Source organism: Dryobates pubescens, chromosome 21 (genome assembly GCF_014839835.1).
Source record: "Dryobates pubescens isolate bDryPub1 chromosome 21, bDryPub1.pri, whole genome shotgun sequence".
Lineage (NCBI taxonomy): Eukaryota > Metazoa > Chordata > Aves > Piciformes > Picidae > Dryobates > Dryobates pubescens.
In genome coordinates this window covers 4896600-5039192 of record NC_071632.1, presented here as the reverse complement: position 1 = coordinate 5039192, position 142593 = coordinate 4896600, and the positions used below count along the sequence as shown (strand labels likewise).

At 47.6% G+C, this 142593-nt stretch overlaps 3 protein-coding genes and 1 non-coding gene across 5 annotated transcripts; all 4 read right to left on the bottom strand.

Moving 5' to 3' along the window:
- Positions 1–16690: 16690 nt before the first annotated feature.
- LOC128898308 (U6 spliceosomal RNA) lies at positions 16691–16801 on the bottom strand. Its single transcript, XR_008462803.1, has one exon. It is a non-coding gene; the product is annotated as a U6 spliceosomal RNA (small nuclear RNA).
- Positions 16802–34762: 17961 nt separating this feature from the next.
- On the bottom strand, positions 34763–35707 carry PTF1A (pancreas associated transcription factor 1a). The gene is made up of 2 exons (XM_009909081.2): positions 35083–35707; positions 34763–34965 (listed from the first exon to the last, which is right to left on the bottom strand). The coding sequence occupies exons 1-2, from the start codon at positions 35705–35707 to the stop codon at positions 34763–34765; spliced, it is 828 nt and encodes a 275-aa protein (XP_009907383.2).
- Positions 35708–59213: 23506 nt separating this feature from the next.
- Positions 59214–67451, bottom strand: MSRB2 (methionine sulfoxide reductase B2). 2 transcript variants are annotated; one of them, XM_054171267.1, is made up of 5 exons: positions 67344–67451; positions 65735–65841; positions 64446–64522; positions 61320–61467; positions 59214–59488 (listed from the first exon to the last, which is right to left on the bottom strand). In XM_054171267.1, the coding sequence occupies exons 1-5, from the start codon at positions 67432–67434 to the stop codon at positions 59381–59383; spliced, it is 531 nt and encodes a 176-aa protein (XP_054027242.1). In that variant the 5' UTR covers positions 67435–67451; the 3' UTR covers positions 59214–59380. The 2 variants fall into 2 exon arrangements, with proteins under 2 accessions (XP_054027242.1, XP_009907382.2); XM_009909080.2 differs by lacking the exon at positions 67344–67451 and having other exon boundaries at positions 65735–66027.
- An 8614-nt stretch (positions 67452–76065) lies between these two features.
- On the bottom strand, positions 76066–141578 carry ARMC3 (armadillo repeat containing 3). The gene is made up of 17 exons (XM_054171162.1): positions 141570–141578; positions 138338–138455; positions 137082–137207; positions 136048–136116; positions 134653–134828; positions 132132–132326; positions 129808–129991; positions 122778–122930; positions 122562–122667; positions 103725–103974; positions 102479–102615; positions 96842–97010; positions 94185–94285; positions 91339–91428; positions 83249–83446; positions 79577–79739; positions 76066–76281 (listed from the first exon to the last, which is right to left on the bottom strand). Exons 1-17 carry the CDS (start codon positions 141576–141578, stop codon positions 76066–76068), a joined length of 2460 nt encoding a protein of 819 aa, XP_054027137.1.
- Positions 141579–142593: the final 1015 nt, after the last annotated feature.

Sequence of the window (142593 nt, the reverse complement as noted above, 5' to 3'; positions counted from 1 at the left end):
AGAGACCAACCCCCACCTGGCTACAACCTCCTTTCACATAGTTGTAGAGCGCAATAAGGTCTCCCCTGAGCCTTCTCTTCTCCAGGCTAACATATATTTATATTCTATTATCATATATAGCTATATTCTATTCTGTTGCACTTTATGATACAACATGCAGTTATATTATGTCATATACAGTTCTATTCTGTTACCAGTTATAATACAATATATAGTTATATGATGCTATAATATGTAGTTCTGTTCTATTCTGTTATCAGTTATAATACAATATGTAGTTATATGATGTTATAATATGTAGTTCTGTTCTATTCTGTTATCATTTATAATACTATATATAGTCACTGGATTACAGAGACTGTACTTAGAAAGGATAATTTGGGGGGGGGGGAGAAGGGATGTGGAATGATGCCTGGTTGAGGTATGAAATCTAACACTGATTTTTATCTTTTAACATTTCTATTTTAGCTGATTGAAATTCAAGAACAAATGAAGGCAGAGCTCACCAAAAAAACACTAAAAAAGAACAAAACCCAACTGATTAACAATCTGCCCATATATTTATGGCCAAACTAATTTTTGTGAGCTGTCACTTCTTGCAGAGCTAATAAACTCGGGGGGGGGGGGAAGCCCCAACCCCCTTTGTAGCGTCCTCTCGGTTGAACAAACTTCTTGTCTAAGCAGGGAGGTTGTTTTGTATGAGGGGGGTAAAAAAAAAGGCAGCAAAAAATACTTGGCAGTTTTGTTTTGTTCCTCCTGTTGTTTCGAGAGGGACAGATGCAAACAATGCCTCTGGAGATATTTTCTTTTCTTTTTTATTAAACATCTTGGTTTGGGAGGAGTGAGGAGAATGTTTAATGGGTGCACCGCGGTTAGAAGGGTTTCGCTGCCGCCGTTTCCCAGTGTCATGGGCGATGGTGCAGAGTTTTGCCCTCAAATATTTTTGTATTCTGCATTAGTCTCATAAGAACACTGCCTTTTATTTTCTTTTTACATGATCCAGGAACTTTCCAGACGGCTGGGCCTTTATTTTACCATTTGACTTCTTCTTTTCTCTCTCTCTCTCTCTCTCTCTCTCTCCCCCAGCCTGATTTGGTCCTGGCTTTCACACCGATCACCACTAGTATGTCTTTGTTACAGTAAACTGACTGGGTTTATTATAATAAAAAATAAAACACAGCTTGACTTGCAATCTAAATGTGCTGGAAAAGAATATGATACTGTTTAGGAGAGAAAAGGTTGTGAATAGAAAATCAGTACCACTTCAGTTATTTAAACATTTGCTTTTCTGCAGCTTGTCAAACTTTGTGCCAAGTCATAGCTGCTTGACTTTGTTTTGTTAATCTCAGCACCATGTGTCTTGGGCTTTTTTTTTCTACTAGGGGGCCAATCCTGCAGTCCTTGCTGAGTTTTGAGTTTCAGTGAGGCTGGGTAAGTAGGGTGGGACTGCAGTTTTGGAAAGTAAAATAGAATCAAATAAAGTGGAATGGAAGAAAATGGAAGAAAACCAAACCAAAACAAATAAAATTTAAACGTAAATTAAATCATTAAATGGTTAAATTATGAAAGAAAATATGAAAGAAAATGTACAATAGGAAAGGAAAAGAAAAGAAAAGAAAAGAAAAGAAAAGAAAAGAAAAGAAAAGAAAAGAAAAGAAAAGAAAAGAAAAGAAAAGAAAAGAAAAGAAGAGAAAAGAAGAGAAAAGAAAAGAAAAGAGAAAAGAGAAGAAAATAAAAGAATGAAATAATATATAAAATAAAATGTCAAATAATAAAAGAAAATAAATAAAAGAAATAAAAGAAAATAAAAGAAGATAGAAGAAAATAAATAGAAGAAAATAATAAAATAATATATACAATAAAATGTGAAATAATAAAATAAATGTAAACAAAAATAAATAAAATAATATTAATAAAAATTAAAAATTAAAATAATAGAATAATAAATACAATAAAATGACAAATAATAAAATAAAACCAAATAAATAAACTAATAAAATAAATAAAATCATTCAATAAAATAATTAAATAAAATCATTTTAAAATAAAATGAAATGGTTTAGCTTGGGTATTTCAAATAAGTTTTTTTTGGTGTTTAAATAAAACCCCTGCAAAATAAGTTGCCTATTAGACAGATTTTAATAAGCACCTTGGTAATGAAAATGGTTTCTAATTCTCATCACATTTTAAGAGGATTTAGAATCATAGAATCATAGAATCAGTCAGGGTTGGAAGGGACCACAAGGATCATCTAGTTCCAAGCCCCCTGCCATGGGCAGGGACACCCCACACTAGATCAGGCTGGCCAGAGCCTCATCCAGCCTGGGCTTAAACACCTCCAGGGATGGGGCCCCAACCACCTCCCTGGACAACCCATTCCAGGGCTTCACCACTCTCATGGGGAAGAACTTCCTCCTCACGTCCAGCCTGAATCTCCCCACCTCCAGCTTCATTCCATTCTCCCTAGTCCTTAACCTGAAGGTGTCAGCAAGACTCTGTTAGAATTAGGAAACTGGAAATAAAAGTGTATAAAATGTCATTGGCTAAATGTAGGCTGGGGTGCAGAATTTGCTCTTTCAAGGCAAATCTTTAAGGTAAGAGTGTGGCAGCAGAGAATCTCAGATAATGGTAAAAAATTGCAGTCTGAATTGTGTATTTATCCAAAGTATTTGAAGGCATTACTTTAAGAGGATATAACTGAAGATTCATCTGACTGATGTAACAGCCTTGATTCTGTTTCTGCACTGACATGGAACATGGAAACAGCTCAGTGATTTCTGGATCATAGCTAAGACACATAGAAAACTCATTTTAAGTCACAAAGTGAGTTCCCAGAATCACAGAACCTCAGAATCAATAAGGTTGGAAGAGACCTCAAAGATCATCAAGTCCAACCTGTCACCACAGATCCCATGACTAAACCATGGCACCAAGTGCCATGTCCAATCCCCTCTTGAACACCTCCAGGGATGGTGACTCCACCACCTCCCTGGGCAGCACATTCCAATGACGAACGACTCTCTCAGTGAAGAACTTTCTCCTCACCTCCAGCCTAAACTTCCCCTGGCACAGCTTGAGACTGTGTTCTCTTGTTCTGGTGCTTCAGGTGGCCAGCAGGATCAGGGAAGTCATTGTGCCCCTGTACTCAGCACTAGTTAGGCCACACCTGGACTACTGTGTCCAGTTCTGGGCCCCTCCATTTAAGATGGACATTGAGACACCTGAATGTGTCCAGAGAAGGGCAACGAGGCTGGGGAGAGGCCTTGAGCACAGCCCTGTGAGGAGAGGCTGAGGGAGCTGGGGTTGTTTAGCCTGGAGAAGAGGAGGCTCAGGGGTGACCTTATTGCTCTTTACAACTACCTGAAGGGAGGTTGTAGCCAGGAGAGGGTTGGTCTCTTCTCCCAGGCAACCAGCACCAGAACAAGAGGACACAGTCTCAAGCTGTGCCAGGGGAAGTTTAGGCTGGAGGTGAGGAGAAAGTTCTTCCCAGAGAGAGTTGTTAGCCATTGGAATGTGCTGCCCAGGGAGGTGGTGGATTCACCATCCCTGGAGGTGTTCAAGAGGGGATTGGATGTGGCACTTGGTGCCATGGTTTAGTAGTCATGAGGTCTGTAGTGACAGATTGGACTTGATGATCTCTGAGGTCTCTTCCAACCTTCTTGATTCTATGATTCTATTCTCTGATTCATCCTGGACCTGTAACCACACTGGATGACAATAAACAACTACAGAGCAGGCTGGGTAACAAAGTGCTCAAAACTGAATCAGTAGCAAAACCTTGTAATACATCTTCAGGGGGAAAATGCCAGTTGATTAAATGTCCATCATCTTTAATGATTCTACCAATATTCAGCTCCACCTCACTGCCCAGAAACAATGCTGTTGGTTTTTTAGAGTAGTACAAATTTAGGAGCAGTGCTGAGCAGTGACAAAGGAGCGACTGGCTTCGTTACAACTCAGCCCAAGAAGCCAAGGAGTTGCTGTCACTTTCTCCTCTTGCTGACAGGCTCTGTTGACATTCAACAGACTATTTGAAGAAAAAGTGAAAGTGTTTTTCTCTCCACCTTCTAATGTCCCCAGATGGTGAACTGTAAGAGGGGGGGTTTTGCTGTCAGAGATCAAAGTGCTAGCACAATTGGCTTTACATCAGCAACAAGCAGTGTGCCTTCTGAATATGCTGCTTGCTGAGGACTTCTGCATTTCTCATTTTAATACTTCTCCTTTTTTTTTTCAATAAACTTAGACTTCTTCCAAAAGCTCACACCTGCACTTTTTGTTCGTGTCTCTTGGTGCTTCCTTTCAGCAGCAAAAGGAGAATAGAGAAGATGCCAAGATATGGTATGTGAGATTTGGGGCTGCTCACCCTGGAGAAGGCTCTGGGGGCACCTTAGAGCAGCTTTCCAGTACCTGAAGGGTGCTGCAAGAAAGCTGGGGAGGGACTTTTCACAAGGGTTTGTAGTGATAGGATGAGGGGGAATGGATTGAAACTGGAAGAGGGGAGATTTAGACTGAAGATTAGGAAGAAATTCTTTACAGTGAGGGTGATGAGACACTGGAACAGGTCATCCAAGGAGGCTGTGGATGACTTCTCCCTGGAGGTGTTCAAGGTCAGGTTAGACACGGCCTTGAGCAACCTGGTCTAGTGGGAGGTCTCTCTGCCCATGGCAAAGGGCCTGGAACTGGATGATCTTTTAGGTCCCTCCCAACCCAAATAATTCTGTTACTCTGTGATAAAAGTGCAAAGTGTCCTGGATGTGGCACAAGGAGGTCATGGAGCTCAAGGGAGGTGTCCAAGGACTGGAGGAAAGCCAGTGTCACTCCAGGCTTTGAAAAAGGGCAGGAAGGAGGACCCAGGAAGCTATAGGCCAGTCAGCCTCACTTCTATCCTTGGAAAGGTGAGGGAACAGCTCATTCTGGAGGTCATCTCCAAGCATGCAGAGGAAAGGAAGACTATCAGTAATAGCATGGATTCACAAAGAGGAACTCATGCTTGACCAATCTGCTAGCCTTCTATAATGTCATCACAGGCTAGAAGGGGTGAGCAGTGGATGTTGCCTTCCTCGACTTCAGCAAGGCTTTTGGCACTCTCTCCCATAACATCCTCATAGGGAAGCTTAAATAGTGTGGGTTAGATGAGTGGACAGTGAGGTGGACTGAGAACTTGCTGAATGACCAGACTTCCTCATGTAAGTCCTTCTGCTCACTTGCCAACTATTTAATCCTTTAAGTAGAAATTTCTCTTTCTGAGAAGAACTTTCTCCTCACCTCGAGCCTAAACTTCCCCTGGTGCAGCTTGAGACTGTGTCCCCTTGTTCTGGTGCTGCTTGCCTGGGAGAAGAGACCAACCCCCACCTGGCTACAACCTCCCTTCAGATAGTTGTAGAGAGCAATGAGGTCTCCCCTAAGCCTCCTCTTCTCCAGGTTAAATACTCCCAGCTCCCTCAGCCTCTCCTTGTAGAGCTGTGCTCCAGACCTCTCCCCGTGCCCTTCTCTGGACACGTTCAAGAGTCTCAATGTTCTTCTTAAATTGAGGGGCCCAGAACTGGACACAGTACTCAAGGTGTGGCCTAACCAGTGCTGAGTACAGGGAGTTAAGCTGCTTGAATTTCTCTTTTGCTATGGCTTGCATTTGAAGTATTTTATACATATAATAGCCAGGGAAATGTAGAGATCTATTTGTGGACACTCTTTAACTGTGCCTTTCTAAGTCTTTATATAAACTTATGTCAATCTCTTTAGAATACAGAACAAATGTAGTGAACCATGATAAGAACAAAGGGCTTTTTTTTCCATTGTCTTATGATTCTTCAAGTTTGATTGTATTTAGGTTTGCCTTTATTTGAGTAGAGGTTGTTGATATTCCTGATCTTCCTCAAACTTTAAATGGGGGCCAGGGGGGAGGGAACCACAACCAAAAGTCACTGTTTAGAAGTTAATATCTAAATCAATGTATTAATCAGCCTCACTTTTTGAAGCTGGCTTTTCTTCAGCAGTTATTTGACATATCCTATTAATCAGCTAGATTTGGAAATCCATGGCATGTGGTGAGAACAAGCCATATGCTGAGAGAAACTGAACTGAAGCACATCTAGGTTGGTTGAACTATGTCTGATGTTTGAAAGTGGTGCTTGATTGTGTTGAAACAGCAACAAAAAAAATGAAATAGGTGTGCTGCTAGTGATTATTTGTCACTTAGACTTCCAGCTCAAAGTGCAGGGGTAGCCTTTATTGAAGAATTTACTTTATATTCATGTTGAATGGATCCAGTATGATTTAAGCAGCACTTTGTCACTTACCCAGATGTCTGCTTGCCCTGCTGCTTTAATCATAGAGAAAAATCTCAGCAGCAATAACAGAGAATTTCCATCTCAGTAGCAATAAATTATAGTTTGCAAAAATATATAGTACATATATAATACATAAATATATATACAAATACATATATCTGCAGAAGAGAAGGCTTCCAGTATCTGAAGGGGGCTACAAGCAAGCTGGGGAGGGACTTCTAGGGTGTCAGGGAGTGATAGGACTGGGGGGAAAGAGGAAAAAAAACCAGAAATGGGTAGATTCAGATTGGATGTTAGGAAGAAATTCTTCCCCATGAGGGTGGTGAAACACTGGAACAGGTTGCCCAGGGAGGTGGTGGAAGCCCTGTCCCTGGAGGTTTTTAAGGCCAGGCTGGATGTGGCTGTGAGCAACCTGCTGTAGTGTGAGGTGTCCCTGCCCATGGCGGGGGAGTTGGAACTGGCTGATCCTTGAGGTCCCTTCCAACCCTAACAATTCTATGATCATATATATATCTATATATATATATAACAATAAACAACCATGTTGGAAGAGACTTTCAAGATCATCTTGTCCAACCCTTCAACCAATCCATACATATATATATATGTATGTGTATGTGTGTGTGTATGTACACACACATGTATATATAAATATATAAATAAAAATGCATATATAACACATAAATATTATATAAATATATAACACACATAGTACATAAATATCTTGCCAGATTTTTAACCAATTACCCTTATATTGTGACTTCTGCCTTCATTTGTCCTTGAATTTCAACCACATCTAAGAATTTTGACACAACATCAGGCTCCACATTACCTCCAAAAGCTCTGTCTGTCCTCCTGAGGACAAATCTTCCTCAAGCAGGAGGAGAGTTTATTCCTCAATGCCAAAAGAGGATGCTTAGATACTATGAGAACTGTCCTGCAACCAATTTTTCTCTAGTTTTGCACTGATGTGCATCCTACCCTCCAAAGGTTACATAGGGGTGAAAAATGAGGTCTTCTGAGAAACGTGGCTCATATAGCTGTGAAGTTGAGGAGTGTAGGGAATAAAGAGCTGTAGGCAATAGTTATTTCATTTCTGCAATGGAAAAGCCTGCAGTCAATTGTTTCTGAGTGCCTGGACTCACTGAAGGCTGCTTTCCAGCAGACCTTCCCCATTGTCAGGCTGGTCTGTTTGAGAGGAGTAGAGCTTCAGGCTAAAGGCAGCGCAGCCAGCTGCAGGGAAGGGAAGATGTGAAACTGAAAAGATAAGAGAAAACCCCAGCTCATAAGCAAACAAACAAACAAATAAATAAATCAGTTAACATTTTTGTATGAATCATTCTGCAGAGCTCATCTTTTATCCTAGTACAATCTGAGAATTTCACTTTCTCCAGATGTCATTTTTGAGCTTGCAAATGCTTTTTGTCTCTTGCATCCTTTAGTGTTTTGACAGTTTTGCTGTTATAAATAAGTGGGGAAAAAATCCACTCCATATAGAATCATAGAATCAATAAGGTTGGAAGAGACCTCAAGGATCATCAAGTCCAAACCTGTCACGCAACACCTCATGACAACTAAACCATGCCACCAAGTGCCACATCCAATTTCCTCTTGAACCCCTCCAGGGATGGTGACTCCACCACCTTCCTGGGCAGCACATTCCAATGGCTAACAACTCTCTCTGTGAAGAACTTTCTCCTCACCTCCAGCATAAACTTCCCCTGGTGCAGCTTGAGACTGTGTCCTCTTGTTCTGGTGGTGGTTGCCTGGGAGAAGAGACCAACCCCCTCCTGGCTACGACCTCCTCTCAGGTAGTTGTAGAGAACAATAACGTCTCCCCTGAGCCTCCTCTTCTCCTCTTCTTCGTCCTTGGCTGTATAATATCTTTTGAGCAATTTGCTGCTGCTGTTTCACAATCTTTTTCCCTATAAGCTGTATTTCTAAGAATAACCCATCCATAATAACCAGAGCTCTGTTATGTTTTCACTGGTACTCATACTGTTCTTTACAGAATCACACAGAATACATCCATTTGGATGACACCTCCAAGATCATCCAGTACAACCTTTGACCCAGCTCTGAGGAGTGAACACTAAACCATGTCCCTATGTGCCAGGTTCACAGGCTGCTTAAACACCTCCAGGGTTGGTGACCTCAGCACTGCCCTGGGCAGACCATTCCAGTGTTTGAGAACCCTTTCAGTGAAGATTTCCTAACATCCTGCCTGAATCTCCCCTAGTGCAGCTTGGAATCATTTCCTCTGGTCCTGTCACTTGACACCAAGCAGAAGAGGCTGTCCCCTCCTCGCTCCAACCTCCTTTCAGGGAGTTGTAGAGAGCAATGAGGTCTCTCCTTAGCCTCCTCTTCTCCAGCCTGAACACCCCCAGCTCCCTCAGGCCTACCCTGTAGGCCAGGTGCTCCAGGCCCTTCACCAGCTTCACTTCCCTTCTCTGGACATGCTCCAGCCTCTCAGTGTCCTTCCTATAGTTAGGGTTCCAGAACTGAACACAACAGTCGAAGTGTGGCCTCCCCAGTGCTGAGCTGAGGGGCATGATCCCCTTCCTGTCCCTGCTGGCCACCGTGTTTCAAAGTGCCTTGTGCCTACAACCAGAATAATTACTATTGTGCTTTAAAGCACATCAGAGATAATAGGATTTCAACCTGGAGAGTTAAAACCTCATTTATCAGAGCTGTGTGGCTTTGTATTGATATTGATCAGTACTGAATTGATCCTACAAGATAGCAGACGAAACCTCTGCGCCCTTCCAAAAAGAGCAAAGAACGTTTAGAATAGAATTAACCATGTTGGAAGAGACCTTCAAGATCATCTAATCCAACCCATCATCCAACACCATCTAATCAACCAAACCCTGGCACCAAGCACCCCATCCAGTCTCTTCCTAAACACCTCCAGTGATGGTGACTCCACCACCTCCCTGGGCAGCACATTCCAATGGCCAATCTCTCTTTCTATGAAGAACTTCTTCCTAACATCCTAACATCTTCCTAACATCCAGCCAGTTCCCTTCAGTCTCTTAAACATGCCCAGAGCTGAGGACTCCTCACCAGCCTTCACAAGTGGGATGTGAGGAAGTCCAGACCTGACCTGACATCCCACCCATAGCTCTACAGTCCTGGGAGGATGGTGCCTCTCAGAAACCACACAGACTTAGGCATGGCCTGAAGTGCTTTCAAGAGACAATCTGCTGTTAGTGAGTAAAGCACTGAATGATATGGGTAAGGTTCTGCTGTACAGCTTTTTAACTTCTTCATGAGGCTTTGAAGGAGCACACAATAGCACATGCAATAAAGCTCAATTACTTTTCAATTACCATTCAATTACTATTAAGCACACATACGGTGTTAGCTGATATTTTACTCCATGTTTGTACTGCAGCAGATTTGGTTGTGTGGTTTTGCTTTGTAGATAGAGCAGGGGACACCTGCATTCACCTCTGGACATTTTTGTGTATCTAGACAGGGATTATATTTACACAGGAAAGGCCACTTTGTTAGAGATTCAGATTTTGAAGATAATACTCTCTTTCAGTGGTAGCTGAGGGCTGCTTACTGCACTGGTGAGAAAATTGGAGATACATGTAATAAAAATTAGTGTTTATTACAGAAACAAGAGACTACAGATGGAAAAGAAGGTTAGATCATTCTATCTAGTCCCATCAATGGAGAGACTTTTTCTTACTGACAGCTTTTCATTCTTTATTTAGAGCAAATAATTCAAGCACAAGCCCTATGAGGAGAGGCTGAGGGAGCTGGGGTTGTTTAGCCTGGAGAAGAGGAGGCTCAGGGGAGTCCTTATTGCTCTCTACAACTACCTGAAAGGAGGTTGTAGACAGGTAGGGGTTGGTCTCTTCTCTCAGGCAAGCAGCACCAGAACAAGAGGACACAGTCTCAAGCTGCACCAGGGGAGGTTTAGGCTGGAGATGAGGACAAAGTTCTTCCCAGAAAGAGTAATTTGCCATTGGGATGTGCTGCCCAGTGAGGTGGTGGAGTCACCATCCCTGGAGGTGTGCAAAAAAGGATTGGATGTGGCACTTGAAGCCATGGTTTAGTTGTCAGGAGGTGTTAGGTATTAGGTAATAGGTTGGACTTGATGATCTCTGAGGTCTTTTCCAACCTGGTTGACTCTATGATTCTGTGATATCCCATTAATATCTTAATGGGAAGGGTATAAAAGTAGAGCAGAAGTAGTGTCCCAGCTAATAAGATTGCCAGTGTTCCCCTAAAAATCTATTTCATAGCCTTATGTCTCTTATTCATAGTTTAATTTCCTGGTTTCATTCTGGCTTTTAGCTTCCCTAAATCTCTTAGTACATACTGAATGGTTTTATTCCTTAGTATTTATATTCTTCCAGGTGGCCACAGAATCTTATAACATCATAATTAATGGGGGGAACAAAGAAAACATTTATTAAGGTTGAAATCTGTCCTGTTAATAGTGTTAAGGCTCATTCAGTTTTACCAACTCTTTCTGGGCTTCATTAGACTCAAAGGAACAATTCTTTACTATAAGACAGGTGAAACACTGAAACAGGTTGCCCAGGGAGGTAGTTTCTGAGGCCCCATCACTGAAAATATTCAAGTTTAGGCTCAACAAGGCTCTGAGCAATCTGATCTAGTGGACAATGTTCCTGCTCACTGCAGAAGGGTTGGACTAAATAACCTTTGGGGGTTCCTTCCAACCCAAACCATTCTATGGTTCTATGAATGTTCTACATGATCTTTATGAATGTTTCTAAATCCACTTTGAATCCACTTGCTTTGTAAATAGTGGAAGCTATGACTACAGCTGGGAAAAAAAAGAGGGCAGTAACCTTTGGCTAGCACATTAATCTTGAGGGTCTAGATTGTTTGATTTGTATTTTTTTTAATGGCTCAACTGATTGTAAATTCAGGGCTGGAAGATTCTCAGTCAGGTCACTCTTCTACATTGGGCATGAAGCAAGAGCCTGTTGAGCTCTCTGAACAAATCCATAAACCTTCATCCATCCCCAGGTCTTTGTGGCTGTTCAGCCAGCAAAATTAAGGTTTAAAACCTTTTAAGCAGTTAGGAGGTTTGTTGAGGGTGAAATCCAGCCATGTGTGTCCACCCCAAGCCATTCTCTGAATCTATGAATCTATGTGCCTTTAAAGCACACCTATGGGTATGAAAGGCTTGGCACTAGTTATCTTGCTGTTAAATGCTGATATGTCTGTGTCACCAGGACTGCTTCCACATGCATCAACCAGCTGAGACATTAATAAGGCAATTTAAAAGATGCTTAAATACTCTATGCTCTGTACTCGTGAGGCTGCACCTCGAATTCCAGTTTCAGTTTGGGGCCCCTTGCTCCAGGAGGGATATTGAGGTACTTAAGAAGGGCAGCAAGGCTGGTTAAAGGTTTGGAGAACAGGTCTGGTGAGGAATGGCTGAAGGAACTGAGGTTGTTCAGTCTGGAGCAGGCGGGGACTGAGGGGAGATCTTCTGGCTCTCTACAACTCCCTGAAAGGAGGTTGGAGCCAGGTGGAGGTCAGCCTGTTCTCCAGAGGAACAAGTGACAGGACAAGAGGAAATGGCCTCAAGTTGCAGCAGGGGAGACTTAAATTGGACAGGAGGAACAATTTCTTTGTGGAAGTATTGTCAAGGCCTGGACCAAGCTGCCCAGCACAGCAGTGGAGTCCTCATCCTTGCAGAGGTTTCAGAGCCATGTAGATGTGGTGCTGAGGGACGTGGTTCAGTGGTGACCTGGCAGTACTGGCTTAGTGTGTGAACCTGATGATCTGAAAAGTCTCTTCCAACCAAGACTATTCTGTGCTTCTGTGATTCATATTTTACAGGGTACTAGTAATATTTTTAGTAATATAGCAGTAAGTAGCTTTATGTGAGGAGCTAAGCAGAATATTTCAAACTTCCAGCTTCCAAGATGAAAATGAGACTGGGAGGAGAAGGAGATGTTACCAAAAGAGCAGCTGCAGAATGCTCTTTCCTACTCAGTAAGTTCCAGTTGCAGTGTTTTAAAGTAAAGCCTATTTGAACAGTGGATGAAGCTTCATGAAGCTGTAAAGTTTAAGCTATTACATTCTGGCCATGCTTAATTTGCTAAAAATTGATTATGATTACAGAATCACAGAATGTTAAGGGTTGGAAGGGACCTTGAAAGATATCCAGCGCAGTCCCCTTGCCAGAGCAGCATCACCTATACCAGGTCACATAGGAACACATCCAAGCAGGCTTTGAATATCTCCAGAGAGGGAGACTCCACAACCCCCCTGGGCAGCCTTGTTCCATATGGGAAGTATCTGAAAGGCCTTCCCTGAACTATCATTCCTATAATCACCATGTTAATACACAACATCCTAACTTAGGCTGTCAAAGAACTTCCCAAAGTTAAATGTTGGAATGCTGTTCAATAGGACCCATAGTTTGATCTCCAGGCTTTATTTGCAAGGTTTAGCCTGAGGTTTGGTTATTTTACATAGCCTGGGGTACTGAAGTGTTGAAGCCATGCTGCAAGGCTGGCCAGCAGCTACTTGCTCTGCCAGCAGGTGGTTAGTTTTCACCTACACTAAGATGTACTGTAATGAAATTTGGTATTTTGGCAAACTATTCCTTTGCAGACAGCAAGCCCTCGTGATTCCTGTTAAGTAAAAGCTTCCAGAAGTAGACAAATACATAGTTATGTGCTGGGAACACCTCATTAATCACCCAGAGAAAGGATTTCCTGTAGAACAGATGGCCCTTGGAGTGTTAACCAAACCGCTCCTCTGAACCAGCATTGTCTGGAACCTAATGCCCTCAGGCTAGGACCCGACCCACTTGTGGAGAGGCACCATGCAATCATCATGACAGATGGTCATGTGTTGAGGCAATCCCAAGACCATGCATGTGTACCAAGGGTGGGTGTTGAGAGCTGAAGCTCACACTGGAGAATATTCAGTGAGCTTATGGTTTTGGGGTGTCCTATCCTGAACAACATTCAGGTGGAAAAATGAAGGCAGGTGAGAATTCGCATTGAAGGGAAGGGATAAAGCAATGGTTTCTGAGACTTGGGTTTTGTTGGATAGATCAATAAGCAGCAGAAACTTGTTTCATTAGCTTCATTCAACTTAAAGAGGGTATAAAATGTAGTCTCATCATTTTGCAGTAGGTAGAACAACACAAGAATAAATACTTAGAGTAATGATAAATACTTAGAGTAATGCTTCAAGAGAAGCCTAGCCAGCAGGTTGAGGGAGGTGATTCTCCCCCTCTACTCCGCTCTGGTAAGACTCCAGCTGGAGTACTGCATTCAGTTCTGGAGCCCCTAGTACAGGAAGGATCTGGAGGTGCTGGAGTGTGTCCAGAGAAGGGCCATGAGGATAAGCAGAGTGCTGGAGCTCCTTTCCAATGGGGACAAACTGAGAGAGTTGAGACTGTTCAGTCTGGAGAAGAGAAGGCTCCGAGGAGACCTTACCGTGGCCTTCCAGTATCTGAAGGGGGCTACAAGAAAGCTGGGGAGGGACTTTTTAGGGTGTCAGGGAATGATAGGACTAGGGAGAATGGAAAAACAAAATAGAAGTTAGTAGATTCAGATTGGATGTTAGGAAGAAGTTCTTCCCCATGAGGGTGGTGAGACACTGGAACAGGTTGCCCAGGGAGGTGGTGGAAGCCTCATGCCTGGAGGATTTTAAGGCCAGGCTGGATGTGGCTGTGAGCAACCTGATCTAGTGTGAGGTGTCCCTGCCCATGGCAGGGGGGTTGGAACTGGATGATCCTTGAGGTCCCTTCCAACCTTAACAATTCTGTGATTCTATAATAAATACTTAGGGTAGTATTAAAGACTTAGAGTGATAGATTTCTAACTTTTGAAAAGCCAAGATGTAAAGACACTAATGGTAGTTAGATCAGTGTCTAGTGTCTCTTACCACTTTCAAATATAAACCTGAATAAAATCTTAACTAGGCCTGCCTAATGTTTGGAAGCTGAAGGATATGAAATGCAGTTTCAATAGCAAAGACTTTTCACAGAATCACAGCATCACCAAGGTTGAAAGAGACCTCAAAGATCATCACATCCAACCTGTCACCATAGACCTCATGACTATTAGGCCATAGCACCAAGTGCCACATCCAATCCCCTCTTGAACACCTCCAGGGATGGTGACTCCACCACCTCCCCGGGCAGCACATTCCAATGGCTAACAACTCTCTCAGTGAAGAACTTTCTCCTCACCTCCAGCCTAAACTTCCCCTGGTGCAGCTTGAGACTGTGTCCTCTTGTTCTGGTGCTGGTTGCCTGGGAGAATAGACCAACCCCCTCCTGGCTACAACCACCCTTCAGGTAGCTGTAGACAGCAAGAAGGTCTCCCCTGCATTCTAAAAAGGGTTGTTGGAGCTTCCTGAGTCCCTGCTATGAACCTAGGAACCAGAGCCTGAGAGCTGTGGGGAAAGATGTGGAAGCTGTAGGGTTCACAGCCAGAGGAGGTTTGCATGTGAGTGCTGCCTGGAATGGCAGCATAGGAGAGCCCTAGCAGATGCCAAATGACTTGGTGGTGTCTTTGCTACTGTTGTAGGGATGAATCAGACAAACTCTACCTTCCACTCAATCACATAACCATCCTATTTCATTCTTTCCAAATATTGTTTTGTATTTTCAGAACTTCAAGGTCATCTGGGCTGATACCACATTTTAAAGCACAACATTTCCCACCAGCTGCACATTTTGCTGCCTTACAGGCAGGTTGGTTGGGGTTTTTTTTCCCCCCTGTATCATTTCATCTCCACGCCCCCAACTGATGACATAGAAACACAGTAATTCCCATCCTGCGAACAGTGGACTGCCACAAATGCACATCCACTGCGCAGCAAACTCTCTGTATTGTGCAGCATGCTTGCTTAGTGGGCTGCAATATCTCTAAGGTCGCTGGGGAGTTCCTCATTTAGCTCAATATTTATTGAAATAGGCCCTGAGATATCTTCTTATCTGAAAATGGTGAGAATACATTGTGTTGATAACAGTGTTATCAAGGGGGGCTAGTAATAATGCAGCTCCCCGTAGAAAAAAGTGAGGTTCTTTTATTCTTACCAGGTCTGCTTTAATGAGTTTACTCTTTGTTACCTGACCAGTAGGTACTAGAGGGCTTATTTAACAGAGACCATTATCATCACTTGCTTAAATAAGAGATTCATTTGCCTTTTTGTGCATATCTAATCACTGCAACGTTGTAGAAACAGATTCAGCCTGGTGAAAAGCCAATCCATGGCGTGATATAAACAGGCTAGAAGAACACCCTTCCTCTTGCTTCAGTTTTGCTGATAGTTTATTAAAGAACCACTCAGATTAGGGATGTGGTTTACTGGCAATAGCTTAGCAAATAGTGGTTGGATTGTGAGCTCTATGTGAGCGCTTGGGCTTGACGAGCTCAAAGGTCTCCTCCAACCTCAATAGTTCTGTGACTGATTCTGTGATCCTATGAAATGATATTTTCTTTACATTGTGACTATCAAGGCAACACATGCTTGCCCTGAATTTAGCTTGTATGTTGTTTTAATTTTATTACACTAATTCCTTTCTTTTTTAATAGCTATAAAACATGTGAAGCCCTCTTGTGGCCAAAGCATCTTCCGTGCTCTATGAAATCGTCAAAACCTCTGTGGCCTGGTAGATGAAGTGCCTGAAAAGACACCTAGAGAGCACTGAATGTCAATTTGCTTTGTTAGCATATGTCATGTCAGCTCTCTTTCAGTTCTCACAGCAATTCAGCCCATTTAAGTTTTCCTTTACATCTTTCTTAATTCACTGTTTGTAGCTAAACCATTCATGAAGTCCTGACGTCGTGGCTAGACACAAACATGGCACAGAGCTCCTGAGCACGAGCCCTATGAGGAGAGGCTGAGGGAGCTGGGATTGTTTAGCCTGGAGAAGAGGAGGCTCAGGGGAAACCTCATTGCTCTCTACAACTACCTGAGGCAAGGTTGTAGCCAGGAGGGAGTTGGTCTCTTCTCCCAGGCAACCAGCACCAGAACAAGAGGACACAGTCTCAAGCTGCACCAGGGGAGGTTTAGGCTGGATGTTAGGAAGAAGTTCTTCACAGAAAGAGTTATTGGCCATTGGAATGTGCTGCCCAGGGAGGTGGTGGAGTTGCCATCACTGGAGTTGCTTAGGAAGAGATTGGATGGGGTGCTTGGTGCCATGGTTTTGTTGATTAGATGGTATTGAGTGATAGGTTGGTCTTGATGATCTCAAAGGTCTTTTCCAACCTGGTTTATTCTATTCTATTCTATTCTATTCTATTCTATTCTATTCTATTCTATTCTAATGCCTGACCACTTTCAATAAAAACGGTTTTCCTAATATCCAACCTAAATCTCCCCTGGGGCAACCTGAAGCCTTTTCCTCTTGTCCTATCCAGTATCACAGTATCACTAAGGTTGGAAGAGACCTCGAGGATCATCGAGTCCAACCTGAAATTCAAGGGGCCATGCTAATCTTCTCTGTATAGTTCCAATTTTAGTATATGTGCTGCCGAAGCAAGCACTTCCCCGAGACCTTGTTACTAGGGAGAAAAGACCAACCCCACCTCTCTCCATCCTCATTTCAGTGAGTTGTAAAGAGCCAGAAGGTCTTCCTCCAGCCTCCTTTTCTCCAGACCAAACAACCCCAGTTCCCTCAGCTGCTCCTCCTAAAACCTGTTCCCCAGACCCTTCATCAGCTTCATTGCCCTTCTCTGGACCCAATCAAGCACCTCAATGTTTCTTGGAGTGAGAGCCCCAAAACTGATCAAATTTGGAGGCAAAAGAGACTATGTTTCATTGTCTCTTTTCACATCTTCCTCACAAATGCAAAGGAAAACCCTCCAAACTATTCAAACTACATCTTCTTCTGGAAGAAAAATTCCTGTCACCTGATACAATCATTTTCATCCTTTGTGAGGTTGTTTTCTTCCCTTCATTACAAAGATCTGTCTCTGCAGTGCAATACCTTTCTTTGTCAAGAAAGAGGAAAAACATTAGCAGCTGTTCAAATTGCCTCCTGCTCTGGACCTTGAGGAATTAGGTAGCAATTAGATAAAATATCAGTACTCTGTGATTAAAGTTGTAGTAAATTTACAAGCAGGAACAAGATGGCATTGCAACTTCAAAAGGTGAATTCTACTCACCACAGGTTTTTTTCCACTGCATGAGATCTGTCCTTTTATTCAGAAATTTAATACAATATATGAATGGAATTTTAATATATCTGTATGTCCCATGGGTGGCTGAACACCTACTGCTTAATTGCCCTAATTTTGCTGATCAATATTCTTTGCTTAAATAGGTCCTCTGAGACATGAAAAGGATACCAAAAAGTATCGTTTGGTTTTTTCCTAAGTGGCTATTTTAACATTGCACTGGAGAGTATTGGTTACAATACCTTCAGCTTCTGTGTCACAGTGATGCCTGTGGTACCTGTGGAGGATTATTTGTGACACAGCTCCGTAGATGTGTTAAAGAAAAGCAAACTTTCTGCACATCTATTTACATTTTCTGGTTTATTCTGGTCTTCTGTTTTGGTTTTCTGCTGTTTTTATGAGAAGCTCAACACAGGTTGTCCATGTGCATGCCTGAGAGTAAACCAAATCCTAGGCTGCATCCAAAGCAGTGTGGCTGGCAGGATAAGGGAGGTGATTCTACACCCCTGGTGTGACCCCACATGGAGTACTGTGTCTAGCTCTGAACCCCCAGCACAAGAAGCACAGGGAACTGTCAAAGCAAGTCCAGAGGAGGCCACAAAGATAATCAGAGGGATGGAGAATCTCTTCTACAAAGTCAGGCTGAGAGAGTTGGGTCTGGAGAGTAGAAAGATCTGGAGAGACCTTAGAGCAGCCTTCCAGTACCTGAAAGGGGCTACAAGGAGAGCTGGGGAGGGACTTTTGACAAAGGCATGGAGCAACAGGGTGAGGGGCAATGGCTTCAGACTGGAAGAAGCTGGATTGAGATGAGACATTAGGAAGAAATTCTTTACAGTGAGGGTGGTGAGGCACTGGAACAGGTTGCCTTGAGAAGTTGTGGAGCCTCCAAGTCTGGAAGTGTTGAAGGCCAGGTTGGATGGGGCCTTGCACAACCTGGTCTAGTAGGAGATGTCCCTGCCCATGGCAGGGGAAATGGAGCTAGATGATCTTTAAGGCCTTTTCCAATCTAAACCATTCTATGATGTAGACGCTTCCATTTTAAATAATATTGATGGCTGGCCAAAAACCATTGCAGCTAAATTCCTCTTCTTTAAAGAACTCAGTCAATCTATGACTTCTTACCCTTTGCTCTGCCCAATTACTATTTGCACTCATTCAATTTCTGAAAATTAGAAGAAGCATTAGGTAGCCAAACAAGAATATTCACTGCAGCATATATTTTGCTGAAAGGAAAATACTCCCTGAACTAGAGAAAATCATTAGAAACAAAACCAGAATGACAGAATCATGGAATGGTTTGGGTTGGAAGGCAGTTTAAAGATCATCAAGTTCAAACCCCCTGCCATGGGCAGGGACACCTTCCACTAGACCAGGTTGCTCAAGGCCCCTTCCAGCCTGGCCTTGAATACTTCCAGTCTTGGAGTCTCCACAACTTTTCTGGGCAACCTGCCTCAGTGCCTCATCACCCTCATGGCAAAGAATTCCTTCCTAATGGCTAACCTAAATCTAATCAAATCTAAAATCAAAGTTCTTGATCATAGAATCATAGAATCATTGCATGGTCTGGGCTGGAAGGGACCTATGAAGGCCATCTAGTCCAACCCCCCCTGCAGTCAGCAGAGGCATCCTCAAGTAGATCAGGTTGCCCAGAGCCCTGTTGAGCCTCACTTTGAATCTCTCCAGGGATGTCCCAGGGATGCCCCAGCCACCTCTCTGGGCAACAATTAATTTCCTTTTAAAGCAATGCTAACCATGAAACTTAAAATTGAGATTGAGATGAGGTGGCCTCCAGCTGTGCCAGAGGAGCTTTAGGTTGGAGATTAGGAAACATTTCTTTGCTGCAAGAGTGGTCAGACATTGGAACAGGCTGCCCAGGGAGGTGGTGGAGTCACCAGCCCTGGAGGTGTTCAGGAAATGTGTGGCTATGCACTTTGGCACATAGTTGAATGGCCATGGTGATGTTGGGTTGAGGGTTGAACTTGATGGTCTCAGAGGTCTTTTCCAACCAAAACAATTCTATGATTCTATGATTTTTTAAAACTTGGCAACATCCACCCCAGGTTTCATCTTGCCCGTAGCTAAGAGCCCTCACCCCTGGACTGGGCTGAGGCTGAGTTTTGTCTGTCCTTCTGAGTTCAGTGCCACTTTAACCTGCAAGCACAGAGAAGTACTGGGAATGTATGAATTGCAGCACTTGGAAAAAAAATAAAATGGGCATTTTGTGTTCAGTTCTGGGCTCCCCAGTTCAAGAGAGTCCAACAGAGAGCAACAGAGATGCTGAGGGGACTGAAAGATCTCTCTTACAAGGAGAGGCTGAGGGGCCTGAAGAAGAGCAGACTGAGAGTGGATCTTCTCAATGCTGATCAATACCTAAAGGGTGGAGGTCAAGAGGATCAGGCTGGGCCCAGTGCCCAGTGACAGGACAAGGGGTGACATTCACAAACCGGAACATGGCAGATTTCACTGCAACTTAAGGAAAAAACTCTTTGCTTTGAGGGTGCTGGAGCCCTGGCCCAAGCTGCCCAGGAAGGCCGTGGGCTCTTCTTCTCTGGAGACTTTTAAAACCTACTTGGACATGTTCCTGTCCATCCTGCTTTAGGCAAGCCTGCTTTCACATGGGGGTTGGACTGATCTAGTGTGGGGTGTCCCTGCCCATGGCAGGGGGGTTGGAACTAGATGATCCTTGTGGTCCCTTCCAACCCTGACTAATACTATGATACTATGACTAGATGATCTCCAGAGGTCCCTTCCAACCCCTGCCACTCAGCAGTTTTGTGATTTAATAACTTGGATGTGTTAGGTCAGGAAATACTGAAAATCTGCACCTAGAAGCACCTCTCAACTGAAGGAACCTGTCCAGGCCCTGGGATCCTTCAGAGTCTTTTAATGAAATGAAAGAGCTCCACTGGGTGCAGTCATGTCTTTACAAGGTGATCTATAAAAGCAGCTGTAAAGTCAGCCCATCCAGGTCCTCCACCTGGCAGGCAGGCTGGCTAATAATTAGCACTGTCATTTATAGAATGCTCAGAAGACTTGCAAAGCATATTTCACTTAAATCTGACAGGAAGGAATGATGATGCACAGAGATCCACTTACAGGAACTGCGAAAGGAAGCATGCAACACTGGAAGGTGAAGTTTTGCCACAATATTTACTCTCTTCCTTGTTTAAAGATGATAAAACCAAGCACCTAAACCCATCTATGCTCGCCATTGTATTGCGTCCGCTGTTGTTGATTTCTATGTACTCAGGGAGAGTTTTCTCACAGTCCAGTGTTTGCATCTATTGACTTTGTAATCTGGAGACAGACTCTTAATGAGCAGAGAAGACAAGAACCAGAGAGATAAAACCTTGGAAGAACAGTGAGCCTTTACAGCTTGTCAGTAAGAGAAAGCTCAAACACAACTATCTGATTTACAGAAGTAACACGACTTATTCTGGTAGATTACATTGTTTCTGTTTCAAATTACTCTGTCAATCGAGGAACAGGAGGTTAAGAGGTCATAGTTGAAAAAAACAGAAAGAAAGAAATGTTTGAAAGGGCTCTTTCAAGGGATATTTCATCAGTTTCAACCCCATATTTAATTACTTATTTGTGATGGTGCAGAAGCTCCACTTTTCCTGACGAAGATGATGATTTTGTTCAACCCTGCTTTATGAGTCCCCTCATACCTTTCACATAGTAGTAGAGGGTGATAAAGTCTTCCCTCAGCCTTCTCTTCCTCAAATTAAACAGTCCCAGTTCCTTCAGCTGCTCTTCAGAAGACTCATTCTCCAGGCCCTTCCCCAGCTTAGTTGCTCTTCTTTGCACCCACACCTCAACATCTTTCATGTAGTGAGCTGCCCAATATTTCACCATCCTTGGTGCCATGGTTTAGTTGATTAGATGGTGTTAGGTGATAGCTTGGACTTGATGATCTCAAAGGTCTTTTCCAACCTGGTTAATTCTCTGTGTGTGTGCGTGTGTATGGCTTCACCAGTGCCAAGTATAGCGGGACAATCACTTCCCTACTCCTGCTGGTCACACTATAGGTCACACTCATATGAAAGCTTTTATACATATATATAAAAACACATATATATAATTACTATTTGTATGTTATCTGCTTAGATGCTACATGTGTGTTCAAAACCAAACAAGCATGTAGCCATGGCACTTCATGACATGGACTAATGGCTGTGGTGGTGTTAGTTCAATGGTTGGACTCAATGATCTTAGAGGTCTTTTCCAATTGAAATGAAAAAAATGATTCTAAACAGGCAGGAGCAGGATCAACCTCCCTATGCACAGGCAGACTCATAGAACCACAGAACTGTTAGGGTTGGAAGGGACCTCAAGGGTCATCTAGTTCCAACCCCCCTGCCATGGGCAGGGACACCTCACACTACAGCAGGTTGCCCAGAGCCACATTCAGCCTGGCCTTAGAAACCTCCAGGGATGAAGCTTCCACCACCTCCCTGGGCAACCTGTGCCAGTATCTTACCACCCTCATGGGGAAGAACTTCTTCCTAACATCCAATCGGAAGTGTGGTGATTTGCCCCACACAGCAGCTCCTGGTTGCCAATCATAGTGGTGATGGGGTAAAAGGTACGGGAGGAAAAAAGCATTTCATCTTTCATATACAGGCTCCCACGGGGGTCCATGTCAATGTTTAGGAGTGATGTTAAGCACCACCATGGCCAAGACGGGGTTTAAAGCCTCCTTTCCTATCTCTTGTTGGGTGATCACTGTTTTAAAAGTTGTCAGTGTAGGCAACTCTTCACCACAACCTCACTTCAACTTAAAAAGCCCTTGTCTTGAACTTTCTGACACAGATGAGCTTCCTTCTGTGTCTTCATTACATCTTCACTTTCAATCTTTCCTACCCTGTTGGGTGAGGTTTGGTTATTGTTCTGAGCTGATTTCATTGAGACCAGAGGATGTAGAACATGACATGGGCTTTTTAAGCCAGAAGTGAGGTCATGGTGAAGAGTCATCTACACTGACAGCTTCTAAAACAGTGGTCACTCAACAAGAGGCAGGGAAGAAGGGTTTGAAATATTGAGGCAAACACTCCCTTGGCCACAGTGATGCTTAACATCACTCCTGAACATGGACACATCACCCCACAGGAGTGTATATATGGGAGATGAAATGCTTTGTTTCTCTCATACCTTTTACCCCATCGCCCCCACGGTGGAACCCAGGGGCAGGGAGGACACCTGTCCCCTGGCCAGAGCTTTCCCCTCATCCTTGTCTTGGCCTGGGGGGCAGAAGCTCACCATTGGTGAAATGCTGGGACATAGTATAGTATAGTATCATAGTATAGTATCAGGCAGGGTTGGAAGGGACCACAAGGATCATCTAGTTCCAACCCCCCTGCCATGGGCAGGGACACCCCACACTAGATCAGCCTGGCCAGAGCCTCATCCAGCCTGGGCTTAAACACCTCCAGGGATGGGAGGCCTCAACCACCTCCCTGGACAACCCATTGCAGGGCTTCACCACTCTCATGGGGAAGAACTTCCTCCTCACCTCCAGCCTGAATCTCCCCACCTCCAGCTTCATTCCATTCCCCCTAGTCCTATCACTACCTGATATCCTGAGCAGTCCCTCCCCAGCCTTCTTGTAGCCCCCCTTCAGATAGCCCCCCTTCAGAAGGCCACAATTAGATCACCTTGGAGCCTTCTCTTCTCCAGACTGAACAGCCCCAACTCCCTCAGTCTGTCCTCGTAGGAGAGGTGCTCCAGCCCTCTGATCATCCTTGTGGCCCTTCTCTGGACATGCTCCAGCACTTCCAGATCCCTCTTGTAATAGGGGCTCCAGAACTGGAGGCAGTACTCCAGGTGGGGTCTCACCAGAGCTGAGTAGAGGGGGAGAATCCCCTCCCTTGACCTGCTGGCCACGCTTCTCTTGCTGCAGCCCAGGATCTGATTGGCTTTCCAGGCTGCAAGTGCACATTGAGAGCTCATGTTGAGCTTCCTCTCCACCAGCACCCCCAAGTCCCTCTCCTCAGGGCTGCTTTCCAGCCAGTCACTGCCCAGCCTGGATTTGTGCATAGTGAAGTTTATCAGCAGCCTGTGACAGAAGGGGGGGAGGCAGCCCAGGCTGTTGAGGAGCTGCTGCTGGGGCACTGAGGCAGGAGGCTCTGGCCTGCCGTGCCTTGGCTGCTCCCGAGTGCTGGCTTCCCCCGGCAGCCGGCAAGAGGAATAAATTACAACCCCGCGTTTAATGTTAGTGACTCTTTAAATGGAATTTTTCATTCAAACTTTGTCATTACAATAGAAAGGCCTTTTGGCTGTGACCATACAAGCATAATAAATTGTATATGTTTGCGATACTGAATGAATCTTGCCCATATGCTGCACTGCAAGGCTACATGAATGAAGCATTTACCAAATCAAGCCCACCACATTAAACAGAAAAACAATCTTTATTCATGGTAACTTATCAGTTTCAATTAATCAACCCCGACAATAGGAATTCTGATGTGTTCAAGCAACTTGAAAGCAATAGGTCATCTCCAGGGCAGCCATGTTGTGTCTTTGTGCCTATGGTTTCAAACAAAGCAACATCTCCAATAAATGTACATCCCCACACACAGATGTGTGCCTGTATCTGTACAAACATCCCGGCACGCCGAGGGCCGTCGCCTACACCTACGGCTGCACGGAGAAGTCTTCTATCTTTTGGTCATACGAAAAAAAGACACCACACACACACACAGAGAGAGAAAAAAAAAAAGCAAAAAAGTAATTGTTTTCTAGTTTTTGGTGGGGGGGTTGGGTTTTGTTGGGTTGGGTGGGTTTTTTTTGTGGGGTTGGGTGGGTTTTTTTTTTTTTGGAGCTCGGCAAGTTTAAACAAAAGAAAAGAAATTTCCATTGGATGACCATCCTTTCAGTTTCTCTGCTGCTATGTGAATAGCATTGTGCAAACCATTCCAGTGGTATTGAAAAGGGGTAACCATTGGTTTGATTTGGTTACACGGTTTCGTAAAGAGCTCCCTCCCACTGCCTTAGGGTCTGTGAAAGGTCCGTGACCTGTTTAGAACTGCCAAGTGAAATGTCATGTCGCCCCTCCCAAATGGGAGTATCTGCATTCATTTGATCAGTATAAAAAATGATTGGGGATGGCGAGATCAGGGCTTTTGAATTGCAATTTATAGCAGTTTACAAAAATGCACATTGTTGGAGAAGAAAACATGGAAGTGTTGCTTTCTAAATTGCATTACCTGTGAAATGTCATTAGGGCTTTTTAGAATATCGCATCCTATTTTTTATGATCTCAGGGAGAGACTTAAATGAAGAAGTGGAGTGTTTGCTGGGGACGCAAAGGCGTGCGGCAGTACCTGCAGCCGCCGGGTAGGATTTGCCGTCAGCTGCTGGCGGAAAGTTTCCTCGCTCCTCTCCAGCCTGCATTTATGGTTCTTGCTGTCATCACTTGGTGGCACCGTGTATTTCGCTAGATCTTGTCATTTTAGTGAAGCGGCACGAGGCTGCTGCTTTTCTGGAGGGTGGTTTGTTCCTGTCCGGGGCTCAGCATCCTCCCACCTCCCGCCGGGCGCTGTGACCACTGCCGCCTTGTCCGCAGACGGGTTCACTGAGCGCTTAATTTGTTACCCTTGCAATTGTCCCTCGCCGCCGTGCACGATTTAAAAAAAAAAAAAAAAAAAACCAAACGAAAAGGCAGCCACAAACCTGCAACGCGAGGGACCGGTTACACTTATGTCACACTCTCCGCCCTTGAAGTTGTCGGCTCCTGCATCCGCCCGGGTGGGGCTGCCCCCTTTATCCCACCAAGCACAGTCGCTGGGATACGTGGGGCCGGGTACCGGGTGCCGGACTGGGCACTGCCTGTCCTGCTCCCTGCTCTGTGCCTGCCGCCGCCCCCCGCGCCCCTTAGCGCTCACCGCCACGGATGGCACCGACAGAGCAAGGCTTGGGGCAGTGGGCTTCCCCAGCAGCCCCGGCGGGGCTGCTCCGGGAGCCGTGAGGGATGGAGGAAGGCCCTGGGGAGAGAAAAGCTCATTGGAATGGGTGTAGGGGGTATGTGAGAGGTAAAAGCGAGCGTTGAAGGTGCCCCAGGTGTGCCTGGGACAGCAGGAGCCCTTGGCTGGGCTGGGGTCAGCCCTGCGGGTGAGGGCAGACAGGGCTGCTGGTGGCGGGGCCGGCAGATGAGGAGGAAGGCCGGGACCTGTTCCTCCTCCCGCAGGTACTGGGACTTAAGGTGAAGCTCCCCCCCCATCACCTCCCTGCCTCACCTGGCAAGTGGTCTGCTGCCACCAGCGCAAGAGGTGCCCACGACTTGCTCTGAACATCTCACCCTGCCCCCTGGGACAGCTCACCCACGGCCACGGGACTCGGCCCCTGGGCCTAGACCGTGAGTCCAGGAGCTAAACGGTGCTTGCCTAAAGCTAAAACACCAATAAAATAAGACCCTGCCCCGCTGCGAGCCTGGGGAGCAGCAGCCTCAGGGCGCATCACTGTAGCCAGGATTCCAGGCAGCTCCTCGACGGCAACAAGGGGACTGTGAAGGCAGCGTGTCCCGGTGTTCTTTTGGGCTGATCCGGACCTCGGAGCGAGGAGAGCTGAGCTGCCATTGCCAAGCCGGGCAAAAGTCTGATGCGATTTCCACCGCTGCGTTGGCTGGGTCCCGGGAGAGATGCTCTTTGTAGCTGTCGCCCAAGGCTTGAAACGTTTAAACGGGGCAGATAAATTACTAGGAGTAAAAGCCTTGAGCGGCTTAATTGGGAAAAGCAGTCCTGGTTCCAACCAATGTCCGTACAATTGCACACTGCAGTCCACCATTATTCGAGCTTCATCTACTATGCACTATATACCACCGCCTCCAAAGGATTGTTGCCCTAGAAACTTGTTTTAAATCTCCAGCTATATATCAACACCTTGTTTTAGCAGTCCTTGGCTGAATTACAGTTACACAGTTTGGCGCTTCTTTCAAATTTCCTCCCATCAGTTTGGCCAAAGAAAGGAATTTTTCTCCTTTAGAAATGAATTGGCTTAATTAGTAAGTAGATTAATGGCAATTGCTGGTGAGTTGGTTTCCAGCAGAGTTTCACCAGAGAGGGTTAATCGGAGTCAGGTCTGGAATCTTTCCCAGAACTGGCTGCCAGCCATTTCCGTCAACCAATCAAGCCCGCAAACAAACGCGCCATCCGCTGCCATCCAGTTTGTTCCTCACTGTCCCCCGGCCGGTGACACTGCCCCATACAGCCGCCACCTCGCACTGGGTTCGAAATGGGTCCCCCTGAGCTGGGGGAGCTGTTCACCTCCACCCATTTCCCCAAACACTCGGAAATCTTTCCCCGGCAAGGAAAAATTTGTTGGGCGCATCGGCATTCGGTAAACACGTAACCTGCTTTCAGCAGCCCCCGGCGGAGGTTTTTTATATATATATTTATTTTTTCCTCTCTTCTCTGATAATTCAAAGCAAAAATAAAACCCAATTCGCGTAACGGAGGAGGGGGGAGGCGGGGGGGGACCGACCCAAAACCTCTTTTCTAAAGGCAGTTGCTCAAACTCGGGGCAAGCAAGAAAAGAATCAGCATAGACTTTGACATCTTTTTTTTTTCTTCTTCTTCTTTTCCAGCCTTTCCGCTTATTTTTTTTTTTCTATACCGATAAAACGCATTCATACTTCAGCTTGCAGCTGCATTAGTCTTGCAAAAAAATCCCTGCTGAGAAATGCATATAATAGGAAAAACAGATCGGCTGGACAGCAGTGTAATTAATGCCAGAAAGGGCTGAGGCCGGTTTCATAGTTTGTCTTTTGAGGATATCAAGACGAGACCTGGTGAAAAATGACGCATGCTTTAACATTTCAGAAAGCTGGCAACTAGCAGAGCTCTCCCCCCCCTCCTCCGCCCCTCCTCTTTTTTTAACTTTATGCCTCTGAACAAAGGGGTCGGCAGAACTAGCTAGGTTGTAATGAGTTCTGTGTCCCTAGCACATTAAGTGCATCATGGAAACATATTGTATCGAAATAGTTTGGAGGAGAATACTGGGGATGAAAGAGAAAGGGTGCTTTGATCAGCTCCCTGGGGTCCTGAGTGCGCGCAGACCGACTTGCAAGGACTTATTCAGCTCCAGCGAGACACACTTACAACGCCATTCAAAGAAATTTGCATATCTGTAATTTATCACATTTGTCCCCAACATTTTTTGCAAGGTAAATAAAAGTTGCCTGAATAAAAAAAAAAATCAATCATCACCGAGTGAGGGAGAGCGGGAGAAGGGCGAAGTGTTTGTTTTAACCAGGCTTCCTCTGGAAAACATTTTTTTGCTGAACGCGGGGTAAAAAAACCACCCCGGAGCGGTTTGCAGAGTTTATTTCCAGCCGGTGACCGTGCCTGTGGCTGAGGCCGGAGCTCCACGGCACGGCCCCGCAGCTCCGGCGCTCCGCACGCCCCTGCGCAGCGCAGCGCCCCGGTCCCTTCGGGCCAAGGCCCGGCCTCCCCAGCACTCCGCAGAAAAGCATGGCAAAGCCCGAGGGGAGAAGGGGAAGGGGAGCAGGTACAAGTATAACGTCAGGGAGGGTACCCCCTGAGGGCACCGCGCCAGGCCTTCAACCGGCGGCGGCCACACTGCCATCGGCATCTTCAACTTGACCTTGGCGAGGGCTCCACGCCTTCGCCTCATCTGTCACCCGCACCCGGTGACAGTGATGCATTTGGCGGCATTGTCGGGTTAGGGCACGGGGAGAGCCGTCGGGGACGGGACGGGATGGGGCCGGCGGCGGAGCGGGAGAGGTGTCTCCGGGCGGTGGCGTGGAACAAAAGTCATAGCGAGACGCCTGTGCGGCTAATTACGTGAAAGGCGCGTCACCGTCCCCCCCGCGGGAAGGTCACTGTAGCAGGCTGCGCTCCGCCGAGGTGAGGCTGCAGGGCTCCACTCAGCCCCGGCCCCGCCGTCGGGACACGCCTGCCAGCGCTCCTCAGGTGGCCGAGCACCTCCCGGTCCTGACACGTCCCGAGGGCTCGGTGCTTTCTTTCTCTCACCAAAACTCTGCCGGCCTGAGGCCACCGGCGGCGGGCAGGCTTCAGTGGGAATCGTCGAAGCAACCCGCGGGCGCGCTTCTCGTCCGCACTGTCTCTCCCCGGGCCACTTCTCGGTTCCTCGGCGAGAAGCGGCTCCCGAGAGTTCACTCCAGGGGCAGTCGTGGGGTGTCCGAGCCGCCCCGGGGTATTCCCAGCCCGCCGTCCGCAGAGGACTCGTCAGCCCCGGGCGACAGTTCTCGCACAGGACATTGCTGTTGCCGGGGCTGGAAAGCGGTGGCGGTGAGCGGCTGTCCGAAACCGGTCCTGGCCACTGGAGCACTCCGGGGACAGGGCGACCGTCGGGGCCCCCGGCGGGGACGCTCCTCCGAACGGGAAGCCGCCTCAGCCCGGCCAGTGAGTGTGGAACGCGACTGCCGGAGGCTCCCCTCCGAGCAGCCCTCTCACCGTGCCCTACGGCAGCAGCGGGCACGGGGCCCCGCGGGGTCGGCCGGGGGCCGATGGCGGCTGCACAGACCCGCTTGTGCGACCCGCTTCCCCCGCTTTGGTCCCGTCGGGGAGCCGGGAAGTCAACCGCGCGGTGGGCTCTGGCCGCACCGTTCCAACAGGGTAACCCGGGGCAGCGAGGGACGGGGGCCCCAGGGCGGCTGTGGCCCGTTGGGGCCAGTCAGGATAAGACCGGGCAGAGTGACCGAAGCCTCCCCGGGGCTGTACAGCCCCCAGCCCCCCGCCTCAGCGCGGGGCGGGCGCGGCGGGGCTGGGCTTCCCCTGCCCTCTCCAAGCTGCCCGGCGTTTTAAGTTGCGCGGAGCAGGTGCACCAGGAAAACGGGGGCCGCGGCGGCCCAGGGATGGGGGCGCGGGGGCTGGGGTGGGCAGGGGGGGCAGACGCTCCTGCAGAGCCCCCTTCCTCGGAGCCAGCTCCGCACCGCCCGGGCGAGCGCCGCGCCCCGTGCCCAGAGGGCTGAGCGCTGCCTCCGGAGCCGGCGCCACCGCCCTAGGGGCCGCCTCGAGGGGAGCCCCTCTCCTCTCCCCGGGGGCCGCCGGCAGAAGGGGCCAGGCGGCGCAGCTCAGCGGCTCCTGGCGGGAGCCCCTCCGGGGCCTCCCCCGGCACATCCGCGGCGCGGGGGCGGTGCCGCGATCGTCCCCAGGGCCGCCCGGCAGCCGGGCCCCCTCTTGGAGACCTCCATGCGCAACGCCGGGCCGGCGGTCGGGAGTGCCCCGCCGCCGCCGCCCGCTGTCGCTCGCCGGGGCCTCGACGGCGGAGGGGCCGCCGCGGGGGCTGATGCCGAGAGCCTCCCCCACCACGGGGCCGCCTCGCCCGCCCCCTCCCGGCCCGGGCGGCGGCGCGGGGGGCGGCGGGGAGCGGAGGGGCGCACGCGCGCCCGCGCAGGGTCCGGCCCCGGGGCGAGGCGCGCGGCGGTTTGGGACGCGGAGGCGGCGCAGGACCGGGGCGGGTGCCGAAGTGGGGCGGCTCGGGGTGCGGGGGGCTGCAGGCGGCGGGGCTGGGGAGCGGGGGGAGCGGACACCCCTCCGTGCTCACCGGGACGGCCCCCGGACGCGGCGGCGCGCTCGGCCCCGCCGGGCGGTCTCCGGCGAGGGCAGTGGCGGCTCGGGCGCGCCTCGCTGCAGCCGGAGCCATTCATCCCCCCCGCCCCTCTGCAGCCCCTTTGTTCGGGCTGAGAGTAACGCCGTGAATTAAAAGAAATGACAATATTTCGTATCTGCTGGGCCGGCCCGGAGAAGGGCCCTTGAGGCTGGCAAAAATCAGGCGGATCATTCATCGTGCCACCCCGCACCTGTGGGCTTGGCATTGAAAACCCCGCGGACCTCTTCCTATTCAACTTAATTATTCCCCCAAGGCGCACAATGGTTGAAATGGAGCAGGTTGGAGTCTGTTTATTGGTCGTAAATGTTTTTCTGAAGATCTTCTGAATCTCATTGTTAGCTCGTTGTTTGAGGCTGCCCTCTTTCTTTCAGACGAGAGTAGCCTTGGACTTTTCAATTTTCAATCGTAACATCTGCTTAATCGTACGGATCAAAATATGGAGACACAAAACATATGTAATGGTTGATTTGTTAAATCCTGGTAATGAGTTATTAACAAGGGAAAACAATAGGGCAGGATGGTGAGAGCCTTATGGTAACAGAGTCACTTTATGTAACGCCTGACGTTTCCCTTCTTGATAAATGGAACTAAGGTCTGAGCGCCAGGTGATAGCAAGAAAATCAATGTCTTTAGGGGCCGGCACCGAGACTTTTTTTCTATGTGAAAAATTAGGAGACATAAAATTTAATTGGCTGATCAGGGGAAAGCAGTGGTCTTAAGTTTAATTGCCAGTAGGCTCAGTGAGGGAGACAAAACAAGATTTGGGCCTGTTTGTTTGCTTGCATCCCAGCGCCGAGTCCAAGTGTATCGTTGAAAATGTGTTTTATTATAACACATGTCATGCTTTACAGTTCCCATATTGTGTAAAGACAATAGTTAATGGTACATTAAAGACAAGCAAACCATGCCAACACGTCTTGGACACATTGTAAGGGCCTCTCTCTTTGCTCGCTTTAGGCAGCTGCAGTCCAGGACCCAGAAGCACAAAAAGAACAAGTTTGAAATACCAGGTGCATCCGAGAGAACCACGACAGGGATTGATATGTTATAGCCCAGGACATGAACCTAGCAATAAAGATATCATTGCGATTGTTTGCGGCTTCCACGCCATGTAAAGCCGGAGGCGCCGGAGCAGGCTGCTTTCTGGCAGCGGAGGCTCTGCCTCCCCGGGCTCCCCCGGCGCCCTCCGCCAAACCCGAGCACCTGTTGGCCAGACCCCGGCCCCGTCGTGGGAATCGCCTCCCGCCCACGCTTCCAGGTCCCGGCAGCGCGGTTTGTTGTGGAGTTATTTAGGACCATTCCCACCGGCTGCGGGATGCTTTGGAAAGCGGGAGGTTTACCAGGGGACACTCAACTGGTGTTTGTTCGACCTCGCAGCTGGTACTCGGTGCCCAGCGAAAGATGCGTGAATGAAAGGAGGGATGAGCTCCCGGGCTGGGGGAGGCTTCAGGCCCCGCGTCTCGCCGAGCGCCCGCCCGACTGCCGGCAGATGAGCGGCCTGGGAACCGCGGTGGGGCCGGTTCACAGTACCCGGGCAGCCCTGCCTGCGCACCGCGCTGCTCGGCGGGCACTCACAGCCCGCCTGGCTCCTTGCTGCCCTTGCTGGCCGACCGACTGCTGCCTCCAGCCCTGGGGCTTCGGGTGGGGCTTCTCTTTTTTCTTTTTTTTTTTCTTTTTTTTTTCTTTTTTTTTTTAGGTTTTGGGTTTGTTTTTTTAGGTTTTCTTTTCTTTCTTTTTTTCCCCCTTTTTTTTCCCTAACGGGGCACTGTCCATTTCGAACAATTCAATTCTCTTCTCCCCTGGAGCATCACGGGTGACACTGGTCCCGGAAGGACAGCACCAGCCCGCACAGCCAGAGCCCGCACCTCCTTCCCGGGAGCCTGCGAGAAGCGAGCCGCTTGCAAGCGCCTCTACCAGTCCCCATCCCAAGACGGTCTGGGGGCTTCCCCCCTTCTTTTATTCTCTCCTGCCTCACTTTACAGCCCCCAGCCCCAGTGGGGATGCGGGCAAAATGGGGGGCGGAGGGAGAGAGGGAGCCAGTCCCAGGCCCGGCGTGCCTCTACTCGTGCCCTTGTGGTGCCGTCGGGGCAATAGGGTGGCGGGGGTCGGCCCCCGGATGAGCCGGTGAGGGGCTTCAGGTGGGCAGTGGGGGCTCCAGGAGCGGGGTAGGGGCGCAGTGGAGGAGAGGGGCAGCGCTAGAATGTGGCAGCGACGGCTGCGGGAGTAAGCGGCTGGGAATGGGGACTGCGTGGCTGTCAGTTCCGCCTGCCTCCACGCTGGTCCTTACCGCATCCAGCCGTGCTCGCCACCAGCAGCTCCCCCTCTCCTCCCCACCCCAAAGCTGCCGCAAAGGCTGCGAACCGGGCTTGCGGGATCAGCCAGATCCCGCCGGGTCCCTGTGGACCGCAGAGACCCGCACAGGCGGTTTCCTCCTGCCCGATGCGGCGGGACTCGGTGGCAGGAGCGCGGCGCTGGGGTGAATGGATGATGGGTCGGTCAAAAGGAGCTGTCAGTCTCTTTGAAGATTGCGTTTAAAGGGACTTGCCAAGTCAAGACGGGAGAGTGACAAGATAGAGACCCTGGTGTTTTACATGCGAAGGGCCGGCTCTTCCGCTTCATCTGCACCATACTAAAGGATGTGTTGAAGCATTGAATCACAAAAAAAAAGCACAAAAAACCAAAAACAACAGTGGCACGCCGAAGAAAAGGTGCCACATAACAATGATTGTAGTGTTTTAATTGTGGAGGACCGCATCACCAAAGCCAATTGAGACGGACGGGGCTGTACACAGAAGGAAACGGTACAACACTTCCATAACTTATAATTAAGCTGAAGTCCGACTAACATTTGACTTTCTAATGAGTGTAATGAGATTACATGCCTGATGGAAGCATTTGTGCAAAAGCGACTTTCTGTGTTTAATGAGGTCCTAATACAGGACAAGATCGAATTATAGGTCGGCTCTTTTTCTGGCTCAAAGAGCCCCGTTTAAGTTCAATGACACCGATGCCGCCCGCCTCCCGCCCGCTCCCGGACGGGGCGAGGCTCGCAGCCGGGCAGCCCGGCACGAAAAAGAGGCAAATAAATAAGCAAAACTCCCCCCTTCCCAGACCCAGCCCCCGCCCCAGCCCAGCCTTGGCGTGTTTGTGTGGGTAAGTAGCTCCTCTAATTGCTATTGGAATAGATCCATGCCATCCACGCTAGGAAACTAAATGTGTCTAACTAGGTTAATGCAATTAGCATGCACGCAACATATTGCTCCCACTTTGCGGCAGCTTTGAAAAAAAAAAAAAAAAGAGAGAGAGAGGCAGAGATGTACAGTATGTGATGAGTAATAATTATACCTTGGCTCACCCGGGCCGTTCCCATCCGCCTGGGCACCGCACGGGGACAGCTCTGCTCCGGCCGAGGGCCGGCCCGGGCATCTGGGGCTCTCCCGGGGGCCAAGCCGTCGGGGCTGAGCCGCGGGTACCACGGGAAAATCAGCACCTGCGGCGCTGGGACGAGACCCCAGCCTCAGCCCTGAGCCGTGTCGTCCCTCCTCCTGCCCCGCCGGTAGCACTTGCAGCCCCCCGGCCCAGAGAGCTCCTGCCGCCCCCTCCCCTCGCCCCCGGGCAGGTGCAGCCCAGCCTCCCCCTCACACTACGCCAGCAGCCGGGCACGCTGAGCTGGGGCTACCAGAGCGGCTCTGCCACCAGTTGCACGATGGGTTTACCCTTCCATACCATACCCCCCCACACTTTCCGCCCCCCAGCCCCCCCTCCGCCTCCCCAGCGGCATCTCCAGGGCGAAGGCTGCGCGGCTGTTTCCCAGGCCCGCAGAAGGCAGGAGGGCAGCCGAGGCCATGCACCCGCAGGACCCAAGGCTGCCCGACCCCCAGCCTGGTTCCCCCCTCCCTGGAACTTTTGGGAAGAGCTTTGTCTGGTTTTCCCCACAGCGCCCATCCCCGTGGCTGCGAGGTTGGGAGTACAAGGCAGCGGTGGGAACATAAACACACAGACACACCGCTTCGCAAGGTTGGTGTTTCGAGACCCGGGTCTTTTGGCTGGAAACCACAAGCAGAGCAGAAGCACTGAAAGGAGGGGACCTCCTAGAGACAAAGACATCAGTTGGAAGCACTTCAGGAGAGCACGTCAAAAGGGGTGGAGAGAAGGAGAAAGTGTCCCCCAATCCGTCCCCGTCCCTCCCCCGGCTGTATAAGAACTGTCCGAATCGGCGACGGGGCAGAGTGGGGCCAGCATCTGGGCAGATGGTGCTCCTGGCCCTGCAGGGACCCCGGGGCTCCCCCCTGCCTGCCCGGGACCGGGGTCGGTCGTTCAGTGCGGGGTTTCCTCAGGATGTGGCGGGGGTCTCGGCAGCTGCTTCTCACAAATACACTGCTCCACAAGGTACAATCCGGGTTTATTATTAACAAACAGAGGAAGAGTCTCACGTGCGGCAAATAAATTATTTTCACAGGTTCTGGCATTATTATTATTATTTTTCCCCAAAACCCAAAAAGGTGCTGGCGGAATTAACCTATTGCATATCTTATTAAAAAAAATAAATCAAGATAAATTATATAAATTATATATTCAAAACCAGACGATTCTATCTCATTATTACTACTCCGTAATAAATAGATAAATAAAACTGATTGCCCTTAGAGTCTGAATCTTAAGTTACATTTACAATATAAGTCTCTACATACAGCATGTACAGGCCGGGGCGGGGGCCACCCGCACGGCGCCTCACGCCACGAAGTCGAAGGGAGGCTCATTCTCGATGTCGTTGAGGGAGGGTTTGTTGTTCACCTTCCGCGGGTCCTCGGGGGTCCACACTTTGGCTGTTCGGATGATGTTTTGTTCCTTAAGCTGTTTTTCATCAGTCCACGACAGCGAGTGACCGGCCAGAGGTGGGAGTCCGTAGTCGGGGTCGCTCGGGGAGGGAGATCCTGGGGGACAGGGGATTATTGGGGTGAGGGAGGAGAAGGGCAGGGAGTTATTGCTGGGAATGGCGTTCCTGCGGAGCCAGGCCGGGCCGTGCCGGGCCGGGGCTTGCCGCCACTTACTTGTGCCGCGGTGGCAGATGATGATTTTCTTGGGCTGGCTGGGGCTCTCGCTGCTGGCGCTGCGCAGCGGCAGGTCGGACTGCACCAGCTCGCTGAGGAAATTGATGTAGCCGATAGCCAGGCGCAGCGTGTCAACCTTGGAGAGCCTCTTCTCGTAGGGCAGGGTGGGGATGTGCGAGCGCAGCCCCTCGAAGGCGTCGTTGATAGACTGCATTCGCCGCCGCTCCCGCACGTTGGCCGCTTGCCGGAGCTGCTGCAGCTCCGCCTCGGAGCGCACCCGCCGCCGCCGCTTGGCCGAGCCTAGTGCCTGCAGCGGACCCCCCGGCGAGAGCAGCGCCGCGCCCGCCGCCCCGCAGCATTCGTAGGCGAAGCCGGGCGAGGCGGGCGACGGCGGGAAGGTGGTGGCTGGCGCCGAGCAGCGGTAGCCGTCCTCGGGGTCGCCGCTGTCGCGGTAGTACTCCTGCAGCTGCCGGCTGAGAAAGTCCACGTCTGGCTCCAGCAGCCCGTCTGCGGCCAGTGCTTCCCGCGGGGGCGGCTCGGGGAAGAAATCCTCCTCGTCGAAGTACGGAGGCGAGGAGAAGGAGTCCAGCCCCCCGGGGAAGTGCTCCAGCAGCACCGTCTCCATGCTTGCGCCCGGCCCCGGCAGGGACGGGGCGGGACGGGACGGGGCGGGCAGCCCCGCGTCGGGACTGCTCCTTGCAGCCGCTCCTGCCGGCACCGCTGGCCAAGCCGCCCCGGCGGTGATGTGGCCCCCCGCCCCTGCCGTGCCCTGCCCGCCCCGCCGCTGGGTGGCCGGGAGGCCGGGCGCTGTCGCCGCTCTCCGGGGAGGGGCCGGATCGGCTGGCGCGGCGGCCCGGCACGCGAGCCCCTTATAGCGACATCCCCGGGCGCGTGCCGCTGCCCGCCGCCGCCAGCCAATCAGCGCCCGTCGGGGGGGGGGACACGGTGGCGGAGGGAGACGGACGGGACAGCCTCTCCCCCCCGTCCCTCCTCGGGGGGAACCCCGCGGGGCTTCCGCTGGGCGAGGGGCGGTGCCAAGGTGGGGACCGAGGCAGGTGGGGAGGGTATGGTCCGACTGTGTCCCCCGCCCGACCCAGCTCAGCCCCGCCACCCAGGGGTGGGCCTGGAACCCGGCGGGCCGCTCCGACAGGCGCTGCTCCGCACGTCGGGCCAAGCAGCCCCGCTCCGTCCATGCACCCGCTGGTGAGCGATAAGCGCGGGGTGGTTGGCAGCGACCTGCTCACCTTCGCAGGTACTGCCCATGGCACTTTTCTCGCTCCCCTGGGCCCGGCAGAGCCGCTGTGGGAGCGGGCGCCGGTGGGTCAGCGCTCCCGACCATTACCGCGGAGTCTGGGTGGAAGACAATTCTAACATCAGAAAAAATCTCGACAGCTCCTGCCCGGTTCCGCGTCCAATGCCACCACACCGGGCTCCGTGGTGTTTTTCGTTTCCCACCTTCCGTCGGCCCCCCAGGACGAGCTGGGCTCGGCGGAGGCTCTGTTAATCATTCCCCAACTGACTCTCACTGATTAAAGCCTTAAAACTTCTCACTAGGGTGAAATGGATTACCCGGCAGATTAGGGGCGGATTATCTCTGTCATTAGCGCTGCAATAGTTTGTCCGGCAGAGTCTGTCGAGGTTTATCGAAAGTGACTTTCCAGTGTGCCACCAGCACGGGCAGAGATCAAACCCCGAGTGGAAGCGTACCCCGCTCTATCAGCAGGGTAAGACAGGGCCAGCTCCGGGAACGTAATAAATGACTCGACTTCAAAGCGGCTGACAACGCCGTGATAACGGCAGGGAAACGCGTGAGTCACGGGAGGGAACAAAGAGCTTTGCAAGACCCACTTCTTGGAAAGTCTTGCCTGCAGACTGGCCAAAAAACTTGGCGCAAAGCCAGGAACGCGCCCACGCACTGCCAGGGGACCGCTGCCACCATCCCGGGACGAGGAAACTGAGGGAGTCTCCCCACTGGGGGCGAGGTGGGGACTGTAGGCTCAGGGAGTACTCCGCGGCCCGCATGGATGCATTGCCCGCTGCGGGCATCGCCGCCCGATACCCTCCACTACAGCCTGGAGTTGTAGAAAAAGGGTTTCCCTGTGTCCAGAGACACGTCCGTTGTCCCTCAAGCCCGCCCCATGCACTGCTATCAAGAGCCGGTCTTCTGGATGCCCACCCAGGCAGACTCTGGCCAGGTGCTGCGGGGTACCCCCGACACCATCGCTGCCCCGGCTGAGCCAGCCCCACATCCGCAGTCTTCCCGACCCGGGCAAAGGCTTGAGCCTCCCCTGCTTCGCTGGTCTGTCTCCCCGCAGGGGTGTGTTTCCTGTACCGGTTGTCCCAAAACTGGCCGCAGTACTCAGATACGGTCTCACTAGTGCCCTGAGAGATTGTGGAGTCTCCTTCTCTGGAGACTTTCAAGACCAGTCTGGATGCGTTTGTGTACGACCTGCCCTAGATAACCTTGCAGGAGAGTTGTACTCGATGACCTCCGGAATTCCCTTCCAACCCCTACCATTTTGTGATTCTATGAATGTGGGGAATAATCCCTTCCCTCGGTCTGTTGGGCTGTGACTGTGTCCATGCAGCCCAGAGATTCTGCTGCTATCCTGGGCTTCCAGGACACACGATTGGCTCCCGCCCAGCTCACTGCCCACCCGCATTCCTAGCCCTTCCAGCGATGTTCGGTGTGGACCGTTCCAAGGGGCAGGGAGCGTGGCGGACACGAGGCCACTTTGTATCCCAAAAGGTAGCTTGGCAGAGGCATCGCTTGCCCCCGAAGCGCTCTTCCCTAGCAGTCCTGCCTCGCCGAGCACAGGCACACACCCGGGAGACCAAACACAGCTTCGGCATCACACGGGAACCGCTGCGCTTCCCCACAGCGCGCTGCGCCCTCCCCTTGCACCAGCACCATCCCCTGTCCTCTTTGCGCTGGGATGTGCGTGTACGCTACTGTGGCGGTCCCGCAGCAGCCGGCAGTGAGGCTCTGTAGAAGGGCAGAGACCTGATTTACCGACTCCTGAGGCTGCTGTGAGGGCGGAGGTGCCGGGAGTGCCCACGACTTCCCTTCCATCCCCACTCCCCCCAGCAGCCACCGGCTCCGCCACAGCTGGTCACACAGTCGCGCTGTCCGGTGTCACCCACCAGTACCCCAACGCCCGGTCCTTTGCAGACCCCGGTGGACTGGAGCTCTGCTCGCGGTCCCTCTTGTCACCGCAGGCTCAGCTGGGGCACACCTGGATGGGGACTTGGGTCTCCGCCACTGCCCCGAGCACTGCGGCTGCAGCTGGAGAAACCTCCTTGTCTGAAGGCGAAAGAGCCAGCCCCTTCCCTCCCTGCCCGACACAGCCTCACCCGGGAATATGCGCTGCGTGTGAGGACATCATATCTAGAAGCACAAGTATGTAAATCTAGCACAGGTCGTACATGAAACTCTCTCGGATCCATGTCACTGTCACCCTTGGCCCAAAACACAGGGAAAAGGAAGAAAGCAAAACCTTATATTCCAACAATGAGGTGATTTCGATTTATTTTATTTTCCTGGCCACAGAGCTGGCACTGTTCCCTTTTCTGCACGCCCAAGGGGTCACCACCCATGACGACTCCTTGCTTCTGCCACACTCCATCTGGAGAGTTCAAAATGGATGAGCAAACCGTGTAGAGTGGCCCCTGTCTCCACCGCACCCACTCGAGACAAACACGCGCTCCCACGATGGCCCACGGCCGGCCTCGCAACGTTTCCCCTAGGTCAGCCAGACCCTGAGACAGGCACCAAGGTGGTGAAGCATCTTCCTATTGGCCACGTCAGAAGGCTTTGGGGGGTGAAGGATAAGGAGAAGCAGCGTCCCTTCTGTTGATCTAGGGACAGTATACTCCCAGAGATGCTGGGGGAGCCCTGACCATTTGCTGTGCCCGGAACCTTTCCCCCCTCCCCAGGGCCGTCTGTGCCCCCTTTGCCTTCGCGCACGTTGGTACCCACAGCCAGGGTGAGTCCTACAGCACTGGACAGTGAATGCCACACCGTGGAGGGTGCACGACAGCAGTGGGTCACAAAACTCAGACAGGCGGTCTGGGAAGCCAGTCTATGCGGTCCGTCTGTCCCTGCGAGGCAGCTCCGTCAGGAACGACGGCCGTTTCGTTGCGGCAATGTGTCTCCTGCGGCCGCCCGGCAGCTCCTGGTGATGGGAGTGCACTGCAGGGAGAAGCAGAGAAATGTTTTGGAAACCCACTCTTTTCCAAATTGCTGGGGACTCGAAGCCTGTCGTGAAACCGTTCAAAGCGAGCAGATCTTTGCAAAGCTTGCGAGCAGGCCCCCAGGGGAAGTGAGCGATCCGTGAGACTCGTCTCGTACAGCCCTGCTCCCGCTGGCCCGGCAGGGCCGCTCTGAGAAGGCGATTGACATCACTCCCCTCGGCTCCGAGCAACCCAGTGCCCGCTGCCGCGCCCGGCTAAGGGGCAGCTGCGGTTCCCGCACTATGCCGACCTCAGCCTTCGTCCCTGCGGCAGCGCTGCCGTTAAAGCCGAAAGATATGCCTTTGAGAAACGAGTACGGGCCGTCCTCGAAAGGAACCGCCCCAGATGCGGGAAGACTCCTCTCGGGTTGCCCAAGACGTTACGAAAAGGAAACTTGCGAAAACCAGGAGCCAGGACCAGAGCAGCTCGGGTCACAGCAAAGCACCTGGGCCAGCACTGCCTGTGTCGTAAACGCCCTCCTTGCAATATTTGTCTTTGACCGTGTGTCTCACTGGGAGGTGTCTCACCGGTCGGGAGAGACAGCGGCGTGCTTACGGGAACGGCAACTCCTCGCACCCCTCTTCAGCAAAGAAAATGTATGACCAGCTCTTGACACTTCGTCATTTCTATTCCCCGAGGGTAGGAGCCGGACGAGGGGGGAGAAGGAGGAGAGCTGGGGGGGTGAATAGGCCACCATGCACGATACCCCGAGGGGCACACCGCCTTGCCTCCTGAGTCCATGACCACAAAGACCAGCTGGCCGCCACCTTCACGGGGGCCGGGGGTAGCTAAAGGTCCAGAGATGGTGCAGGACATGGGGCCAGGGCAGGGCTTCATGCAAGATCTGGCCCGCCGTTTCACGACTCTCGGTGGGTCCATGCAATGGCTCCCGCCGGGAAAATAAGGGGAAGCACCGAAATGACCCGAAGCAGCCAGTCTCCTGCCCTGCTGTTGCAACACAGCGGTGAATTCTCTAGGACGAGAGTAACGAACGGCCTGCCTGCTGTGGTATCCATCCTTTCCCGTTGATAGACTTCATCTCGAGGTCTTTCAGGAGCAGCTCCTCGCCCCGGAGGGAGCACGGAGGGTACGAGTTACCGGTTCTCTGTCTGTCCTCGTTCGCCGGTGCTGAGCACGGCGGCCCACGTCCGAGGGATGGGGCCAAGGCGGTATTCACACCTCCCGGGAGACTGCCCCGCCTCCTACAAGCATTTTTGTAACCGCACACTCATGTCGGGGTGCCTTAGCTGCTCTTCAGCCCCTCTGTCAAGGTGTGAGCACGGCGGTGAGAAGCAGCGTGTTACCTGTTTATTTTTCCTAACTCGCGTGGCTGATCCAATGCCGTGAAACGACAGGCGCTAATCTAATATCTAATATCTAATATCTAATATCTAATATCTAATATTCTTACCCAATCTTCATCTCTTCCTCGTTGTGTTTAGTTAGGCAAATACCGGGTGTGGCCGTTTTCCCTTCGAGGTCATATAACCCACTGGCTCACCCACTGGTACCCCTCGGTGTCCTGAATTAGTCCAGAGATGCAGTGTTTGATAGAGGAAGAAAGAAGGAGGCTTTTGAAGGACTGGACCAAAGTTGGCCCAGTATCTGTGCAAACAGTATTTTATCAGGAACACTGTCCTCCTCCACCCCCAACTCTATTGCAATTCCTGATTTGAGACGGCACTTTATTCAGTTGAAATATGTAGCGGGGGACTTTTATACAACTTTCCTGCTCCAAAGAAGAGGGGAGGACACCCACAGGCCTCGCGTCAGGGAGTCCTACCACCCGCCTGGCACCGGGCAGGTCTGTGCCCTGCCGGACACCGGAGGGCGAAAATGCTTTGCAGAGGGGGCTGGGGGAGCTCTTTTACTTCGCGCTGGCTGACAAGCCTCCGCAACCCTCTCCGTCTCCCGGCTATGCCCCACAGCACCCCCCGAGCCGTGTATCCAGAACATTCCCGATCTCTGGAGGCAGGTGCTCCGTACTAGTGATGCTCCCTGGAGCAGGAGCTTGGGCCGGGGGAATGCGGAGGGAGCGGAGCCGGCCGCGGTCAGCCCGCCGCTTCCCCCGCCGCCACGTGAGGCCCATAAATAAGGCGAGGAGAAGCATTCCCCCCCGCCTCGGTGCCGCTACCGGGGCGAGTGCGGCGCGGCAGGGCGGCGGCCCCACAAAGGCGGCGGGGTGGCCCTGGACCCTCGTCCGCCCGCCCGGCGGAGGAGGAGGCACCTGCAGCCGGGGTCGGTCCGGCTGCGCGCCCTCCCCTCCGAGCTGGTACCTGGGCGCTGGGCTGGTAATGCACCATAAAGAGCCTCCTTTCAGACTCTTTCAAGCCGAGATCGCGGAGGTCACCGTGCCTACAAACCCCCCTCTGTCGGCCGCTCGGGACGGGGTGCCAGCGCGGCAAGCTGGAGAGCAGGCACAGCCCATGGGAATCCCAACACTTGTGCCGCCGGCTCCCCCGGCCCGCCCGCTCCCCCCTCTCCCCGTCCCGAGGAGCCGCTGAATGTAACAAATGAGCTGCAATCGATCTGCGGGCACGGGGGAAAATCAAATTATATGGTGCGGCTGGGCGGCCGCGGCCGGCCGAAGGTGCGGGCGGCGGGCGGCGCCTCCCCTCCGCCCCAGCGCTTCCCGCGGCTCCTTTTCTCGCTGCCGGCGGAGAGTGGCTGGCACAGAGGAGCGACCAGCGACGGCAAAGCACCTGGGGAGTAGGGCATGGAGTGTGGGGGCTGCATCAAGGTCGTGCATCAAAGGGTGACCAACAGGACAGGGACGTGTTTGTCCCCTGTACTCGGCACTGGTGGGGCCACACTTTGAGTCCTGGGTTAAGTTTTGGGCCTCTCACTCTAAGAAGGACATTAAAGTGATAGAAAGTGTCCAGAGAAGGGCAATGAAGCTGGTGAAGGAGAACAGGTCTGGCTTAGGGAACTGGGGTTGTTTAGTCTGGAGAAAAGGAGGCTGAGGGGAGACCTTCTGGATCTCTACAACTCCCTGAAAGGAGGTTGAAGACAGGTGGGTGCTGGTCTCGTCTTCCTAGTAACAAGTAATAGGACAAGAGGAAACGGCCTTAACGGCCCCAAGTTGCCCCAGAGAAGGTTTAAGCTGGAGATTAGAAGAAACTTCATGACTGAAAGGACTCTCAACCACTTGAATAGGCAGCCCAGGAATCTCCATGCCTAGAGGTGTTTCAAAGAGGCAGAGATGTGGCGCCGAGGGGCATGGTTTAACACCAGCCTTGATAGAGTTAGAGAATGGTTGAACTCGATGATCATAGAGATCTTTTTCAATTAAAACCATTCTATGATCAAAGGTCTTCCCTTCTTTTCTGGTGCCGCTTTCAGCTCTCCTACTGAGCCGCTCTTCCGCGCCTAGGGCTGGCCAAGCGAAGCAGCCCCGTCCCGGCACCGGTGCTGCGAGGCCTGTTCCGCACCTGCGGAGCCAGAGAGGGGCTCACCAGTCCGGGAAGGGGAGTGCCGGCCACCCTCCAGCCTTGGACGGGCAGCACCAGCCGAAGGGGCAGGTTGTGAGCCGCCGGGCTTCAGACAGCGTGCTCGTACCTGAGCCCTTTTCTGCCCCCCAGCCCAGCTGAGCCGTGCGTGTGGAGATGGCCCCATTTGGGAAAAGCCCCGCGCAGGGCCGGCGGTTGTCTGCGGGTCCATGGGAATCTGGCCACTTGTGCCGGCCGCAGCAGGGAGGGGGCTGTGCTTCCTTTACAAAAAGAGACACAATTAAGCAAAATGCTCAATGAACATTATAAATGATGTGCAATCGCCTTGCAGATTGCTTAGCAAATCAAATTATATGGTTGCTCGCGGATGATTTCTATGCGCTTTAAAACGCAAACAGGTACTTTCTGATTTTTTTTTGGTGGGTGGGTGGGTATTGGTGTGGGTCTTTTTTTGCCCCCTTTATTTATTTTATTTTTTTTTAGACAAAACAGGGGGAAAAAAAGCGCAGCGCTTTAAACATTGCGGAGCAATGCCACACGCTGAAAGGCAGCCATGTGAATATTCACGTTCTCCTTTGTTCGCCCCTCAAATTCACAATGGCCCAGGGAGGGCACGTCCGCTGCACTCTTGTAAATTTACCAATCTTTGACTAAAACCGCCAGGCACCTGCTTGGCAAAGCACAAAGCTACCCACTTTTCCACCAACAATTTACTGTCTCGTCAGCTTCTAAACCAGCCTGACAATCACGGAATCACAGAATCGTTTCAGTTGGAAAAGACCTTGAAGATCATCGATTTCAAACATTCTCTAACTCCACCAAGGCTGATGCCGACCCATGTCCCTCAACATCACATCTCTGCCTCTTTGAAACATCTCCAGGGATAAGGATTCAAACACATCCCTGTGGGGAGCCTGCTCCAGTGATGGAGAACTCTTTCAGGGAAAAAGTTTCTCCTGATCTCCAAACTAACCTCCTCCCTCCTCCCCCGCTCCCTCCCCACCTCTGCCCTGGTGCAACTTGAGGCCATTTCCTCTCGTCCCTATCAATAGAAGGCCTCAAAGCTATTATAACACATATCAAGAAAGCTCATATCTATCTATCTATCTATCTATCTATCTATCTATCTATCTATCTATCTATCTATCTATCTAAATACAGCCCAAAGCTAATACCAACGGAATGACTGAGCTCAAGGCTCCATTGGCCGTGGAGGGTGAGGGTCGCTGCTGCTGCCATGCTCCTACGAGAATGGTCCAGGTGGGAGCTGGGCGGGCCGGCGCCAGGGGAGTCGGGGAAATAGGCAAGGGCGGTGCGGGGTGGGTGCTGGTTTCGCTGGACAGTGAGTGCGCAGTGACTCGTGGAAGGCATCGCAGCAGAATAAAACAAACCCAACGGGCTTTCCGCAGGGAACGGGCTCCTAAAAGCGTTGTGGTCTCCCGGGAAGGCGCAGGCAATCCGGGAGCAGGGGCTGGCTCCCATGGGCTGCCTGCAGCCCTGGAGGCATCTCCCAGCTGCGGCGAGCCCCGCCCCGAGTCACTCGCCCGCCGCGATACTCGTCCCGGGTGTCCCTGTCCCTGGGAGGATGGTGAGCAAGGCCACCGGAGCAGACCAGTGGGCAGAAGGCACCTTTGATAAGGAACTTCTTACTCTCCAATACAAAACCCCACTCCCTATACAACTACCTGAAAGGAGGTTGGAGTCAGGTGGGAGTCGGACTCTTCCCTGTAGTAACAAGTGATAGGAGGAGAGGTTGGAGATGAAAAGAAACTTCCACCCAGGGAGGTGGTTGAATCCCCATGCCTGGAGGTGTTTCAAAGAGTCAGAGATGTGGACATGATTCAGCACCAGCCTTGATAGAGTTAGAGAATGGTTGATCTTCAAGGTCTCCTCCAACCAAAATGATTCTGTGACACATGGGGAGGTAGAATGGCTCCTTGAGACCAGGTCTGACAGCATGCTGCCCTGATTCAGAGTGAAAAATTCCACAGGACCATCTAACAGCCTAGGGTGAGTTGAAACAAATCCAGGCAGGTGACTGTTTTGGCAGTGAGCTGTGCAGTCTAGAAAGGGTACCAAGGCTCCCTGACACCAGCTGGCAGGAGGTGCTGTGACTTGTCTGTAGCTGTTTTGTTCCTGACAATTCCCAATGACTAAGACTCTTATCCCAAGGGACAGGAGGGCACTTTTCCATTCCAGTAAACAATGTGTTACATTATCTTTTCCATAAATATACCCAGTTCTAGACTAAGTAGAAATAAGGATTTCCAAGTCACTGATTCTTTTTGTGGGCCAGAGACTCCTTCTGCTTTCTAACCTCCTCCCTTGATTTCCTCCTCCATGGTTTCTTGTGTGAATGTGGCTTTCCATGGAAGATCTCAGTCTCCACAGGATTTCCCCCCAGGTTTATGTACAGCCACAGCATTCCTTCCCAGCTCTCATTTTGCCAGGGCAAGCACAGCAAGCTCAGGGTTAGACTCAGGGTTTTTTGTCACTCAGATCACCTTTTGCTACCCTTTTCTCCATCTGAATTAATCTGCTGGGCCAACCAGAACCACAGCTGTGCACAGTCACCCAGAGGAGTTCTCACAGCTGCTTGGAGAATGTCATCAGCAATTGACTTTCTGCCCAAGCCCTTCACTTCATACTTCAAGAGCTCATGTTCCATGAGCAGCTCATGACCACTTTGTCACTAAATAGTTCCCCAAGGTCTTTTTCTTCCTCTATGTGGCAAGGACCACCCAGACTGCAGTCACAGCAGATGTTCTCACCGTGCATCCCAAATGCATAACATCTTAACACTGGATTCCATTCCTTCTTGACACTCTGGTACTCACAGTTCTAGGCTTCCTCCTAAAGGTTTTCAAAGCTCTTCCATGATGGGATGCTCTTCCTGCTCTGTGACTGTCAGATGCTGTTAGCAGAGTCTTTCTTTGTTCTAAAACCATTCATGACAATGTTCCACTGAGTCCACAGGAGATGTCCATGTTGGGCCAAGGCTTAGGTCCATCCAGTTCCTTCACATGCCTTTGCCAGTGGTAATAGCTCAGAGACTTATTTTGCCAGAGAGAGTTCCTGTGTGTCTAAGAGGTCTTGGTGCATTTCTTTCTCTCTCTCTAATGGATTTTGGAATCCAAGCAGCAAGCCTTTTAGTGAAAATTACCAGATACTGCTCAGTAGAGCTGGCTGTTAAAGAAATTATTCCTGTTTTGAAAAGAGATGAAAGGCTTAGAGATGCAGGTAAAGCTTAAAGCATCTTAGAGGAGCATGTTTCTCAAGAATCTGTCTTCACCTACCATCTGCCCCCACAAGAGTCGCTCCTGAGGAGACAGTCTGCATTGATGATGTTTTGCTGAATGGTCTTGACTGTAATATTGATGTGAAAACTATCTTGATGATTTTTAACTAGGACGAGTGGGCCTGACATGGTTATTCAATGCCAGGAAAGGATTTCCAGTGGGGAATGCTCACCCCAACTTCTAAATGCATTGTGGGTTTTCTGCAGCCCAGACATGGACATCTTACATTAGTTGGCTCCCTGCTGAGCCTGCTGGCTCACTCTGTGCTCACCTCTCACCATACCAGGAGCCTTGGGGCTGGGCGCCCAGCACCTACAATTTCGGCATTGCAAAACCACATCTCTGCACCCAGTTAGCCCTGCGGCTTTTATCTTTCTGGTGAATTATTAACCAATTCAGGGACATGAAAAACATCCACACATGGAGATGCTGCAAGTTCTTTGGAAGTTGTCCACACATGAAAAGTACACTTTTACCTAGCCTGGTAGCTCTTCTCTGCTCACCTTCCAGTAGGCATGGGAGAACATTGTTCATTCCACTCTGTGAGAACCTCTCTCACAGTGAGGGTCACTCTCAGTGACCTCTTCCTGAGACTAAGCAAGTCCAGTGTGCACATTTCGAACATCTTTTATTTCTTTTTCCTGTTTGCTGCTGATTTCCCTGAAGCTTTTCTTCAAGTGCAGTGTCCAAAAGCAGACACTACTTAGACTAAGCCTCACCAGTGCCAAGTAGAGCAGAATAATTAGCTCAGTGTTTTACCCAAAACACTGCTGCTAATAAATGCCCAAATGACATTTGTTTTTCTGCACAGGTTTTATCCCTCTTTACATTACACCAGGTTCACAACAGCCAGCAGATCCATTCCTGCACTATTGCTGCCTTATCAGGTATTTCTCAGCTCTCAAACCACACATTTGATCTGTCTTTTGTCCCAGGACTGCATTTCGTACTTGTCTTTATAACAGTGCAGCTTATTGATTTCAGGCAAGCTCTCCAATCTGTGAAGATCAATGTGAGTCCTGATCCTGCTCTCTAAGTCACCCTCTCCCCATCCGTGCTCTCAGGAGCTGAATTAAATCCTCTCTTTTCCAGTAGCCTGTTTGTTGTTGAAAACATCAGGGCTACAACAGATGCCTGCAGGATCCCACTTAGCACTTCCAGCTGAGCTGTGAATGAGTGCTTTGGTGCTAGGTTAAGGGTTGGACTGGGTGATCTTAAAGGTCTTTTACAGCCTCAATGATTCTCTGATTCTGTGTTGTGCTCACTCTGATCCCCATTTCATTTACATCTCATGGCATGGTTTTGTTGATATGAAGAGTAAGGTTTGTGACACTAACCAGACCAACACATATCACAGTTACCTCTTCATACACTTGGCTAGTTAGTCCTTCAAATAAGGACACTGAATTAATTTGCAGTGATACGCTCTTGATTAATCCATGTTGATATGTTCTCTTGCCTTCTTATCACTTATGTGCTTACAAATTGATTAATAATTGACTCTCATTATCATGGTTGTGCTGATGGATTTATACTTCCCAGAATGCTCTCTTTCTCTTTCTTTTTTTAGGCTTGTCAACACATGCCTCTGGCATCAATGTCCTCAAGCAAGTCACTTAGGGTGTGAGTCATCATTGCCTCTAACTTCAGCCAGTCAAAAGCTGGATACCAATTATGAAAGGGATTCAGTTCCTTGCACACAGAAGTATGACAGGCATGGTCTAGTATCATGGTAAGTAGTAGTATATGATATCCAAGATATTTCTTGGGGCACACAGGTATGACACAGGACCCCCATGGAACCTACACCTTTCTGGAAGCTCAGCTGGATCTTTTATCCAGCCTATCCATGTGGGATTTATAGATTCACAGAATGGTTTAAATTGGAAGGGACCTTAATGATCATCTAGTTCCAAACCCCCTGCCATAAGCAGGGACACCTTCCACTAGATCAGGTCACTTGAGGCCTCATCCAAACTGTCCTTGAACACCTCCACAGAGGGAGCATCCACAACCTCCCTGTTCCAGTGTCTCACCACCCTCACTGGAAAGAATGTCGTCCTAATCTCCAGTCTCAATCTCCCCTCTTCTAGTTAAAATCCATTCCCCCTCATCCTGTCACTACAAGCTTTTGTAAAAAGTCCCTCCCCAGCTCTCTTGTGGCCTCTTCAGGTACTGGAAGGCTGCTCTAAGGTCTCCTCAAAGCCTCCTCTTCTCCAGGCTGAGCAGCCCCAACTCTCAGCCTGTCCCCATAGGGGAGGTTTTCCAGCCCTCTGATCATCATCATGGCCTCTTCTGGACCTCCTCCAGCAGTTCGATATCTGTCTTATGCTGAGGGCACCAGAACTGGACACAGTGCTGCAGGTGGGGTCTCATGAAAGCAGAGGGGCAGAATCACCTCCCTCATGAAAGCATCTAGAATAGGATAGGGCATCTGTATCTATGTTAAAGTCACTGCACCCCTAAGTATAAGGTGTTTATTAAAAGTCAAGGAGAAAAGATGGTGTAACAAACCACCCTCAGGGAGGCTGCTGGCCTTCAAAAACGTCACTCCTGTTTCATTTGCAATAGAAGGAACCAAAAAAATTAGCTTCAAGTTATGAGATGTCATCATCATTATTATTATTGCTACTGCTACTACTACTTCATGCTTTTCAAGGCATTTTGACTTTTAAATGGTTCAAACACCAAACAAGAGTACCTAGGTGCCTTGCTCCCAGGCTGGCCCATGCTACTCCTGGGTGATTTTCAGCACTGCTGAAGCTTATGTAGGAAGCTAATTACTCCAAAGCCTCCTGAAATCTGGAGTGCCTTCTCTACATGCTTACAGCCCTCTAACAATCACCAAAAGAACTTGCACTGATTAAACCTTAGCTTGGGTGTTTCTGGTGAGTGAGAAGAACCCAGGGTTAAGCACAGAACAGAGCCTTTTGGTCACTCTTATGAGGAACCACATGAGCTGGGCACCCTGACCTGTGGTAACAGAGCCACATGCACCCAAGGGAGAAGGTTTATGATGCACCACGTAGTACAGATTGCAGTACTGGCAATCAACTCACCTGAGCTTCCCACAGCCCTGAGCTGTGTTAAGATTTCCTTCCACAAGTGCAAACAGGACAGTGATAGAATAGAATAGAATGCAACAACAAACATAGTGAATGAAGAAAGCATCAGTGATGCCATCAGGTGAAAATTGCTTCTTTGTTGGTTGCCAAAATGTTCAAGACCTCTTCTGAACATAGCAAGTCCCAAAAGTACATGAGCACTGTACACCCACTGCACACACACTCATGTTCATCTGATGTACAAAACCTTTATGATCAGTTAGAGCTGAATGAATGTGCTGGTGAGGAGGGGGAAGCTGGAGAAAGCAGCTTCCCCTTCATCTCCAAGGGAGATGTGCCTTCATTCACAAGCTGTCAGAAATGTGTAGGAATAATTCCACTGCCAGTATCTTACAAGCTGTTTGATGTTAATCCGTGCTCCCATCGGCTTCCCATCAACAGAGCCCACAAGGAGTTATCCTGTAATAGTTCAGATCCAAATGAGCTGCTGCAGTTTCCCACCCTAGCATGAGGACTGAACCCGAATTACCCTAGGCCACCTGTCCCCTGCTCACCACTGCAATGTACAGTAGAGGGATTTAGCCCTGATTTGTAATCTTTTGTCTGCAGCCTTGTTTGGGTGGGGCTGCACCTGTTGGTGGGCAGTGGGAATCGCTTAATTAGGGCTGTGGGACTGGGCAGCAAGAGCTGGCACACAGAGGCTTAGGGGAATGTGTGTGAAATCAGTGCCCTCCTTATGCCATGCCAACATTCATTGCAAATCCTCTGCAGGTCTTCACGGCTCAGCTCCTGCATTCCCAGGGCTTCTGCCTGGTATTTCACACGCCAGATTGTCCTTTCTTTGAAGGGCAGAGATGCTGCCTCCCTATATTTTGGACTCTTGGGGTCTGTAATTGTTTAGGAATAGTGGCTGAGGGACAATAATACATTTTAAGATGTCATTTTGGCTACAGCATCACCAGTTCTTTCCTGTTACTAAATGCAAATTCAGTTTACTTGGTGAGCATATCCCCATTGCTTTGAAGTGTAATGTTGATAATGGCAGCTTGAGCTATAAAGGCACTCCCCTGAAAGCTCAGAGATGATATGACCCCTGTCTCTTCCCTCACTAACCCTAGTTACCTGATGAAGCCCCTGTCCATGCCACCTCACTTTAATGAGTGCCTCATTCCCTTCCACTCCAGCCCTTGACTCCTCTCTGCCCTTGGCACCTCATTTCCAGATGCCCAAAGCTGTCATCTCCTTTTGCTTCTTTTCCCAGCCCCCTACCCAAGCTTTACCTCTCTTCAAGTCAAATGCTACTGTCTCCCACCAAAATGCCAGCGGAGGAGGCACAGACAGCATGACCAGCCTTCACCTGCAAACTCCAGAGGCCAACGCCACAGAGACCTCTCCAGATTATAAATGAAACTGTGCCTAGAGCTTGTGCTCCCAGGATGAAGTATGACTCATTCATAAGGAAACTATGGTGTACCTGCCAAGAATCACAGAGTGGTGAGGGTTGGAAGGAGCCTCTGCAGATCATCCAGCCCAAATTCCCTGCTGGAGCAGGATTACCACGGGATCATCCGGAGTCAGTCACACAGGAACGTGTCCAAATGGGTTTTGAATGCCTCCAGAGAAGGAGACTCTGACAGCCACCCTGGGCAGCTTGGTCCAGTGTTCCAGCACTGCCACACTGAAGAAGTTTTTGCTTATGTTTGTGTGGAACCTCCTGTGTTCCAGTTTGTGTCTGGTGCCCCTTGTCCTGTCACTGGACACCACTGAGAAGAGTCTGGCTCCATCCTCCTGACGCTTGTCCTTTAGCTATTGATCAGCATTGATGAGATCCCCTCTCAGCCTGCTCTTCTTCAGGCTAATGATCAGCATTGATAGATCCCCTCTCAGCCTGCTCTTCTCCAGGCTAATGATCAGCATTGATAGATCCCCTCTCAGCCTGCTCTTCTCCAGGCTAATGATCAGCATTGATAGATCCCCTTTCAGCCTGCTCTTCTCAAGACTAATGATCATCATTGATAGATCCCCTCTCAGCCTGCTCTTCTCCAGGCTAATGATCAGCATTGCTAGATCCCCTCTCAGCCTGCTCTTCTCCAGGCTAATGATCATCATTGATAGATCCCCTCTCAGCCTGCTCTTCTTCAGGCTAATGATCAGCATTGATAGATCCCCTCTCAGCCTGCTCTTCTCCAGGCTAATGATCAGCATTGATAGATCCCCTCTCAGCCTGCTCTTCTCCAGGCTAATGATCAGCATTGCTAGATCCCCTCTCAGCCTGCTCTTCTCCAGGCTAAAGAGCTTCAGCTCTCTCAGCCTCTCCTCCTAAGGCAGATGTTTCACTCCCCTCAGCATCTTAGTGCCTCTCCACTGGACTCTCTCTAGTTTCCTTGTCCTTCTTGAACCGGGGTGTCCAGAATTGGACCAATCAACCACGTTTCTATTGCGCATGAATGGAGACGTTCCCCAAACCCACAACGCAACACTTTGTTCCAGCTTTTTTCTAGGCCAGCTCCCCAGGTTTTGGCGATTCCCCACGGGAGAAGCCGTCCGGGCGGCCGGGGCCGTGAGCGCCAGGCCTCGGGGCTCTGTCGCCATCTTGTGACGGCGCAGGGAAACGGCGCTGCCGCTTCCCGCCTCCCGCCCAGCCCCGCCACGGGGATGCTGGCGGCACGGCCGGCACGAACGCCCGGGATCGGGGTCTTTATGCCCACCAAACCGTCCCCCATCCCGGGTCTGGGCAGGCAGCTAGCTGCGGGGCCACTTGGTGAGCCCCATGGCTGCCAGCGGCTGTCCGACACACCAAACCGGGTTAAATCCCCACCAAAAAACCCGGGATCAGCAAGGCACAGCCATGCCCGGAACACCGTGATACGGCTAAAGCAGCCCTCAGCACGGCTGAAATCTGCGTTCTTGCCGATTCTTGCTAATAATGGCGCTTCCCATTCGCTGTGCTGCTGCCTCAGTGGCCCGAGGGTTTCTGGCTGTGGATGGGGCTGGTGGATGCTCTTCTATCAAATGGATTTGGTGTGGAGACTAAAGCTGGTACCAGCTAATGAACACTGAGTCCCACCATGAACCACCCCTGTGAAGAGAAGGAAAAGGAGGCTTAGCTAGTGCTAAGCTGCTTCATCTTGTTGCTTCAGAGCACAGCACCCACAGACCCTTCTCCTCACCCTGCTCCTTGGCAGCCTGCAGATTGAGGACCCAATATCCATCCTCTCTTTGAACCTTGTCGTTAGAACTGTGAGGATAACCAGGGTTGAGAGCCAGCTGTTGTTGAGTTTATATGACAAATGAGGGGTTCAGATGTAAGACTGATAGCAATTAGATTGCCACCTGCTATCGCTTTAATCCATATCCCAGATTTTTAATTGTTAAAGGGGGAGGCTGTTGGCACAGAAATACATGAAGCCTACCTTAAAAAGCACAAAGAATTAGGATTTCATCCCAGCCATCACAAATAGGCCACTTTCTCCCCTCCTTCCTCCCCCCAGGTTTTAGCTTCTACTGTGAATTTTGGTCTCTTTTTTTAACCAGTAGCATCCTGAGGTTTTTAGGACTTCTGTACTCTATGCTCCCATCCATGGTTCTGTTTATTTGTTTAAGCAACTGCAGGCTATTTCATTTTAGGCTGGGCCAGCTCTTTCCAGTTTGGCTTCCTGACAAACCTTCTGCTGTCAAGTGTCCTGCATTCATTGGCATTGTGCTCAGTTTTCAGCAGGTCCCTATCTGAGGCCTGGCTATCACCCAGGTGAGCAGTCCTGCTGCAGTCTGGGTGACAATAGCTGCCAGTAATTGGTACTTCCACAGGTTTGTAGGGTCAGGGCTTGCTTCTTCCCCTGCCTTGGATACTGCTAATCTGCGTTCAAGGCACGCTTCATCAGGAAAGGAGGCTGCCAAGAATTTGGAAGGGTTTACTATCAGGTCCCACAAAGGGATATGCTTGGGGGAAACATGTTGGTTTTGTTGGGGAGAGACACAAAACAGGCTACGATTTGCATAAGGAGCTACTGAGAGAGGAGAACTGAATGAGAGGTCGATGGAAGGGTTCTCATTGACTTCAAAGGGTATTGGATCAGATCCATGTGAAGCATCTGCATCTTCCTTTGATGTACCAGCAAAGTGGAGATAACAAGCCTCTCTTCCCCATGTATGTCCTACCTAAGGCATTATGTGGAGAAAGACTGTGAGACAGCACACGCCAGTCTTAGAAGAGAAAGGAGGTCCATATAATCTGTTTGGGAGAAGCTGTTCTCTCTTGTTGCAGGAGGTTTGAGAGCCAATGTACCCTAGAGGTCACTGCAGATCAGCCATTTGAGCCCTTCTGTGTTCCGAGGGAAAACTCTCAAAATACTCTGAAATGCTAAAGTGGATTAAAAAAAATAAACAAAAATAATCTGAGGTGACTGAGTAGTCACTGTCCATGCCTCTTCAAAACCACCCAACCATGTGCCAAAACAGCAGGATTTTAAAACTAACCTTTCTTATATGGAAGCATAGAATAGTTTGGGTTGGAATGGACCTTCAACACCTTCCAGTTTCAACCCTTCCCCCCTCCTCCCCACCCCATGGGCAGGGACACCTTCCACTAGCCCAGGTTGCTCAAAGCCTCATCCAGCCTGGCCTTCAACACTTTCAGGGAAGAGGCATCCTCCTACACCTTCTACCTCATATCACAGTATCACAGTATCACTAAGGTTGGAAGAGACCTCGAGGAGCATCGAGTCCAACCTGTCACCACAAACCTCATGACTAGACCATGGCACCAAGTGCCACGTCCAATCCCCTCTTGAACACCTCCAGGGATGGTGACTCCACCACCTCCCCAGGCAGCACATTCCAATGACGAACGACTCGCTCAGTGAAGAACTTTCTCCTCACCTCCAGCCTAAACTTCCCCTGGTGCAGCTTGAGACTGTGTCCCCTTGTTCTGGTGCTGCTTGCCTGGGAGAAGAGACCAACCCCCACCTGGCTACAACCACCTTTCAGGTAGGTGTCGAGAGCAATGAGGTCACCCCTGAGCCTCCTCTTCTCCAGGCTAAGCAACCCCAGCTCCCTCAGCCTCTCCTCACTGGGCTGTGCTCAAGGCCTCTCCCCAGCCTCATTGCCCTTCTCTGGACACCTTCAAGTGTCTCAACGTCCTTCTTAAACTGAGGGGCCCAGAACTGGACACAGGACTCAAGGTGCTGCCTAACCAGTGCAGAGTACAGGGCCCTGCTCCTGCTGGCCACACTATTCCCAATGCAGGCTGTATTCCCATCTATTACTTAAACCCCACCTCATCCTATGAGGGCTTCTGCTCTGGAGAAGCCCAGCTTCAGCCTCCTGCTTGCATCACATCCCTCCATCATATACAAACTGCCTCTCACCCTCCATGGTCCAAACACATTTGTCCTTTCCCAACCGGAAGAACCATTCTGATAGCAGATAGGTCCTTGCAGCTGCTGCTGTGCTTATCACAGGCTGGGAAATCACCACAAGCACAGCTGAACACCTCTGCTCAGTGCTAGGTAACTGTGGAGAGGTGCTTAATGGGCTTAGTTAAACACCAGGACATGGACAGAGTGGAGAACTTTTACCCTGACTCCTTGGAGCAATTCATCTGCAGGTTTTGTTTCTTTTTCACTGGCAATTTCTGCTCATTCTTGAAGCAGGTGTAGAGCAAGAAGGTGAAACCTTGCAGAAAAGAAGATAAATTGGCACAGGGGGTAACAGGAATGAGAACAGCAACAGGACCCCTCTAATAAGCCATCCTAAGCATGCCTTCAGCCCTTTTCATCTGTGGATGTCAAGCAATTTGCAAGAGCTGAACAAACCAAGCCTCTCAGCGGTGCTCGAGCACCAGAAGCACGTGGTTCCTTTCACCTATTGCTTAACTGCCCTCACCCCTGCACTGGGACAGAGAAGCTGTTCATTGCAATTGAGGGTGTGAGAGGCTAACTCAAACTGTTAAGACAAGGCAGCATTTAGAGTCTAGAGTTGGCCAGGCCACTCGCCTTACAAAAAGAGCCATGGATCTTTAACACCGAGTGGTCAGGCCCTCAGTTTGACGTCTCAGCTGATCAAACAGGAAAGGTGAAAGCAGGGGCAGAACCAATCTTTTAACAGCTGGCTGTAGGAGAAGACAAATTTGTAAACTGAAAGAGGGACAAAGGAAAAACATTTACCCCCTGCTTTTAACAGAGGTTCATCCATAAAAGTAAAGCGAAGGCTACAAGGTCATAGAGAGTTACATGTGATCCAGTTTTGGAAAATGCCCTTCTTACAGACCAAGCCCAGAGGCAGAGGCTGTTTGGGCTATTGCCAAGGAGAAGTGTCATGGCAGCCCTTTTCTTCCTTCTCTGGGGGCCTTAGGAAACTCCAGCTAGACATATTGTACATGAGAAGCTTTAAATGACCTTTGCTCATAATGCATCCAAGCATGAATACTTGAGTGCATTCAGGAGAGGCCCACGACTAAGAGGTAATGGAAGGCCTGAAACAGGGAGGTAACGTTTTCTGGATTGGGAGTAGGGTCATTCCTGGGGCAGTGAATGTGTGAAGGTTCATTTTGCACCTGGTATTCTGATTAACAGTCTGGTCAATCTTCTGAGCTTCCCAAGCATGAACACCTGCTTCTAGCTCTGCTCAGATCCTAGCTCTTCACAAGGTTTTCTCTTTCAGTAATCCAAGAAAATGTAGAGGCATCCCATGGCTCTGCCAGAACTGTCCCAAGGGACTGTCACACCAGAGAGGATTGATCTCAGCTCCCCCATTCCTGAGAGCTCACAGTCAGCTCTTCATCTGCCATCCTCTACATGCTTTCAGTCCACCAACTGCGTCCTCATCCTTCAGTGCTGACTCCTGGAAATTGTCATTGTCCATCTCTGACATCACCTTCCTCTGTGCTGCCCTCACTTATTTCCCAGCAAAATACTTTGCTTTTCTATCCTGTTCATTCCTTCTGTCATAAAATGCCTGGCTCCATCTTCTGATCTGCCAAAACAATGACACTGGAGCAAAGATGACCTGGCTGTGGCCCACACTTCTACATCCCGTGCATCAGTAATATGCCAGGGCAGCAGAGTCTTTGTTTCCAGAACTAAACAGGCTTCTTGAGCATCCTTGACTTCTTATTTTCTTCTTCCTGATTTCTGTGGCAGCTCCTCTGTCCCTAAGAAGTTTTTTCTGGAAGTCACTTTGTAAATGCTGTTGACCTGTGCACAGAAAGGAGGTGAACTGGGTGAGCACAGCTGATGCTTGCTCTGCCAGCTGCTGACTCAGATGTGGGCACAGGACTGTGGGTTTGATCATATCCCTGGCACCAAGGGAAGCAGACTCAGTGTGTAGAACTAGGCGGCTTCAGGCACAAGGTGAGGGTGAGTGCAGTCAAGAAAGCCAGAGCCCAGGGGATATGGCAAAGGGTTTCTGAAGAGGAGAGGAAGGATGCCACAGCACAAAGAAAAAAACCAACCACAACAACAACAAAAACAACCAAGACAGTAAAAGGGAACACAGTAATGGGCATGAATTTCCCTTTCTTCTGCCCCATGGCAAGCTGCCAATCCCTTCCACACACATTCCTCAGCCCTGCTAAAACCAGTCCCCATGGACACACCTGCCCTGGGACAAATTCTTTTGGTCTTGAAAAAATCTGGGCACTTCTTCAATAAAGATCTCTGCTTTTAAACCACTTGCCTTTGTGCATTTTGGCAGCAGCTCACACTTGGAGAGCTTTTGAGAACCCTTTCTGTAATCAGATTTCCCTGCACTGCCCCAGGGGACTGTGGGAGAGTCACTTCCCACAGCTGTCCCTCAGCTTCCTATTCTGTGACATGTGGTTTACCACTCCCTCAAAAGGCTGGGGCTTGGCATCATTTGTGTGTAAAGAGCTGTGAAATCCATGAGGTTGCTGGGGTGCTCAGCATGACATGACATGCTGTGAGGGCAGTGGTACTTCAGCTTATCACTTGGGTATAGCAGGAGGTGGGACAGACACAGGAGGGTGGTTTAAAACACTTGACTGCCCAGTGAAGAAAGGCATCGAGTGAGTGGAAGAAGAGGTAGTTCAGTTGGGTGGTGACTCATTTCTTCTACACAGTAGGGCCAAGGTTGAAGACTCCTGCTTACTGCAGAGGAGCTTGGACTAGATGACCTTTGAAGGTCCCTTCCAACCCAGACTGTTTTGTGATTCTGTGATTCTACGACCAGAAGATGCAAACATGCTTTGGAGTAGTGACTAAGTCATCACTATCCTGTTCAAAACAAACAAAACCCCAAACCCCAAATCGAGACTTTTCCAGCTTCTTCTCGTGCAAGCTGAGCCCTGAAACCACCTCACACTGGAGATCTGAGGTGACAAAGTCTTATTTTCCCTCTGAGAACAGTCTCTTTTCTTCTCTGGTTCTGACTGGATCAGCCCAGGTTGTCGACACGTGTAAAGGCAATCCAAACGATTTGCAGCATGGACTCATGGAATTTCTGTGGCTGGAAAAGGTCTCTAAGATCACTGAGCTCAGCCATTGACCCAAGACCACCACAGCCATTAAACTGTTTCCCAAAGTGCAATGTCCACACATTTGTGAACACCTCCAGGCATGGGGACTCCACCAATTCCCTGGGCAGCCTGTTCCAATACCTGACCAACTCTTTCCATAAAGAAATTGCACGGCACTTGGGGACGTGGTTTAATCGCCATGGTGGTACTGGGTTGATGCTTGGACTCGATGATCTTAGAAGGGCTTTTCCAACTGAAACAGCTCTGTGATTCTATGATCCTGGTCAGGCAGTAGGTGATGCAAGGGCATCTCTCTGTGGCAGATCACAGACACAGCAGGCAGCATGCTGGTGTGTTAGCAGACACCTCGCATGACAATGTCACTGTCACCATCTCTGACACCACATCAAACCTGCAGCAGCCAAGTGTCTGCTTCATTCGTGCTGCTCCACACTTCTGGTGGCCTTTGTGCTGGTCTGGTTTACAGACTCACAGGCTCAGCCAGGTTGGAAAAGACCTCAGAGATCATCAAGTCCAACCTATTACCTAATACCTAACACCTCCTAACAACTAAACCATGGCTTTAAGTGCCACATCCAAGCCTTTTTTGAACACCTGCAGGGATGGTGACTCCACCACCTCCCTGGGCAGCACATTCCAAGGGCCAATCTCTCCTTCTTGGAAGAACTTTCTCCTCACCTCAAGCCTAAACTTCCCCTGGTGCAGCTTGAGACTATATCCTCTTGTTCTGTTGCTGGTTGCCTGCGAGAAAAGACTTACCCCCACCTGTCTACAACCTCCTTTCAGGAAGCTGTAGGTTGGCTGTAGTGATCTCTGTCTTTGTGTGATGGTTTTAGAAGTCCTGAAATTGTGGAGATCTCTTGTAGGAAGCACAGGAGAATGGAAAAGTGCAGAGCTTCAAGGCAGAAGGAGCAAAAATCGATCCAGTGCAACACAGCTCTGTTTGCTGAAGGCATTGAACAGTTTTAAGATGATGCTAGTAAATGAGTACATCCAGCTTATGACTGAAGCAACCAAAGTGGGGAGAATGGAACCAGCCTCCTGTAGGTAAAGCCAAATGAGATGTTGCCTAGTAACTCTCAGCAGGGAAGCATTTCAACCCAGCCAGTTTAGGGAAGCTGATGTTCTGACTCCAGATTATTTTCTCTGGAAAGGAAAAAAAAACAACAAACCAAGCCCCCAACCAACCAAAACCCCAGCACACACACAACACCCCCCCAAAAAAAACCCCCAACCAACCAAAAAAAGATCCACCAAGTAAACAACCCAAGCAACCAACTCTGAAAGCAGGAAAGCTCAATTTAACAGGTCTGATTTATTTTCCACTTGCAGCAAACCATGGTGACAGTGCCTGGGAGAACACAGAGGTATTACCAAACCTGTACAAGGAGGAACAAAATGTTTGCAACAGCAGCAGAACTTGACTGAAAATGGGGTTTGATGTTGATTTGCCACCCCCACCCCTCTTCAGGTAGTTGTAGAGAGCAAGGTCTCCCCTGAGCCTCCTCTTCTCCAGGCTAAGCAACCCCAGCTCCCTCAGCCTCTCCTCACAGGGCTGTGCTCAAGGCCTCTCCCCAATCTCGCTGCCCTTCTCTGGACACCTTCAAGTGTCTCAGTGTCCTTAAATTGAGCAGCTCAGAACTGGACATAGTACTCAACTACCAGAATTGGAGTTCCATATTAAAAGCATGCAAGTTTTTCACAACCTTCTTGTACAAGCAGTGCAAGGATGTTCTCTAAGCCACAGAGATCCACTTCTCACTGAGCAGAGCCTGGTTTGAAGTTTAACGCAACGCTGTTGATACAGAACCTCTGGCCAGAAGGTGCAGGACCATCATCAAACACGTGGCCTAGGTGGGCATCACACTGCAACAGAAATGATGCACCATTGTTACCTGGCAGTCATGGACCAGCATGATGCTGGCACCTGTTGTGCTGTCCTGAATCAGGAAACCTCTGTCAGGAATTCACTGTTGAATTCTGCTGGTGGAGTAGAGACTAGAAACACATCCTGGAGTATCCAGTGGGCAAATACCTGCCCTTAAACAAGCAGTTCCCAGAAGTGGAAGTCAAAAGGAAAACAAGAAAGCATAGGAAAGAAATGGGAGGATCTAGATTGCTCAACATACAATGAAGATTTCAAGTTAATTGAGACAGTCACTGTAGGTCCTTCTCACAAGTGAACTGAGGGTTTACCCCCCAGAATTGCTGATGGGGAAAAAAAATTGAATCAGAATAGCTGTCAGTGGCTCATTTTAAAATGAGAAGCTTGTCTTCAGCTGGAGTTCTTGAAGGGCTGCTGCTGGGTATGACTGCAACCATTAACTCTACCAATACAGATTCGGCATTGACCTGCTGGAAGGCAGCTCCATGGAGAAGCATCAGGGAGGTGGTAGAGTCACCAGCCCTGGAAGTATTCAAAAGACATGTGGATGTGGTGCTTAGGGATGTGGTTTGGTGGTGGTAGCTTAGCAGTTGTGGTGGCATTGTAAGCTCTAAGTGAGTAGATGGACTTGATCATCTCAAAAGTCTCTTCCAACCTCAACAGTTCTATGATTCTACAATTCTGTGAGTGTAAAACAGAGCCAGAAGCCAATCAGTGCTCTAAAAACCACACCACAAGTATGGACAGTTGAAGGAACCCTTTCCAGTCGAGGAAAGAGATGAGCAAGGGAGTCAAAATAGCTTCCCAGAACAGAAGGGTGGCTTCTGTGAAACAGGAGAAGCCAGAGAAGGTAGCTGTAAAGAAGTGGGGCATCACCATCACTGTGCAGGGCAAATAGTAGCAAGTTTCACCAGCTGCAAAGCAAACTTTGTCTTTTCCCCAGTGTCTAACCAACAGTGGGAAGACATGAAGGTCACCTAGAAAGTCTGGGGAGTCTCCATCACTGTGGATTTTAAGAACAGCTTCAGCAAACATTTAGCAGGACTGGATCAGGAAAAACATCCTCTGTGATGGGGCAAATGTGTGGACCAATTCTCAGAGTCCCTGTCTCTAGATGCTTGAGCTCCTCTCAGTAAATTTTCTGTGTATGAGGCTCTCAAGCACAGCCCTATGAGGAGAGGCTGAGGGAGCTGGAGGTGTTTAGCCTGGAAAAGAGAAGGCTCAGGGGAGACCTTATGGCTCTCTACAACTACCTGAAAGGAGGTTGTAGACAGGTGGGGGTTGGTCTCTTCTCCCAGGCAACCAGCAACAGAACAAGAGGGCACAGTCTCAAGCTGAGCTGCACCAGGGGAAGTTTAGGCTCAAGGTGAGGAGAAAGTTCTTCACAGAAAGAGTTGCTGGTCATTGGAATGTGCTGCCCAGGGAGGTGGTGGAGTCTCCATCCCTGGAGGTGTTCCAAAAAGGCTTGGATGTGGCACTTGAAGCCATGGTTTAGTTGTCATGAAGTGTTAGGTATTAGGTAATAGGTTGGACTTGATGATCTCTGAGGTCTTTCCCAACCTGGTTGATTCTATGATTCTAGCCCCTGTCTGTGCTTACACAGCTACCCTCCTCAGCCACATCATTTTCTTCAACCTATATTTGCCTATATTTGATACTTGGAGCTCTACTCATGCCCAGGAGTGAGGCAGAATGGTCCCAGTGTTACCATCGTTGCCACTGCTGTATTTAGGTAGATTCATTAATGGGCACAAAGAACTCTAATTTGTGAAGATGTGTGTTTTTGGGTATCACCTCCAAAAGTGAGCACACCTGTTTGCAGATGACTTCGGTTCTGGCTGATCCCAACGAGTTATCCGTTCGTCTCACGACGTTGGTGTTGCTCTCATCTCTGCCACAAGCACCATAAGCCTCAGAGAATGAAGGCCATCCAGTCCCAGAGTTGTACTTCTTTGCTGAGCTAGAGTGGAAACCAAAGCTTGTTAATTAATAACAGAGGTGTTACCAAAAAAGTCTGGGTTTAATAAGAACTTTGGCTTTTTTTCCTCATCCCTTTCTTGTCCTACTATTAATCATATTTGGCACGGTAGGGATGTTCTCACAGGCACCAAGCTGTGCTGGAAGCTCTTTTCCAAAGAGAATTCTTGGAAGAATGAGAGAATTCTTGGAAGAATTCTCTTTGGAAATGCTAAAGGGAATTCTTGATCAGCCCACAAGAGGAGCTTTTGCCTTACTGTTTCTGTTTCACTGATGAGTTGGCATTTTATAAAGCTCAAAAAACCCCAAGGTGTTTGTTTCTTTGTTTTTCCACAACCACTGAGGTCACTGTTTAGCTGAGTTACACCTGCAAAGCTGAAGATCAAAGCCTGGCCCAACACAACACGACCTCAAAGAAGAGAGTTTACAAAGAGGAAATGAAGTATGAGAAATGGTTGGGGGGTTTGGCTACTGGACCAAGCTCATGTCTGATGAGGGCTTTGGCTTGCAGTCAGAGAAGAAACTGGTTGGGAAAAATCAAACAGAGCCTTCCTCAAACCATCAATCAGCCACTGACAAATCCTCACAGCACAAGGATCTGATTTTCCCAAGAGATCATCAGTCATCAGAAACTGTCTTACAGACTCTCGACTTGTTGATGCCTCCTGTTGGCACCCAGGATTGCCAGCTCTGCTTAGCTGCACGTTGAAACTGGGAGCATGTTGGGAGCCATGACCAGGCTATTGCCTGGGGATTTATGATGCAGAAATGAGAGGATCCCACCTCTCTGAAGCTCTGCAAGCTTTGACAGCAGTAAGCACTTCCTCCTGGTGAAGAGTAACCTTAGTGTGAGTTAGAGTGAGAAATGAAGACAGGCTCACGTCCTGCTAGCATAAGGGGGCTGGAGACCCCCCACAACCGTTCCCTCCCCATGTCCCAGCAGTTTCACAAACCCAAGACTCTTACTGGCATCTAGTGGTGGACGGAGACATCAACACCAGCAGCTTGCTCGACTCTGGTGAAGGGGAGGAGCCCATTAGCCAATACAGAATTTAAACCAAAATATCTAGCATGGATCATGTATATTCCCCTGGGGTCTTAATACAGCAACGAAAACCATGGAAATCTTCCTTTCATTGCCTTTTAGAAAGACAAGGCAGCAAGCTGGACAAAAAGCATGAAGAATCCACCTCAAAGCTCAGAGCATGCTTCAGTGTTTTACAATGAACTCTACAGGGCTGTCTCTGAGCAATGCAACTGTAGGAACGGACAAGGATTTGCAAACACAGAGTGACCAAAGCCCAGGTTTTGTGAGGGCTCTCGCTCAGTCCTTAAGTCAAGCCACAAAGATCCATGAGAAATGCTCTCCCACCTCATGCCCTCCATGAAACTGTGGAGAAACAGGACACAGCACAGAAGCAGGCTGTACAAGCAGGTATTTAGGGCTGCAGACCTGTTTCTGCATGGCTCAAGGAGGGCTTCCTGCCTCCCCTGCTACAAAACCACACCAACACTGTGCCAACCAGCCACAGAACCTGGAGGAACACAAATGTCCCTGCCTGACTTCTGACCTTCCCTGACGCACACCTGTGCTGTTTCTTTTTTTCAGTGTCTAAAGACTTCAGTCAGAATTCCTCTCTTTTTTTCCACACAAGGATCCTTCTGCTTATTCATACACACAGACAGGAGGATCCTCTCTGAAATGCTGTAGCGTCAAGGAAGACCTTTAATGCTCTGTGGGTTTTGCATCTGACCCTGAGCAGCTCCATCCTTTCTGTGCCACTCACAATACTTCTGTTTACTGTAGATGTTTCCCTCTGATGAAGGATCAACTTCTCGAGCTGTTAAACTAACTCTCAACAGAAATGGGCTCTTTGTGGTTTGACTAACAGTAATAGCACTTCACATTCCCTAATAGAAACATTTTAGTGCCCCCAAATATTGCTGTTCAAGATCATATTTGTGCTTTGAAGTATTTCACCACTTAATTTATGGCTAAGTGGACTTTCCCTAAACATATGCATTAGATTAGCCTTCGACACACCATTCCTCCAGCACATGTCATTGGCTTTGATCCCTAGTTCAAGTCATCCTGGATGGAATGCAGATAGTTCTAACAACTCCTATTTTTTTAGCTATAGATATATATTAATAGTTTTTTTTTTTGCTGTATGAATCTCAGCTGTAGGTTTGCTGAAGGTTTGAGATGTCACTAAAGCACCACAACTTGCTATAAATGTGTACACACAGGACTGTATGAAAGAGAGGAGGAAGTGTTTCCATGTTTACCTGCAGCTAATGAGCTGATGCATCTGAAAAAGTGCTATGTTTCTTTTTAATGCACCAGGAAATAAATATGGTCAATGAATCTCTTAGCAAATACCAGGTTTTAGGGTCTTCCACAACATGAGCCAGCCATTCTGAACATGAGCCAGCAGTGTGCCCAGGTGGCCAAGAAGGCCAATGGCATCCTGGCCTGCATCAAGAATAGTGTGACCAGCAGGAGCAGGGAGGTTATTCTGCCCCTGTACTCTGCACTGGTTAGGCCACACCTTGAGTCCTGTGTCCAGTTCTGGGCCCCTCAGTTTAAGAAGGACATTGAGACCCTTGAACATGTCCAGAGAAGGGCAACGAGGCTGGGGAGAGGCCTCAAGCTGGGGAGGGACTTTATAGGATGTGAGGGAGTGACAGGACTGGGGGGAATGGAGCAAAACTAGAAATGGGTAGATTTGAGATTGGACGTTAGGAAGAAGTTCTTCCCCAGGAGGGTGGTGAGAGCCTGGCACAGGTTGCCCAGGGAGGTGGTGGAAGCTTCATCCCTGGAGGTGTTTGCAGCCAGGCTGGATGTGGCTGTGAGCAGCCTGATGTAGTGTGAGGTGTCCCTGCCCATGGCAGGGGGGTTGGAAGTAGATGATCCTTGAGGTCCCTTCCAACCCTAACAATTCTGTGATTGTATGTTACCTGAAGAGTGGGGCATTGCAGCACACGCAGCAGTATAATCCTGGCTCTGTGTTATTCAGGTAGATCCCACTGAAGGGCTTGGAAAAGACAACATAAAATAATTTTAAAAAAAGAAAAGGAAAAGGCCAAAAAGAGAAGTTAATAAAGCAGGTCTTTAAAAGCTCACCATCTGGAACAAGCATGTAGGAATCAGATTTGAAACAGCAGAAAAACCATAAAGAGAAGGCTTTGCAGGGGGGCTTTGAAGAGCAAACATGAGCAGCCTAAAGAAATGAAGGGGAGGGTGCCTTTGGATTAATAAAGAAGACTACCCCCTGCCCCCAGAAGCTTCAAGACCAGGCAGATCCACAAATCATCCAGGTAGCAGGGCTGGAGCCATGACCTCTAAGCAGCTTGTGAAATGTGCCAGGGCTCTGCTATGGAGTACCACAACTTCAAAGTGGCTCTGCAAAGGGACTCTCCTCCTCCCTGCATGGTTGGGAATTGGGATGCTTATTTTACAGATTAGGGGCTGACCTGCTGGAAAGCAGCTCTGATGACAAAGACCTGGGAGTGCCAGTGAGCAGCAAGTTCACCATGAGCCAGCAATGTCCTCTCGTGGCCAAGAAGGCAAATGGTCTCCTGGGGTGCATTACAACTGTTGCCAGCAGGTCAAGGGAGGTTCTCCTCCCCTTCTATTCTGTCATGGTATGGCCACATAGGGATTATCTTGCCCAGTTCTAGGCTCTACCCTTCAAGAAGGACAAGGAACTACTGGAAAGAATCCAATCCACAAAGATGCTGAAGGCAGTGGAGCATTTCTTAAGAGGAGACCCTGAGAAACCTGAGCAAAGCAGACTAAGAGGGGAGCTTCTCAATGCTGCTCAGTAGCTAAAGGGTGGAGTTATGAGGATGGGGCTGGACTTTCTCAGTGGTGTCCAGTGACAGGACAAGAGGCAGTGGGCTCAAACTAGAATACAGGAGGTTTCACTGGAACTCAAAGTGAAACTTCTTTCCTGTGAGGGTAGGGAAGCCCTGGACCAGGCTGCCCAGAGAGGCTGGGGAGCCTCTTTCTCTGGAGACTGCTGTAGCTCTGCTGCACAACCTGCTCTAGGTGGACTTTGTCTAGCAGGGAGACTGGACAAAATGATCTCCAAAGATCCCTTCCAACCCCTACCATTCTGTGATTCTATGAGGGCAAGGGAAACCTGCAAAGCATCCAGATGGTGACAGCTCCCCAAAGCAGTTTTTCCCTCAGCCCAGCAGGCAGAGGTGGCTTAAACCTGGGCGGTGTCAGCACTTTTGCTTACCGGCTCGGTTCCTTTCTCTCTTGTAACATAGAATTGCTCTGGAGTCAGTTTTTTCCCCCAGTCTGTAGCAGCAGTTGCTTCAGGTTGTTTAGTCAGAGAGCCCCTGCCTCCAAGGAGATGTAGAAAGATTGTGTGTGTTATTTTAACATAGGCTCTGTTGAAGCTTTCCATCATCACCTCAGTTCTCCCTGTTTCTGCAGGTACTGACAGAGCACAGGAGGACAGTTCTGGGATATAAGAGCTGGGGTGAGTGCAGGACTTTGCATCTGCTCTCTCTTCTGTGTGCTGCATAGGGAGGGAGGCTCCAGCACATCACTTGGGAAGGCTCTGGACAGACACCTCCAACCCAAGGTACCAGCCACTCTCCCAGTGCAGCCCTCTGTTCTGGCTTGGGACAACTCCTGGTGCTCCTTCTTCATCCCCAAATATCACTGAAAGGTTTGGCAGTTTGCCTCTTGGAAACCATCAGAAACCAGAGCTAATGCTCATTTATGGGCTGTTAAAAACTAGCAACTCCCAGAGGCCTCAGTGGAAAGTGGAGCCAAGAAGGAGCACTGGAAGGGACCAACACCTACAGGCTGAGAGAAATGGGGCCATAATTAAGTGAGAGACACTCAAGAGGAGAACAGAAGTCATCCATCACGGTGCAAACATCCAGAAACATCTCCTATGAGTCCATATACATCATGCAGAACATTTATGGCGACATGGAATCTGCAAAGAATGAATATATAGGCTAAAAAATGAAAGTGAAAAATTAGTTTGATTCCCTTCTAATCCAAAAATCTGCACTGGGCAACTCCTCCTCCTCCTGCTTCTACTTCTACAACTAATTCTACTCATGGGGCTGTAGGAGGGGGTCCAGAGGAGGCCATGAGGATGATCAGAGGGCTGAAGAACAACCCCTGTGGGGACAAACGGAGAGAGTTGGGATTGTTCAGCACAGAGAAGGCTCTGGGATGACCTTGGAGCAACCTTTCAGGACCTGAAGGGGCTGCAGGGGAGCTGGAGAGGGACTTTTTACAAAAGCATGGAGTGACAGGCTGAGGGCAAATGGCTTCAAACTGCAAGAAGCTGGCTTTAGATTAGACATTAGGAAGAAACGCTTCCCCATGAGGGTGGTGAGATACTGCAATAGGTTGCCCAGAGAAGTGGAGGCTCTGAACCTGGAACTGTTCAAAGCCAGGCTGGATGGGGCCTTGAGCAACCTGCTCTAGTAAGAGGTGTCTCTGCCCATGGCAGGGGTGGGGGGGCTGAAATTAGATGATCTTTAAGGTCCCTTCCAACTCCAACCGTTTGATGATTCCATGAGTCTATCCTTATCTCTGAGTCCTTGTAAAGAAATCAGCTCCTGCGTGATGAACACATGCCTGGATTCTCCTCCTGCGAGTCAGAGCTGATAGAGAGGAGGGGAGGAATTTGTGACTCACAGTTCCACCATAACCCCCGCTCCATTTCAGCCTGCTAGCTCAGGGGAGATACCTACAGCACCGACTTAATCCTTTCCAACCAGCTAGAAGCCACCGGGGATGAGGATGCCCTCCCCTCGCAAGGCAGCTCCTGCTCTTTTCCCCACCCCCCTGCTCCCCACGCTTTGGCTAGAGGGTACCTGTGTTGCTGTAGACACTGGAACTCCGTGGCAGGGAGCGGAGGAGGAGGAGGTGGCTCCCGACCAGCCTCTGGAGCAGCCGAGCCGCCATAGCAGCGGGGAGGGACCGGGGGAGACGCCGGACGCAGCGTTCCGCTGCGTCCGGCGTCTCCCCCGGTCCCTCCTCACTGCGTTGTTTGTCTAATCCATGCCTTCAACCTAAATAACTCCTCCTGCTGACAGCAGCGAAGGGAACACCCGCTCAAACCCTGACACAGCGTCTGTCGCTGAAGCTTTCCATCTCCTCTTAACCCGAGAGGCTTGAAACCGCAGCGAGCTGCTGCAGTCCTGGGTACAACCATCTGCGTTTCCTTTGCAGCTGGGTTTGCTTCTTTTTTAAGGAGAAAAAGGTATTTTTTTCCGAGCTAAAGGGCTGTTGCTCTCCCCAATGAACGTTCTTGCTCTCCTCAATGAACGTTCTAGGCGTGGCCAGGAGTTGCAGTGATGAATTGTGAAGGCAATAGTTGCATTGATCGCTTGTGAAGGCAAGGTGGGGGTGAAGTGGTCGCTTGTTTACGTGGCGTGAATTGCAGTCGCAGCTGCTTGGACTTGGGCTATAAATACATCTTCACCAGGGCACCTGTTGGAGCTGAGCCTCCTGTCCTTAAAAAGTAGGTCTACACACACACACACCCCCCAAAAAGAAAAGAACCCCCCACTTTGCCAGGTTAAGCTTTAAGGCTGTTGTCTGCTTTTTCTAATTACAGAATACAGAATCAGCCAGGTTGGAAAAGCCCTTTGAGATCATCAAATCCAACCTATCACCCAGCACCATCTAATCAACTAAACCATGGCACCAAGCACCCCATCCAGTCTCTTCTTAAACACTCCCAGTGATGATGACTCCACCACCTCCCTGGGCAGCGCATTCCAGTGGCAAATCCCATGGCAGGGGGGTTGGAACGAGATGATCCTTGTGGTCCCTTCCAACCCTGACTGATATTATGATACTATGATACTAAATCCAGTGAAGAATTTCTTCCTAACATCCAGCCTAAACCTCCCCTGGTGCAGCTTGAGACTGTGTCCTCTTGTTTTGTCACAGGTTGCCTGGGAGAAGAGACCAGTTGCTTATTTGCAATTAATTAGAAGGAACTTCTTCCTTGAAAGGGTTCTCAGACACTGGCACAGGCTGCCCAGGCAGGTGGTTGAATCCCCATCCCAGGAGGTGTTGCAAAGAGGCAGAGATGTGGTGCTGAGGGCCATGGTTTAGCCCCAGCCTTGGTAGAGTTAGATACCACTTTGACTTGATGAGCTTGAAGGTCTTTTCCCACCTTAACAATTCTATGATTGCTTCGTTATTAGTGACACAGAAGGAACTGTTTTGCCTCTATCCAAACCCCAGTCTAACAGTGGTGTTTAATATAAAAGTAACTTAGTCTAGTTCTTCTAATCGAAGGTAAAAAACCCCCATATCACAGAATCACAGCATGGTGGGGGTTGGAAGTGTCCTCCAGAGATCATCTAGCCTAACCCCCCTGCTAATGCAGGTTCACCTAGAGCAGGTTGCCCAGGTGTACCTCCAGGTGTGTTTTGAAAGTCTCCAGAGAAGGAGACTCCACAATCTCTCTGGGCAGCCTGCTCCAGTGCTCCAATTCCAGTCCATTGCAATCTGCTCCTTAAGTGAAGTGAACGTGCTGGTGGTAGAAGAGGCAGATGCCGTTCATCCCAGCAGCCACGAGCCACATTTGATCACAGCTTCCCTTTTTCCATCCACCAGAAGCCTGACCTGCAGTCTTCTGAACCAGCATGACAAGAAATGGCCTCAAGTGACACCAGGGGAGGTTTAGTTTGGATATTAGGAAACAATTCTTTCCTGACAGAGCGGTCAGGCATTGGAACAGGCTGCCCAGGGACTCAGCATCCCTGGAAGTGTTCCAGAAACATGTGGCCATGGCACTTCAGGACAGGCTTTAATGGCCATGATGGTGCTATGGTGATGGTTGAACTCAATGATCTCAGAGGATTTTTCCAACCAAAACAATTCTATGATTCTATGACAGGTCTTCCTGAAGCAGAAACCACCACCTCCCTCCCCTCCACAGCTGGAGGTATTTCATTTTTCATCTCTCCAGTGCTGAAAACCCAAACTGTTGTCCTGTCATGCCTGTAATACTGACTCCCATGGTTACAGCACATAGCAGCCTTGGTAGCTAGGCAGAGAAGTGGGCAGCACCCCTTCCCATAGACTGGTCTAAAAGCCAATTAGGCTGTTACTTAATTTTCCTCCTTTATATTTCCCTCTCCCTTATGCACAGGGGGAAGCAGTCAGAAGTCTTCCCTAGCTGCATTATGCAGATTTCCCAGTGAATTCCCCCAGAGTTGTAATTCATTTGGGTTATTGTGAAAAATGGTGCCCAAAACCTGCCTGTGCACAGGCTACAGCCAGGCAAGGGTCACTCCTCAGCAGCACAAGGTCCCACCAGACCTGTGCAGCTGGGGAAGAAGCTCTCAGCCCCTCCTGCCTCCTTCCAAAAGGGGTAATCCCCCCGTGGAGGGATGACCATGAGCCAGCAATGTGCTCTTGTGGCCAGGAAGGCCAGTTCCATTCTGGGGTGGATTAGAAGGGCTGTGACCAGTAGGTCAAGAGAGGTTCTCCTCCCCCTGTACTCCCCACTGGTGAGGCCACATCTGGAATATTGTGTCCAGTTCTGAGCCCCTCAGGTCAAGAAAGGCAGTGAGCTGCTGGAGAGAGTCCAGCACAGAGCCATGAGGATGGTTAAGGGAGTGGAACATCTTCCATATGAGGAGAGGCTGAGAGCTCTTTAGCTTAGAGGAGACTGAGAGGTGACCTCATCAATGTTTATAAAGATGGAAAGGGTGAGTCTTGAGAGGCTGGAGCCAGGCTCTGCTGGGTGGTGCCCAGTGTCAGCACAAGGGGCAGTGGTAGAAATTGAGGCATAGGAAGTTTCACATAAATATGAGGAAAAATTTTGCCCTGTGAGGGTGACAGAGCCCTGGAACAGGCTGCCCAGGGGGGTTGTGGAGTCTCCCTCTCTGGAAACTTGCCTGGATGCATTCCTGTGTGATCTGGTGTAGGTGCTCCTGCTCTGGCAGGGGGAATTGGACTGGATGAGCTTTTGAGGTCCCTTGCAGCCCCTGAATTTCTGTGGTTCTGTGATTCCTGTGTGCCTGGGCAGCAGCAGCAGCAGCAGCAGCGTGCGTGGGAAGGTGAAGGTGAGAGGAGGAGGGAAGCCGTCACGCTCCAGACTATCCTGCTAATATTTATTCAGGCCCTAACCACTTCCCAGTCCTGGCTCTGCCTTGACTGACAGCTTTGGGGACAAGCAGAGCATCACATAATGCCTACGCTGGCAGATACTGAGCAGTCAGCCACAGAGTGGTGAGATGCAGAAATCAAATGAAGCCACTTCAAATTCCAGGCTCTGCTTAAGCAGCTTTGGTTAATAAAGCCCTTGACGGTCCTGCAGACGGAGGCAAACGCTCAGGCCAGGCTGGGTTGGCTTCAGATGCATTTGTATGCACCAGTTCTCCCCTGCTCATCTTGGCATACCTAATGGATGTGCCCTCCTGTGGGATGTTCCCACTGGAACAGATGGGAGCCCAGCAGAGCAGAATTTGTCTCGGACCTATCAGGTTCCTGGGGCATGGAGAGAAGAGGGCTAGCATGAGCACTTGGGTGGGGAGGTTGTGTCTGTGGCAGGCTCCACTCTCCCCACAGAAATCCTCACTGCTTTTGGAGAAGACCATGGCAGGAACTCCACATCCTTCCTCAGCAGTCTTCCCTCTTACCTGACAGACCTGATATGACTCCACAGCTTGATGTGAGGAAACTCTGAGCTCCTGGTTTATGCAGACACTGTTTGCGCTTCCAAATGCCATCCAAGGATCTGTGCTAATGCTCCAGTGCTGAATTCCATGGCAAAATGAAGTGAAATGGATGTTTTGCAGTCACTCCTTGGTAGAGAATCCAAATTTGGCATCAGCCCACTTGTCATATTGAATTTCATCCACTTTGAGAAGCAGACACACACCCTGGGATGGAGTGAGCATATCTGCAGGGGCAGCTCTTGGGAGCAGCAGGAGGCTATTTCCCTGGATTGCTCTGTGCATCTCCTGGATTGCCCTGACTCATAGAGTGGTCTGGGTTGGAAGGGACCTCCAAAGGTTGTCTAGTCCAACTCCCTCTGCAGTCAGCAGGGACATCCTCAACTAGATCAGGCTGCCCAGAGCCTTGTCGAGCCTCACTTTGAGTATCTCCAGGGAAGGGACCTCAACCACCTCCCTGGGCAACCTGTTCCAGTGTTCCACTACCCTCATAGTAGAGAACTTGTTCCTAACATCCAATCTAAATCTGCTCTTCTCTAGTCTGAAGCCATTGCCCCTTGTCCTGTCACTGCAGGCCTTTGCAAACAGTTTCTTTCTATCCTTCTTGTAGCTCCCTTCAGGTACTGGAAGGCTGCTGTTAGGTCTCCCCAGAGCTTTCTCTTCTCCAGGCTGAACACCCTCAGCTCCCTCACCCTGTCCTCATAGCAGAGCTGCTCCAACCCCCTGATCATTTTCGTGGCCCTCCTATGGACCTGCTCCATCAGGTCTGTGTCCTTCCTGTATTGAGGGCTCCAGACCTGGATGCAGTACTCCAGGTGAGGTCTCACCGGAGCAGAGTGAAGTGGCAGAATCACCTCTCTGGATCTGCCAGCAGGACATCTTTTGATGCAGCCCTGGACTCATACTATGCCACATGAACAGCAATAACACATCCCCCAAACCTGTGTGTGGTTTTTCCTCCTCCCTTGTACCTCAAGGCAGCGAAGAACTGTCTGGTCCTTCTTCCAGCCAGTACCCAAAGCCTGAACAAAGCAGGCAATGAAGGATTATTTGGCAGCAGCCACCACGGCAGCAGCTTTCTGTAGGTTATCTTAACGGATTTATCACCCTGAACTAAGCCCTGGCCATCTGTTCTATCCTCTAATTACAAATGCAGAAACAGCTAATTCACCACTGCATCATAAAAAAGTAAAATAGAAATGATTGAAGAGCAGGGAATGTCATGCTTCACATGCTGGCAGGGGGGTTGGGGGTGGAAATTGCTCTCTGCAAGCAGAGTTTGCTCAAATTGCAGCTTAGGTTAGAGATTAGGAAACGTTTCTCTCCTGCAAGAGTGGTCAGGGATTGGAACAGGCTGCCCAGGGAGGTGGTGGAGTCACCATGCCTGGAGGTGCTCAAGAAACTTTGGCTTGGAACTTAGGGGCATGGCTTAGTGGCCACAGTGGTGTTGGCTGGATGGTTGGACTCAAGGATCTTAGAGGTCTTTTCTAACTGAAAGCATTTGATGACTCTGTGATTCTTTCCCAGCAAACAGGAATTGCTGAGGAGCAATGCTCACCAGAACAGGTTTTATTCCTGCTCATTCAGCTCAGATGTACTTTGAAATTTAGGATTCACTTAAGGGCAGTTCTGAACCCTTTTTTCCCCTTCTCTCTTAGATGAGCCCCAGAATATTTCTTTTCTAATACATTTTCTCATCAGGGAAAGCAGAAAATTTTTTTCCTTAAAATCCCTCCCAGAGTCTGCTTTTCCTCTAGCTCAATTTTGCTGTGATGAAGGCTTGTCTGGTGGAGTCACCCACTGGTTTTGTGCAGGTGACTCCTGTTCATTGCAATGCTCTTGGTTTGGAAGCTAGGCAGAAAGCAGGGGGCTGAGTGTGTGTGCCCTGCTTCCTGGGAACAACCCTAACTTCTGTTATACTGCCACTGTCCAAGCCACCAGCAGCAGTAATGGTTTAGCTGGGAGTTCAGGTTCTGATTCACCTGGGTATGGACTCCTGGCAGCATCTGTCCTCTCTCCTCTGGAAATCTTGCACTGAAAACTCTGCTCCGCTCTGGTGAGACCCCAGCTGGAGTACTGTGTCCAGTTCTGGAGCCCCTAGTACAGGAAGGACCTGGAGGTGCTGGAGCATGTCCAGAGAAGGGCCACAAGGATGATCAGAGGGCTGGAGCTCCTCCCCTTTGAGGCCAGACTGAGAGAGTTGGGGCTGTTCAGTCTGGAGAAGAGAAGGCTCTGAGGAGACCTGATTGTGGCCTTCCAGGATCTGAAGGGGGCTACAGGAAAGCTGGGGAGGGACTTTTGAGGGTGTCAGGGAGTGATAGGACTGAGGGGAATGGAACTAAACTAGAAGTGGATAGATTCAGATTGGATGTTAGGCAGAAGTTCTTCCCTATGAGGGTGGTGAGACACTGGCACAGGTTGCCCAGGGAGGTGGTGGAAGCCTCATGCCTGGAGGTTTTTAAGGCCAGGCTGGATGTGGCTGTGAGCAACCTGCTCTAGTATGAGGCATCCCTGCCCATGGTGGGGGGGTTGGAAGTAGATGATCCTTGAGGTCCCTTCCAACCCTGACAGTTCTGTGATTCTATGCAATTGAACAACTTAGGTTAAGGGGCCAAGAATTACCATCCTGGTCCTCTGTAACTTTTATGGGGTACATCCTCCTGCCACATGGAACTGGGGTTGTTTAATCTGGAGAAAAGGAGGCTGAGGGAAGACATCATTGCCCTCCACAACTTCTTGAAAGCTTGGTGACATGGATGTTGGTCTCTTTTGCCTAATAACAAGTGATAGGAGGAGAGGAAAAGGCTTCAAGTTGCACCAGGGAGGCTTATGTTGGAGATTACAAGAAAGTTCTTCCCTGAAAGGTTTCTCAACCACTGGCACAGGCTGCCCAGGATGGTGGTTGAATGCCCATCCCTGGAAGTGTTCCAAAGAGGCAGAGATGTGGTGCTGAGGGCCATGGTTTAGCCCCAGCCTTGGTAGAGTTAGAGAATGGTTGGACTGGCTGATCTTAAAGGGCTTTTCCAACCAAAATGGTTCTGTGATTCTAGAAGAAGCAGAGATGGTTGTGAGCAGCCTGCCTCGGTGTGTATAGCCTGGGCAAAGGGCTGCATGAGCGACAGGACCTGCTGCCTGCTCTGATATGGTTGCTGTTCTCTTCTTGCTGTGTTTCCTCCTACATTTGTCCAACTTCAAGAAAGAACTGGCTTCACTTATGCTTTGCACATGGTTTTCATAGATGGCATCTCAGCAGTCAGTGAAACATCAATGAGCTGCAAGAACTAGCTGGTTCATTAGCATGCAAATAAGCTCACTCCTTAATGAGAGAGAAGCTTTTACTAGCTCATTGTGTCTCCAACACACTAATTTCATCCATGCCCTACAAATAACATCTCTGTAGGTCAAAGGCCTGTGTGTGTGTGTCTGTCCCTTTGTGCTTCTGGCATTTCTCCACATGCTCTGCTCTATCTGAACTCTAAATTCTGCCTGGGTGACAGTGGACAAGGAAGGCCAGAGAAACCTGTTCCAGCATTTCTGCTGTCTTTCAGTGTCAGAGACAGTGTTTGTAGGACAGAAAACCAATTAGCTGCTGAAGAGGACTAAGAGCTGTTAATTTATCTGCAAAGTCCTGCTATAATGAGCATACTGGTAAAGAGTGGAAGAATCCTGCCCCAAGCCCACAGAGCTGCACTGCAAAGCCCATGGTACAATGGTGGAGCACAGTCATAGAAGGTTGTTTTACAAGGGCTTGTAGTGATAGGACAAAGGGCAATGGCTTTGAGCTAGAAGAGGGCAGATTTAGACTGGAGATGAGGAAGAAATTCTCTCCAGTGAGGCTGGTGAGACACTGGAACAGGTTACCCAGGGAGGTTGTGGATGTCCCCTCCCTGGAGGTGTTCAAAGCCAGGCTGAATGAAGCCTTGAGCAACCTGGTCTAGTGGCAGGTGTCCATGGCAGGCAGGTTGCATCTTTGAGGTCCCTTCAGTCTGAACCATTCCTGGAGCCTTCTTAGCAGTGAGCAATCAGAAACTGAGATGTGTTAGTTCTGTAAATCACACATCAGCTGTTCCCTGCTGGCATGAAGATAGAATCATAGAACCAACCAGGTTGGAAAAGACCTCAGAGATCATCAGGTCCGACCTATTACCTAATACCTAACACCTCCTGACAACTAAACCATGGCTCCAAGTGCCACATCCAATCCTTTCTTGAACACTTCCAGGGATGATGACTCTACCACCTCCCTGGGCAGCACATTCCAATGGCCAATTACTCTTTGTGGGAAGAACTTTCTCCTCACCTTGATACTAAAGTTCCCCTGGCACAGCTTGAGATTGCGTCCTCTTGTTCTGGTGCTGGTTGCCTGGGAGAAGACACCAACCCCCTCCTGGCTACAACCTCCCCTCAGGGAGTTGTAGAGAGCAAGAAGGTCTCCCCTGAGCCTCCTCTTCTCCAGGATAAACCAAGGGCAAGGTAACCTCAGTGCTCCCCTGCTCAGGGACCAAGGGCAGATGTCACATTTTCTTGCTTTACTAATGTATAATTCCTATCAATGTGACTGGGAGTTGAAGGAACAGAAGAAAGGAAGAAAAAAAAACCACTACTGTGGATTTTGGGAAAGACTGAAATTGATTTAATTAGCATTGTAGTGCTCAAAGGGTTTTGATCCAGCAAACTGTAGCTGTTGTTTTACAGTTTAGTCTTTAAAATGGTGCCAAAACCTTAACAACATTTCTAAGCACTGAAGTCAAACACCTAAGAATATGTCTCATTAAGTGTTTGGGATGAACATATCAGATGTGCACCTTTTGCACAGCTGGACTTGAAAGTCTTGAAGTTTCATCAATATCAGGGGCTGCCAAGAGCTTTGAAGGAGCTGTTTGGGCAGCACTGGTCAAGATGTGATGTATTTGTACAGATCTGCCTCTGCACTTCCCTGCTTCATCAAAGAGCCTGGCTCAAACATCAGATCCACAATGTACTCCCGAGGAGGAAGTAGGAGCCTTGGTGCTCCTTGAGGAGAGTCCTCAATCAGCTTCACTTCATTCCAAGCTCTGTTGTACTCGCCCCGGACCAAAGTGCAGCCGATGCCAATTCTGTCTGCTATCACCTAAAGAGGAAAGACAAAGGAGTGAATCACAGTTCATTCAGATAGCTTCTGTGGTACACAGCAAGGTGTCTTTTAAAGGGCAAGAGATGCTTAGTAAAAAGCAAGCAAATCCCTGGGAGGCCAAGAACTTTCTTGAAACACTTGGTAAAGATCTAGTGTTCTGTAAACCTGTATTAGCATAGACTCATAGAATAGAATAGAATAGAATAGGATGGGAGAGAGAGAAGAGAAGAGAAGAGAAGAGAAGAGAAGAGAAGAGAAGAGAAGAGAAGAGAAGAGAAGAGAAGAGAAGAGAAGAGAAGAGAAGAGAAGAGAAGAGAAGAGAAGAGAAGAGAAGAGAGAGAGAAGAGAAGAGAAGAGAAGAGAAGAGAAGAGAAGAGAAGAGAAGAGAAGAGAAGAGAAGAGAAGAGAAGAGAAGAGAAGAGAAGAGAAGAGAAGAGAAGAGAAGAGAAGAGAGAAGAGAATTAGAATAGAATAGAATAAACCAGGTTGGAAGAGACCTTCAAGATCATCATGTCCAACCCATCATCCAACACCACCTAATCAACTAAACCATGCAACCAAACACCCTATCAATTCTCCTCCTAAACACCTCCAATGATGGTGACTCCAATCAATAGAATCAATAAGGTTGGAAAAGACCTCAGAGATCATCAAGTCCAACCTATCACCCAACATCTCTTGTGTGTCCTCTTGTTCTGTTGGTGGTTGCCTGGGAGAAGAGACCAACCCCCACCTGGCTACAACCTCCCTTCAGGTAGTTGTAGAGAGCAATAAGGTCACCCCTGAGCATCCTCTTCTCCAGGCTAAGCAACCCCAGCTCCCTCAGCCTCTCCAACTCAAGTGAACTGCAACACTGACAGGGAGACTGGAACTGAAACCCCATTGGGCATTCCTTAATAGCCTGGGTTTGGAGGTTAATTTTTCAACTAGGAAAGATTCCTCCAAGGAATTTCTTTCCCAGGAGGCTCTCACTCTTCTTTACATGCAAAGGTCAGCCTTTTTTTCAGTGGTGTCAATTGTTGGTTCTGCTTAGGAAGTGTAGGGTTTCAAATGTTATTTCTGTGCACAAAAATATTAGTCTTAACTCTTTTCAGACACTGATATGTTTGTTTAGCTGCCAGTCCCTCAGATCTCAGAATCACAGAATGTTGGGTTGGAAGGGACCCCAAGGATCCTCTGCTCTAACTTTTCTAGGTTAACAGTAGAGTTGAAATGAGCTGGGCCAGCACCCTGTAAAGCTGAGTCTTAAAACTGTCCAGTGTAGGGGAATCCACCACTTCCCTTGGGAGATGATTCCAATGTCCCACTATTCTCATGGGGAATCATTTTCTTCTGGAGTCCAGCTGGACTCTTCCCAGCAGTAACTTGTCCTCATAAGCCCTTGTCTTTTCCATGGGACTCCTTGTAAAAAGGGAGGCTTCATCCTCCTGGCAGCCACCCTTTATCACAGTATCACAGTATCACCAAGGTTGGAAGAGACCTCAGAGATCATCAAATCCAACCTGTCACCACAGACCTCATGACTAGACCATGGCACAGAGTGCCACGTCCAATCCCCTCTTGAACCCCTCCAGGGATGGTGACTCCACCACCTCCCTGGGCAGCACATTCCAATGGCTGGTTCCATGGCAACAAGGTCTCCCCTCAGCCTTCCCTTCTGCAGGCTGAACAACCCCAGCTCTGTCAGCCTTTCCTCAGATGGCAGAGCTGCCAGTCCTCTGAGCATTCCTGTGCCCCTTCTCTGAACACTTCTCTCCACACTTCCCAAATGAAGTGTAACACCCACAGTACCCAGCAATGCTCTTGGCTAGCTGGAAGCCTTATTTCTGAATGACATTTTGAAGAGCTGTCTATCCCAGCAATGAGGTGTGGGCACACTGCACACACAGAGCTAACAGGAAGTACAGAGTGTAAAAATGCACTGCTTTTATCCCTGTGGGTCAGGACTTCTGCTCAGCTCCCCAGCACGCTGCCTGCTTTGCAGCCCCACCAAGGTGGGAAGCAAGTGCCTTCTAGATGAAACACCTGCCTGAGCTTTCTGCTGTGCTGGCACTGACAGACCTGTAATGCTTGCCAGCCACAGCACTGCTTTCTCAGAGGAATGGAATCCTGGAGGGCTTTTAGCTTGCTACAAACAGACAAGGATATCCATTGCTTAGGCTGCTGTGGTTGTAAGAGAGATGAGCTGTCCCTGCAAAGGCTTCTCAGGACAGCGGAGGATGAGTGAACATCAGTGCTGCATCAGCACAATTAATTCATGTCCTTAGACCTCCATAAAATATATCAGGAACTTTCTCTCTCCATGGATACCATAAATTTAGGATTGTGTACTATTTCCTAGGTCCTTCCTGCTCAATGTGCTTCTCTTTTCCTTTTCATGCTGCCCAACAGCCAAGGAAAAAAGGATGGGGCAGATAAGCAGGCTGCACTAGTACATGAAGAGAGAAGCAATAAATCTTCCCATCTAGTTTAAGAAACTAGAACATGGAATCTGTTCTGCACTATCATAGGATACTGGAGAGATCACAGGATCACAGGATGTTTGGGGTTGGAAGGGACCTCTGCGGATCATTGAGTCCAACCCCCCTGCCAGAGCAGGACCATAGAAACCAGCACAGGTCACACAGGAACACATCCAGATGGGTCTTGAAGGTCTCCAGAGAAGGAGACTCCACAACCTCTCTGGGCAGCCTGTTCCAGTGCTCTGTGACCCTCACAGTGAAGAAGTTCCTCCTCATGTTGAGGTGGAACCTCCTGTGCTCTAGTCTACATCCATTGCCCCTTGGCCTATCCCAGGGTGCAGCTGAGCAGAGCCTGTGCCCTCCCTCTTGACCCCCAGCCCTCAGCTATTTATAAACATTTATTAAATCCCCTCTCAGTCTTCTCTTCTCCAGACTAAAAGAGAGATACCAAAGAAAAGTGTCCCAACAAGTTTGATGTTTGCAGCATGGGGGGAAGAAAAAAGATAAAAAAAGGCAGTTGCATAATTCAGTATTTTACAGTTTGCAGAAAATGTAAAATGTTTTGACTCCCAATCAAATCTTTTGGCTTTTTTGCTATTTTCTCAAGCCTTCTGCTGATGTCACGTCAGACAATTTAGTGACACCAAGAATGTTCACCAGGAAGGAGCGATGCTGGCTTCCCTTCACTGGGAAATCAGCTTTGCCTGTGGAAAATGACACCAGAGCTCTCACATGAACATAAAGCTGGCATTCTACAGATGGAGGAGGTTTGGTTTCCAACATCCATTTAACATCAGGGTCTTCCTGGTGTCAAATAAAGGTCGAGGTACCTTGAAAAGTAAGGCCCTGTGGCAGAAGGTCCCTTTCCGAACTCTGCCGATGGGCACAACATTGTGTTTCAGCTCAAACTCTGCTTCGCTGATGTGGATTTCCCAGCTGAAGTCATCCAGTCTGTCTCTTTCAATCGGGCCACCCATCTTGTCCGCAACCAACCTGTTCCAACATATACCAGAGGCAAGTCAATTTCTCTTCCATTTACCAACAAAATCAGAGAATCAGAGAATTGTCAGGGCTGGAAAGGACCTCAAGAATCATCCAGCTCCAACCCCCCTGCCATGGGCAGGGACACCTCATACTAGAGCAGGTTGCTCACAGCCACATCCAGCCTGGCCTTAAAAACCTCCAGGGATGAGGCTTCCACCTCCTCTCTGGGCTACCTGTGCCAGTGTCTCACCACCCTCATGGGGAACAACTTCTTCCTAACATCCAATCTGAATCTACCCATTTCTAGTTTTGTTCCATTCCCCCCAGTCCTATCACTCCCTGACACCCTCAAAAGTCCCTCCCCAGCTTTCTTGTAGCCCCCTTCAGATCCTGGAAGGCCACAAGAAGGTCACCTCACAGCCTTCTCTTCTCCAGACTGAACAGCCCCAACTCTCTCAGTCTGTCTCCATACCAGAGCAGCTCCAGCCCTCTGATCCTCCTCGTGGCCCTTCTCTGGACACCTTCCAGCACCTCCAGATCCTTCCTGTAATAGAGGCTCCAGAACTGGATGTAGTACTCCAGGTGGGGTCTCACCAGAGTGGAGTAGAGGGGGAGAATCACCTCACTCACCCTGCTGGCTCTGCTTCTCTTGCTGCAGCCCAGGCTCTGCTTGGCTCTCTGGGCTGCAAGTGCTCACTGCTGGCTCCTGTTGAGCTTCTCATCCACCAGCCCCCCCAAGTCCTTTTCTACAGGGCTGTTCTCAAGCCAGTCCCTGCCCAGCCTATATCAGTGCTAGCAAAATGAAAGGTATGCAAGCAATTGGTGAAGCACACACAAGGCTTTCATTCTTTTTTTGTTAGGTCTCTTGGTTGGGTTTTGGTGAAGGACACACAAGGCTTTAATTCTTTTGCTGTGTTTGTTAGTTGGTTTTGATTTCTTTTTCTCTCTTCAGTAACTGGTATTTTAAATATGAGGCTGGGAATTACTGGGTGAACCTGAAGAAGAGGGAGGCTCCAGGCAGTCCCTTGTGCTGCTTGTGCCTGCAGCCAGTCCTCAGAGAGGACTGCACTTGTTCCAGAGGAGACAGCCAGCACTGCACTATGTCCCCTCATCCAGCTCCCTCCCCAGCAAGCACAGCAGGACGTGCTGGAGTGTGTCCAGAGAAGGGCCACAAGGATGAGCAGAGGGCTGGAGCTGCTCTGCTATGAGGACAGACTGAGAGAGTTGGGGTTGTTCAGTCTGGAGAAGAGAAGACTCTGAGGAGACCTTCTTGTGGCCTTCCAGTATCTGAAGGGGACTACAAGAAAGCTGGGGAGAGACTTTCTAGGATCTCAGGTAATGATAGGACTGGGGAGAATGGAACAAAACTAGAAATGGGTAAATTCAGATGGGATGTTAGTTCCAAATAGGAAGTTCTTCCCCAGGAGGGTGGTGAGACACTGGCACAGGTTGCCCAGGGAGGTGGTGGAAGCACCATCCATCCCTGGAAGTATTTAAGGCCAGGCTGGATGTGGCTTTGAGCAACTTGCTGTAGTGTGAGGTGTCCCTGCTCATGGCAGGGGAGTTGGAACTGGATGATCCTCGAGGTCCCTTCCAGCCCTAAGAATTCTATGATTCTATGATGTCCTGCTTTGGCAGGGGGGTTGGACTTGATGACATTCTGTGATTCTATGAATTCTGCTCACACTGCCAGGCTGCTGAGGGCCGCTGCAGCTGCCTCCTCCTCCCCTCCCCACTCTGCATGCACCACCAAGGCATCTGCCTGAGATGGAACACACACACCAAACCCCCACCCCCACCCCCAAACCTTTGACTTCATTTCCCCTGCTTGTTCCACTGGCTTGTGCGCCTGCAAGGAGTTCAGTGCTGTGTTTGAAGAGCAGATCTGAAAGAGCATTTTATGGATTCCACCTTGAGGAAGGCAGCATGATTTATACACAGCTGGAGGTTTGGGGATGAATATCTGCCCTGCCAAACGTTGCAGTGAACAGAGAAGTCCTTCCCTGGATCACCTCACTGAAAACAAGAGTTAGCAGAAGAAAGAAATTCGGTGAGACTCAGTGGGATTTGATGCCAAACTCTCCAGATTCAGGAGGTAGCCAGGAAACTGCTGAGATAGTGAAGGTTAAACTAAGGAGAAGATGAAAGCAGACACACTGCTTGGAGATGCCAGTGTGTGGTGGCCAGGCTGAGTTATCAGTGAAACTAATGAATCACACATTGGTAACAACAATCTGTGCAAGCAGGGTGGCAATATTCAGGCACTGTTCAGTCATCAGGATATTTATTAATGACAGTGGCACCTCAAAACTGCATTAGATAAATGCCTCATGCTTTTGGCTCTACAGGAAACCAAAATCCAAGAGAGTTCTTGTCCCAAGGAGCTTCCAAACCAAGGCAAGAAAGATGGTAAGAAAAAGAACATTTGTGATACACATAAGCTGCAATGGTCTCAACTATTAGGTGAAGGTTTCAGCTCCTGTGTTTAGGCTCTGCAGCACCTGGGGCTCTCCTGCTCCTTGATGCTATAGATGCCATATGCAGCTGGCATGTTCAGTGGAAAGGATCAGTACAGATGTACAGAAATGTGAATGGCCTGGAATTGTCCATAGGATGAGACATTTAGACCCTTTTGTTGGGATAGTTTGTTTTGTAGAATCAGAGAACAGTTTTGGTTGGAGAAGATCCAGCCTTCAACCCAACACCACCATGGCCATCAAACCATGTCCCCACATGCCATGGCCACACATTTCTTAAACACCTCCAGGGATGGTTACTCCATCACCTCCATAGGCAGCCTGTTCCAATCCTGGACCACTCTTGCACCAAAGACATTTTTCCTAATATCCAATTTAAAACCCAAACCAAACCAAAATCAATTTCAGCATCAGCAGAATCATAGAACCATAGAATCAACTAGGTTGGGAAAGACCTCAGAAATCATCAAGTCCAACCTATAACCCAACACGTTGTGACTAACTAAACCGTGGCACCAAGTGCCACATCCAATCCTTTTTTGAACACCTCCAGGGATGGTGACTCTACCACCTCCCCGGGCAGCACATTCCAATGGCCAATCTCTCTTGCTGGGAAGAACTTTCTCCTCACCTCCAGCCTAAACTTGCCTTGGCACAGCTTGAGACTGTGTCCTCTTGTTCTGGTGCTGGTTGCCTGGGAGAAGAGACCAACCCCCACCTGGCTACAACCTCCTTTCAGGTAGTTGTAGAGAGCAATGAGGTCTCCCCTGAGCCTCCTCTTCTCCAGGTTAAGCAACCCCAGCTCCCTCAGCCTCTCCTCACAGGGCTGTGCTCCAGACCCCTCCCCAGCCTCGTTGCCCTTCTCTGGACATGTTCAAGTGTCTCAATGTCCTTCTTAAATTGAGGAGCCCAGAACCAAAGCTGCATTAGATTCCAACTAAGGATGGGAAGAGGAACCCATATGGAGAAGTTATCCTTGGGCGAGAAAATAGTTATTTAACCAATTCAGCACTATTTATAGAGATCTAATTTGGTACTCACTGTGCAAGAGCCACAACCTGTTCCCGGGTCGTTCGCAGCGGCAGAATTGTTTTGGAAGCATCCTTAATGTAATCCAGTAAAATGAAGTCAGGTGGTGGAAGCCAGCTTGAGGTTTCTGGATCTGTTTCCTCCTGGACTTTAGGTGTAATCTGAATAACTTCATTTGGTTTTTCCTCTTCTTTTTCCCCTCTCCCTTTTCTTCCCAAGCAAACAAAACACGCCTATTAAGAATGCTGTAATCCCTGAAGTCCAAATTCAAGAACAGCAGTTCTCCAATGCCACATTTGAGACAAATTGATTAGGGGGTGGGGAAGGTGGGAGGAATCTATTAGCTCTCCAGAGCTGTAGATAACACTCGTGGAACATAGCCTCAGGAGAATCACAGAATTGTGTCAGTTGCAAAAGACCTCTAAAATCATCAAGTCCAACCGGTATCTAACTACCAAGGCTGGGACTAAACCATGTCCCTCTGCTTCACACCTCTGCCTCTTTGAAACACCTTCATGCATGGAGATTCAACCACCTCCCTGGGGAGCCTGTTCCAGTGGTTGAATTAGTTTCTTCTAATTTCCAATCTAAACCTTTCCTGGTGCATCTTGAGGCCAAGCCCTCTCTTTCTATCACTTGTTGTTAGGGAGAAGAGACCAACTCCCCATCTGGCTCCAACCTCCTTTCAGTGAGTTGCAGAGAGCCAGCAAGTCTCCCCCCGTCTTCCTGACACCCACACTTTAAGCATTAATAAGCATTTATGAGATCCTGCCTCAGTCTTCTCTTTGCGACACTAAAAAGCCCTCCCTTTGCTGTCCCCTTTCCAGCAAGTCCCTGTCCTTGAACTGGAGAGACCAGAATCAGAGACACTATTCCAGACATAGCCTCACCAGGGCACAGTAGAAGGGGAAGAGAACCTTCCTCAATCTGCTGGCCACACTTTTCTTGATGCACCTCAGGATGCCATTGGACTTCATGGCCACAAGGGCACGCTGCTTGGCCATCCTGTTGTCCACCAGGAGTCCCTGGTCCTTTTCCCCATAGCTGCTCTCCAACAGGTCAGCCCCCAACCTCTACTGATCCATGGGGTTGTTCTTCCCCAGATGCAGGACTCTACACTTGACCTTATTGAATGTCATTATGTTTCTCCCCACCCAGCTCTCCAGGATGTCCAGGACACACTGGATGGCAGGCAGCACAACCTTTACACTCTGTCTCTTCATCCAAATCAATGATGAAAATGTTGAATAGGGCTGGGCCCAGCACTGACCCCTGGGGGGGCACCACTAGTCACAGGCCTCCAACTGGACTCTGCCCCATTGACTACAACTCATTGAGCCCTGTCCTTCAAGCAGTTCCAAATCCATCTCACCACCTAATTGTCCATAGCATAAGTCCTGAGTAATTATACTGTGAGATATGACCAAATCTCTGTCTTTTGTTTAAGAGTTCTGGCTTATTTTTTGAAAGAAATCTAGAATGCTTCTGGCATTCTTGGAAGGGAAAAAATAAAAAGAAGAAGAAAAGAGAAATAAAGAATAAAAAGGGAAAAGGGGGAAATAAAGAATAAAAACAGAAAAGGGGAAAAAAAGAAAAGAAAGAAAAAATAATAAAGACAAAAGAAAAAATGGAAAAAAGAAAAGAAAGAAAGAATAAAGAATAAAGAAAAAAAAAGGAAAAGAAAAAGGAAAAAAGAAAAAAGAAAAAAATAAAAAGGGGGAAAAGAAAAGAAAGAACAAAGAAATTAAATGGGTGAAAAAGAAAAATAAGAAAAGAAAAAGGAAAAGAAAAAGGAAATAAAAAGAAAAAATTAAAGAAAATGGAAATTAAAAAGAAAAAGAAAAAGAAAAAAAAGAAGAAAAATAAAAATAAAAAGAGAAAAGAAGGAAAAGAAAATGAAAATAAAGAGAAGAAAAAGGAAAAGAAAAAAAGAAAAAAAAGAAGAAAAAGGAAAAGAAAAGGAAAAAAGAAAAAAGAAAATAAAAATAAAAATAAAAAGGAAAAGGAAGAGGAAAAAAAAGAAAAGAAAAAGAAAAAGGAAAAGAAGAAAAAAAGAAAAAAGAAAATAAAAAAGTAAAAGAAAAAAGAAAAAAGAAAAAGAAAAAGGAAAAGAAAAAGGAAAAGAAAAGAAAAAGTAAAAGAATAAAAAAGAAACAGAAAAAAAAAATAAAGAAAAAGGAAAAGGAAAATTAAGAAAAAAGAAAAAGGAAAAGAAAAGAAAAAAGAAAAAGAAAAAAGAATAAAGATAAAAAGAAATAGAAAAAAAAGAAAAAGGAAAAGGAAAAGGCAAAAAAGAAAAAAGATAAAAATTAAAAAGGGCAAAAAGAGAAAAAAAAGGGAAAGAAAAGAAAAGAAAGCGAAAAGCAAGGGCCGTCAGAGTAGAGGGCTCCAGGACACACTATCTCCATTGAATGGTCTTCAGATTAGTTTTAAACTTGCAGAAGGAGCAGCACTCCTTAGCTGGAATGCAGTGGACAAAGCAGAAGGACATTCACCACTATCAGCAGTCTAATTCAAGCCATTTGTCTTCAGAATACTTTGCAAATTCTCTTTCACCTCTTGAGACTGAACCATAGTCAGAAAAAGAAGCCCTTTTCATAGGTTTCATCAAGCACATCACATTTTAGAAGGATAACCAATTAAGATTTAATCTTGAAATTACAGAAAAATTCATCACCCTCTTCCATAAACCATTCTGGTTATTAATTACATTTGGAGCTGAAAAAAGCAGAGAAACAGTTTTCTTTGTCTCAGCTGACTCCGTCTAACTATAGCCAGGGAACCTCAGAGTGCTAGATGGAGCAGCTACCTCCTCCTCCATTTAGACACTTGCACCTTATGGTGAAGAATATTCTGTTTTAAAAACAGCCCTGAATTCTCCCCACCTCTCTGGTGTCTGGCTTAGGAGGTTTTCCAAGCAGCAGCTTTCACAAATGGGTGTCATTCTTGTTCCCTGAGCAACTTCTCTCTTTGTCTGCTGCTCTTCCCCTCTATCCTCCCAGTACCTTCCTATCCCTGTGCAAAGGGCACAGGTGAATCACCCTGCTGTACAATAGAATAGAATACAATTTAGAATGGAATGGATTGGAATGGAATGGAATGGAATGGAATGGAATGGAATGGAATAGAATAGAATAGAATAGAATAGAATAGAATAGAATAGAATAGAATAGAATAGAATAGAATAGAATAGAATAGAATAGACCAGGTTAGAAGAGACCTTTGAGATCATCATGTCCAACCTATCACCCAACACCATCTGATCAACTAAACCATGGCACCAAGCACCCCATCCAGTCTCTTCCTAAACACCCCCAGTGATGGTGACTCCACCACCTCCCTGGGCAGCACATTCCAATGGGCAATCACTCTCTCTATGAAGAATTTCTTCCTAACATCCAGCCTAAACCTCCCCTGGCACAGCTTGAGACTGTGTCCTCTTGTTCTGGCTGCCTGGGAGAAGAGACCAGCCCCCACCTGGCTACAACCTCCCTTCAGGGAGTTGTAGAGAGCAAGAAGGTCTCCCCTGAGCCTCCTCTTCTCCAGGCTAAGCAACCCCAGCTCCCTCAGCCTCTCCTCACAGGGCTGTGCTCCAGACCCCTCCCCAGCTTTGTTGCCCTTCTCTGGACACCTTTCAGCAACTCAACATCTTTCCTAAACTGAGGGGCCCAGAACTGGACACAGGACTCAAGGTGTGGCCTAACCAGTGCGGTGTACAGGGGGAGAATGACCTCCCTGCTCCTGCTGGCCACACTGTGCATTCATTCCCTTTTCCTCAAGTGACTCATGAGGAACTCTTATTCTCCTTCTTTCAGGAAGAAAACACTTGAAAGGGAGGAGTTTGAACACTGATTTCTTTGTTTTGGTTTGGTTTGGGGTTTTTGCTGCTGCTCATTTCTGTGATACGTTCTGTTCCTTGGTGGAATGGCTGCTTTAAGATTATCTTCCACACCTGTCTCTGCCTTACTCCTCAGCTCTTCAGTTCATCACTATTAGGGGGTTGACCTGCTGGAAAGCATCTCCATGGAGAAGTACCTTGGAGCCCTGGTGGACAGTTAGTTCTCCATGGGACAGCAATGTGCCCTTGTGGCCAAGAAGGCCACTCGTATCCTGGGGTGCATTAAGAAGAGTGTGGCCAGCAGATCAAGGGTGTTTCTCCTCCCCCTCTATTCTGCCCTGGTGAGACCACAGCTGAAGTATTTTCTCCAGTTCTGGGGTTCCCAGGTCAAAAGAGACAGGGATATACTAGAGAGAATTCAATGGAGGCTGTGAGGATGATGAAGGAAGATCTGTCTGATGAGGAAAGGCTGAGGACCTGGGGCTGTTTAGCCTGGAGAAGACTGAGCACCAAAAGACAGCCATGATGCCAAATGTCTTTCCTTTGTCTCCAAAGCTTAATGCCTTGGCCATCCAGAAAAGGAGTAAATGAAGGCTGTGCTGGAGCCTAACATGGAATAAATGCCTATTTGTCAGCCTGTATTAACTGTCATCTTTTAGCCCAGCTGATGTGTGTATCAGATCTGCAGCTGTGTGATCAGAAATGGTGCTCTCTATCTATGCAAATGAGTCAAACTCTCAGCTAGGCATCGCTCTGCTTCTGGTTCAAAACCTTCCAGCAGACAACTGCCCTTTCTCTTAGTTTTCAGCTGTGGTTCATAGAAAGCAGCCTCACTTTCTCCAAACAAAGGCTTTCAGGTGTGTTCAGCAGCACCTTGCAAAAGAATGGTGAACAAAAATATATGATCAAATGGGGGGGTGGGGGAGGCAGGGCAGGAAATACATAGGAAAAAACTCTAAGCATATTTGAGACTTGGAGTCAGCTACTGACCTTCAAGTAACTCCCATATATCTCACAAATTAATAGTGATGTGTGAATTATGGACTCAAAATGAGTGACAATGGGGTTATAAATCACACTACTTGATCATGACATTCAAAAGCAATTATTTCATACGTGGAGGAAAAAAAAGGAAAGCCTTTGTATCCCTGCAAGCTTACTATGGCAAATGGAGCCAGGGATTTGGGTTTGCCTAAAGAAAATATTTTGCCTTTTTAAAGAGTTATGGTTGCTGCCAGAGCAGTCATTGGCTGTGTAATGGGCATTAATGACATTGAAAAGCAAGTGTCTGAGGGCAGCCTCATCTCACACTGTAATACACAAACACATCATCGTCTCAGAGCAGGTCTCTCGACTCTGCACGGCTGCTTTGGACTCTGCAAAATGGTTTATGACCCCAAAACATCTTCTGTGGCTCTGAGCAACCTCATCTGGAGTGAGGTGTCCCTGCCCATGGCAGGGGGGTTGTAACTAGATGATCCTTGAGGTCCCTTCCAACCCTGGCAATTCTATGATTCTATGAAGGAATCCCCCACTGGTGCCGAGGAAACAGAGCTGAAGCTCACTATCCACCCTTGCTCCCTTCTCTGTTTGAGTGAATTGGCATATGCATGGGGGTGAGCAGCACATGCCAGGCATCAGGGGCACCTGCTAAGTGAGCAGAAACTAGAACAGGCCTGCTAAGGCACTTGAGATGCATCCTCTTTGGCATCCACAAACAGTAACCATCCACAAGGCAATTCCTAGGATTCTTTTCAGATTGTCACAGAATCACAGAATCAATCAGGTTGGAAAAGACCTCAGAGATCATCAAGTCCAACCTATTACCTAATACCTAACACCTCCTGACAACTAAACCATGGCTTCAAGTGCCACATACAATCCTTTTCTGAACACCTCCAGGGACAGGGACTCCACCACCTCCCTGGGCAGCACATTCCAGTGGCCAATTACTCTTTCTGGGAAGAACTTTATCCTCACCTCCAGTCTGGAGCAGCTTGAGACTGTGTCCTCTTGTTCTGGTGCTGCTCCAGACATGCCTGCACTCCAAATAAGTACTCAAACCTAAATGTCTCCCCTGTAAAGCAGGAACTTTTGGATAGACTAATCTCACGATCTGGGCCGTGATTTAAGTCAGAACCTCAACCCCTCACAGTCAGTAGCTATTACCTGCCAATGATTTCCATGTCAGTTGTAAACAGCAGATGCACACAATTCAAAGTCTAATACCTTAAGCCTTTCTCTCTAGTGATGCCTTAGCTGGGTGAACACCACTGCCCACAGAACTCCTGCATTTCCTCTGCTGAAGATGCCATTGAACTTTGGAGATCACAAAGCAAATTCCAATTTTCTCTTTAATGTCTTACTGCAGATTTCATCACTCAAGCACAGCTATGTGCACAGAATCAGATAATTGTTTCTGTGGGAAAAGACCTTTAAGATCATAGAACCATAGAACTGAATGATAGAGCTGTTAGGGTTGGAAGAGACCTCAAGGATCGTCTACTTCCAACCCCCCTGCCATGGCCAGGGACACCTCACACTAGATCAGGCTGCTCACAGACACATCCAGCCTGGCCTTAAAAACCTCCAGGCATAAGGCTTCCACTACCTCCCTGGGCAACCTGTTCCAGTGTCTCACCACCCTCATGGGGAAGAATTTCTTCCTAACATCCAATCTGAATCTACCCATTTCTATCTTTGTTCCATTCCCCCCTAGTCCTATCACTACCTGACACCCTAGAATGTCTCTCAGCAGCTTTCTTGTAGGTCATCAATCCAACACTTTGTTAACTCAACCAGGTCTGGTTCTATACTGATTCTATTCTATTCTATTCTAGTCTATTCTAGTCTAGTCTATTCTATTCAACATGAAGAGAAAATTCTTTATTATGAGGATGATGGAGCCCTGGAGCAGGCTGCCCAGATAGGTTGTGGAATCTCCTGCTCTGGAGATTTCCAAAACCTGCTTGGATGCATTCCTGTGTGACCTGCCCTAGGTGATCCTGCTCTGGCAGGGGGGTTGGACTCATGATCTCTAGATGTCCCTTCCAACCCCTAACACTCTGTAATTCTGTGATAAATGGCTCACTAAGCTAAGAGAAAAGCCATGGACAATTGCAGGGTACATCACATTCCTCTTAAGGCTGAGTTATCACCCCACTGATGGCAAGGAGGATCTGTTTGGGCCAGTTTGGGAATCTTGAACATTCCCCTGCAACTAGGAATGTGCACCTGCCTTCTTCTCTGAAAGGCACTGCTGGGGCTGTGATTGTGCTGTTGTTTTACATGCAGACCAGCTGGGAGACCATGCTTCAGTTTTCTTCCACAGGAACAAATTGAGATTTTTCTTTCTTTTTAATATTAAAATCCAATCAAGTTTGGTGCCCTAACTGCTGAAGCAGAAAGCTCTGTTCATTACACCTCAGCAGTAGTGAGCAGCTGCAACAAAGCACAAAGAGATTGCTAAACCCCAAGTACCTTGTGATCAGCTGTCTGGAGGGACAGGCTCAGACCCTCTTTCTGTAAAAGAAGGAAATTCACAAGGTGAAGAGGTTCTGACCTGTTTGGGCTGAGCAGACATGCCCACCAGAGCAGTTCCACAGAAAGTACTGCAGGACTGTGCCCAGACTATTGTGGGGGTCAGAGGCTGCCCTGCAAGAACAAGGCAGTTTTAAGCTTGTTGCTTTCAAAGCTGGGGCAGTTCTGAGCACAATCTTCACAGCTTTTAGCCACCTAAGGAATTTCACTGGAAGAAATTTAATCCAGAAATGCACATAGGCAGGGTAGGAACTTTTTGTGGCCTAGGTTCTAAATCAAGAAACTTCGACCCTAACTTCCCTGTGCCAAGACGTAAAAGATCAGCATTTCACTGCCTTCAAAGGATATTGAAAGGAAAACCAGCCAGATAAATGGGAGATCATCAATTAATAGAATGGTTTGGGTTGGAAGGGTCCTTAGAGATCATCTAGTTCCAACCCCACTTCAGGGACACCTTCCACTAGCGCAGGCTGCCCAAGACCTCACCCAGCCTGGCCTTGAACACCTCTAGGGAGGGGGTAAGTGCTCAAATGTAGCATGGAGAGGGAGGACAATTACTAAGACAGACAAAGGAAGATTGCTGCAATTGGGAGGTGAAAGAAAATCTCCAAAAGCACATTCAACATTGCATTTGAGCATTTGCACTCTGTTTGGAATCACAACTCTGTTTGTAATGTTAGAGCAGTAACAGAACACTGACCAGGGTAAGCCTTGACACCCATACCTTCCTTTGTCTTTAGTGCTTTTTCTTGAACTAGGTGATGAGCTTGTCTGTTCAGAAGATGAATCCTGTGTCTTCTCCCCTGCTGCAAGGCTGAAATGGAACAAGGCATTTTGGCATGTTATCTGCAGAGTGAGTGCATGCATGTTAAGCTGTGGAAATGGAGAGCAGCTCTGGGAAGAACCACCTGGAAGTCCTGGTGGACAACAGGGTGACCACGAGCCAGCCATGTGCCCTTGTGGCCAGGAAGGCCAATGGCATCCTGGGGTGCATCAAGGAGAATGTGGCCAGTGGGTCAAGGGAGGTTTTCCTCCTCTTCTACTCTGTCCTGGTGAGGTCACTTCTGGAATACTGTCTCCAGTTGCAGGCTCCCTGGTTCAAGAAGGACAGGGACTTGCTGGAGCAGGTACAGAAAAGGGCTATAAAGATGCTGAGGGCACTGGAGCATCTCTCTTATGAGGAAAGACTAAGAGAATTGGGCCTTTTCAGTCTGGAGAGAAGACTGAGGGGGTATCTCATCAATGCTTAAGGGTGGGTGTGTGAAAGATGTCTGAAGGATGTGACCAGGCTTTTTCCAGTGGTTTCCAGTGACAGAACAAGGGGTACTGGGCACAGATTTGAACACAAGAAGAGGACATTCTTTAGTTTAAGGGTGACAGAGCACTGGAACAGGCTTCCCAGAGAGGTGGTGGAGTCTCAATCTCTGGAGACATTCAAAACTTTCCTGGATAGGTTCTTGTGTGACCTCCTCTAGGGAAACCTGCCTTGATCTCTCCAGAGGTCCCTTGCAACCCCTACCATTCTGTGATTCTGTGAGTTCTGATGTTAAAGGGCAGTAAATACCTTCACAGGAGGTATATAAATGGAAGAAACAACATAACCACTAAGAAATTGGATATTGGTTCAGGAATAAAAAAATGAAGTATGGAATACCAGATGATGGACACAAAAGTAACTGAGGAGTAGGAGTGCTGCCAAGGACCAAAGGCAAGGATGTGTATTGAAGTGAAAGAAAGCAAGCCTGATAAGACAACTCTAGGGATCAAGAAAAAGCATGGAAATGTCATTTGTCACAGATCCTTGCAGACATCTTTATGGTGTCATCTACAAGCTTAAAAGGGAAGCTAATGATACTGTAAAGCAAATATGGGATGTGTTGACAGAGAAGAATGTTTTGGACTTGCAAAATATTGGCAGAGGGTTCTTTGATCTGTGAGACTGTTTACAGGAACAGACTCCCAGTTAAACAAGCCCAATACCAACTTCCTGCATTCAAACCTAAGAAGATTTGTTAGTCTGGCTTCAACTTAAACAGAGAAGAAATGGACACAGGTTCATTATCAAGCCTGAAAGCTCAGGGCTTGGCTTTGTCCTGCCTCTTGGGATGTTGTGCTGAAAATTCCAGGCATTTGTCTCTGCAAGCAAAATCATCAAATCATGGGTTTCATTGTTGCATGTTGCCCTTCAGCTTAGATGCCACAATCATTATGGCAGATGACAGGGTTTGTTGTCACTAATCAAACACTGGCTGTCCTGCCACCAGGACTCAAAAGGGTGTTCAATGAATGAGTCCTCATGGCTAAATTAAAAAGGAAAAGCAAAGCAACTGAACAAATCTTTTCAGTCCAGAGGGAATCACAGAAGGACCACAGAATGGTGAGGGTTGGAAGTGACCTCTGGAGATCGAGTCCTCTAGAGCAGGTTGCTTAAGACAACGTCCAGGCAGATTGTGAATGACTCCAGAGATGGAGAATCCACCACCTCTCTGGGCAGCCTGCTCCAGTGCTCCACCACCCTCAAAGCAAAGAAGTTCCTCCTCGTGCTTAGATGGAATTTTCAGAAGAGAAGGCTCCAAGCAGACCTTACTGTGGCCTTCCAGTCTCTTAAGGCAGCCTACAAGAAAACTGGTGAGGGAGTTTTTAGGGTGTCAGGTAATGACAGGACTAGGGGGAAGGGAGCAGACTGGATGTTAGGAAGAAGTTCTTCCCCATGAGGGTGGTGAGACCCTGGAGCAGGTTGCCCAGGGAGGTGGTAGAAGCCTCATCCCTGGAGGTTTTTAAGGCCAGGCTGGATGTGGCTCTGAGCAACCTGATCTAGTGTGAGGTGTCACTGCCCATGGCAGAGGGGTTGGAACTGAATGATCCTTGAGGTCTTCCAGTGATGGTGACTCCACCATCTCCCTGGGCAGCACATTCCAATGACCAATCTCTTTCTGTGAAGAATTTCTTCCTAACATCCAGACCAAACCTCCCCTGCCACAGCTTGAGACTGTGTCCTCTTGTTCTGTCACAGGTTGCCTGGGAGAAGAGATCAACCCCCACCTGGCTACAACCTCCCTTCAGGGAGCTGTAGGGAGCAATAAGGTCTCCCCTAAGCCTCCTCTTCTCCAGGCTAAGCAACCCCAGCTCCTTCAGCCTCTCCTCACAGGGCTGTGCTCCAGACCCCTCCCCAGCTTTGTTGCCCTTCTCTGGACACCTTCCAGCATCTCAACATCTTTTCTAAACTGAGGGGCCCAGAACTGGACACAGGACTCAAGGTGTGGCCTAACCAGTGCAGAGTACAGGGCAGAATGACCTCCTTGCTCCTGCTGGCCACACTGTTCCTGATAGAGGCCAGGATGCCATTGGCCTTCTTGGCCACCTGGGCATGCTGCTGGCTCATGTTCAGCCTACTATCAACCAGTACCCCCAGGTCCCCTTCTGCCTGGCTGCTTTCCAGCCACTCCAGCCCCAGCCTGTAGCACTGCATGAGGTTGTGTCTGTATGTATCTGTACTCTGCAGTTTGCACTGAAGGCAGTGGCAAGGATGGAAATGGTGCCATAAATGCTAGGAGAGCAAACCTGACTCACTCATCTTGTGCTTTAGCATTAATGAAGATTGTGGCCCGGCGGTCAGAAAGCTCTTGCATGCTCAGCTCCTCCAAAGATAAAAATTTCACTCCAGGCATTGTCTACAAGAAAATCAGCATAAAAGATAAGGTGCCATGTTCAGCTGGAGAAGAGGAGAAAACAAAAACCATGTTGAAAAGGTTCTTAGAGTGTAATTTAAAAATCCTAACCTTTAAGAGGTGACTTTTCTAAGCTATTCAAAATCATAGAATCATAGAATCAACAAGGTTGGAAAAGACCTCAAAGATCATCAAGTCCAACCTGTCACCCAACACCTCATGACTACCAGACCATGGTACTAAGTGCCATGTCCAATCTCCTCTTGAACACTTCCAGGGATGGTGACTCCACCACCTCCCTGAGCAGCACATTCCAATGGCTAACAACTCTCTCTGGGAAGAACTTTCTCCTCACCTCCAGCCTAAACTTCCCCTGGCACAGCTTGAGACTGTGTCCTCTTGTTCTGGTGCTGGTTGCCTGGGAGAAGAGACCAGCCCCCACCTGGCTACAACCTCCCTTCAGGTAGTTGTAGAGAGCAATGAGGTCTCCCCTGAGCCTCCTCTTCTCCAGGCTAAGCAACCCCAGCTCCCTCAGCCTCTCCTCACAGGGCTGTGCTCCAGACCCCTCCCCAGCTTTGTTGCCCTTCTCTGGACACCTTCCAGCATCTCAACATCTTTCCTAAACTGAGGGGCCCAGAACTGGACACAGGACTCAAGGTGTGGCCTAACCAGTGCTGAGCACAGGGCACAATGACCTCCCTGCTCCTGCTGGCCACACTCTTCCTGATGCAGGCCAGGATGCCATTGGCCTTCTCGGCCACCTGGGCACACTGCTGGCTCATGTTCAGATGGCTGTCAACCAGTACCCCCAGGTCCCTTTCTGCCTGGCTGCTCTCCAGCCACTCCAACCCCAGCCTGTAGCTCTGCATGGGGTTGTTGTGGCCAAAGTGCAGCTCCCAGCACTTGGGCTTGTTGAATGCCATCCTGTTGGACTCTGCCCATCTGTCCAGCTGGTCAAGGTCCCTCTGCAGAGCTCTCTTACCCTCTATCAGATCAACTCCTGCCCCTAGCTTGGTGTCATCTGCAAATTTACTGATGACTGCCTCAGTCCCCTCATCCAGATCATCAATGAAGATATTAAACAGGATGGGGCCCAGCACTGATCCCTGGGGGACACCACTAGTAGGAAATGGGAAATGTTCTTCTCCATTTGCATTTCCCCCCGTTAAGTTTCTTACAGAGACTGTGTATATGTAAGTTAATTAGGAGTTCTTGTTACTATGCCATTCCAAACAGTTGTAGAATGAGGTACTTCACAATATAGGATGGAATTTTCCAAAGCCACCAAGTGCACTTCCCTGGCTTTTCAGCCAGTCTGGGATTTCTGCTGAGCAGTTTGAACAGTCCTCCTTGGGTTGAACCTGACATGGCCCTGACAAGGGACAGTAGAGTCAGTCTTTGTATGGAAACACTGCTTTGTGACAGAAAGGGTCCTGCCCAAGGTGAAAATATGAACTCTTTACTTCTTTATGAAGAAGAAACAAACAAAAAAGCCCAGAGGTGGCAGGTTAGTATTAAGTGTACTGCAGGGAAAGAGTCCAGGAGAACTAAGGCCTGAGGCAGGCCCTGGGAAGGAACTGGGTCTGCACAGCTTATATAGGATGGGGAAGAAGGTCACAAGGGGGGAATAGCATGAAAATGACATGAGCCCATCATCCTGGGGAAGAGTGGGTGGAGAGCTGCTCTGCAGAGAAGGACCTGGGGGGGTATTGATTCATGGCCAGCTGAATATGAGCCAACAGCATGCTCATGTGGCCAAAAGGCCAGTGGCATTCTAGCTTGGATCAGGAATAACCTGGCCAGCAGGTCCAGGGATGTGATTGTCCCCCTGTACATAGCACTGGTGAAGACATGCCTCAAATACTATGTTCAGTTTTGGGCCCCTCACTACAGGAAGGACATGGAGGTGCTGGAGCATTCAGAGAAGGGCAGCACAGCTGGTGAAAAGCCTTGAACAGCAGTCTCACAAGGGCAAGCTGAGGGAGCTAGGCTTGTTTAGTCTGGAGAAGAGGAAGCTGAGGGAAGAACTCATCACCCTCTACAACTACCTCAAAGGAGGCTGGAGCAAGGTGGGGGGCAGTCTCTTCTCGCATGCAACAAGTGACAGGACAGGAGGAAATAGGCTCAAGTTGTGCCAGGGGAGGTTCAGGTTGGATACCAGGAATAAACTCTTCACAGAAAGGGTTCTCAGGCATTGGAACAGGATGCCCAGGGAGATGATAGGGTCACCATCCCTGGAGATATTTGAAAGGCACATGGATGTGGTGCTGAGGGATGTGGTTTAGTGCTAGTAGCATAGCAGTAGTTGGGAGATTGTGAGCTCTAGATGAGCGCTTGGACTTGATGATCTCAAAGGTCTCTTCCAACCTCACCAGTTCCATGGTCTATGATCCTCTATGAGGTAAGCAAGATAATCAGTCTAAATCAGTCTAAAGCTCAGCACAATAAACTCAAGTACTTCATGTAGCCAGGATCTGGCTTTTGCTATAGTTCTCTTACTTTTCCTAAACCAAGAAAAAAAAAAGACTCTTTCTGAGTAGAGTGTTTAAAGGAGCTTACCTTGCCACAGTCATAGAATCCATCAGCAATGACATCACTTGATGATAAACATCCCATCCTGCTGTACTTTTGGGAAAGGTTGTTATCAAGTAGCTTTTCTAGAGCAGCTTTGCTGAAGTTACTTTTGCGGCCTCTGGACAGATTAATTTCTTCTAGGACGTCTAAAGCACTGTACAAAACAAAATGCAAAGGTGAATTAATCAGTAAATGCAAATGAATTATTATCATGATTATACAGTTAAGGGTTGGTTTTCAGCATTAGCAGATTGGTTTCCAAGTGCTAGCCTTGTGCCCTCTGGGCCAGTGGAGGAGCTGGCTGTGCTGCTCTTTACTTGGGGAGGAAGATGCCTTGCAGTGCTCAGAAGCAAAAGCAATTCCTAAAGGCAGTTAAACTGCTACATAAACAAATGTGGACAGGAAGCCACAGTCTTTTATCAGAAGGATGTTAGGCACCACAGAGAACCTGAGAAAAAGAAGGATGTAGAAAGTAGAGTAAAAGGAATAATGTTCAGAGCGGACTTTATGATACAGTTGAAGGAACTTCTCTCTCTCTCTCTTGCCAACTTGCAGTGGGATTTGCAGATTCCAGTTGTGTATCATGCAGTGTGAATTATAGGATGGTTTAGGTTGGAAGGGACCTTAAAGATCATCTAGTTCCAGCCCCCTGCCATGGGCAGTCACCTCCCACTAGAGAAGGTTGCTGAAGGCCCTATGTGGCTTTGAACAGTTCCAGGTTTGGAGGCCCCACTTGTCTGGGCAACCTGTTCCAATGTCTTATCACCCTCATGGGGAAGAATTTCTTCCTAATGTCTAATCTAAAGCCAGCTTCTTGCAGTTTGAAGCCATTTGCCCTCATCCTGTCACTCCATGCCTTTGTAAAATGTCCCTCCCCAGCTCTCCTGGAGCCCCTTCAGGTACTGGAAGGCTGCTCTAAGGTCAGCCCCAGAGCCTTTTCTTCTCCAGACTGAACAGCCCCAACTCTCCCATGGGGAAGGTGCTCCAGCCCTCTGATCATCTTCATGGCCTCTTGTTGACCTGCTCCAACAGCTCAATGTCCTTCTTGAGCTGGGTGCCCCAGAAGTGGACACAGTACTCTGGGTGGTTTGGGACTGTTACTGTATTTGGGGGAGGCACAGCTGACAGAGGTTTTCTAAACACAGATGAGCTACAAAAGTGGCTGTGTTCAGCACCACCAGGATGGGAGGATTTTTGCAGTGTGGAGGCAGAAACAAATAGTCACATAGGGACACCGGAGGACAGTGATTTCTTCAGCTGTTTCTGGTGCTGAAAGCCACATAGTGATGACTCCTAACCTGCAACACTTAGGAATAGCTCGCTAAGAAGACACAGGAAGCTCAATCAGGAGAACAGAGTATAGTGTGGGTTTGGAACTGCTTAGGAATGAAGAAAACAGGAAAAAATCAGTGATACATTTGTGTGTGTGTGTGTGTGTGTGTGTGTGTGTGTGTGTGTACATCCACATTGCAGTTTATATCTGTGTGTCTCTACACGCAGGCAGACATTCCTCGCATCCTAAGGAAGCAATTTCACCTCTATCTCTACAGATAGACATAATGAACTCCACATTTAGACTGCCTGTTTCTCTCTGTGAACTACCCAGGGAGCCTCAGCTGTGGACATTTACAATGTAGGCTTCTGAAGGTATGTTAGATGAATTCCAGAGAGTGAATTCTTGAGGCATGGCAAATGATAACCTTCTCTTTTAGATGGGAGCAGCGGGAGGAAACAGTGGAAGAGCAGTACAGACCATACAGCACCACTGCAGCAATGCCAGGTAGAAGGCAAGTAATTCAGGGAAGAATTTTAAAGGGGAAAAGGACTAAGGAAAGGCTAATGTGTACAGCAAGTGTCTGAACCATCATTCTGCCCCTGTGCTCAGCACTGCTTAGGCCACACCTTGAGTCCTGTGTCCAGTTCTGGGCCCCTCAGTTTAGGAAAGATGTTGAGTTGCTGGAAGGTGTCCAGAGAAGGGCAACAAAGCTGGGGAGGGGTTTGGAGCACAGCCCTGTAAGGAGAGGCTGAGGGAGCTGGGGTTAGCCTGGAAAAGAGGAGGCTCAGGGGAGACCTTATTGCTCCCTACAGCTCCCTGAAGGGAGGTTGTAGCCAGGAGGGGGCTGGTCTCTTCTCCCAGGCAACCAGCACCAGAACAAGAGGACACAGTCTCAAGCTGCACCAGAAGAAGTTTAGGCTGGATGGTAGGAAGAAATTCTTCACGGAGAGATTGGCCATTGGAATGTGCTGCCCAGGGAGGTGGTGGAGTCACCATCTCTGGAATTGTTTAAGAAGAGCCTGGCTGAGGCACTTGGTGCCATGGTTTAGTTGATCAGATGGTGTTGGGTGACAGGTTGGACTTGATGATCCCGAAGTTCTTTTCCAGCCTGGCTGATTCTGTTATGCAACCAGGTGACATTACAGACACAGTAGCACCTTCTCCTGTTGTGGAGGAAAGAGAAGCCAAAATGGGACAAATACAGGTGAAAACCCAAAAATAATGCAAAAAAGAGGAGTCATGCAGAATGGAGACACAGAAAAGGGACAATCCCCCAAAAGACCCACATGCAAAGTGAGGCAGGGACTGAAACAAAAATACATGTTTCATATGCTCCAAGTCAGAGAGGAAAATGTAGGCCTATTACTCAGTGTGGGAAGAAAACTCAGAACAGATGGCACGGAAAAGACTGAAGTGTCTGCTGCCTTTTTTTGCTTCAGTTTTCATAAAAAGGTTGCAAGCAGATGCCTGGCAGAAATATTAACAAGGAGGTAGAAGCAGGAGGCTTAAGATAGCTAGCGTAAGTTTAAAGAGACAAAGTTAGCTGTCCCAGAGGACACTTACAGAACCATAGGATTGTTGCAGTGGGAGAAGCCCTCTAAGATCACCGAGCCCAACCATCAACCCAACACCACCATGGCTACTAAACCATGTCCCCCAGTGCCATGGCCACAGATTTCTTGAACACCTCCAGGGATGGTGACTCCACCACCTCCCTGGGCAGCCTGTTCCAATGCCTGAGAACCCTTTCTGTGGAGAAATTTTTCCTAATACCCAACCTGAACCTCTCTTGGCACAACTTGAGGTCTTTTCCTCTCATGCTGTCATTTGTTGCATGTGAGAAGAGACTGATCCTCACCTTGCTCCAGCCTCCTTTGGGGTAGTTGCAGAAGGTGATGAGGTCTTCCCTCAGCCTCATCTTTTCCTGACTAAACACTCCCTATTCTGTCAGCTACTCCTCATAAGACATACTCTCTAGACCCTTCCCCAGCTGTGTTGCCCTCATAGTACTCCATGAATTGGCAAAAGCCACCTCTGAACTATTTCTCATTGCAAAACTCAGGGAGGACAGGCTAGGTGCCAGGAGAGGGGAGAAGGGCAAAGATAATGTTAGAACAAGTGAATTTATGGTAGAGATCAGTCAGCCAAATTTCAGTGCCCAGAGAACACCACTCCAAATTGTTAATCAGTTTGCAAGCAACAAGAGATAGGAAATAGCTATTATGTATTTGTCAGGAATAAACCATGCAAACCAATCTAATCCTTTCTGTGACAGGGCAGCTGACTTAATGTATAGGCAGAAATAGATGTGAGATAGGAGTTGACTTTGAGATATGTTTTGACTTTAATAAGCCTTTGCAAATATTCCTACTTGCCTACTCATGAGCAAGTCAGGGAAATATGATCTACATGAAAGCAGCATGAAGAAGTGCCTGGCTGGTTGGAAGAGTATGCTTAATGTATCATTATCAATAATGTGCTGTCAAAGTGGAAGGCCACATAAATTAGATTCCGACTCTGACAGTGTCACAAAGAAAGGATTAAATAAGAGCAGGGTTAAATGCAAGATATAGAAAATAACTCCTGAGTTTTATTTGATGGTGGTATTGACCTCAACCAAAGTCCAGGCAGGGGGACAGCACTTCCCAATGGCATAAATACATGAGAGGTGTTTAGAGATGTGTGACAAAATGATACAAGAAAGAAGTTCAACATTCTTACTTTGTCCTGAAAAGGAAAATGAGAGAGGGAGATGGGACATGGGAAAATTCACTACATTGAACTCAAATTTCTCTACAGAGGTGGTTATTCAATCCCACTGAAAGCAGGGCAGCAAGTTGAAGCCTGAGGAGGGGAGATTTAGTCTGGAGATTAGAAAGAAATTTTTTACAATGACAGTGGTGAGACTCTGGAACAGGTTGCCCTGGGAGGTTGTGGCTGCCTCCTCCCTGGAGGTGCTCAAGGTCAGGTTGGATGAAGCCTTGAGCAACCTGGGCTAGTGGGATTTGTCCCTGCCCATGGCAGGGGGGTTGGAACTAGATCATCTTCAAGGTCCCTTTCAACACCAACCGTTCTGTGAATCTGTGAGGTTGGCTTCATGTGATGTAAGGGATATTTAGAACTCAGAGAACTCTTCTAATTGTAAAGATAGTCCAGCCCTGCAACAGGTTACTTCAGCAAGCTGTAAAACACTGTGATTGGTATTTACACTGAATAAGCCAAAATACGTCAGTGCACCTGATTCAGTCTTACATTGGGCTGATAGCCAATGTCACCCTCCAGGTCTCCCCCTGATCTAAATTTGTAAGGGTCTCACTCTGCTTCGAGAAGCTCCTTACAAGTGGATGTGAAGTATCTGTGCAGCAATCAGAGAAACGCCCAGCAGAGGGAGCAGGACAATTACAGATCTTGAACTAAAAGAGTCACCGTGTATAATGAGCCCCGTGTGATAATTCTGATGAGCTAAACCGTACTCGAGGCTCTAAGAAGGGATAAAATAGAGTCTCTTTTACATGACACTTCAGCACACTTGCAGTTAAGCAGAGTATGTAAATCAAATTTAGCCTATATGCCATGAGTATAATTTACTGTATATTGAAGCCAGCCTGAGACCTTAATTTCAGTTCCATATGTATGGGGCATTGAAGTCCCTAATCTTGACTGATATAAGCACGTCTTTGCTATAAAACTGAATTCAGACACAGAAACAATAAACTTTATCATTCCAGACACTTCTCTCTCCAGGCTTACATTTTTCCTTCAGATTTTTGTTCCTTCAGATCAATACCATTTCATCTGTAACATCTGTGGTGCAAAAGCAGTTTCTGCTTACCAAAAAAAAGAGCAGAGCTTAACTTGGCTATTTTGCTATCAATATAGAATCACAGAATTGTCAGGGTTTGAAGGGACCTCAAGGATCAGCCAGTTCCAACCCCCCTGCCACAGGCAGGGACACCTCACACTACAGCAGGTTGCTCACAGACATATCCAGCCTGGCTGCAAAAACATCCAGGCATGAGGCTTCCACCACCTCCCTGGGCAACCTGTGCCAGGCTCTCACCACCCTCATGAGGAAGAACTTCTTCCTAACATCCAATCTGAATCTCTCCACTTCTAATTTTGCTCCATTCCCCCCAGTCCTATCACTCCCTGACACCCTCAAAAGTCCCTCCCCAGCTTTCTTGTAGCCTCCTGTAGACACTGGAAGGCCACAATCAGGTGGAACCTTCTCCTCTTCAGACTGAACAGCCCCAAATCTCTCAGTCTGTCTGCATAGGTAGAGATCTACATAATAGAGTTCTCACATCAAAATCTTCCCTTTGCCCCTTGATACCCTTTCTACTCACCCCAGCCTGCACAGTTCAACAGCAGTTGGTTCATCATTTGCACAGACCATAACAGCCCAACAAGCATTTCTTCTGACTTCTTCACTCTTAGAATGCAGCAATTCAACAAGTGGCTGCAGTCCACCTACAGTTCTTAACTGTAAGAGAAATGGAGACATTGCCACGTACATATTTCAGCTGTCCCAGCAAGAGCAGCCTGTGAAATTCACCTTCTGAAATACCCAGGTTTTGTAGACAAGCTATGCTGGGCTGGTAGAAAGGCCATTGATGGGGATGCTGTGCTTCTGGGCACTCTGCATAGGCTGAGTTCTGAAGTAAGCTTCAGAGTGGTACAAGGCACATCCCTTCTGGCTCCGCCATGCTTCTCACTTACTAGGTTGTGGTGTGGAAACTGAAGGGACCCTGAGACCCAAGGCTGGCACAGGGGGTTACACAGCTTTTCCTGTGTTCTGTTGCCTCCCAGCAACTAATTTACAACAGATTTGAATTTGTATTGTATTACACCTGTGACAATCTTATTAACATCCCAGTCTCTTGTGTGCCGCGGTCTCTTTCCCACACATGCTGGAGGAAATATTGCTCATTTGGATTGTCAAAGAGAAAGATATTTTAAGGACACTGAAAGGGGTAGATTAATTATCTATGCCCCTTATTCATGTTCTAATTAACAGCCCTGACCCATGAGAAAACACAAGTTGATGATTTGTGAATGCACATAGCATCATCCTTATTTACAGCAAGAGCCTGGCCATTGATGAACAGCAACAAATTCAACTTATTGGATGCCTGATGAGAGGCATCCAATAAGTTCTCCCAGGCAACCAACAACAGAACGAGAGGACACAGTCTCAAGCTCTGCCAGGGAAAGTTTAGGCTGGATGTTAGGAAGAAATTCTTCACAGAAAGAGTAATTGGCCACTGGAATGTGCTGCCCAGGGAGGTGGTGGAGTCCCCATCCCTGGAGGTGTTCAAAAGGGGATGGGATGTGGCACTTGGTGCCATGGTTTAGTTGTCAGGAGGTGTTAGGTATTAGGTAATAGGTTGGACTTGATCTCTGAGGTCTTTTCCAACCCGGTTGATTCTGTGATTCTGTGATTCTAAATTTATCTGTGCCAGCCTATGATGAAAACAAAAACTATCCAGAAAGCCTAGGGCTTTTATAAAAGACATAAACTACAGACTCTAGCTAAATATAACACCAGCCTGAGGAGCCAGCAATCTAGAAAACCTGGAAGAGTAGTTTTACCTCAGCTCTTGCATCAGCATCACAAGCAAAGGCAGCCACAGCCAAGGCTGCTTTGCTTTGCACTTGGCTGCTGGTGGAGCGCAGTGGCTCTGTAAGAGCACCCATGATGGCCTGGCCCTGGATGCTCACACGGAGTGAATCTTGTGTGGCCAGGTTTGTTAGCACTGTGGCAGCGTTAGCCACAGCTCCATCTCTCTCAGCATTCAAGGCATTCACTAATGGCCTGATCCCCTCAGCCTCAGCAACAGCACTAGAGAAAAGGAGGAGAAAAAAAAGTAATATCTTTGTTATTTTTAGGACCATTTTTCCTGAGTGTGCTGTGTTTACTAACAAAGTTAATATGACACTTCAAGATTTTCTTTGTCTTTATGTCATTTGTCTGTGACTCATGTGTGAAGGTCAAGAAGCACAGGACCCTAAGCAGACAAACCTTGGACAAGCTCTTGGATTCTTTAGCTGGTCAGGGCATGGATTCTTCCTGAGCTTTGAACAAGTGGATTAACTTTTGCATCTTTTCAAAGATGCAGACTTTCTGTACCTGTAGTTCCAGGCACTCTGCAGACTCCTGTCATCTCTCACCATAACCATTCCAGCACAACTTGGCTGAGGAAACTGGGATTGTTTAGTCTGGAGCAGAGGAAGCTGAGGGGACACCTCATTGCTCTCTACAGCTTCCTGAAAGGAGGCTGTAGTGAGGTGGGGGTTGGTCTCTTTCCCCTATTATCAGGTGATAGAATGAGAGGAAATGGCCTGAATTTGTACCAGGGGAGGTTTAGATTGGCAATTAGTTTATTTCTTCAAAGAGTGGTCAGGCATTGGAACAGGGGAGGTGGTGGAGTCACCATCCCTGGAAGTGTTCAAGAGATGTGTGGCCATGGCACTTCGGGACATGGTTTAGTAGCCATGGTGGTGTTGGGGGGATGGTTGGACTCAATGGTTTTAGAGGGTTTTTCCAACCAAAAAATTCTATGATTCTAGGATTCTGCTTTTAATGAGGATTGTATAGTACAGGGAATACCACACTGTTGGTTTTTGTGCAGTCTCCATAAATATTGGTGATCAGGTACCCAGGTGGCATAAACACACCAAGTTTCCACCATTCTTACAGAGTGGGTGCACATGGGGCAGTTCAGTGCCAAGCAGAAATTAAGCTGACCTTAGACAAGTTGATTTAGACAGCAGGAGTTCAACAGACATAGAATCACAGAACTGTTTCTGTTGGAAAAGACCTCTAAGATGATCAAGTCCAACCATCAACCCAACACCATGAGTTCAGGGCTGGCTATGGCGTGGTTCTACATCAACCAGTCTAGCACAGCATCACAGAATCACAGAACATTAGAGGTTGGAAGGGACCTCCAGAGATCATCGAGTCCAATAGAGCAGTCTGCACAGGAATGCATCCAAGCAGGTTTTGAAAGTCTCCACAACCTCTCTGGGTAGCCTGTACCAGTGCTCCATCACCCTCACTGTAAAGAACTTTCTCCTCATGTTGAGGTGAAACCTTCAGTGTTCAAGTTTGTATCCATTGTTCCTTGTCTTATTACTGTGCACCACCCAAAAGAGCTTGGCCCCCTCCACTTGGCCCCCTCAATGATAGACATTGATCAGATCCCCTCTCAGCCTTCTATTCTCAAGACTAAACAGCCCCAGGGCTCTCAGTCTCTCTTCAGAGGGGAGGTGCTCGAGTCCCCTAATCATCCTCATGGCTCTCCTCTGGATTCTCTCCAGCAGGTCTCTGTCTCTCTTGAACTGGGGAGCAGCAGCAGATTCAGTTTGAATATTCCCTCTGCTCCTAGATGCTGTCCCTCAGCAGTGCTGGGACAACCACTGGAGCAGTCAGGTTCTGAGGCAGCTGTGCTAAACAACCTGTTTGCAAATACAGCTGGGGGAGAGTGTTGGGATGTTTTAAAAGGCTCATTCATAGATTTAGGTTAGAGAACAGCCAAGAAAAAAAAACCAACCAGTTGATGAAGCACTACTAAGGAAAGAAGATTTTTGCTGCAGTCCTTGCCAGAACTTTGCTTTCTGCTAAGCAACAGGAACTTATTTGTCTGTTTCATCTCATGCTCGTTTCACTGGCATGGTTTTTTTTTTCTCCTAATGTCATTATAAACCATCACATTATAAAAAATGACTTCTCTTCCTTCTGGGTTTGTATGTGAAATTGGATCAAATGATTTGAAGCATATGTCCAAATTACTATCTGCTCCTAGTAATTATACATTGGGCTCATCTGTTTGTTAAACAAAAGTTGGCAATATTGTTAGCAATGGAAAAGTGCAGATGGCAATCAATCTGAATTTTCCTTGCAACTGCTTTTCAGACTTCCTTTTAGTGCATTTTATCTGTGTCATAGAATCATAGAATGGTCTGGGTTGGAAGGGCCCTCCAAAGGTCATCCAGTCACAGTATCACAGTATTACAGTATCACTAAGGTTGGAAGAGACCTTGAGGATCATCGAGTCCAACCCTCCTGGCAGTCAGCAGGGCCATCCTCAACTAGATCAGGCTGCCCAGAGCCCTGTTGAGCCTCACTTTAAATATCTCCAGGGAAGGGGCCTCAACCACCTCCCTGGGCAACCTGTTCTAGTGCTCCACCACCCTCATGGTAAAGAACCTGTTCCCAACATCCAATCTAAATCTGCTCTTTTCTAGTTTGAAGTCATTGCCCCTCGTCCCATCCTCACAAGCCTTTGCAAACAGTCTCTCTCCATCCTTCATGTAGGCTCCCTTCAGGTACTGGAAGGTTGCTGTTAGGTCTCCCCAGAGCCTCCTCGAGCATAACAAACTCTCCTACCTCTATCCAAATACACCTGAGCACTCCCTCAACAACAGAAGAGTGCACATTTTTCTATGTCTGCCAACACATGAATAAGAGAAATAGGGAAGCTAAAATCTTTTACTGTAACAGCACCTTCCCAAAATCTAATCTACCTTTTGGGGAACTTTCCTGGCTGCAACATAAACACAATAAATACAAGAGACAGTTATGCTATCAAAGGCTGTGAAGGCACTGAAAAACACAAACAAACTTCAGGAATGCTAATAGTTACCCTCTTAAACAGGGTGGAAAGTGGAATGCCAGCATTTACAATCACAGAACTGCTTTGGTTGGGAAAGACCTTCAAGATTATTGAGTCTAACCATCCTCTAATTTTACCAAGGCTGGTGCCAAACCATGCCCCTCAGCACCACATCTCTTCCTCCTGGAAACACCTCCAGGGATGGGGATGCAGCCACCTCTCTAGGAGCCTGTTCCAGTGGTTGAGAACCCTTTCAGGGAAAAAGTTTCTTCTAATGCCAACCTAAACTTCCCCTGGGGCAACTTGAGGCCATTTCCTCTCATCCTATCACTTGTTACTAGGGAGAAGAGACCAACACTCATCTCACCCCAGCCTCCTCTAAGGGAGTTGTAGAGAGTGAGTAGGTCTCCCCTCATTATACTTAATCCCATTACATGGTTAACACGATGCAGCTTTTCCTGTGAACTCATCTTAGTGCAAGTATCTCCAGGACAGACTTCACAGGGGGGAATGCAGGTTGTCCTGAGTCAAGCTGGGATGGATCAGCAGAGGCTAACAGGGGTTTTTTTGCCTCATCTCTGCCTCAGCTACAAGGCAGTGGCAGCTCCCAGGCAGTGCTGGAGCATGCTGTAAGGAAGGCAGGCATTAGTCCTCAGTTTGGGAAACCAGGGAAAGGGCAGCAATTCAGAGTGAAGCTCCACCCTGGATAAGCTTGGGTGCAGCATAAAGGTACAAGGCCACTTTGGTGTTGGCTACTTGACCGTCCTGGAGCACCAGGATCATGAAAATGCAAACACCTCAGTCTTTGTTCAGGAATGAAGCCCATGTTTCAGATGTCCTGCACCGTGCTCCTCAGACTGCCTCGAAGGAGCTGGATTTCCTGTTTGCTTGTCTGTTTTTTCACTTAGGTAAAGCCACTGAATTTCTAGGTTCTCTGGTTAATACTGTTAATATTTGATCCAGATTTCCAGCTGCAGGAGAGCTGTAGCTTTCTCCAGGCTGCTGGATATGAAGGAATGCTGAACATGTTGATGCCACATGTGAGGATCAGCTCCACAGCACGTGTTTCACAGCTTTACCAGAAAATATCCCATCCATAGCACGTGCAGCAAGGATACGACATGCCTGCTGGCCAAGTGTGGGAGAGACTCACCATACAGAATCACAGAATTAACCAGGTTGGAAAAGAACCTTTGAGATTATCCAGTCCAACCTATCACCCAACACCATCTAATCAACTGAACCATGGCACCAAGTGCCTCATCCAGTCTCTTTTTAAACAATTCCAGTGATGGTGACTCCATCTCCTCCCTGGGCAGCACATTCCAGTGGCCAATCTCTCTTTCTGGAAAGAACTTCTTCCTACCGTCCAGCCTAAATTTCCCCTGGTGCAGCTTGAGACTCTGTCCTCTTGTTCTGGTGCTGGTTGTCTGGGAGAAGAGGCCAACCCCCACCTGGCTGCAACCTCCCTTCAGGTAGCTGTAGAGAGCAAGAAGGTCTCCTCTGAGGCTAAGCAACCCCAGCTCCCTCAGCCTCTCCTCACAGGGCTGTGCTCCAAATCCCTCCCCAGCTTTGTTGCCTTTCTCTGGACACCTTCCAGCATCTCAACATCTCTCTTAAACTGAGGGGCCCAGAACTGGCCACAGCACTCAAGGTGTGCACACAGCCATGCACATAAGGCATGGCTGTAAGCTAGCAGATTAACAGCATTACACACAGGAACCTTACCCGAGAAAACAAACAAACAAACAAAAACAACGACAAAAACCCAAACCAACCAAAAACCAAGAAACCAAACCAAAGTCAAACAGTTTTCCCTGGACAGATGATTACACAGAAATTCCAGGATTTATGGGACAGATCCATCCTGCATCTCACAGATGTTTAGATAGGGTTGGGTGATAGTTGGACCTTGGATGGATCTTGGAGTTCTCTTTCAACCTGGGCTGAACAGATGGGCAGAATTCAGCAGCATGAGATTGAACACATCCAAGTGCCAGGTTCTGCACATTGGCCACAACAGCCCCATGCAGTGCTACAGGCTGGGGTCAGAGTGGCTGGAGAGCAGTCAGGCAGAGAGGGACCTGGAGGTGCTGGTCGATGGTAGGCTGAACATGAACCTGCAGTGTGCCCAGGCAGCCAAGAGGGCCAATGGCATCCTGGCCTGCATCAGGAACAGTGTGGCCAGCAGGAGCAGGGAGGTCATTCTGCCCCTGTACACTGCACTGGTTAGGCCACACCTTGAGTACTGTGTCCAGTTCTCAAGGAAGGAGGTTGACTTGCTGGAGCGTGTCTAGAGAAGGGCGACAAAGTTGGTGAGGGGTTTGGAACACAGCCCTGTGAGGAGAGGCTGAGGGAGCTGGGGTTGCTTAGCCTGGAGAAAAGGAGGCTCAGGGGAGACCTCATTGCTTTCTACAACTACCTGAAGGGAGGTCGTAGCCAGGTGGGGGCTGGTCTCTTCTCCCAGGCAGCCAGCACCAGAACAAGAGGACACAGTCTCAGGCTGCACCAGGGGAGGTTTAGGCTGGAGGTTAGGAAGAAGTTCTATACAGAGAGAGTGATTGCCCATTGGAATGGGCTGCCCAGGGAGGTGGTAGAGTCACCATCATTAGAGGTGTTCAGGAGGAGACTTGACAGGGTGATTGGTGCCATGGTTTAATTGATTAGGTGGTGCTGGATTGGTTGATAGGTTGGACATGACGGTCTTGAAGGTCTCTTCCAACCTGGTCTATTCTATTCTATTCTATTCTATTCTATTCTATTCTATTCTATTCCATTCCATTCCATTCTATTCTATTCTATTCTATTCTATTCTATTCTATTCTATTCTATTCTATTCTATTCTATTCTATGAATCTGTGCTATCGAATGCTTCTGCACTAAGTATGGGACTCAACAATTCCCACACCACACCAAAGAAACCAGGGATTTTCCCACAGGAATTCCCAGTGAACATCCAGTCCCTGACAGACCGCTTCCAGGAGCTTCCACAGACCTGGATGACGTTGCTGAGCACATTATAAGCAGATTTACTGTCATTTCCATAAAGGCAGCGAGTGCACAAGTACTTAACAAAGGAGCAAGGTGACAGCTCCATGTGTGTTCAGAGCTGACCTCAGCGAGGTACAGAGCACAGCCAATTTTCTCAAGTGCCACTCAACTTCAAAAAGGTTGAGAACCACTGATTTAGCAGATCATACATATTTATTCCAGCCCCGCATTCTGCTTCTGCGCGAATTCATTCCAAGGCAGGGCTTCGGGAGGGTTAATCAAGTGGCACAATGGATCACAAGGCAGAAAAGAATTCATGTGAGCGCTGACAACAGCAGGTGACGAGGGCTGAAGGTAACTAAAACCTCTGAGAGGCATGAACACCTGAAAGCTATGCTGTGTTCCGGTAATAGAGATGAACAGAAACAGAGAAGCACAGAATTGTTCTGGCTGGAAAAGGCCTACCAGGTCATTGAGTCCAGCCACTGGCCTAGGACCACCATGGCCATTACACCATGTCCTGAAGGGCCAAATCCATATTTCTTGAACACCTCCAGAGACCATGACTCCACCACCTCCCTGGACAGCCTGTTCCAATGCCTGACCACTCTTGCAGTGAAAAAATTGTTCCTAAACTCCAACCTAAACCTCCCCTGGCACAACTCCAGGCCATTTCTTCTCATCCTATCACTTGATTCTAGCATACACAAGAGGATATGATGGAAGAATGGGGAATCCATAGCTCAGTTGAGTCCTACCCCACAGCACTCCAGAGAACACAGAAATAATGCCCCAGCTGCCAAAGAGACAGAAGTGCCTGACCTCAGAAGGCAGCTGAAACAATGAATATGTCTAAGTTTTCAAGGTGCTGAAATACTCCAGCATTAAGATCTAACTACAGAGGTCTTTGTTCCCTTCCATTTTTGAGCAGAGATTGCACAGTGTAGTTTTTTTTATCCAAAGGAAAGTCAGAGGTAGAAGCTTTTAGCAGCACTATCTTTGCCTAATGTAGGCCAGCACCAGCCTCTCTTCCTGCCTCCAGAACATACTCTGCTTCAGACACACTTTTTGATGTGGAAAAGAAGCAAATTATATAAATCCACAGCTTTTTGCCTCCATGTTGTGCAATGATTCAAAAGCCATCAACTTCCCTAGTGGTGGAAAGAAAATGAACAACAAGCATGACAAAGGGATAGAGAAAGATGTTGCATTTGCAAAATCACCACACTGCCCTGAAAAGTGGAAGCTGGCTACCTGAATCACAAACAAGGAAACAAGAAACCCCACACAAGATAGATGTAGAAGCTTCAGAACTCTTCTAACTTTGAGTAGGGAAGTCATTGTGCCCCTGTGCTCAGCACTAGTTAGGCCACACCTTGAGTCCTGTGTCCAGTTCTGGGCCCCTCAATTTAAGAAGGACATTGAGTCTCTTGAATGTGTCCAGAGAAGGGCAATGAGGCTGGGGAGAGGTCTGGAGCACAGCCCTGTGAGGAGAGGCTGAGGGAGCTGGGGTTGTTTAGCCTGGAGAAGAGGAGGCTCAGGGGAGACCTCATTGCTCTCTACAACTACCTGAAGGGAAGTTGCAGCCAGGTGGGGGTTGGTCTCTTCTCCCAGGCAACCAGCAACAGAAGAGGACACAGTCTCAAGCTGCACCAGGGGAAGTTTAGGCTTGAGGTGAGGAGAAAGTTCTTCCCAGCAAGAGAGATTGGCCATTGGAATGTGCTGCCCAGTGAGGTGGTGGAGTCTCTGTCCCTGGAGGCATTCAAAAGGGATTGGATGTGGCACTTGGAGCCATGGTTTAGCTGGTCATGAGGTGTTGGGTGATAGGTTGAACTTGATCTCTGAGGACTTTTCCAACCTTATTGATTCTATGATTCTAAGAATTCAAATGTCATGACTTACAAACACATGGTTAGCATCATTAGAGTGCCTGACCTAACAGGGCTAGGCATTTACCTTGGCATCACAGCATCACAGAAAAGCCCTTTAAGATCACAGAGTCCAAGCATTCTCTAATTCTATCATATGAATAGTTTGTTGATCTCACTATTCTTATTGTAGCACAAAGAAGGCCCACACTGTAGGTCAGAGTTGTCTCTTCTCCTAGATTCCCTTACTCAGGGTAAACACACTGACATTAATTCCCATTGTGTGGTGACCATGAATGAAAATAAGATTAGTCTTTAAATAAAATACACCACAGCTCTGCCTCTTTGAAACATCTCTAGGGATGGGGATTCAATCACCTCCCTGGGGAGCCTATTCCAAGGTTTGAGATCACTTTCAGAGAAGTTTCTTTTAATTCCCAACCTAAACCTCCCCTGGTGCAGCTGGAGGCCATTTCCTCCCATCCTATCACTTGTTACTAGAGAGAAGAGACCAACCCTCAACTGGCTCCAACCTCCTTGCAGGGAGCTGTAGAGAGTGAGAATGCCTCCCCTCAGCCTCCTTTTCTCTGGATTGAGCAACCCCATTTCCCTTAGCTGCTCTTCCCCAGTCCTGTCCCCCAGACCCTTTATATTAGGAAAAAAATTCTTTGCAGTGAGAGTGGTGAGACACTGGAACAGGTTGTGGATGCTCCATCCATGGAAGTGTTAAAGGCCAGGCTGGATGAGGCCTTGAGCAACCTGGGCTAGTGGAAGGTGTCCCTGCTCATGACAGGGGGGTGGCATTGGATGATCTTTAAGCTCCCTTCCAATCAAACCATTCTATGAATCTGTGAATAATAGCTCTGGTCCCCAACCAAGCCTCATTGCTAAGACAAGGAAGGTTTCCTCAGGAGGGAAGCATTTCCTCCTGAAGAGAAGGTCTAGCCTACTGGAGAAGGCAGCTATCAGTGTTCAAAGTGCTGCCAAAGATCCCTGAGACTGCCTCCAAACCCCTAACCTAAGCACCTTCCCATGGAAGGGAGAGGTAAGGGATGAGCAGAGGTGCAGCTCCTGTTCACTCTGGATTTACGCTGGTGAGACTGACACTTCCTAAGAAGGGTAAAATAGGTTTGGTTTTGCTCCTTCTACCACAACTGAACAGAAACTGCTGATATTAAATTGTATTCTTACTCACTTCTGGGCTGCTTACTCTTCCTTCCTCTGCCTGAGGATTTAATGCAATTTCTGCTCAGGAACAACTCAGCTTTTTCCTCCTCACAAAGGCCATTGGACTCCTTATGGGCTTCATTTTCCAAACGTTATTTGGAACTGCCTGTTTAATTTCTGTGCAAAATTACAGTGATTGTGTGTGAGGTGTTTAGATAGCCATTTATGCCTCTGCATATCTCATTTTCATGCATAATTGCATGTAAATTATGCATAAGAATTATGCATCTAATTACAGACACATTTTTTTTTTGAAACCCACTCTGTCTGTGTTCAGCTTTTTCACCCAAGGCATTTTTAATCCTGGCTCTGTTACATAATTTCAGACTGAGAGAGAATATCATAACCAGAAGTTTGACTAATCTCTAGAAGTATCTTCTTGTTTTACCTCTTAAATCTGTTATTATTCATCAAGAGAAGCGTAGCCAGCAGGAGGTGATTCTCCCCTTCTACTCCACTCTGCTGAGACCCCACCTGGAGCACTGTGTCCAGTTCTGGAGCCCCTATTACAGGAAGGATCTGGAGGTGCTGGAATGTGTCCAGAGAAGGGCCACGAGGATGAGCAGAGGGCTGAAGCTCCTCTGCTATGAGCACAGGCTGAAAGAGTTGGGGCTGTTCAGTCTGGAGAGGAGAAGGCTCTGAGGGGACCTTATTGTGGCCTTCCAGTATCTGAAGGGGGCTACAAGAAAGCTGGGGAGGGACTTCTTAGGAGAAAAAAATAGAGCAAAACTAGAAGTGGGTAGATTCAGATTGGATGTTAGGAAGATGTTCTTCCCCATGGGGGTGGTGAGACACTGAAAGAGGTTGCCCAGGGAAGTGGTGGAAGCCTCATCCCTGGAGGTTTTGAAGGCCAGGCTGGATGTGGCTGTGAGCAACCTGATCTAGTGTGAGGTGTCCCTGCCCATGGCAGGGGGGTTAGAACTGGATGATCCTTGAGGTCCCTTCCAACCCTGACAATCCTATGATTTGCCTTGTCAGGCCATCAGAATAATCACACCCAGGAAATGTTTTGTGCATTTACCACTAAAGTTCACTTTGCCATTTCAGTATTTTTAAAAGCAGTTGACTGCTCTACATAATCACTTGTATTTTATGTAAAGATTGATACTACTTTGATTCATGTTCACTCTACAATGGGAATTCATGTCAGTATGTTTATCTTGAGTAAGGGAATCTAGGAGTAGAGACTCTGACTATTCTTACAAAAGCAAAATAAGAGGGAATATTCAGGAGCTGCCAGAGCAGCCTTCATGGAGGTGTCAGGGAAAGAGAGAAAACCAGGTCTGAGGAGACAGAGGCTCTTCTTCATCTTTGGAAGCACCAGCTGAGGAATGATAAAAAACCTGTCCCATGGCAGGCACATAGTGCTCAGACTGTGACACTGGACCTCATCTTTTCTGGATAGCTGTGAATTTACCTCAAATGGCAGCAGTCTGGTTTGCCTCCCTAAAGGCTCATCCTCTTATGATGACTCAGTGTGGAGAAATTTCTGCTTTTAGTTTTCTCTCTTAGCATTGAATCTCTAAGAAAGCACACAGATACTAGCACGTTAAGATGAAATGACTGAGGTGCAAGTCAAAAGGTTTACAATTACTTGTGAAAGCTTATTTTTACCCCCTTGTGTGTATGACAGGCCAATTAGACAACATGCCACAGTCAGTGCACAGGTTAGATTCACAGCAGGACAGAATTAGGCTTGCCTGATCAGCCACAAACCTGCAATTGCCTGCTGCACACTTACACCGAGTAACTTCACATCGCACTGAAGGAAGTTGTAACATATACTTAAATAATTTGCATTTAATTCAGAAATATGCTACAAAGAGAATCTGCATCCAATCAAAGCACCAATACATTTGTCAGGTGTAAAACAACCCTTGCCACTTTTAATTCCTACGAGGTGTAATTCACCTCATCACACGTCACCGCGTGCCGCTGTAGGGCTACACACCCAAGAGAAATCACTGCACTTGTGCCACTAAGCACAGTTTCCTCTCTTAGGCTTAGGAAACTCCATCCAGGAAGAAAAAAGTGTCACCTGATCCCACAGATGTGTACCATGGGAGGTTGCAAGGTGACAACATACGTGCTCTGAGCAAAATTCCTGCCTTTCACACCTAAAATAGGATCGTCACAGAATTGTTACGGTTGGAAGGGACCTCCAGGATCAGCCAGTTCCAACCCCCCTGCCATGGCCAGGGACACCTCACACTACAGCAGGTTGCTCACAGCCACATCCAGCTTGGCCTTAAAAATCTCCAGGGATGAGGCTTTCACCAACTCCCTGGGCAACCTCTTCCAGTGTCTCACCACCCTCATAGTGAAGAAGTCTTTCCTAACATCCAATCTGAATCTACTCACTTCTAGTTTTGCTCTATTTTTTTTTCTCCTAAAAAGTCCCTCCCCAGCTTTCTTATAGCCTCTTTCACATACTGGAAGGCCACAATGAGGTCTCATCAGAGCCTTCTCCTCTCCACACTCTACAGCCCCAACTCTCTTAAGTCCATCCTTACAGCAGAGCAGCTCCAGCCCTCTGATTATCATTGTGGCCCTTCTCTGGACCTGTTCCAGCATGCCCATATCCTTAAATAGTGGTCATAAGTGCAAGGCTTTGAAGGTAGGAGGGAACTAGAGGAAATGTATACAAGTTGCACCAAGGGAGGTTTAGGCTGTACATTAGGAAACATTCGTTCACTGAAAAGGTTCTCAAACACTGGAATGGTCTGCCCAGGGCAGTGGTGGAGTCACCATCCCTGGAGGTGTTTCAGAGACAGATATATGGTGCTGAGGGATATGGTTTAGCACCAGCCTTGCTAGAGTTAAAGAATGGTTGGACTGGATGATCTTAATGATCTTTTCCCACCCAAATGATTCTGTGAGCAGAAAAAGCCCCAAAGCTTTTGCTGTATCCAGAAGAGGTAGAACTTGTATTCAGTTACTATTACCTCAATTTAGAAGTGCTCTGTTTTCTATGTGAAACTATTTGGGATAATCTTAGGTTCTCACACACCGGAGATTTGTGTCAGAGAGATGAATGCTCTATATTGCTCTCTCTCTTCAATATACCCCCCTCAGTGGCAACAGAGTTAAAACACAACAACAGGTTTGTTTTGTTTGGGGTTTGGCTCTTCATTTTGTGAAAGAAGAGCTGTACTGGAAATTAAATGCATTACGGTACCTAAGACTACAGAGGGATTTTTTCCACCTGCACAAATCTAAGAAAGAAAACCAACAACAGGCTGAGTGAAACCTTTGGCATCTGCAGGCCACAGCTTAGGGTACTGCCCATGGGTTGCCTGTCAGTAATCTGTTGTGACACCGAAGTCATAGTGGGAACCCATTTTTGAGTGCCAGCCCGGCATTAGGCCTTGGTTCAGCTTTCCTGACAAGGGAAACATTTCACAGTCTCACAGTATAACTAAGGTTGGAAGAGACCCCAAGGATCATCAAGTCCAACCTGTCTCTACAGGCCTCACGACTAGACCATGGCACCAAGTGCCACGTCCAATCTCCCCTTGAACACCTCCAGGGACGGTGACTCCACCACCTCCCTGGGCAGCACATTCCAATGACGAATGACTCGCTCAGTGAAGAACTTTCTCTTCACTTCGAGTCTAAACCTCCCCTGGCACAGCTTGAGACTGTGTCCCCTTGTTCTGGTGCTGGTTGCCTGGGAGAAGAGACCAACCCCTTCCTGTCTACAACCACCTTTCAGGTAGTTGTAGAGGGCAATGAGGTCTCCCCTGAGCCTTCTCTTCTCCAGGCTAAACAATCCCAGCTCCCTCAGCCTCTCCTCATAGGGCTTGTTAGCACGGCTTTGTTTAGCACAAACCATTTTGCCATTTTCAAAGGAAGTCAATGTGTAACCTGTAAGGAAGAGCTTCTGAGCCCTTGGGTAATGACCATGTTGAATTTTTTTCTTTAGAAAGCACCCATGCTGTAGGTAAAGAGAAAGTCAAATCAAGAATCTGATCACGGCATGAGTTAACTCTTTGCATTTGCAAAGAGCTCACCAGAATGGCCCAAGGATAGGGACTTGCTGGAGAGGGTACAGAAAAGGGCTACAGAAGTGCTTAGAGGACTGGAAGCTCTCATATGAGGAAAAACTGAGATAGCAGTGTGTTTTTAGTCTGGAAAAGAGAAGACTGAGGGGGGATGTCATAAATACTTGTAAATAGTTCAAGAGTGGCTGTCAGGCAGATGGGGCCAGTCTTTTTTTCAGTGGTGCCCAATGACAGGGCAAGAATAATGGCCACAAACTTGAACATATGAAGTTCCATCTAAACATGAGGAGGAACTTCTTTAATCTAAAGGTGGTGGAGCACTGGAACAAGATGCCCAGGGAGGTGGTGCAGTCTCTATCTCTGGAAACTTGTCTGGACGTGTTCCTGTGTTCAGAAGAAGATAAACACTTCTCTAGGTGAACCTGCCGTGGCCATGGGGCTGAACCCGATGGTCTCCAGAGGTCCCTTCCAACCTCTGCTGTGCTGTGATTCTGTGTAATGTGAAAAATAACATAAACCCCCCGAAGCCCAACAAAATCCCTGTCGCTTGCAGCTCTGTAGCTCAGGAACAGAACTCTGTCACTAGAGGTCAGTATGAAAACATCTTACCCTAACACAATGCGGCTCCTGACATTCTATTGTTGATTCCCTCCTTCAGAAACACCAACTTACGGTATAAAGAACTACTAAATCGTTAAAGAAACAAACAAACAAACAAAGCACAAAACCCTTGCAATGGACTATTACCTATTTCTGTTCTTAAATGTAGCTCTCATGTACTAGAAATTTGTGTCCCTGTTCTCATCTATCCCTGCAAAGATATCATCTTAATTAATACCAACGCTTCGATATTGATCTGCTTATGGGAATTCAGTTCCATCTACAGTCTTGAAGGAGAAAAACTGCGAGTGAGTTTCCCATTTTCTAATAGGAAGGATGACTACCTAGTGATATTATTACCTATTGGTCATAATCATCTATGCCTAATGATAACAACAGCATTTGAAACGTGAGCAAATTGGATGTTCTTTAAATATACTCCCTACAGCCATACCCATCTTAAAAACAGTCCAAACCTGTTGTGGACGCTGAAAAATCTCCATTTAAGATGGTGAGAGGCTCTCACTAAGGGTGGGCATTACCCACCTGGAATAGATGAGGATGTATTTTGGGTCATCAGATGAGTGCATGAATTTCAGTTTAGAATAGGTGCCATGCCTACTGAAGTCAAGGGGACAACTCATTTTCTCTCACAGGGCACTTCCCATAACGAATGAGTTCCCAACCTGTTTCCCTATCCCCAGCCTATTCTCAAATACTGGAAATCTTGATACACACACAGGCTGCCCAGAAAGGTTGTGGACTCTCCTTCTCTGGAGGCTTTCAAAACCCATCTGGATGCGTTCCTTTTTGACCTGAACTGGATTCTATGGTCCTGCTCTGGCAGGGGGGTTGGACTCAAAGATCTCCAGAGATCCCTTCCAACCCCCAACATCCTGTGATCCTGTGATATATTCAGATGCTGTGGCACTGCCTAGATAAACCTAATTTTGCTGATGTAAATGGGTCCACTGGTTCCTGTAAAGCTTGAAAGAATGATAAAATTCAGTAACATCCAGCATGCTGACTTAGCAAGCTTTGGGGTGATACCTTTGCTATCCTAAATCCAGATAATACTCAGTAATATGTAACATGACACTAATTAGAAACCTCAGGAGAAACAGTCTGCCAGCTAGCTCATGAGTCTGTCAGGTACCACAATTTCCTGCAGCCCTTAGCAGGGCCGAACAAAACCCATCCCCTCCTTTCCTTCTCCCCCCCCCCGAACAAACTCTAACCAAATGCTATAAATTTTGCACTTAAAATAAACAATTTAAGACAAATATTATTGAGGCTGTTAATTAGTTTTCATGTCCAGTACAAAGCTCTAAATTTCAGAGACCATGTTTTTCTTTAGTGGTAACTCCATTAGGTGCCCAGAATTCAGCCACTGCCAGATTTATGAAGAGGGCTATTGGAAATGGCATTTGTGCTGTAACAATAGTGAAGAAAAGAGCTGCCTGAATTAATGTCTGGCTAACTGGTACAGTGGAGAGCTTTATTTCTGTGTGTTGCTTCTAACTAACATCATATTTAGATTTAACAGGATTAGCTTATCCTAAATCCAGGAAAAGCGACGATAATTGATGAGGCTTTAAACGGGAGTGGGGTGGTGGGGGTGGTGCTGGGGAAATAGGCAGAGGCTGAAGTAAAAGGTTTATTGTGCAGTTGCAGCGAGCAGGATACTTTACTTTGCTGCCCAATAGATGGCACTGATGGTTCTTTGGTTGTGCTTCCCTTCCTGCATTATGTACATCATCGAAGCGACTCTCGTCTGCGTTTCCCAATGCTTGGATGCAACAGAAACAGATTTCATAGATGCTTCCAAAAGGCGTTCTGCTGCCCAAATAACTGCATATGGGTTGCAATACAGCGAGTTAGTGTTCTAGACTACAAAAAAAAAGAGTCAAGTGGATGGGAACAGGCAGCTGAACAGAATTCTTTCTTCCCGGTGGCAGCCCACAGAAACGAATTCTGACACATACACCAAGGCTGGCTTCAGAGCTCCACGCACAACAGCAATCAAATAATTTCTTTATCCTGCACGTGGGGTTTGAATTTGCAGCACACTCTGCAGTTTTGTTATGATTTAGCCTAATCATTGAGAGAACATTGAGAGAAAGGGAATTGTTTCGGTCAGAAAAGACCTCTAAGATCGTGGAGTTCAACCCTCACTGACAGACAGCAGCGTGAAAATCCTGTCCTGACTTTCTGGTCAAATTCTGATACAAGCATCATCTGGGGGTGTCAATCTGTAAGTTAATCAGGCATTCGACCACTGGACTTGTTTCTAAGTGCTACTGAAGCGTGGCACCACATCAGCTCTGCAGCCAAAACTTCAATGCTGCAATATTTCAGGAGCTCTTTATAGTATTTTGGGGTTTTCTTTGGTTTTGTGTGTTCGGGTAGAAACATATTGAAAATGCAGGTTTCCCCCTAAACCAGAAAACTCCAACCATTTGCGTGGGCCTCATGTTCTTTGCTGCTCTAGACCTGTGGTTAAAACACTCTGGGCTGGTGTCATTCATTAGTTTATTTATTTCTTTGCCAAACTGTGGCTGCTTGGGGACGTGTGTGAAACGACAAGCTGGTCTCTGTCCCGTTCATCTTGAACAGGTGTTCTAATTACAAACCCTCCCCCCATATTTGACACCTTTATTAGCTGTCTCGGTTGAGAAACAAAGGATTGATTGGGCAGGGGTATAGAACTAGCCTTTCATTGCTGTGGGGAAGCACCTAAAGGTCAAGGTTAATATACATTAGTGGGGGGTAGTATTGCCAATTGCCTATGCGGCTCTTGTGTTATTAATCAATGGAAGACTTTAGCCTTATGAGCTTGCTATTGTGGGAGCCTTAATTACACTATTTGGATTTCTTCCCCTCCACCATATTATACAAAAAGCAGGCAACACTTCTGGACCAAACAGTCCTAACAAGACCAAAACCAGCAGTGGCTTGTACTCTTGCCTGCGTTCTGTAATAGATACTGTACAAAATGAAAGGGCAAGGCACACATCCTGCAGTCAATACAAGGCATGCAAAAAGCCTCATGAAATATGGCAGAGCACAGGGATATGAGTTCAACAAGATTGAATTTTTTTGCCTGGCCAGTAAAAAGGGAGAACATTTATAGTAAATAGGCTTCCCTTTCCCTTTTACTGTAGCCATTTTGTTCTTGCTACATAAAGCCTACCTGCTACTACTAGCTTTAAGATTTAATATTCTTGGAGGGTTTATAACAAGAATTTAATATACAACCAATAAAAGGGCACCAGTCCCATTAGTCTCATTTGGGACCAGAATGTTGTCAAGATAATTACCCAGCCAAGTCACATCATTATAAAAGTGTATCAGCATCTTCATTATATACACCCTTATTTTCAGTGGTTTACAAGGCTCTCTCTCACACACCCCCACTCCAAAATGAAATATGATTATGGTAACTCAACCTGGAATGCATTTTCTCAAAAGTACTTTTTTTCCTATTACCTGAATGTAAAATAAATACAGGCCAGATAGTCAGTCAGTGAGCTGGAACTGTACCAATTTGTATCAGCTGAAGGTTCAACTCTATATATCCATTTATAGATCCCAGTCACACTTGGCCCCTTCTATGGCTTATTAATGGTTTCGATTTAGGAATGAAGCTGGGCAGTAATTATACAATCATATGGCATTCATCCAAAATACATATTTAATGTAAATTATTGCTTCCTGATTTATTTTTTTTTACAGAAGACCTGTGATTAGATTATCTGGTGCTTTCATATTGTAGTTGGGAGCTGGATTGCAATAAGGGAGAAGTCTATATGTGAGCCACCTTTATAATTTCCTGCCTCTGCCGCCCGGCAAGAAACAAACACGGATTCCATTATAATGCAGAGGAACAGAGGCAGCTATTTCCCTGCCTGAGGTCTCAGAGAATTGTTCTAGCAGTTGAGCTGAACAATGTCCTGACTATCTCCTTGGCAAAAGAAACTGAATGGGTTGGCATAGGCTGCTATACCAACTCAGAACTCTCCAGAGATTCCCTTTTCACAATGTGAAACCTCAAAGGGCTGCGCTATGAAAACCAGCTGTAGCGGAGCTGAAAGTCTGACCCCTAGACTCCAGTTCTGTGCTCTTTTTATGTGTCTATGACTCCCACTGACACCAACTGAAGAGTCATGCACATGAGGGGAGCAGAATATCAGACACACACAAACATCTACGATGTGAATCTGAGAACAGAGTATTATTCTCTCGTGTCAAATTATGGCCCCATCTGGTAACATTAAGTGAATACTGGTGACTATTAGAGCCGAATCAATAAATTGAAGCCAATAATTTATTTGGTGAGTTATTTTACTTTTTCCACTTCAAAGAATCCCTGTGAATGGATTACAACTTCCTCAAGTATATTCCAGGAAACTTTTAAGGAATTTTATTTTATGGTTTGTTAGTTACAGGCAATGTCAGACCGCTCTGTTTCTTCTCCCTGAACAGAACGTGTAATAGAGCTGGGGGAACAGGACTCCAGAACTGACAGCGGAATTTAGTTGATGCAATTACTGCAGAACTTATAGTTGGCTAACCACCCTCTGTTAGTTACTTTGGATACCAAAGTAACACTTCTTTTCTTTCCAGAGGATGCTCTGTGGGCGCTGGGAAACATTAACAAGAGAAAGACAATGCCAATATTCAGAATGTCCCACTGCTATCTCCCTCAAAGACTGGATTTAAATCAGCCAAAAAACTCTGTGAACCATCACATTTTGAAGGATTGTCACACTTCATGGGATACCTTACTGATGTTGATGTCTTAGATCATGAGGCAGATTTTCCTCATCAAAGCATTTCCTCATTTCCTCATCAAAACATTTGTATCTCTGCTTTCATTACACCTCCTTCATACCTCTCCCTGATAAAGCCAGTGTTAGTAGAGATAGCTTAATTCATGTAACAGTGCTGAGAACCAACCTATCCCAGATGACTCATAAGCCCCCAAAAGTGCCTTGTGGTCCAACCCAAACACAACTGCCTTGCAGGGTAAGGACAAGGAGAGGCATCCTTTAAAATATCAAAATATTATCCCTTGTGTTCAGATCAGTGTTTTAAATAGCTGAATGATTGCAGACTCACCATGCATTACTAGGACTGGCTGTGGTCAAATTAGCTAATGCTGTCACTGCAGCTTCTTTTACCTCTTCATTGTCGGTGCTTACCAACTGTACTAGCTGGGGGATTCCTTCAAAAGAAATAATTGCAGAGATTAATCACTATTCAGCCTGCAAAACTGCAACATGCTCCTCATAAAAGGCCAAGAATGGATTCTCAGCTCACCCCTTCCCACCTTACCCTGCAGTCCAAAGGTGCGTTTGCTAGCCGGATTCACACTCATGGCAGAAATCGCTTGGGAAGCAGCAACCTTAACTCCATCGTTACCAGTTTCCAAAGCCTTTATGAGACATTCCTCAGCCTCTTCCTCGTGTAAGATTTTTCTGCTTTCAGCTTTCAATTCAAAAGAACAACAGCATTAATATGTGCTGGCAGCCTAGAAGGACAACTGTATCCTGGGCTGCATCAAAAGCAGTGTGACCAGCAAGATGAGGGAGCCCCTCTGCCCTGCTCTGGTGAGACCCCACCTGTAGCACTGCATCCAGCATAAGAAGGACATGGAGCTGCTGGAGTGGGTCCAAAGGTGGCCACAAAGATGATCAGAGGGCTAGAGAAACTCTCCTATGTGGACAGGCTGAGAGAGCTGGGGCTCTTCAGCCTGGAGAAGAGAAGGCTCTGGGGAGACCTAATAGCAGCCTTCTAGTACCTGAAGGACCTACAAGAAAGCTGGGGAGGGACTTTTTACAAAGGCTTGGAGTGACAGGATGAGGGGGAATGGATTGAAGCTGGAAGAGAGAAGATTCAGACTGGAGATTAGGAAGAAATTCTTGACAGTGAGGGTGATGAGATGCTGGAGCAGGTTGCACAGGGAGGTTGTGGATGCCCCTTGCTCAAACTGTTCAAGGCCAGGTTGGGTTGGACAAGACCTTGAGCAATCAGATCTGGCAGAAGGTGTCCCTGCCTATGGCAGGGGATCGGAACTAGATCATCTTTAAGGTCCTTCCCAACCCAAACCATTCTGTGCTTCTGTGATTCTGTGCTCTGGAGCCTGGTTAACATGCTTCTTCATAATGCAGGGCTTTATTTATCTAGGTTATCTCAACTCAAGATCAGTGAAAGGACATGATGCTGTTTAACATTAACCCAAGCCATTCTATGATAAATCTTCATCTATTTTCCTAATCAATAAAAGAACAAGAACTTGATTTCATGTAGCTGTTTCCCCCACAACAGTTGCTTTTGATACCATGGAAATGGAAATATTTTGGTAAAAGAGGCACCAGCAAATAAGAAATGTGCACAAAGGACCTGATGCAAACCCCACTAGACTTCAGTGAACTCTGAATCAAGCCCAAAAGATGACTACAAAGTTCATCCTTAAACACACATAGCTCAAGAGAAGGCAAAGTTTGTTCTAAGACTGAAAACCACCAGAATGCATACAGGCTCACCCCCAAAACAGATGAGATCAGAAGAGCAGGTGTTTCTCAGAAAGAGCTCCGAGTCAAACTCTCTCAGCCAGAAAGTACTGGCCAGCATAGCTCTATAGTTGTGAGGATCAATAAACATTTAACCAGATGCATTGTTTAAAGTGGATTAATTACATTCTCCCTACATAGTAGAATTTTCAAGTGTATCTAAGAAATTCAGGACCTGAGAAGTTGGAAGGGCTTGGACACAGTTGCAAATCTTACCAATGCTTACTAAAGCTTTGAGGGAGCTTTCTCTTATTTGGACTGCTGTCTTACAAATAAAGACGTTCCAAAAGGAAAGAAAAATACTGTAAGTCTTCTTTAAAACAGAACTGAAGATGGAGAGGAGAAAAATAAATAAACAGCGGTCCACAAAGCCAATGAAAAGAAGTTTGACTGAAAACTTAGTTCCAACAGAGATTACTCCATGAACATAGAATCAGAGAATTGTCAGGGTTGGAAGGGACCTCAAGGATCATCCAGCTCCAACCCCCCTGCCATGGGCAGGGACACCTCACACTAGATCAGGTTGCTCACAGCCACATCCAGCCTGGCCTTCAAAACATCCAGGGATGAGGCTTCTACCACCTCCCTGAGCAACCTGTCCCACTGTCTCACTACCCTCATGGGGAAGAACTTCTTCCTAACATCCAATCTGAATCTACACACTTCTAGCTTTGCTCCATTCCCCCCAGTCCTATCACTCCCTGACACCCTCAAAAGTCCCTCCCCAGCTTTCTTGTAGCCCCCTTCAGATACTGGAAGGCCACAATAAGGTCTCCTCGGAGCCTTCTCTTCTCCAGACTGAACAACCTAAACTCTCTCACTCTGACCTCATAGGAGAGGAGCTCCAGCCCTCTGATCATCCTTGTGGCCCTTCTCTGGACACATTCCAGCATGTCCAGAACCTTCCTGTAATAGGGCTCCAGAACTGGACACAGCACATCCATGAGACAGGCTGCTCTTTTCTCCTCTCTAGCTCAGTTTTAAATACCTTTAAAATCACAGCATGGCAGGGGTTGGAAGGCACCTCTGGAGATTATCTAGTCCAACACCCCTACTAAAGCAGGCTAGCCTAGAGGATGTTGCACAGGAATGTGTCCAGATGGGTTTTGAAACTCTCCAGAGAAGGAGACTCCACAACCTCTCTGGGCATCCTGCTCCAAGGTTCCAGCACCCTCTCAGGAAAGTGTTCCCTTAAGTTCAAGTGAAACTGTGCTCTAGTTTGTACCCATTTGCCCTTGTCCTTTCACTGGGCAGCAGAGTAAAGAGCCCAGCCTCACCACCAGCACCAAGCAACTGCAATCACAAAGCAAAAGATGCACCAAAACAGAAATAATTTTAAATGTCAGCAGAACCCTGGCCATAGACTTGACTCATACCAGCCAGCTCTCAAGACAAGGCCTTAACTGGGATTACAGACTGCTTGAACAAATTATCAAGCAAGATGCTGGCCTGCTGCTTGCTGAAGCAGTCCACATTACCTAAGAATCATCTCTAGAGGTTCTTCATGCCTCAGGAATTTGGTTCTTGTACAGCAAGCTATTTATTACTGTAGAGATTTTCTTTACAATTGCTTTTGCTTTTAAAGGCAGTTATGGTGATGGGCATGCACTTAATTGTAAGGATATTTTATGCCTGTGTGGAATCATAACCACAACAATGATGATAAATAGTAATTCATCTGAAAGACTTAAATAGGTGACTTAAAATATTTTAAACAGACTAAAGAATTTTCCATTGATGTGGAAAAGCAGAGTTTTGGATCTGAGTTTACAGTAAAGAGGATGCATTCATATTTAGCTTAGCTAGACAGAGGAAAATGATGATGTATTTTAAGATCCAGGTTCTAAGGGATGAGTACTTTCTGCTGATCTCTGTATCAGTTGTTTCCTCTACTATAGAAAAGAATGGACACCTGAGAAGCATCCTTTGTACTTAAGCAGTTATCATGTCAGTGACAGGAGCATGCTTACAGTGATTAAATTCTTGATCTGTGAGTAATTTGAATAGATTAACTTGAAGTGAAATACTCTGGCACTCCCAGTTGAAAGAGTTTGGAGTATCAACACTTCTGTCCAGTTTTTCATGCACAGAAGCCATCATGAGCCAACCTTTGTTTTTCAAAGTATTTCCCTATTCTCCCTTCTTATCCCAAAGTCATGATCAGATTTTTAGTGATTAATCAGATCACTCTCATCACCTTATGGAAGAACTTGTATTGATTTCAAACTGAGAAAAGTTGATGTTAAACAGCATCATGTCCTCTCACTGATCTTGAGTTGAGATAGCCCAGATAAATATAACCCTGCATTATGAAGAAGCATGTTAACCAGGCTACAGAGCATAGAATCATGGATCCATGGAATCATGGAACCACAGAATGGTTTGGGTAGGAAGGGACCTTAAAAATCATCTAGTTCCAACCCCACTGCCATAGGCAGGGACACCTTCCACCAGAACAGGTTGTTCAAGGTCTCATCCAATGTGGCCTTGAAGAGTTTCATTAAGGGGCATCCATAACCTCCCTGTACAACCTGTTCCAGCATCTCATCACCCTCACTGTAAAGAATTTCTTCCTAATCTACTCTGCTCAAACCTCAATCCATTGTAAATCCTTTGTAAAACGTCCCTCTCCAGCTGTCCTGTAGCCATCTTCATGTACTGGAAGGCTGCTCTAAGGTCTCCCTGGAGCCTTCCCTTCTCTAGGCTGAACAGCCCCAACTCTTGCAGCCTGTCCCCACAGAGGAGGTGCTCCAGCCCTCTGATCATCATCTCTGATCATGTTTAGAATGCTCTCTTTTGAAAGGACTTTTGTTCAGATACATGCAAACAACAGGGAGAGCTTCAAACCAGAAGTCTGCAGGGTGAGGCCAAACTCAAATTATCATGATCACCACTTTCTCCATGCAGACTCCACAGCACATTGCTGTTGCTGGTGTCTGGCATTGTCAGGGGAAAGTCAGCTCCTCCTTAATCACCAGTCCAGATAAGTCACTCCCAGATATTCAATAATTTATAGCACTAAATTATATTTTGCATTCTGAAATGACTGCATTATTTGCTGGGCAAGGAGGCAATCACATTAAAATTCACCACTGCATTGATAAATTAATATATTAAATTCAAAATGATGTTACAGAACAAAACAAATTTTCAGGGGCAAAGGGATAATGATTATGTATAGAAATATGATCAATTTTAACTTACTTAAACAGAACAGCAGGCTAAAGATGCTATTTAAAATTGAAGGCAGTGTTGATACCATGTGATTTATTCTGGTGTTTGAGAACAGCTCTTGGGGGATACCTCTGTCTTAGAACAGCAAGAGGAACCCCTTTCCAATGGGGCTGAAAGGGACATAGACCCAAAGTGTTTGATATAATCATATCTATCAGGAAAGTAACAAAGCTGAACAGGATCACAGATCACAGGATGTTAGGGGATGGAAAGGACTTCTCCAGGTCATTGAGTTTAACCCCTCTGCCAGAGCAGGACCATAGAATCTAGAACAGATCACATCAGGAACACATCTAGACAGGTTTTGAAAGTCTCCAGAGAAGGAGACTCCACAACCTCTCTGGGCAGCCTGTTCCAGTGCTCTGTGACCCTTACAGTAAAAAAGTTCCTCTTCATGTTGAGGTGGAACCTCCTGTGCTGTAGTTTCCATCCATTGCCCCTTGTCCTACCACAGGGCACAAGTGAGCAGAGGGTCCCTTCCTTCCTGACCCCCAGCCCTCAGATATTTATAGACATTGGTCAGATCCCCTCTCAGTCTTCTCCTGTCAAGACCAAACAGCCCCAGGGCTTTCAGCCTCTCCTCACCAGGCAGTGCTCCAGTCCCTTCAGGTTGGACTCGATGATCTCAAAGGTCTCTTCCATCCTGGTTAATTCAATTCAATTCAATTCAATTCAATTCAATTCAATTCTATTCTATTCTATTCTATTCTATTCTATTCTATTCTACTCTACTCTATTCTATTCTACTCTACTCTACTCTACTCTACTCTACTCTATTCTACTCTACTCTACTCTACTCTACTCTACTCTACTCTACCATTCTGTGATTCTGTAATCCTTATAATGATCCAACCACTGCTTTTCTTTCCACTGGAAGCCTGACATTAGAGCAACAGCTCTACATATCTGGAATAAAATCGATGATTCCCGGGGTGCCGTTAATCAGCAAGCTTCCGGGGCTGTGTTTTGCACTGCACCACTCCAACATGTTGCCCTTTGCTCTAACTGGTTGCCACCAAAATTCTCCAGCTTGGAAGCAAATATTTTAAATCTTTTGATCTATTTCCCCAGCTTGCTGCATCCATACCAACTGTCATAGGCTGAAGAAGAGAGCAAACCTCTATAATGAAACCACATTGACTCCATTTGTAAAGAAGCATGACAAGAAGATGCATCTTCCCTGACGGTAACATCCCATGATATAAGATCATAGGCAGCACTGTCATATATTATGTGTAGTTCTTGCCACTGTGCTTTAAAAATGGAGTGTTCAGACATGCTGCTGCTAACAGCTGCTAAAATATTAGACCACAAAACCTGAAAGAGGTGTGAAAGAAGAAGAAGGGGGGAAAAGGGCTCTGCTTATTATGAAAAAGGAGTAAGATGCAGTAGAAACCAGTAGGAGCAAATATAAATCTGCTTAGCATGCTACTTACAAGCCTGTCACAGGACTATAAAAATGATAGTGACAGTCCTAAGCAGCATAATAACAACAGAGGAAAACACAAAGGAGGAAGGGGGTTTCCTATCTTTGAGACCTAAGCATTAATGGAAATAATTTTCAGTGACTTGCAAAGCTTACAATGTATAATGATAGAAACAGGCAGAAACCCACAGAATACTAGGAAAGGTGGATTCCACTCTCTTCATGTATCCTTTGCAATCCAAACAATTACACTATCAGCCTGGGCAGGGACTGGCTTGAGAGCAGTCCTGAAGAAAGGACTTGGGGGTTCTGGTGGATGAGAAGCTCAGTATGAGCCACCAGTGCATACTTGCAGCCCAGAAAGCCAACCAGAGCCTGCTCTTCTTGGAGAGGGTGGCTCAAAACTGAACCCAGTACTCAAGGTGTGGCCTCCCCCATGCTAAATACAGGGGGACAATCACTGCCCTAATCCTGCTGGTCACACCATTCCTGATCCCAGACAGGATGCTGTTGGCCTTCTTGGCCACCTGGTCACAGGCTGGCTCATCTTCAGCTGGCTATTGATCCATACCACCAGTTCTTTTTCTACTGGGGTAGCAAGACTTGTAATGTCCTTTTACAAGGGCTTGTTATGAAAGGACAAGAGGGAATGGATTTAAACTTGAGCAGGGCAGATTTTGACTGGGTATTTAGTAGAATCTTTAAAGTGAGGGTGGTGAGACACGGGAACAAGCTTCCCAGGGAGGTTGTGGCTGCCCCCTCCCTGGAGGTGTTCAAGGCCAGGCTGGATGAGGCCTTGAGCAACATGGGCTAGTGGAAGATGTCCCTGCCTATGGCAGTGGGGTTGGAACTGGATGATCTTTAAGACCCCTTCTGACCCAAACCATTTTATGAATCTGTGACCACACACAGAATCACAGAATCACCAAGGTTAGAAGAGACCTCCAAGATCATCAAGTCCAACCTGTCACCACAGACCTCATGACTAAACCATGATCCTGTGAACTCGTTCTCGCTAGTGTTTTCCTCAGCACAGGTATTACTCTCAACTACATAAAATGGCTTCACTGTGAATGAAAATTTACTTCAGAAACAAATTCATGCCCACAGATTTTTTTAAAAGATCACATACAGTCATAAGCTGCTTTGGCAATTGCCTTTGCTGCATTCTTCTGAATATCAGGAACAGTAGAGGCTCCTACAAATGAAAGTAGCGTTTTAAGGCCTCCTATCTGCTGAATCATTTGCAGAGCATGCACATCCTCGAGACAGTTTCCCAGCACAGCAAGAGCTTCCACGTGTAGATCACTGAATTGCTAACAAGACAAAAAAAACCACCAACAAACAAATAACCTTTTAATCTGTGTTAGAGTACCTTCTGCTTCTAACTTTGCAGCACAACTGTCCTAACTTTCATAGTATCACAGAATCAGTCAGGGTTGGAAGGGACCACATGGATCATCTAGTTCCAACCCCCCTGCCATGGGCAGGGACACCCCACACTAGATCAGGCTGGCCAGAGCCTCACCCAGCCTGGGCTTAAACACCTCCAGGGACAGGGCCTCAACCACCTCCCTGGACAACCCATTCCAGGGCTTCACCACTCTCATGGGGAAGAACTTCCTCCTCCCCTCCAGCCTCAATCTCCCCAGCTCCAGCTTCATTCCATTCCCCCTAGTCCTATCACTCCCTGAGATCCTGAGCAGTCCCTCCCCAGCCTTCTTGGAGCCCCCTTCAGATACTGGAAGGCCACAATTAGGTCACCTCAGAGCCTTCTCTTCTCCAGACTGAACAGCCCCAACTCCTTCAGTCTGTCCTCACAGCAGAGCAGCTCCAGCCCTCTGCTCATCCTGGTGGCCCTTCTCTGGACACCTTCCAGCACCTCCAGATCCCTCTTGTAATAGGGGCTCCAGAACTGGAGGCAGTACTCCAGGTGGGGTCTCCCCAGAGCTGAGCAGAGGGGGAGAATCCCCTCCCTTGCCCTGCTGGCCACACTTCTCTTGCTGCAGCCCAGGCTCTGATTGGCTTTCCAGGCTGCAAGTGCTCACTGAGAGCTCCTGTTGAGCTTCTCCTCCCCCAGCACCCCCAAGTCTCCCTCCTCAGGGCTGCTTTCCAGCCAGTCACTGCCCAGCCTGGATTTGTGCCTGGGTTTGCCTCGACCCAGATGCAGGAGCCTGCACTTGGTCTTGTTGAACCTCATGAAGTTGGCTTGTGCCCACCTCTCCAGGCTATCCAGGTCCCTCTGGATGGCATCCCTTCCCTCCAGCTGTCTGCTGCCACGTTCTTTAGGGCATTTTGTTCATACTGCCGAGCACAGCTTCTCACACTCTGATTTCTTTGGGCATATTTTGGATTTTTGATGAGCCTTAGGGTGCAGCACAATTTATCAAACCCTGTATAACCTCTGCATGTTTCTCATTTACTTCAAAGTGGGTTAGGCAATCATCCAGGAAGGGATTGTTAACCTTAAAATTACAACAAACTCACAAATTTCTCTCTACATTATGTTTCCCATGGTGACTGCTGAACTCAAGACCAGAAGGAGTCTCATACTAACATAACTCTGGGGAGACCTAATTGCGGCCTTCCAGTACCTGAAGGGGGCCCACAAGAAGGCTGCAGAGGGACTGTTTGCAAAGGCCTGCAGTGATAGAAGGAGGGGCAATAGTTTGAAATTAGAGAAAAGGAGATTTAGGATGGATGTTAGGAGGAAGTTCGTTAAGGTGAGGGTAGTGGAACACTGGAACAGGTAGCCCAGGGAGGTAGTTGAGGCCCCATCTCTGGGACATATTATAATCGAGGTCAGGCTGGACAGGGCTCTGGGCAACCTGATCTAGTGGAAGATGTCCCTGCTCACTGCAGGGGGGTTGGACTGGATGACCTTCAGAGCTCCCTGCCAACACAAATCATTCTATGATTCTATAAGCAATGCACTTTCCAAGGGAGGGAGTTATGTTTAAGACCACTGATACCAAAATAAATTCAGGAAAAAAAAGGAATAAACCAGATCAGTGTTCAGACTGGGAACCAGCACCAGAGTCTAGCATAGAGTTAAAAAAAAAGGGAGAAGACATTGTTAAAACCCAACTGTATGGTGCATTTTTCTGATACTGAGAGCAGTTTGAGAATCAAAGAAGGGTTTGGATTGGAAGGGACCTCCAAAGGTCCAGCCCCCTCTGCAGTAAGCAGGGGCATCTTCAACTAGACCAGGCCCCAAAAATGGATAGCAAAACACAAACCAGGATTGCTAATAGGAATAAAGCAATAAACCAACCAGATATATTCCAGTCAATCCTCAGTAAGGTAGGTAGGCTACCTTAGCTTATCTCTATCACAGTTTGCTCTAAGGAACTTTTTCCTCCTTTGTCACTCTTCCATAACAGGAACAATATTTCTCAGCAGTCATGCAAACATTAGCAGCAAGAACAAAAAACTTTGCAAGCAAGGAAACTTTACATTGTTTGCCAGTATCTTCAGAAGACAATCTAATCCTTCATTTTCTCTCAGTGTTGTCCTGCTTTCTGTGTCTTTGCTGATTACTTCTAAGGTTTTTAGGGCTAACAACTGAAGAGTTGGGTACTCAGATTCCAGTAGTTGCAGCAAGGGTGGAATCACATTCAGTGCACAAACTGCAGCATGGATTTCAAAATCCTGTAGTAAAATATGCAACAAAAAACGTTAGTGACAGGGAATGTAACAGTCCATCCATTTCTGGCTTTCCTGAAAGAACAAAAATCTGACTTCAAGCACACACACACACACACACACACACACAAGCCAACATTCTAGAACTTCCAGTTTTAAAGGTTTGCTTCCTTTCAGCTAAGAATCAAACTGATTATAAGCAAGCCCCCCTGGACCTAAAATTCCAATTTATTTCTTTCTTTGCATGACTGAAGTACATGGTTAGCCTCTCATGCTGCCTGAGGAAGTCTGTTTACTCCAGGTGTTGCCATGTTTGGTCTCAGCACACACGTTTCATTGAGGAAGTTTTCAGTGTCATCATTTTTATTTACCTCAGTGAGAGGAAAATACTTTTGGCACTCTGCTGTGGTTGCTTGGTTATACCTTCTTTTGTTTCAGTAATTAGAAGGTGACAATTGAAAATGTCCACTTTAAGCAGTGTATATGCAGCTTAATAATAATAATAAAAAAAAGATAGTAGTAGATGGTATTAAAATGGGGTGGGGTGGGGAGGGGTGGGGGGAAATTAACTAAATTACAATTTGCTTTTAAATAGCTTCTTGCACATGTGCAGCATGCAATTATCCTTATCAATATAGGCAAGCACCAGGTGCAGTTATCCAGATATACCCTGCAACAAAGACAGCCAGATAGTCAAAAAGGAGAAAGAGTAAAATGTGAGTCTGAATAGACATGCTCTGATGCCCCAAAAGAGATAGAGTTATAAACTGAATTCATTACTGAATTGATTCGCCTAAGCCACGGAAGAGAACTGCCACACAAATGCACCATTCTTTTGCTAAGCACCATATGGATGACATTAGTGCTGGGGTGTGAAAGTGGCCAGGAACAAATCTATCCCTCCCAGTATGGAAAGGAGCTGTTGACAGCATTCACCTATCATTAAAAAGATGTTCCACACCGTGACTGTTGACTTGCTGGCCGAAACAAGGCACATTGCAATTGCCAGTTCTTTCATTTACAGGAGGATTCCATCCTTTTGGGTCAGAAAGATTATAACTCTCACTATCAGGCTGAACATTTTCCAACTAAGGAAATCAACTCATATTTAATGAAAAAAAAATCCTGAAGCTGATTCTGGGCTCACATTACTGCACAGCATGGATAACTGCATTAAGTTCAACAGAATTCGAGTCAAATCAGCTAGATTCATAACTAATGCAACAATCAAGGACTTGTGTGCAATGTTATCAACTACACTGATGAAATTGGGGAGCAAAAGAACCAAATATGTAAACATTCTTTAATTATTTTTTTAAGATATCACTTTAACTTCAAAATTTAACCTACATTTAAAGTCTCATTTCAATGGACAATGGAATCAAACTGCAAAGTTTCATTTCGATGGACAATGGAATCAAAATGCAAAGTTTCATTTCAATTGAAAATAGAATCAAAATGCAAAGTCTCATTTCAATGGACAATGGAACCAAACTGCAAAGTTTCATTTCAATGGACAATGGAATCAAAATGCAAAGTCTCATTTCAATGGAGAATGGAATCAAACTGCAAAGTTTCATTTCAATGGACAATGGAATCAAAATGCAAAGTCTCATTTCAATGGAAAATGGAATCAAAATGCAAAGTTTCATTTCAACTGAAAATGGAATCAAACTGCAAAGTTTCATTTCAATGGACAATGGAATCAAAATGCAAAGTTTCATTTCAACTGGAAAATGGAATCAAAATGCAAAGTCTCATTTCAACTGGAAAATGGAATCAAAATGCAAAGTTTCATTTCAACTGGAAAATGGAATCAAAATGCAAAGTCTCATTTCAATGGACAATGGAATCAAAATGCAAAGTCTGATTTCAATGGACAATGGAATCAAACTGCAAGGTTTCATTTCAATGGGAAATGGAATCACAATGCAAAGTTTCATTTCAATGGACAATGGAATCAAAATGCAAAGTCTCATTTCAACTGGAAAATGGAATCAAATTGCAAAGTTTCATTTCAACTGAAAATGGAATCCAAATGCAAAGTTTCATTTCAATGGACAATGGAATCCAAATGCAAAGTTTCATTTCAACTGGAAAATGGAATCAAAATGCAAAGTTTCATTTCAATTGAAAATCTAATTAAAATTCAAAGTTCCATTTCAATTTAAAGTTGAACTCAAGTTGAAAGTTCCATTGCAATTAAAAATTTAATGTAAAGTTTGATTTGCAATTAAATACAAGCTTCCAATTAAAAACCCACAGGGGATGGCAGGAGTGGGGAGGAAGTGCTTATCCACCCCTGTGATTTAAAACAGCAGCAAAACTTTACCTGCACCAGGAGGTAGATACATTCAACTGAATTTTTCTGAACATCAGGATCAGGGCTATCCAGCAGTCTAATGAGTGGTTCTAATCCTCCTTGCTTAAGTATTTGATTTTTTGCTGTATATTCCACAGCCATATGTGCTAGACAGAGAGTAGCAAATTCATGGATAACTACATCTTCTATGAGGGAAAGAAAAAGGGAAAAAAAAGAAATATTTTGATCAAGTTATATTCAGCATAGTACCTGCTCATGAATCCAGTGGTTTCAGATATTGGAAGTCAGTAAAAAAAAGGTTTTAACCATACCTGCCACCTCCATAAACATGAAGGCTCTGAGATGACCTTATTGTGGCCTTCCAGTATCTGAAAGGGGGCCTACAAAAAGGCTGGGGAGGGACTTCGCAGGATCTCAGGGAGTGATAGGACTAGGGGGAACGGAATGAAGCTGGAGGTGGGGAGATTCAGGCTGGACCTGAGGAAGAAGTTCTTCACTGTGAGAGTGGTGAAGCCCTGGAATGGGTTGTCCAGGGAGGTGGTTGAGGCCCCATCCCTGAAGGTGTTTAAGCCCAGGCTGGATGAGGCTCTGGCCAGCCTGATCTATCACAGTATCACCAAGGTTGGAAGAGACCTCAAAGATCATCGAGTCCAACCTGTCTCCACAGACCTCATGACTAGACCATGGCACCAAGTGCCACATCCAATCCCCTCTTGAACACCTCCAGGGATGGTGACTCCACCACCTCTCTGGGCAGCACATTCCAATGGCTAACAACTCTCTCTGGGAAGAACTTTCTCCTCACCTCCAGCCTAAACTTCCCCTGGCGCAACTTGAGACTGTGTCCTCTCATTCTGGTGCTGGTTGCCTGGGAGAAGAGACCAACCCCTTCCTGGCTACAACCATATTTCAAGTAGTTGTAGAGAGCAATGAGATCACCCCCAAGCCTCCTCTTTTCCAGGCTAAACAATCCCACCTCCCTCAGCCTCTCCTCATAGGGCTGTGCTCAAAGCCTCTCAAAAGCCTTGTTGCCCTTCTCTGGACACATTCAAGTGTCTTGATGTCCTTCTTAAACTGAGGGGCCCAGAACTGGACACAGTACTGTTATATTTAGTTTTGAATAGTACTTCCATTTAAATTCCCAATTCTTTCCAACCCTGCATGGAGCATTTCCTTGACTCGTTTGGGAAGGGCTGAAGAGCATTTGTCTCGCTCCTTAAACTGAAGACAGTACAACATAAAACACTACTCAGAGCTGCTTCTATAAAAGCAATTACCCATTTAACATGGAGTAAGACAAATCATAAGTTACAAGGAAGATTTGATTAAATTGTCCAATCAAAGGGCAATCATAAATTATTTCTGAGTGCATTCTTGCACAAAGGATGAATAACTGCAAGCTACCTTCTGGCGCCAGCTTTGATATAAGTGAATCTGTGACATCCGGTTCCTTCAGGAGCTTCTTGACATCATCTACAATGAAATAAATAGAAATACAAAGTCTTTCACTGAGCAGTGTTGGCTGAGTAAAGAAACAGACTTTGCTCCAAGGGAAAGGTACTTATGGCTCCCCCCTGAGCGACACAAAAATGTGACTGGGAATGACACACAACTGAAGTTCTACCAAGAGCATTATGAGCCCACAAAAGAGAGGAGATCTTCAAGCACCAAACAGCTTTGACATTTGATATGTACAAAGTTCCTCAGTACTTCATTGAAGCTTTATTCCTGGGGCTATTTAGTCTGGGAAAGATAAAACTAAGAGGGGACTTACTGATGTTTATAAATATCTGAAGGATGGGTACCAAGCAAAAGGGGCCAGTCTCTTTTCAACAGTGTCCTGTGATAGGATAAGAGACAAGAGATACAAACTGGAACAAAGGAAGTTCCACCTCAACATGAAGAATAACTTCTTTACTGTGAGAGTGCTGGAGCCCTGGAGCAGGCTGCCCAAAGAGGTTGTGGAGTCTCCCTCTCCAGACATTTTCAAGACCCATCTGGATGCATTCCTGCGTGACCTGCCCTAGGTGATCCTGCTTTGGCAGGGGGATTGGACTTAATGATGTCCAGAGGCCCTTTCCAACCCCTACCATTCTATGACTGTATGACTCTATGTCCACATAGGTGGACATCTTATGTAGTCAGGCTTTGCCTCAAGAGACAATTCCAGTATTAAGCTGTTGCAATTTTGCCCTCTCAAAACCAAATGAAGAGTCAGAGGGAAACTAACATCTCTTGTACCTGTTCTTCAAAACCAAATGAAGAGTCAGAGGGAAACTAACATCTCTTGTACCTGTTCTTCAAAATCGGTGGAGTTCAAGCCAGCTGAATGTGTTATTCTAGATTGTTAATACAGGATTCTTGCCACCTGGGCCACTTATTGCTTTGATGTCCACACCCACATATATTGGAGAATATTAAAAGAGGGAGACTCTTACGATTGGAAGACATGATGCCCAAGACCATGATGGCATTTCTGCGTACGATGGGATCTCCATGCGAGATGAGTTTATACAGACGTTCCACTGCTCCAAGACCAAAAAGTCTCACTTTGTTTTCATCACCTGAAGAGGAGTTAGGTTAAAAAATCTATAAGGCAAGTGTAGTGGTTTGAGCCTTAACTGGGAGTTAAGAGCTCAGATGGGGGCAAGGCTGAGAAGCTCTCCCCTGCTCCCCCCTCCTCCCTCCCAACAGAGAGGAAAAAAAAGGAAAGGGAGGGAGCAAATCCACCAAGCAATAATTTGGAGTCAGCCTGGAAGTAGAGAGGTAAAGAGTTTTCTTTAAACAATATATATGTAACAATAACAGGTAAGGTTCACAAGGGCAAGGAACAAGGATGGATGGGAGGGGGAAAAGAAAAAGAAAAAAAGAATACAAAACCAGTCTCTCTCTGGAGAGGCACAGAGGCAGCAGGGAGAAGGATCAGGCCCAACCACATGGCAGAAGTGCAGGAAGGCAGCTGCAGTAGCTCATGTCCAGGAGAGGCAGGAGCCAAAAAGGAGAGCTAATGACTCCAATACTCTCCCTTTTATACCCTAGCTGGGCAGGGAGCGGGGAGTGGAACAGACTCAGTTTCCCAAGGGGGAAAACACCCTGCAGGGAGGGCAAAGCACCCGCAAGCCCTCCACCCTGTTTTCAGAATGGAGGTTAACTCACCACAGCAAGCAACCAGCTCACAGTTGTAATGCAACAAATTCAAACAACCACCAATCTTTAATTGGCCTGGAGAGTCAAAGAACAAAGGACTGGACAGGACCTTGGGAGATCATCCAGTCTATAGATATAGGCTAAAAAAAGTAATTTTTATTGAAGCTGAATCTTGGAGGGGGGAAAAAAACCCCACCAAACCCCAAACTACACTGCCACATAAGTTTCAAATTGTAACAGGGGGGGGAAAAAAAAAGGAAGGAAGATAATTTCTTTCCCAGATGCAGGTCTGTTACTTGTAACAAAACAGATCTGAGTTATATTTAAAAGAAGCTCTGCTAAGCAGAGAGTGGAAAACACTGCACCACAATCAGCAAAGTTCCCTCCATGCAGACTGCAGATACAGGTTTACAGATCCTTCAGAAAACTCCCAAAGCCCTGACAGAGACCTTGGAAATGAAACTATACAAACCAACCAACAAAGTATTTGTGAGTTAACATCACATTCTAAGCAATGCAAAGGCAAGCTCCTTGCAAGAAGACTAACCTTTGGATGCAAATTTATAGAGAGCACCACATGCTTGGGCCAAAATTTTCTCTTCAGATGAACTGAGCATCAGCACAACCGTTTCTACTGATTGGATTTCAATCAGTAAGGGCTCAAACTGCAAAGGAAAAAGAAACAACAAGCAAAGGAAAGAACAATTTGATTTACAGTGAGCCTTCTGTGTGCTGTAGTAGACTCCCAAAATTCATTAAAAAAAAATAATCTGGTTAGTAATCTACACTGAAAGAAAAATATGAATAGAATAGAATAGAATAGAATAGAATAGAATAGAATAGAATAGAATAGAATAGACCAGGCTGGAAGAGACCTTCAAGATCACAGCATGCAACCTATCATCCAACACCACCTAATCAACTAAACCATGCAACCAAGCACCCTATCAAGTCTCCTCCTGAACACCTCCAGTGATGGTGACTCCACCACCTCCCAGGGCAGCACATTCCAATGGGCAAGCACTCTCTCTGTGTTCAATTTCCTCCTAACATTGAGTCTGAACCTCCCCTGGTGCAGCTTGAGATTGTGTCCTCTTGTTCTGGTGCTGGTTGCCTGAGAGAAGAGACCAACCTCTGCCTGTCTACAACCTCTCTTCAGGTAGTTGTAGAGAGCAATAAGGTCACCAATGAGTCTCCTCTTCTCCAGGCTAAGCAACCCCACCTCACTCAGCCTCTACTCACAGGGCTGTGTTCCAAACCCCTCCCCAGCTTTGTTGCCCTTCTCTGGACTCGTTCCAGCAACTCAACATCTTTCCTAAACTGAGGGGCCCAGAACTGGACACAGGACTCGAGGTGCAGCCTAACCAGTGCAGTGTACAGGGGCAGAATGACCCCCTGCTCCTGCTGGCCACACTGTTCCTGATGCAGGCCAGGATGCCATTGGCCCTCCTGGCTGCCTGGGCACACTGCAGGCTCATGCTCAGCCTACCATCAACCAGTACCCCCAGGTCCCTCTCCGCCTGGCTGCTCTCCAGCCACTCTGACCCCAGCCAGTTGCTACTTACTTGGAGAAATTCTACTTTTTAATAATAGTCTGAGACATTATTGAAAGATAAGAAAGAACAATTGGCTTCCAAATATAATTCTAGGGAAACCTTGAGACTTCCCTGTACATCTTGGAACTCCTGAAGGCAACAAGTTATGCAATCAATGTGGCCAGCAGGCACAGAAAATTAATTGTCCCTCTGTGCTTGGCCATAATGTGAGTACTGGGTTCAGCTTTGGGCTGCTCACTCCCAGAAAGACATTGAGAAGCTGGAGCAGGTCCAGAGAAAGGGAATGATGCTGGTGAAGGGTCTGGAGAACAGGGCTGGTGAGGAGCAGCTGAGGGAGCTGGGGTTGTTTAATGTGGAGGAAAGGAGGCTGAGGGGAGACCTTCTCGCTCTACAATTTTCTGAAAGGAGGCTGGAACCAGGTAGAGGTTGATCTCTTCTCCCTAGTAACAAGTGACAGGATGAGAGGAATGGCACCAGGGGAGGTTTAGATTGGAGATTAGAGGAAAATCCCTCCCCGAGAGGGTTCTCAACCACTGGAACAGGCTGCCCAGGGAGGTGGTTGAATCCCCATCTCTGCAGGTATTTCAAAGAGGCAGAGATGTGTCGGATGTGCTTTAGCACCAGCCTTGGTAAGGTTATATAACAGTTGGGCTCTTATGATCTTAAAGATCTTCTCCAAACACAATGGTTCTACTGCTATCTGGAGATAGTAAGAAGAGCCACTGAAATTGATGTGTGTTTAAGTAGTCAGAGACCTGAGAAAGTCAGGCGCTTGCTGGGAAGTAATATTGTCCAAACTGCCATTGAATCATAGAGTTGTTAGGGTTGGAAGAGACCTCAAGGATCAGCCAGCTCCAACCACCCTGCCATGGCCAGGGACACCTCACACTACAGCAGGTTGCTCACAGCCATATCCAGCCTGGCTGCAAACACCTCCAAGCATGAGGCTTCCATCACCTTTCTGGGCAACCTGTGCCAGTGTCTCACCACCCTCATGGGGAAGAACTTCTTTCCTAACATCCAATCTGAATCTCCCCACTTCTAGTTTTTCTCCATTTTCCTCCACTCCTATCACTCCCTGACACCCTGAAAAGTCCCTCCCCAGCTTTCTTGTAGCCCCTTTCAGATACTGGAAGGCCACAATAATGTCTCCTCAGAGCCTTCTCTTCTCCAGACTGAACAGTCTCAACTCTCTCCATCTGTCCTCATAGCAGAGCAGCTCCAGCCCTCTGATCATCCTCATGACCCTTCTCTGGACACCTTCCAGCACCTCCAGATCCTTCCTGTAACAGAGGCTCCAGAACTGGACACAGTACTCCAGGTGGGGTCTCACCAGAGTGGAGTAGAGGGGGAGAATCACCTCCCTTGACCTGCTGGCCACACTTCTCTTGATGCAGCCCAGGATGTGATTTGCCTTCTGGGCTGCAAGTGCACACTGGAACTGGATATGAGTATTGCTTAGCATATTGCTTAGCATATTGTCAGCATAGGTGGAGCTCCCCTCTCCTTTTTGTTTCATTAAAAAAACACAAAGCTTGCTCCTTACTCTTCATACATCACTGCAAACCCTTCCTCTTATGGCACCTACAGGACAGATTAGGTGCTGGAATAATATTCCTGAAGTTACAAACAATCTTGAAGTAAACACAGAAATTTAAATTGTTTATGAGCAACATCTCCACCATTCATTTCATATTAAGATACAGCAAGTTAAATGAAACAGAAAGCTCTGATTCAAAACCACCCCTGTGTCTTTGATCATGATTTTGGCGTAGATTTGACTTCAAAGCCATTTGAAACTGCAGAAAATCCTGGGGATTTTTGGCTTCCACCAACTTAGCTTAGTTGAAATTGAAGGCAGTACAAAATATGTTTCCAGTCAGACCAAAGATGCATCTAGCCCAGCACCCTGTCTCCCACAAAGGCCAGTAACAGGTGTGAGCAGGCAGACTGTTAAACCTGGCTCCTATTCCCTCCCAGAATCCAGCCCTCTGCAACCTGGTGAGCTGGAGACTTTTATCTGTGCATTCAAAAAGCCCAAGAGAAATGTTCCACCATTTAATTTACTGAACAAATTTTGAAGCCACCTGTATTTTAGCAATCCTTCATATTCTGAGATACAAGTGGCACAGTTAATCATTCACCTGAAGAGCTGTGCCTTCCTTTTAAACCTGCCCCCAGATAATTGTATTCCTCCTCCACAGTTCATCCACACCCATTTGCCTTCTCCATATTACCACAATTTCCTATCTTTCTCTATCTTCCTCTTCACAATTACTTCATTTTGGGGCTGAAGTCACCTGCTCTCTTTGATCATTCCTGACACAGAAGCCACTCTGCTTACTCTTTTTAAGCAACCCTGCTTATTCTGTTTTGCCCTTCTTAATGCTCTGCTGTAGTTCAGCTGCACCTTTTTTTGAGCTGGAAACATCAGAACTATTAATGACATTCAAAATGTGCACATGTATTTGATCTGCCTAAATTACTGTCTAAGGTCATCCATCCAGAGATATTTTTTCCTGGAGAAGTCCAGCTCTCAAAATAATAAAAGACAAATCATGAAAGGCAAGGATAACAGAGTCCTCAGAAAGGCTTTCTGAAGCACACAGGCAGTGGTTAGGCTAAGAGATGTGTTTCCCACCTGGTCCTAGAAATCTATGAAGATTAGTGGTCATCTGCAGCACCATGTATTCTCAGAGCATTCCACATGCACAAAGGGCCTCTTTCATAAGCCTGTCCACATTATCTCCAGGCTTCTTTTCTTGGACCTGACATTTTCATAAGCAGATTATCAATCAGAAGAGAATAGCTAATACATCTTTGATTTTGTCTGCATCTCATTTCCTGGCATCTGAAATACCCAGGTGAAATTTAAGGGCCTGGGATCTGATTTTACATAACCTCTGCTAACAATATTCTCATAGCTAGAAGATTTTCTTGGTTGACAGTTACAACTAATCAGTGATCTGTTTTCATATTTAATATTGTTTTGCTAGGCAGCATTCAGGGTTGGTTGATTTTTTCCCACTTCTGACAGCACTCCTGGAAAAAAAAATGCTAGTAAGGGCAAAAACTAAGCCAAAACCTGCAGATGCCACCTGGACTTTACTCTTTCCAAACCTTTCTTTTTCTATAGCTTTACTAACCTTTTCCTCCCAGTTTTGTTTTTCAGTTGCTAACTATCTTTTCTAACAACATTCACAGTTTGTTGTAGTAGTCAGTAGGCTGTAGCAGACTTTTCTCCACA

Bases quoted from the DNA above. Each gene is read 5' to 3' on its own strand.
- PTF1A (XM_009909081.2), bottom strand. From the start codon at position 35,707: ATGGAGACGGTGCTGCTGGAGCACTTCCCCGGGGGGCTGGACTCCTTC. The intron at 34,966-35,082 runs GTAAGTGGCGGC...CCTGTCCCCCAG, and splicing joins CATCTGCCACCGCGGCACAA to GATCTCCCTCCCCGAGCGAC.
- MSRB2 (XM_009909080.2), bottom strand. From the start codon at position 66,025: ATGCAGCACACAGAAGAGAGAGCAGATGCAAAGTCCTGCACTCACCCC. The intron at 64,523-65,734 runs GTAAGCAAAAGT...GTCTTTTCCAAG, and splicing joins GAGAGAAAGGAACCGAGCCG to CCCTTCAGTGGGATCTACCT. The intron at 61,468-64,445 runs GTAACATACAAT...TTTCCACTCTAG, and splicing joins TGCAATGCCCCACTCTTCAG to CTCAGCAAAGAAGTACAACT.
- ARMC3 (XM_054171162.1), bottom strand. The intron at 122,931-129,807 runs GTATGTGATCTT...TTGAATTGAAAG, and splicing joins TGCCAAAGCAGCTTATGACT to CTGAAAGCAGAAAAATCTTA. The intron at 83,447-91,338 runs GTATGGGTGTCA...TTGCTTGGGAAG, and splicing joins AGCACTAAAGACAAAGGAAG to AAAAGGGAGAGGGGAAAAAG.